This window comes from Mobula hypostoma, chromosome 11, assembly GCF_963921235.1.
Source record: "Mobula hypostoma chromosome 11, sMobHyp1.1, whole genome shotgun sequence".
NCBI lineage: Eukaryota > Metazoa > Chordata > Chondrichthyes > Myliobatiformes > Myliobatidae > Mobula > Mobula hypostoma.
Window position 1 is genome coordinate 55,501,654 of NC_086107.1, and position 130,251 is coordinate 55,631,904.

Consider the following 130,251-nt stretch of genomic DNA (forward strand, 5'->3'; position numbering starts at 1 on the left):
ACATTATACTAAAATAAAGGTTTTAATAAAGTCTTTTTGCTATAGAGTAACTTTCTGCATCACACCTAGCTATTCCTTTAGTCAAGAATTATCTTCAGATTTTCTTACGTTTTTGATACAGGTAATGTCCTTAATACAAACGTGCTCATTGTTTTTAAGTGGGCTTTCCTATTAATGCACTTCATAATTTTTAGGCTATCTTATATATTCTTTTTATATAAATATAATATATTCTTCTATGATATAGGAAGCCTTTCAGCCCATTGAGTCTATGCTGGTTTTTGGAGTTTTCCCATCTACTGCATTCCCCTAGTTATTTTCCTGCTGTCATTTCTCTCCCGTATGCCCATCGATTCAGCCTGGTTCTCCTACAGCCCACCTATGCCCCACAGTCATTAGAAGAATGTCCACTTATATATAATAACTTATATATACAGTATATAAGTTATTGTGCATTACTGTGAAGTAAAATGCTGACAACTGGCTTTTTGTCCAGGACAAAATATTAATGACTTGGATGAGGGAATTAAATGCAGCATCTCCAAGTTTGCGGATGACACGAAGCTGGGTGGCAGTGTTAGCAGTGAGGAGGATGCTAAGAGGATGCAGGGTGACTTGGATAGGTTGGGTGAGTGGGCAAACTCATGGCAGATGCAATTTAATGTGGATAAATGTGAAGTTATCCACTTTGGTGGCAAAAATAGGAAAACAGATTATTATCTGAATGGTGGCCGATTAGGAAAAGGGGAGGTGCAACGAGACCTGGGTGTCATTATACACCAGTCATTGAAAGTGGCCATGCAGGTACAGCAGGCGGTGAAAAAGGCGAACGGTATGCTGGCATTTATAGCGAGAGGATTCGAGTACAGGAGCAGGGAGGTACTACTGCAGTTGTACAAGGCCTTGGTGAGACCACACCTGGAGTATTGTGTGCAGTTTTGGTCCCCTAATCTGAGGAAAGACATCTTTGCCATAGAGGGAGTACAAAGAAGGTTCACCAGATTGATTCCTGGGATGGCAGGTCTTTCGTATGAAGAAAGACTGGATGAACTGGGCTTGTACTCGTTGGAATTTAGAAGATTGAGGGGGGATCTGATTGAAACGTATAAGATCCTAAAGGGATTGGACAGGCTAGATGCGGGAAGATTGTTCCCGATGTTGGGGAGGTCCAGAACGAGGGGTCACAGTTTGAGGATAGAGGGGAAGCCTTTTAGGACCGAGATTAGGAAAAACTTCTTCACACAGAGAGTGGTGAATCTGTGGAATTCTCTGCCACAGCAAACTGTTGAGGCCGGTTCATTGGCTATGTTTAAGAGGGAGTTAGATATGGCCCTTGTGGCTACAGGGGTCAGGGGGTATGGAGGGAAGGCTGGGTTCTGAGTTGGATGATCAGCCATGATCATAATAAATGGCGGTGCAGGCTCGAAGGGCCGAATGGCCTACTCCTGCACCTATTTTCTATGTTTCTATGTTTCTATGACTTGTTTACATGTGAAAACAATTCAGTTTGCCCTTGGTATTGTAGAGTGAAAAGAAAGAAAGGGTAAAAATTATCTACATTAAACCCCTTCACAAATAAGGGAGTCCACTAAATAAAATGAGTTAGTTTCTATGGTGAAATGTGAGAAGTGAATTTAATAGTCACTACACCCCAGAGATCAGTCAGGAGCTCTGAAAGAGACGATGTTCAGCTCTTCATGTCTCTTCCTGTTCATTTTTCAGCATATTAATTTTCCTTCTAATAATTATCCAGTATAATTAGCACATTAATAAACTTTCTGACAATGTCAAAAGAACAATTTGGACGAGAATCTACAGCAGAGTTTGATATAAGTGCAAGACAAATTATTAAATTTTGATATAATATTCTTATTTTCATATTGAACTTAAAAATTAATTTGTAGGTTAACTATGATTGAAATAATAGGTAGAGCAGTATATGCAAAAGCGTTCACAAAGAAAGGAGCAAAATTTGTCTTTATCTCTTGCCATTAGAAATTTCTATCATTTTAAGGATTTAATAATAAAAATACTTGAAATAGAATTCATAAGCATTTAAAGAAAGTTTGTATATGGCCATTCATTAGAACTTAGCCAAATATTGTTCCTTGGCATTGTCTTACCCTAAATCATGTAAAACTAATTAAAAAAACTAAAAAAAAAATCTGCTAGACAGTAAAATTTGCTAGATTCATGCACTTAATCCTCATTGTAGACATTTGTTGCTTTGGAGTTTGGGATACAATTGTAAAAGCACTACTGTATGAATAAATTATAGATGAGTGTTGTTAATAGTTTCAAAGTCCAAGTCAATGTAAATTTATTATCAAAGTACTATATATGTTACCATATACTACCTTAATATTCATTTTCTTGCAGGTATTTACAGGAAAATAAAGAAATACAATAGAATTTATGAAAAGCTATACATAAACAAAACTGACAAACCAGCAATATGCAAAGACAAATTAACCAAATATAAAACTGGTCACGATACATCTGCAAAAGTTCGTCAAAGTTTTAGATGATACTCATATTTCAACTCACATTTGAAATTATGCAACTGGAAGAATTAATGTAGTTTTTCCTGTTGCTGGTCCAAAAAGTGGTTTGACCCTGTCAAATTAAATTAAAATTACAAAAGCTGCTTGTATTTCTTTATATATAACATCTAACGTTTTCAGGAATTTATTCTGCCTTAGAGGCCAGAAAGGTCAAATTTTATTTTTTTTAATTTGCAGTAAGGAAACTGTACTTTGGCAGAGGCCTCATTTGTAAATGCAGATCAATGTCCCATCACATACATGGCATGTTAACTCACAGCTGAATAAGGACATCACACGGGTAAAGCTGACTGATAACCTTCCCTTAGTGACACTAGAAGGACTAGGCTCCCTCCTCTCCAATGATGAGACATTTGCAACACCCTTCAAATCCTTACACTCTTAGATTTTCTTTCCTGCTATTCCCAATTTTCTCTTAAGTCTTTCTTCACTAACTAGCAATATTAAATGAAGTACAGCAGTTTAAAAAAAACCTGATTTGCTGTCCTATACCAGGGCTTCTGGACAACAGCTAAAATTAGCCCGGCAATTATGATACAGCTACATTTTCTGCTATTGAAACGTTTCTAGACTCCATTCAAGAATTAACTACATGCCCTTTGCCCTTCGTTGCCCTACCAAAAGTTTCTAAATACAACACTTTCCAAACTTTAGCAACACAAGGTATTGCAGATGCTGGAATCTGGGGTAACAAACGATCTGCTGAAGGAACTCACTGAGTCAAGCAACATCTGTGGGAGGCAAGGAACTGCCAATGGTTTGGGCTGCAGTTCTGCATCAGGAGTGATGCTGGGTTGCAACCCAACTTCTGATGCTCCTGCAGGACTTCAACATGAAGCATTGACAATTCCTTCCCTCCCACATACACCAAGTTAAAGTTTGTTAACTTTCAAACTTTATACGGTATAACTTTCTCCTAGATAATAAAGTCCATGTTATGTCTGACTTTAGTTTAAGAGATGCTGTGTCCATGTCTCATTGGACTTTTAATCTGCTGCCTGATTTATATACATCACAAGGCCTATATTGAGAGAGTTTTTGAGCTGTGTCAGCTTTTGCAAGTAATAGATTGGCATTCATACTTGAATTAAAATTTTACACCCCATAAATTAGAAAGATTATATATTTAATAGCATATGGTGCCAGGAATGCTGAACTAGTACCACTTCACTGGTGTCCTTTGCTTCCTCTTATGGAAAAATAGAGATTGCACTCTATCCTGTGTTTGTTGCTTGAACAGCTCTGAGATAAATACACTTATGTATTGATGGGATCTCATCATCGCCAAATGGATTCACTCCATCATTGGCAACTGTGCCTTCAGCTGCCAAGACCTTAACCTCTGGAATTCTCTTCCTAATATTTTTCAGATTTCTCTTACCCTTTAATACGTTCCTTAGATCCAAACTCTTTTAGTTATGAGCCAGTTATCTGTCTCCTGTGCCCTAGCATTGAATTGCATTTGATATTAGTTTTGTGAAATATCTTGTGATTTTTTTTTTGTGGGGGTGGTGGGAATGATACTGAGGGTGATTCAAACACTCTTATAAACTTGCCTATCTGACAAGTATTTGAAATATGACATTTGATGCAAATTAATGTCAGGCACTGCATTTTCATGTGAAGTAGAGAGGTGGTTGATTGCTGAGAAGGTGCTGGTCTAGTTTGGAAGAGAGCAAATTTGGAGTAAAATTACTTCCTTTACTAGATAATCCACCACCATTAAAAGGCCATTAAAAAAGTAAAACAAACATATGAGATAATTTCAAGAAGGATGGAAGAGGAAAGTTGGCAGGTTTTGCTAAAAATATATTGAACCTTGGTTAAACTACACATAGTCATTTGTGATTGTCGTATTACAGACTCTTCAGACTGTGACTATAACATTGAAACAGTGTCTGTTCATCTTCTCTCTCACTTTGGAAGGAGTGATATCTGATTCTCTCTTTTAGCGAGAGAGATAGGTGTTGAATCGTTGGAGTAAACAGTTGGTTTTTGATGTACTGTAGGCCATGGTCTCTCTTTGGGGAATTTGCTGTTGCTAGAATTGTGGGTGGTGGGAATGCTTTCTACTAGGATAAGTGGGGGAAAGGGGGGAGGGTTGAAGCTGCCTGCTGCTGCTTGCGCATGGAAGGGGGACGGGGGCTTTGGAGTTCTTACATTTTTTTCTGTCATTCATTCTTTGGGGTTTTTCTTCTGTTTCAAGGATGTCTGCAGTGAGTAAGAATTTCAGGTTGTATATTGTCCATATTAAATGGAACCGTTGAAAGAATAAAGAGCAATGGAGAGGGTGATGATCAGATTTATTTATGCAACAATGGAAGTACAAGGGAATACATATCAGGAAACAATTAACAGATTGGTCTTCTCCAGGGTGACCAAATAGAAGTCTTTACAATCATGAAAAATTTTAATCTAATGCATATTTTTTTTTCCATTTGTGGAGAAGAGCTTAATTAGAAGGCATCAATATAAAACTTAACTAGAACTTAACTAGAAGGCATCAATAAAATAAACATATAAAATAGTCAACTGGGAACTCAAAAGGAACTTTTATACACAAAGAGTAGCCAAAGGTCAAACTATCTATCACAAGACATTGCAGCAAACAGTGTATTTAATTATAATGCAAGGCTGGACAAGCATATGAGGGGAAGGAGATAGAAGGGTACTCTGATAAATTTAGATGAAGAAAGGAAGAAGACTATGCACCAGAATGGACCAGTTGGGCTGAATAGCCTGCTTTGGGACTATATAACCTATGCAATTCTATTCAAATCCACATTATGTTAATAGAAGTGATGTTTGTTATGATACCACTGCAAGCTATAGCTCATTTAACTCACAAATGAAGACCTTACAGCTATCGTTTAACAGAATGCACATGGCAGGTAATGAAAGGGTTGATGAAAACTGGATTCCGAATGAGGCATCTTCCCCGTTGTCTTTCTGTGTTGTATTAGTGCACTGCGCACCATCACCATTTCATAACTAATCTCAACAGCAAGGAAGCCAGGAAGGACACGACAGTGATCAGACTACTAGGCAGGGTCTTGCTGTCCTTTGATGCACACAGCACCCCACAGTGTACTCATTAATCAGTATACACAGTGGGAAGAAGTGTGCATCAGAGGACAATAAGTCTATTCCTAAAGGTCAAAGACAGTGCGGTACTGAAATCAGCAGAGCAAGGCTGTCAGACACTGCGTAAAGACAAGGTGACTGGAAGCTCAAGCTCTGACACATCGTTCCCTCTATATCTCTCTCACACACAAGCTTTCCATGCTCTATTACTTTCATCCAGAATCTCGTTTACTCACTGCACTGCTAACCTCTATTGCAATGGATAATCAGGAATGAGGAACGAATATCAGTCCATTTTAAACTTCTTGTTTGCAGTCACCTTAAAAATCCTCCATTGCAACATTATATTATTTCTTAACTATTTAATGAGTTATTTTTTTTCTCCATTACCTATTTACATGATTTCAGGGTTTCATATTTCTTTATTACTCTGTCTAATCCTCACTACGTGCTGCTCGCTACAGAGAAAAACAAAATTAATACCAACTCAGAATTTGCTTCCATTAATGTCAATCTGTGAGTCCTTTTTTCCTGGAAGAACGTACACACAGAACGTGACACTGTGAACTTGGTAAGACTATAAGTCACAAGGACTTTAAATTAGTTAATGGTTGGGCTTGCAGAGATAAAAAGCTCAGGTGATAACTGAGGTATTAATAACAGTTCGAAAAAAATTTAGGGGTCAATTGAAGAACAGAACATAGAACGTAGAACAGTACAACACAGTACAGGCCATTCAGCCCATATTGTAGTGCTAATCTTGATATGAAGTTATACTAAATGCCCTCCTACTGTGCACTATCGATATCTCTCCACTCTCTTCATGTTCATGTGTCTATCTAAAAGCCTTTTAAACTCCACAAAACTGCCTCCTTCCACTACTAACCCTAGTAACATATTCCATGCACCTACCACTCTCTATACAAAAAAACTTGCCCCCATGTCATCTTTAATAATCCCTCCTCTAACCTTAAAAGTGTGTTTCCTTCTCTGACATTTCTACCCCTGGGAAAAAATTCTGTCTATCTACCCTATCTATGCTTCTCATAATTGTAAAAGCATCGATCAGATTTCATCTCTGCCTCCAGCACTCTCAGGAGAACAACAAAAGTTCGTCCAACTTTTCCTTATAGCTCACATTCTCTAATCCAGGCAGCATCTCTTTTGTACCCTTTTCACAGTCTCCAAGTCCTTGCTATAATGGGGTGCCCAGATCAACACACAATAATCCATCTGAGGTCTGACTAAAGATTTATATAGCTGCTGCATAATTTCCTCACCCTTCTATTCAACACCCCAACCGATGAAGGCAAGCATGTCATAAGCTTTCTTTACCACCATATCTGCCTGCATAATCACTTCAGTGAACTATGGACTTGAACCCCAAGATCCCACTGTACCTCAATGTTATTCAGTGGTTGAGGATTAACTGTTTATTGTCTCATTTCATTTGTTCTCCAAAAATGCAACACCCCCACACACGTCCGGATTGAACTCCATCTGCCACTTCTCTGGCTTAATTATAATTTTCCAAAGACCTCTCAATTCCGAGACTCATTTCAACAGAAAATATTGCAAGTCATTTTATTATGTAAGAAAGATGAAAAAGGAGATCAGGTATAATGAAGCAGTTTCCCTAGCCTTTATTTGATAATTAAATTACTAGAATCTATATTTGAATACAGAGTAACTGAACCCTTTTAATCTGTTGATCAGAGAGAGCTGCCATGGATATATGAGGGGTAATCACCTAACACCCTTGCCCAATGCCTAATAAATGTGCCTTCTTTTTTGGGGGGTATAGCTAAACTTTTAGAAGTTATTGAATATGGTCCCCCTCTGTCTGACATTAAAACTCCTGGAATTGATGGCAAGTCATTTATCTTGCTTATCAATTGGTTGTGTGGCAGAGACAAGGGACATCAGTTCAAACTGGCAGATTATGACCAGTGGAATCATTTGTTTGGGGTCACAGCTATCCATGGTCTTCAAGGCTTCCTAGTGTTTCATAGCTTTGGTGGCATGGGTCTGCTGATGGAATGGCCCTCGGTGGACTATACCATGAAATGTAGGCTGGAATACTCCATCTACCCAGCTAAACAGATCTCCACAGCTATGGTGGAACCCTACAATTCTGTTCACACCATACTGTAACACACAGAACACACATGAAGCCATCTATGGCAAATGCAAGAAGAAACTAGGCACTGGACTGCCAGGATGTGTCAACATAAACTGGCTGATTGGTCTGATCATGTTGTTGATCACAGCATCTCTTTGCTTTTGTGGAAATCTGAATGTAGCTTTAGCAGTGGACAATGACAAGATCAGTGGCATTAAAAGCAGTGTAGATGGAAGAATTAAGTTGAGAGAAAAATAAATAACTGGACTGGGGAAATGGACAAAGTTGTGCAAATGTTTTTTTAATATATACTGTATTCTTTGGAGTTAAAAATTAGATTAGATTAGATTAGATTCAACTTTATTGTCATTGTGCCGAGTACAGATACAAAGCTAATGAAATGTATTTACCATCTGACCAGAAATGCAAAGAATAGTGTTATCTACAAAATAACTGTGAATAAAAAAAGTGCTACAGCACACAAATATAAAAGTACTGAGACAATACAATACAGATGCAATACTACTTAGTGCTGTGATGGGAGGTTCAGCAGGGTCACAGCCTCAGGGAAGAAGCTCTTCCTGTGCCTGCTGGTGTGGGAGCGGAGGCTCCTGTAGTGCCTGCCAGATGGGAGGAGAGTAAAAAGTCCACGGTTAGGGTGAGATGCATCCCTGATAATGCTTTTCGCCCTGCCCAGGCAGCGTTTAGGTAGATGTTCTCAACAGTGGGCAATTGGGTGCTCATAATCCGCTGGGCAGTTTTCACCACACGCTGGAGTGCTTTGCGGTCCGATACGGGACAATTGCCATACCACACTGAGATGCAGTTGGTGAGTATGCTCTTAATGGTACAGCGGTAAAAGTCCGTCAGTATCCTGGGACAGAGGTGAGCTTTCTTCATGCTCCGCAGGAAATAAAGGCACTGTTGCGCCTTTTTGATCAGGATGGAGGAGTTCAGGGACCAGGTGAGATCCTCGGAAATGTGGACACCAAGGAATTTGAAGCTTGATACATGCTCCACTACAGTTCCGTTGATATAGATGGGGACGTGAGTGTGGCTCCTGGCATGCCTAGAGTCCACAATGATCTCCTTGGTCTTCTGGGTGTCAAGGGCCAGATTGTTGTCGGCACACCACGCAGCCAGGTGCTGGACCTCATCCCTGTAGGCTGTCTCGTCATCCCCTCTGATCAGACCAACCACCATGGTGTCATCTGCGAACTTGATTATGGAGTTAGAACCACGTACAGGAACACAGTCATAGGTGAAAAGGGAGTACAGAAGAGTACATTCTTAGTGGGAAAAAAAGCCAGAAGAACTGGAGATGTAGAAAGACTTAAGAGTACATAATTCATTGAAGTATCTCAGACAAATGCAGAAAATAATGAAAAAGTCTGCTAGAATGTTTGCCTTTTATTACTTTACAACAACTGAAGATTCAAGGAGTTAGAAGTTAGTACAGCTGTACAAATCACCAGTTAGACTGCCCGATAAATACTATTTTGGGGCACCACATCTTTGCAAGGATTAAACTAAGCTGCAAGGAAATCAGCAGAGACCTACCAGAATGAAACCAAACTAGAAGTTCAATTCTGAGGAGAGCACACACTAATTAGGATTGTTCTAAATGGACTTTGAAAGCCTACATGGTGATTAGATGGAAATTTTCAAGATAAGGAGAATTGATAGAATAGATGTAGAGAAAATACCACAGGTGGTTAGGGAGGCTGAGTATTGTGTGGAATAGTCTATAAAAATAAAAAACTGGTTGTTTAAGGAGTGAAGTTAGGAAACATTTCTACAGAGAGGATAACACAAACTTGGAGTTCTCTTCCAGGAGTGACAGAAGCATTGGGCCAACTGTTAAATGTAAATTTGAGATCAGTAGATTTTTGAAGACAAAAGTACTAATAAATCTCAGGATAAAGTGGATTCATGATGATAGAAAACTGATCAATAATAACATGAATAGTGTAACAAACTCAAGGGTCTTGCTCGTGCTTCTATCTTGATCTTTAATCTTCATTCCCCCCCCCCCATACAATCCTGCTTAGCTATAATATCTCCTCTTAAATATATCAAGATTTCTGTATGTCAGAATCTGTAGATAGCCTCAAGGTTATTCTTTGCACTATTCCAATGTTTGAATATCTCCTTGTAAACTGGATACAAGGATATGATCTGACAAGACTATTCTGCAACTTTATCTAACTTTGTGGAAATTGTATTTTTGTTGATTTGCCTGCATAGTTCAACATGCTGAGTCCACCAATTCCAACTTTCCTCTCTTAAATACACGGACATTTGAACATTATTCTTTCTTATATACATCATCCTTTCTTATCCTCTCTTATATACACAGACATTTGAACATTATCTTTGGAGAAGTTGGACATTATTTTCCCATGTTTTACACCCACTGGCAGTCTCTCCATAGATGCTAAATACAAAATAATCTGCAAATGCTGGGGTCAAAGCAACACTCACAACCCGCTGGAGGAACTCAGCAGGTCGGGCAGCATCAGTGGAAAAGATCAATCGACGTTTCGGGCCAGATCCTGACGAAGGGTTCCGGCCCGAAAAGTCGATTGATCTTTTCCACTGATGCTGCCCGACCTGCTGAGTTCCTCCAGTGTGTTGTGAGTGTTGCTTCTCCATAGATGCTGCTTGACCTGCTGAGTTACTGCGGCACTTTGTATGTTGCTCCAGATTTCCAGCATGGGCAATTTTTTGTATTTCCACTACCTGCACTGAACTTCTGAATCCAATATATTACTGAAAGTTAAAAACTACAGTTGATCTGAAGTTCAGCTACCCACTCCTCACCCCTCCCCGCAGCCCACAACCACATCAATTGAGCCTAAATTTATGGGATAGCTTCACCTATCACCTTCCAGCTTGTACTCCTTCCCTTCACCCCACCTTTTTATTCTGGCTTCTTCCCCCTTCCTTTCCAGTCCTAATATAGGGTTTCAGCCCAAAATGTCCAATGTTTATTCCTCTTTGTAGATGCTGCCTGACCTGCTGAGCTCCTCCAGCATTTTGTCGGTATTTCCAGCATCTGCAGAATCTCTTGTGTTTAAGAGATGGCAGTCCCTTGGGGTTGCTTCCACACCACTTCTTTGTGGCTTATGAGATGGCTGTTTACCATCCAGTTAATTTCTTAACCAAACCCAAGCTTTACACTGAACTTCTTTTAATATCAGCCCTATGTGTGAAACTTTCGCCTCCATGGACCTTTCTGAGGCCAGGATATACAAAATCCCAGGGTTTATTACATTTTACCAGGTAATCACTCCCACACTGGGAAATCTATTCACCGTGGGAAGTCACTAAGGTAAAACATTGAAAAAGGTATTTGGGAGCCAGTGTTGTATGTCTGCATTAGGGCAGACTGGGGACACAATGCAGTGCTGAAACCTTGCTGTGCCTGCACTGCAGTTCCAAGTCATCAGAGATTACAGCATCACCACTGTGGAAAATAGGAACGTCACACTGAAATTATTTACAATAAGACAAACATCTTACAAAAAAAAAGGTCAAAATGCCTCTATCACAGATCTTGTATGATTTACATCATAATAGATTTGCTTCAGCCATTAACCTCAAGGAAAAAGAATCTGCATAAGTACTCCCTGACCCCTACAGGTAATCAAGAAAAATTCTAAAATGTTCGTTCATTTTGTTCACACATTTTGTGCAACTCATTCCATTATTTATATACTGCTTCCCCTGAATCAGTTATCCTCCTGGATAGGTATAATCTTCACATGTGACCATATTGTCAACAAATATCTCAAGAACCCGTGGAATTAAAACACGAGAAGCAATCCAAGTTTCCTTTGATACTGTAGGAATGTACTCACTAAATGATAGGTAGCAGGAGTGACAGGTTCGGGCTAGAATTTGACTAAAAGCTTATGAGATAATGGTCACATTGCCCTTTCAATATCACTAGTGCCCTCCACTGAAAGAAAGTTAACTACACAGTATTCTGTCTTGTCGCTGCCAAACAGCACAGAAAGCAGGGAGCTGTGTCAGGACTGCAGGCATTTCCATAAGCCAGCTTCGATTGACACCTTTGATCGCTTTCTCCAGAGTTTTGTGTTTCATACTAATATTATTTTCTGATTCAATCAAGATTTATGACATCAAGGTTTGTACAATCATCAGGTGAACAGCACAAGCTTTCCAGCAAGCAGTGGGGGAGCAGGAACAGGAAAGCATGAAACAATGTGGACAGCTTATTTATGGCTGGATTACCACTGAAGAATTTATCAGCGTAATGTATCAACATCAATTCTCCATTCACAGACCTCTGTCGCTGAGGTCAACATTATCTACTTGGTCATAGTACAGGAAGACACCACAAAACAAGCATCCAATTATATACGCCGTATTGAAAATATAAATTTTCTAATCACGCTTTTGCATTCAGTTACTGTCTCATTACCTATCAAGAACCGGAAGATCTTCTAGTTGTCCAGCTAGTTCACAAGGTTTCAGCAAATTCAGGTGTCGACTTCCTGCATGGAAGATCAAATGCAACCTTCCTGAGAAAGATCAGCAGCTTGTACCCAGGAGGAATCAGAATCAGGTTTATTATCATTGCCTTATATGACGTGACGTGCGTTGCTTTGAGCAGTATTACAATGCAAAGACATGTAGTAACTATAAATTACAAAATAAATAAATAGTGCAAAGAAAAGGAATAATGAGGTAGCATTCAAGGGTTCATGCACTGTTCGGAAATCTGATGGCAGATGTGAAGAAGCTCTTCCTGAAACACTGAGTGTGTGCCTTCAGGCTCCTGTACTCCCTCCCTGATGCTAGTAACGCAAAGAGGCACATCCTAGATGGTGAGGGTCCTCAGTGTGAGGGTGTTGCCCTCCTGGGGTGCCACCTCTTGAAGATCTCCTCGATGGTAGGGAGGGCTGTGTCCATGTTGGTGCTGATTGACTCTACTCCCCTCAGCAGCCTCTTGCAATCCTGTAATTGGAGCTTTCATAGCAGGCTCTGATACATCTAGTCAGAATGCTCTTCACCAACCGTCTTTTAAAATTTTTTAAAGTCTTTGGTGACATACCAAACCTCCTCAAAATCCTAACGGAGTAGAGCTGCTGGAATGCCTTTTTAGAGATTGCCTTCTTTGTGTTAGGTCCAGGTTAGATCCTCTGAGATGCTGACATCCAATAATTTAAAGGTGCTCATCCTTTCCACTGTTGACCGAGGTCTGCTGTGTGTTCTCCCAACTTTCCTTTCTTGAAGTCTACAACAAATCCTTAGTGTTGCTGACATTCAGTGCGTTTTTTTTTCTGTGACACCACTCATCCAGCCAATCTATCTCACTTCTGTATGCTGCCTCGTTGCCATCTGAGATTTTGCCAACAGTGGCGTCATTAGTGAAGTTATAGATGACATTTGAGATGTGTTTAGCCACACAGTCATGATTGTAGGAAGAGTAGAGTAGACGGCTAATGTGTCCTTGAGATGGCTCCAGTGTCTCAACACCCATAATCCTACATTTAAGCTGCCCTTTAAATTATGCCATCAGTATCCGAGTGGCTGATTGAGGGTTTAGAAATGATTGACAGTGTGGCTTCTCCCTGTTTATTGACTTGTTACTCCAGGACTGTCAGACCTGGTTATAGCTCTCCGCTGTTCAGGGAAAAGCTGGCAAGGTTGGATTGCTGGGATGAATAAGTAAACGACGCTCCTTTACAGCATCTTCAGCTTGTAAAACAGAGGAGGCCACAATATGATGCAGTTTAAGGAGGAGGATTAGGACATGGAAAATAGCACTGGCTGTCATAATAATGTCTAACACCATCTCTTCCATGGGACTAAGTCTTGCAGGAACACCTATCTCCTTCTGATTAGCATCTCATGATGGGTGAATGAAGCAAAAAGTTAACTCTATTTTGTGTTCCACGGATGCTGCCTGATCTGCTCCGTGTTTCTGGCATTTCCTCGTGCTGGCATTTGCTGCTTTTGCTTTTTCATTTCCAGCATCCACGTTTTTTTTTTATTTAGCCACTGTTGTCTCCAGTTATACACTTAGTCCCACAAGAGTGAAGGGTGTATGAAAGACAAGACCATAGTGTTATGCTTTGTAACTCCAGAAACTAATTGAAAGAAAAACACAAGAAAAATACAAGAGCCAGGATGTTTGCCTACTTAGCTCTTCTTTCAGTGAGGCGTTCACATATGACGTGGTGGTGTAATGACGTATGTCATTCACATATTTCTTACATATAACCCCTCATGAATTATGTAAACAAAGAGTATTTTATCAAACAAGTATCACTCAAATATTACTGAAATATTAAATACACTACACTCCTCCCTGCTTAGCTATAAACTCCAACTCAATATAGAATGCATCTCAACTTAAATATGTAATGTAGTGCTCTCTAGTCATCATATATATCATCATCATGGCTTGGCTTCGTGAACGAAGATTTAGGAAGGGGGCTGCCCACGTCTGCTGTAGGCTCGCCGGTGGCTGACAAGGCCAATATGGGACAGGCAGGCCCGGCCACAGCGGCTGCAAGGGAAATTCTGTTCTGGGCTTGGTGCTGCTGTGTCACGGTTCTTCCTCCTTCTCCTTTTGTCCTCAATGCCAGCCCTACGTGTGTTCTCGAAGGAGGAGACAGACTGGTGAATGGTGTGTCGCCAGGCCTCGAGATCGATGGCTAGATTAGACCACTGGTGATGGTCAATGTGACAGGCACCAAGAGATTTCTTCAGAGTCCTTGTACCTCTTCTTTGGTGCCCCTCTGTCATGGTGGCCAGTGGAGAATTTGCCATACAGCATAATCTTGGGCAGGTGATGATCCTCCATCCTGAAGACGTGCCCTGCCCAGTGCAGCTGCATCTTTGACAGCATGGCCTCAATGTTGGTGACCTCCGCCTGTTCGAGGACTTTGATGTTGGTGACAAAGTCACTCCAGTGGATGCTGAGGATGGTGCGGAGGTAGCGCTGGTGGAAACGCTCAAGGAGTCGTAGGTGGTGACGGTAGGTGACCCATGGCTCGGAGCCGTACAGGAGGGTGGTCAGTACAATGGCTCTGTACACGCTGATCTTTGTGCCTTTCTTCAAATGTTTGTTGTTCCAGACTCTTTTGTACGGCCTGCCGAATGCACTGTTTGTCTTTGCTAGTTTGTTGTCAATCTCTTTGTCGATCTTGGCATCTGACAAGATGGTACACCCCAGGTAGCTGAACCGGAGGACTGTCTTCAGCTCTACCTCACCGATGGTGATGTGGGGAGGGTGGTAATCTTCCTGAGGTGTGGGCTGATGGATAACTTCTGTCTTCTTCAAGCTGACTTCCAGTCCAAAGAGCTCGACAGCCTCTGAGAAGCAGGATGTTATACGCTGCAGGTCTGTCTCTGTGTGACACACAGAGACATATATTGTATGTGTGTATGTGTGTATATACATATTACAACTACTACCCAGGCATCCACAGCATTGAACATGTTAAATTCTCTCACTAAGCCTAAAACTTTAAAAGCTGTGGAGGATTTCTTACACTACCAGGGTAAAGTCTTTCCTGACAGGGGAGATCACTCTGCTGGGCAAGTGAGAACTTGTGGCTGTGAAACAATCTCAGGTTCTGGGGCTTCCTTTGTGGTGGTTGTGGGCACCAGACAAAGTCTCAAGCTAATGCTGACCACCAGGTAGGACCTCCAACACTTTAGCTCTCTGCTTGGATGGTAAAACAACTTTCAATCCCCACATAAGGCAACCCCTGTCAAGGGCAAGTTCATCTTGATGCTGGTAAAAATAGGGGAACTAGAATTTCTGCTGCACGTTCCAGCAACTTTGAGTTGCCATGTAGACCTGAGACAATGTGAGGTCTTTTTTTTTCATTTTACTTTGGATCGTCATCCCGTAATAAGGAGACTTTCAATTTGAATCAGGAAGATTATGTCAAGAGAGGTGTCGTCTTTTGTTTATTTTCAGGTATTTCCTTTTCCAAGGATAAATGGGACAATCCATCAGCGTTTCCATGATTCGTTGTCCTCTTGAATTTAGTCTTGTGACTGTGCTCTCCAAGAAACAGAGCCCATCCCTGCATTCATGCTGTTGCTGTCAGTGGACACCCTCTGTGGAGAGAAAATGGACACCAGTAGCTAGTGATCAGTAATGAGGGTAAACTCTCCCCCATACAAGTACTGGTTGAAATGTTTTACACCCCAAGCCAGAGTCAAGGCCTCTCTGCCAATCTGCGTATTTTTTTTGCTCTGCAGCGGTAGGGGAACATGCCAAGGGTATGGGGCAACCACTTCCGTCACTCAGAACATGTGACATGACTACACCTATAGTAAACTATAAGGCAAAGCATCAGAGGCAAGCTTCACTGAACGATGTGGATCATAATATAATCAGTGTCTGATGTCATCATTTCCTTTCCCTTTGGGGAAAGCCAGCTCACACTGCTTTGTCCATTGCCATTTCTTCCTGATGTGGTGAAATGAGTTCAAGGGGTGGAGCACTGTAGCCAGGTTTGGCATGTTATAGTAATTGACAAATTCTAAAACGGACCACGAATGTGACATACTCTTTGGCATCAAGGCATCCACCACTGCTTCAATTTTTACAGCACACTTGTGTAAATCTTGCGCGTCAATGGTGTGACCACAGGAAGTGATGCTCGGCTTAAGGAATTCACACTTGTCACATTGTGCTCTGAGCCCATAATCTTCTGATCTTTTTAACACCATCCTGAGATTTTGGAGATGTTCCTTGCCATCATCACCAGTAACAATGATGTCATCCAGGTAACACTGAGCAGCCTTTCAGCACCTGGTCCATAGCTTTCTGCCAGAGTGCAGGTGCTACTCCAAATATAAACCTATTATAGCGATAAAAATCTTTGTGAATGTTTATAGTCAGAAACTCATTGGACTCTTCTTCTATCTCTGTCTGTAGGTACACCTCAGCTAAATCCATTGTGCTGACGTGTTTCCTTCCAGAAAAGTTTGCAAACATATTCTTTATCCTAGGCTTAGGGTATTGATCTACTTTCAGGACTGGGTTGATGGTGACCTTAAGATCACCACAGATCCTAACAGACCCCTCCTTGGCGACTGGGACCACTGCCATTGCCCATGGGCTTCACTCAACCTTGAAAAGAGTTCCTTCAGCTTCCATGTGATCTAGCTCACTTGCTACTTTATCACAGATAGTATAAAAAACTGGATGGGCATTGCAAAACTTGGGTGTCGCATTTTCATTTAACACTATTTTATCTTTGATATGTTTGAGTTTTCCAGTGCCATATTTGAACACTGCTGTGGCATACTCAGTACTTTCTTAACTCGCTTTCAGTTGACTCTGTTTCAGGGGATTTGACAAGTACAGTAAATAGTGGATGGATTGCCAAACAAGCTGCTGTTGTCCCAAGTGAATCATAGCCCCACCATGCTGGTCCTCCTGTTTTGACCAAATACAAGCCCAATGTGGCTGTAGGTTGTTGTATTTCACTGTAATGTCATTCCTACAGGATTTATCTTTTCTCCAGTATAAGTTCTCAGTTGGATTGCTGAGGCTTCAGTTCAGTATCTTTGCACTGTCATTCTAACTTTTTTATGGAATGACTGAAATAGCCAAGCCAGTGTCCAATTCCATTTCAATTAATTTGCCATTTCATCCATATTGGTTGTCTCCTGTTAGTTTTCTCATTATAAATCTTCGGGCTACCCAGTCCAAATGTCACTCTCATCGTTATCAGATTTTTCACCAATAACATGCATGTTAGTGTTTGTTTTGAAATTGCCAATTGACTTTTTTTTTTAAATCTTTTTCTCTTTCCTGTGCAGTCCACTTATTTTTGTCTTGCCTGACATGCTCTTTGTATGTGTCCTATTTTGTTGCACCTTTAAATCTGCTTTGGTCAGGTGTATGTGAGTCCCTGCCACAATGGTAACACAATTGGTTTGGCCAGGCAGGTTTCTGTTTAGATGCTGCAATGTTGTTCACGCTTTCTTTCATTCCTGACCATAACTCAATTCTGTCTCTGGCTGCTTTTTCTATTTCCAGCAATTTCAACTGCTCTTTTAAATGTGAGTTGTGCTTCAGTTAGGAGCTGTTTTTGACTATTTCTTGGAAGATTCCACAATCTACATGATATGGAAGTGCAACATTAAGCCCATCACTGAACAGAGAATGTTTGGACAATTTCTTCAATTCGGCCACATATGCTGAAATGGATTCCCCTTCCTTTTGAATCCGCTTGTGAAACCTAAAGCGTTCTGCAATCAACAATGGTTTTGGTTCCAAGTGTTCCTGCATTACATTCACGATATCAGCAAAACTCATTTCGACTGGTTTGGTTGGAGCAGTTAAACTCTCAGCAACTGTATGTTTTTTCCACCCGTTGCACTCAGCAGTACTGGAACTTATTCTTCACCATCTATTTCATTTCCTTCGAAATACCAGTGAATTCATCCAGGTGAATAATCTACCTTCAGACCTTTCAGCTTCCCAAGCACCTTCTCTTTAGTAATAGCAACTACACTCACTTCTGCCCCCTGGCACTCTTGAATTTCTGGCATACTGCTAGTGCCTTCCACAGTGAAGACTGACACAAAATACATTAATTCATCTCCCAATTTTCCCCTATTACTAGCTCTCCAGCATCATTTTCCAGCAGTCCAATATCTACTCTCACCTTTCTTTTACTCTTTATATATCTGAAAAAGCTTCTGGTATCCTCTTTGACATGATTGACTATCTTACCTTCATTTTTCATCTTTTCTCTCCTTTTTTTTAAAACTTCCTTCTGTGGCTTTTAAAAGCTTCCCAATACTTCAACTTCCCACTATTTTTTGCTATATTATATGCCCTCTCTTTTGCTTTTATGCTGTCTTCGACTTCCCTTGTCAGCCATAGTTGCTTCATCTTCCCTTTAGAATACTTTTTAACCTTTGTGATGTATCTATCCTGTGGCTCCAAATAGCCCCAGAAACTCCAGTCATTGCTGCTCTGCCCGTCATCCCCGATAATGTCCCCTTCCAATCAACTTTGGCCAGCTCCTTTCTTATGCCTCTGTAATTCCCTTTACTCCACCGTAATCCTGATACATCTCACTTTACCTTCTCCCTCTCAAACAGCAGGGTGAATTCTATTATAATATGCCCCAGCAAAGATATTCAAATCGTCCTTAGCAACAGGAGAGATAGCAGAGGAATGGAGGATAGCCATTGTTGTTGCACTGTTTAAGAAAAGCTCTAAATACAAACTAGGAAATGATAGGCCGGTGAATCTGACATCAGTAGTGGGAAAGTTATTGGAATGTATTCTATGGGGCCGGATATATGAGTATTTGGATAGACAGGAGCTGGTTAGGGATAGTCAGCATGGCTTTGTGCATGGTCATTCATGTCTAACCATTCTTAGAGTTTTTCAATGAAGTTACCAGGAGAGTTGATGAAGGTAAAGCAGTGGATGTTGTCTACATAGACTTCATCAAGAAAGACATTTGACAAGTTACTGCGTGCGAGGTAGATCAAGAAAGTTCAGTCGCTTGGCATTCAAGCTGAGGTAGTAATTTGGATTAGACATTGGCTTTGTGGGAAAGGCCATAGATTAGTAGTAGATGGCTGCCCCTCTGACTGGAGGCCTGTGACTAGTGGAATGCCACAGGGATCAGTGCTGGGTCTGTTGTTGTTTGTCATCTCTATTAACAACCTCGATTGATAATGTGGTTAACTGGTCAACAAATTTGCAAATGACACCAAGATTGGGAGCATAGTGGACCCCAAGGAAGACTTTGCTGTACTTTTCTACGACTCTATGATCACTGCCTCCTAAAGGTTCCTTTATGTTAAGCTCCCTAATTAAATCTTGTTCATTACACGAAGCCCAATCCAGAATTGCCTTTTCACTAGTGGGCTCAACAACAAGCTGCTCTAAAAGGTCATCTCAAAGACATTCTGCAAATTTCCTCTCTTGGGATCCAGACACAACCTAATTTTCCAAATCTACCTACATATTGAAATCCCCATAACTATTATAACATTGCCCCTACTATGTGCCTTTTCTATTTCCCATTGAAATTTATATCCTGCATCCTGGCTACTGTACGGGAGCCTATACATAACTCCCATCAGGGTCTTTTTACCCTTGCAGTTTCTTAACTGCACCCACAAGGATTCTACATTTTCCAATCCTAGGTCACCTCTTTCTAAGGATTTGATTTAACGTTTTACCAACAGAGCCACTTCCCCCCTTCTCTGCCTACCTGCCTGTCCTCTTGGTATAATGTTCACCCTGGACGTTAAGCTCCCAAATATGATCTTCTTCCAGACACAACTCAGCGATGCCCACAATGTCATACCTGCCAACCTCTATCTGTGCTACAAGATCATCTACCTTCTTCCACATACTGCGGGCATTCAAGTTTATCACTTTCAGTCTTGTATTCATCACTCTTTTCGATTCTGCCCCCATGTTACACTTCAGCTCATCCCACTGATTGCATTACCATCTGCCTGTTCTTCCTCAGAGTCTCACTACACACTGCATCTACTTGTAAACCAGCTGCCCCACCCTCAGCCCGATCGCTCCAGTTCCCATCCCCCTGCCAACTTAGTTTAAACCCTCCGCAGCAGCTCTAGCAAACATTCTGCAATCGATTTGGGCATTGTAGTACAAGTTTGACTTTGTGAGATGTGACTGTGTTGCATGCAGCAATGCCAAGAACGTGGTGGTGCATATAAACGTTAGGACTCATATAAAAATTGTTGGCAGATCTGTGATGCTGATGTAGTGAACTGGGACTTTACAACTGGCAGGAGGTGGCATTTGGAGAAGAATTCATTGAACCTGAACACTTACACAAGTCATGGGACTTCTAATAACAGCAGAGTCATATCCTCAGACATGATACCTATCGCTGACCTCTGTACTTAGCTGTTCCTATCTCCCCCTGAGCTTGTGCCCGGAGAGCCTTGGGATCTTTTACAGAGTCAGAACATGTCTTTTACTGTGCACCTCATTCACAAAGGCTTCCTGTCAAACACCTTCAGACACTAGGCTCTCCTTTATTGCTATGTGGTTGTGTTTCTCTGCTCAGTAATAACAGTACCTGCTCCCCCCCCCCCACAATGTTCTCACCCTTAAAAGATTGAGGATGGCTTTAACTAAAGCCGAGCTCTTATGAGATCTGCCTCCCGCTGATGCTAACAGCCAATTAACAGCCTAGTTTGTCTTGGTTGGAAACTGAAATCATAAAAAAAAACAACAAACAACATGCTGCTTATATTGCAAACTGTTGGAGCTGCTTCATGGCAGTCTCTGCATTTGTTCTTAGAGGCAGTCAAAATTTAACCCCTTGTAAATCTGCCTAATTTATGTAGGTAAATCCTTGTGCAGTGTTTCTCAGTTAGCGATCAGTCAATTGATCTAAAATGCCTCTCATCAATGCTACCTTTCAGTAGGGCAGAGCTCATTGGTATAAGTTTGTTTTGATAAAGGTAATTAAATGATTTTGATTTCTCCAGGAGGAAACTTCTGCAATGTAATCAGTGTTCTTATAGGTCATCATAAGCAACCTTTGCAAATCAGTTTGGTGGTGAGGGGATCTGAACTGTATTCCAGGCACATTCAGAGTTAATCACATTGTGTATGTGAGATGCACAACGAACTGTAAGTCTTGAGTTTCATGCAGTGCAACTGCTCCCTGCAGTACCAGATTAGCATGCCTTAAGCATTCAAACCATGCAGTAGAAAAACTAGGTCAAGTAATGTGACTTCTAATAGGGAAAATATTGCATCAGTGTGGTAAAGACATAAGGAGAAGAAATCAGACAAGGTTCTGTGAACAGAGTTAGTTTTATGTTCAGTCTTACACTCTGCACAAATGCAGAATGTAGAATGTGAAAAGCATTTTGATTAGGATGTGGGACTCAGGGATTTTTGACAAGGCCAGAATCCAACATACATTGAGAAGATGGAAGTGAACCCCTGACTGCTACAGTCCTCATGATGCAACAATCCTCTGCAGTGATTCGAGAAAGAATGGCCTAGGAGTTTAACCCAGCAACAAGGCCATAATAATATGTTTACAAACTGGTCCAGCTATCAAGGCTGTGTGCTTAGGAAGTGTGTTTAAGAGAAGCCTTAGTAAGTTGTTGAGGGGTATCTGTTATGTTTTGTAACTCCAAAACATAAAACTAATCAAAAGGAAAACACGGAGCCAGGGATAACACATCTTACTGAGGTGCTTACATACATTGTGGTGGGATAATGACGTATGCCATTCACATACTTCATACGTATAACCCGTAATGAATTATATTATCAACAAAGAATGCTTAATCAAACAATAGGTTTACAATATTACTCAAATATTACTGAAGTATTAAATAGCCATCAGTATCCTGTAGATACTGCATCTTGCAGCCACAGAATGTCAGTGGTGGAAGAAGGAAAAGCTCATGGTGGTGGGGCAGGTACAAATCAAACAGCTTACTTTGTCCCGAAGCTTCACAAATGTTGCTGCAGTTTAGGCAAACAGTGAGTATTTTACCAAAATCCTGATTTGTGTCCTGTGGAATACAGTCTCTGACTTGTTTTGTAGCCGCAATGTTTATGTGGCTGGTCCATTAAGTACTGATGACCACCCCTATACCTGGGGTGGTGGGACTCAATATTGCCAACAGGTGGCAGTCGGAAGACTGCCTCCAGTTGGAGATGCCTGTTGCCTGGAACTCACACGGGTCAGATCCTACTTTCTACTTATCGGCCCACAGCTAACACCGCATTTGTTTATCTGTTGGCACAAGTAGTGACTATCTGCACATGTGGCCGATCAGTGCTGTGAAGCAGTAAAAATGTATTGTTTATGTACCTGACGTGAGTGATTAGGTTGCTCCTGAGCATGTTTACTGGGCAACACACACAAAATGCCGGAGGAACTCAGCAGGTGCGGCGACCTCTATGGAAATGAATAAAACGAAAGTTGTCCTTTTCAGAACCCTTTTTTAAAAATAATCTTCTGTTTATCTATAGCGGAGCGGAGTTAACGACAAATAATATTCTTATCCGAGGGAATAGGACAGCCCAGTCTTTATTTTGATTTTTTTTAGTTCAGGGGGTTCTTTATAAAGCTCTTATTCATGTTCAATTACTCAGAGATTGGGAGGGTTGAATTATATATTTTACTCGAATTATGTTTGTATATGTTAACCAGTATCAATGATATACTGATCTCTTTGTATCATTAGTATTGTTATGTACATTAATCTGAAATTTAATAAAAAGATTGAAAAAGAAAGAGGAAATGAATAAACCGGGACCGATGAAGGGTCTGAACCTGAAATGTTGACAGTTTATTCATTTCTTTTTTTTAGATTATGAGAGCACTCAGTCCTCTTTTATTGTCATTTAGAAATGCATACATGCATTAAGAAATGATACAATGTTTGTCCGGCATGGTATCACAGAAAACAAGACAGACCAAAAACTAACACTGACAAAACCACATCATTATAACATATAGTTACAGCAGTGCAAAGCAATACCATAATTTGATGAAGAACAGACCATGGGCACAGTAAAAAAAAGTTCTCAAAGTCCCAAGTCGATCGACTCCCGAGTCCCTGATAACAGGCGGCAAAAGGGAGAAACTCCCTGCCATAAACCTCCAGGCACCGTCAACTTGCCGATACCTTAGAAGCAGCCGACCCCAGCCGACCCTGAGTCCATCCATCCGAAAACTCTGAGCTTCCAAACAGCCTCTCCAATACAGCCTCCCAAGCACCATCCTCTGCCGAGCACGTTCAACCTCTCCCCGGCCGCTGAAACACGCAAAGCCGAGGATTTCGGGGCCTTCAGCTCCGGAGATTCCGGTCACCACACAGTAGCAGTGGTAGCAAAGCAGTCATTTCAGAAGTTTTCCAGATGTTCCGCTGTACTCTCACGTCCGTCTCCATCAAATCAGGATTGTGCACGGTCCCCTACTTGACAAGTAACAGATATTCATCACCGGAGAGGCAGCACGCGCTGTCGTCGCGCCGCCATCTTCTCCCCCCTCAGGCTGTAGATGCTGCCTGACCTACTGAGTTCCGCTGGCATTTTGTGCGTGTAGCCTTGGATTTCCAGCACCTTCACATATTCTTATGTTTGTGAGCCAATGTCACCTGTTACTGTGCTGGAGTAGAGTAGGTCTATATGAACACTCTAAATTAGAGTTCTTATGCAGATGGCTTATCTTGGTGTTGTTGGTTTTCATACATCTGCAGTCTGACCTGGACTTTAATCGGCATTCTAACTAATGTCTGTGGTAAAAACTAGAATCGTACACAGAGGATTGGCAGCTGAAAATAGTATTTTGGATCCTCTTTCTGTGGATCCAAAATGCAACTTTAGGATGCATTGTCCCTGTACCTAAAAAGATCAAGGTATCAAGTCTGAACGACTGACGTCCTTTCACACTCATTTCAATAATAAGCAAATGCTTTGAGAGGCTGGTGAAGGACTACATCTGCAGTATGCTACCGTCCACACTGGACCCCCTACAATTCACCTACTGACGCAACCAATCGACAGGTGACGCAACAGCCACTGCTCTACGTTCCGTCCTTACACATCTGGAGAAGAGGGATGCTTATGTGAGAATGCTGTTCTTGGACTACAGTTCAGCATTTAAAACCATAATTCTCTCCAGGCTCGACAAGAAGCTCAGAGACCTTGGCCTTCACCCTGACTTGTGTAACTGGATCCTGGACTTCCCGTCAGATTGCCAGCAGATGGTAAGAGTGGGCTCCCTCACCTCCGCCCCTCAACACAGGTGCCCCTTAGTGCTGTGTACTAAGCCCTCTCTTTACTTTCTGTATACCCATGACCATGTTGCCACCCACAGCTCCAATCTGCTAATTAAATTTGCTGACAACACTACACTGATTAGCCTAATGTCAAATTATAATGAGGCAGTCTACAGAGAGGAAGTCATCACCCTGACACAGTGGTGTCAAGAAAACAACCTCTCCCTCAATGTCATGAAAACAAAGGAGCTGGCTGTGGACTACAGGAGGACTGGAGACAGGCTAGACCAATAGACATCAATGGATCTGGGGTTGAGAGGATGAACAGCTTTAAGTTCCTTGGCATAAACATCATCGGGGATCTCATGTGGTCTGTACATAACCGGCTGAGTGGTGAAAAGGGTACAACAGCGCCTCTTTCACCTCAGACAGTTGAAGAAGTTTGGTATGGGTCCCCAAATCCTAAGAACTTTCTATAGGGGCACAATTGAGAGCATCCTGACTGGCTGCATCACTGCCTGGTATGGAAACTGTACTTCCCTCAATCGCAGGATTCTGCAGAGAGTGGTGCGGACAGCCCAGCGCGTCTGTAGATGTGAAATTCCCACTATTCAGGGGATTTACTAGGGCAGGTGTGTAAAAAGGGCCTGAAGGATCATTGGAGACCTGAGTCACCTCAACCACAAACTGTTCCAGCTGCTACCATCTGGGAAACAATACTGCAGCATAAAAGCCAGGACAAACAGGCTCTGGGACAGCTTCTTCCACCAGGCCATCAGACTGCTTAATTCATGCTGACAAACTGTATTTCTATATTATATTGACTATTCTGTTGTGCATAATATTTATTGTAAATTACTATAATTTGCACTGTAACACACATCAAAGTTGCTGGTGAACGCAGCAGGCAAGGCAGCATCTCTAGGAAGAGGTACAGTCGACGTTTCGGGCTGAGACCCTTCGTCAGGACTCGGCCCGAAACGTCGACTGTACCTCTTCCTAGAGATGCTGCCTGACCTGCTGCGTTCACCAGCAACTTTGATGTGTGTTGCTTGAATTTCCAGCATCTGCAGAATTCCACGTGTTTACGTAAATAATTTGCACTGTGCTCATTTAAACAGAGATGTAACGTAAAGATTTTTACTTCTCATGTATGTGAAGGATGTAAGTAATAAAGTCAATTCAATGAAATATATCAAATGCACTGTGCTGGACTCCCTATAAGCTCCTGAAGTCTCTAGTTTACCAATTCCATTCAACGTTAATGATTACTCAAGACAAAATACTGGACTGCCTCTGAGAGCTGATTCAAAGCCCTGGGACTCCCTTTCCAGGCCTGGTGACTTTGTTTATAGCATTTAAAGCCTGACCCACCCTAAGACTATGTTAAAAAGTGTAGGGCAAGATCAACTGCTCTTTGTTGTAATTGTTTAAAAGGAGCTTTGTCTCATGGGGGGGTATGGTCATGTGTGTGCATAGACAACTTGAAAGAATGAAGAACAATAAATATTACTCTTTCATCTGAATGGTGACAGCATAACATAATTTGAATCAGACTTTCGGTAAGTAATCATTTCTTAAATATGATTTATGTTTTAACTGACACTAAATTATTTTTGCTCTTAAGACATGTAGTGGTTGAAATAGAATTTCACAGCATTTAGCACCTATAAATTATTTAATTACATTTCTATTATAGTTCCATTGACACAGCAGGAATGTTCAGTACTATAGATTGTTGAAGTTTCCATGCCAACGTTTTGTGCCTTTGAGATTATTTTCTTAATTTTTACTCTTCTCTTAAATTAACATAATCTGCTTCAAGGGCTCTGGCAACCTTCCCAGCATTTTACTCAGAGGCCAATCCACAGGCCCTAACTTTAATATCAGAAAATGAAGTCACTAGAGCCAGGAACTAGGCACAAAGTGGACTGCGGTTCTGTTGACAGCACCACCCCCTCCTTGAATTCTAGGCTAAAATCCTACTCCGAGGCCTCAAGCACAAAAATCCAGCATACAGTGTAGTGCAGAGAAAGTGTTACAGCATCATACGTACTGCCTTTTGTGTCAGATGTTAACTGAGTTACCTTCTATTCTTCCAGGAAAGGTTCTGTATCACTACTTTACAGGCGAACAAGGGTGGAAGCCTGGCAATGTTTATCCTTCAATTCACATCACTAAAAACATGGCCCGTTATCACACTGTTGCTTATGAAAGTTTGCAAATTGATTCTATCAGATTTAGAATGAATGGTAAGTTGAAACTAAAACTTTCTCAAACTATGTGCTGAGCTGCTAGACATAATAACTTTCAGAAAATCTATCCACTTCATGCCAAATTTATCAAAGCCTGTTTAGTTATTTCATCCACTCCCAGGCTGTGTCTGATGGAACTAATCCAGAGTTAAGGATCTGAAAATCTGCAAATTGGCTTGAAAGACCTAGCATTGTGAGATCCAGGAAAGGGCATCAATCACTTGACAGCAGGTAGCCATTTGAATTTTGATTGCTGAATTAATGTCAGTCAATGACCGGTCACAGTGTTGCTGGTTTATCAGCCATTCAATAGATGGAAGATCAGTTGGTCAAGGTTAAGCGATGGGACCAACAATCCTTGCATATCAGTCATCCATCCGATTGGTTGAATGAGGGGCTTGATTTCTAATTGTCATGTAAAACATTGGATGGAGTGAGAGTTTCAGCTGATCAATAAACAACTACCAATAAGAAAGAAATCAGTGGGAAATTTTAACGCTTGCGGATTTGTGTCATTTTCAAAGTCCATTTCATTCCATACGGTCCACTTAACCTTTGGCTCTCCATCTTCCATTCTCTTGCTTTGCCATTTATCGCAGCACAGGTACATTGTGCTGCTAATTCCCGAGAGTTATGTGTGCCAGCTGTTGTTAGATTCTCATATCCTCTCTCTTTTGTTGCTTCTGTCACTGTGTGCTAGAGCAAATGCGCCTGCCTTTGATCAAAATTCAGTCACCTCCCACTCTATACAGAGTTTGACTGGGCTCTTCATTAGCACCAAATATATTCAGGTTCTATTTTTAGCAATTAATTGAATGACAGGGCTTATATTTGCATCTCCTTACTGTGAAGATGGTTATCATCTGCTAGCATTTGAAATGAAAACTAATAACGAACATGAGTGATGTGCTATTGTCTCTTCTATCATGGAGATAATTCATCAGTTTCTGGAGCATATAGGATCCAGGTGCCCTCAGTAATTTAATAAAGTGGCTATTCTTCATTATGTTTAGTAAAACAGGTGACTCAGCTATAGCCAGCATCATGTTTGGATCTGTTTCTGCAAGAGGCATATATCTGTCTTTTTAGCCAGGGCTTTATTTGTGTATTTAGAGTGGGAACGCAGCTTATTTTCACTCAATGAATCAAAGTCAATTATAGCACTGCCCTCCAATTCAGCCTAGTGACAGCAACTAAGAGCAAATGAGGAGCAGATTTCATGAACAACTTCAACTATGACAGATCACCGCACATGTGTTTGTAACTATACAATAGTAACTACTGAGTTATCTCAGTCTTTTTCCTGAGGTCTTAATGTGACAGCAACCAGACATAACCAGTGCAACTCATTCCACATATTATCACAAAGCATCTAAGAACTCTGATTAGAGAAGCCCGACAGCTGGGCAAGTAGTGATGTGTGCTCCACTATCTGCTGCAACTCCAACCAAGGTGTTCCAGGGTGGATTCCATCTTACAATATTAAAAATTCCCCAGTATGTTCTAAAAACAACCAAACAAATCCAATCAAACTAATCACAATTACACTACTCTCAATCATCAGCAGAAACAGATCAATAGTGTTACCAACAGCCACAAATGAAAAACTTGCTTCCTGATTTGCCAAGCACATAATGCTCCATTCTGCATAATAGCTTTGCTCCAAACATTAAAAGAACTAATATATTAAGGTGAAGTGCTTGAAATTATACAGCAAGAGATTATTTATTCTATTGTTCCACCACAGATCCTGAATAAAATTAAAATCAATAGGCATCAAAGAAAAACCCTACCTGTTGGAGGTCAATCACCTCAGTCCCAATACATTGTAGGAGTGCCTACAACTAGACCCAAAGGTGTCTAGAATACCAAGTTGGCACTCAATTAGATCCAAATATTGTAGTTACAAGAGCACCTTAAGTTCAGGGAAACCAGCAGCGATCGATTCAGCTCCCTCCCCCTAAATCTTTCTGACATCTTCAAAGCACAAAACAAAACTGAGATGGAATATTCTCCATTTGACTGGAAGGTCACAGCTCCAACAGCATTCTAGGATAAAGAAGCATGCCTGGCTCCATATCAAATTCACTGTCAGCAGACCAGTGTGTACGATTCACAGCAATATCTTGCCAAGGCTTTTTCAACACCTACCAAGAAAGTCATAGGCAACAGGTAAAGGTGAGCTCCGCCATCTGCAAGCCCTGCATATCACACATCACCCTGACCTGGAAATAGCTCACCTTTTCTTCATTGTCACTGGGTCATAATCCAGGAACATCTTACCTAATAGTACTGTGATAGTGCCTTCACGACATTAAAAAATGCAGCTGTGAAAGAAAGCAGCTCATTGCTGCCCTCTCAAGGCCAACTAAAGATGGATATTAACTATTCGCCCATCAGCGACTCCCACATCCCAAGAATGAATAGCAAAGTAACATTAGTTCACTGTGATTAAAAACTGTCATTCCTCTTTTTTTTTGTTGGCCCAAGGCCAATGACTGTGGGTATTTAAAACACTGATTCAGAATGCTGCATTTCATTCTTACAATATCAGAATCCGCTTTATTTTAAACCAGTAACAATTTGCACTGAACTTCTTGTCATGTTGTGATGTGGGTTTGCACAAAGTTGGAACTATGCTGTAATTGTTTAAATAGCTTGCTTTGAAGTCTGAACCAAAGACTTTCATCCGATCAGCTTCAGCGGTTACTCATTCAAACTGGGAAACATTTTGTTTTGATCCAGTGTATTTACAGATATTAATGATAGCAACCTACCAGGAATTGTTATCTCACAAACTGACTGAAAAACATTGTGCAAAGAAATCCCATTCATTTATACAGTATCCTTATCTAACCCCACTTCATGTAAAAACTCTACAGGAATTGAGGTAATATATATGGATTAGCTATATACATATATCATGCAGCCTTGGAATCTTTGCAGAAACAGTAGGTGGCACTGTAATGTAATTCCCATGAACTTTCAATGTCTTGTTTACAGCCATAGAAATATGGCAGTGATACAGTGAAGTGAGCTGTAGCAAATATTACAGTGCCATGCAAAAGTTTGGGCAAAATTTTGCAGCCAAAAAGTTCTATTCAAAAGGTTCAAAGGAATATCTAAACAAGCCTGATGCATTTTGGAAACAAGTCCTGTGGACTGATGAGGTTAAAATAGAACCTTTTGGCTGCAATGAGCAAAGGTATGTTTGGAGAAAAAAGGGTGCAGAATTTCATGGAAATAACCGCTCTCCAACTGTTAAGCATGGCGGTGGATCGATCATGCTTTGGGCCTGTGTTGCAGCCAGTGGCACGGGGAACATTTACTGGTAGAGGGAAGAATGAATTCAATTAAATTCCAGCAAATTCTGGAAGCAAACATCACACCGTCTGTAAAAAAGCCAAAGATGAAAAGAGGATGACTTCTACAACAGAATAATGAACCTAAACACACCTCAAAATCCACAATGGACTACCTCAAGAGGCGCAAGCTGAAGGTTTTGCCATGGCCCTCACAGTCTCCCGACCTAAACATCATCGAGAATCTGTGGATAGACCTCAAAAGAGCAGTGCATGCAAGACGGCCCAAGAATCTCACAGAACTAGAAGCCTTTTGCAAGGAAGAATGGCGGAAATCCCCCAAACAAGAATTGAAAGACTCTTAGCTGGCTACAAAAAGCGTTTCCAAGCTGTGATACTTGCCAAAGGGGGTTTTACTAAATACTGCCATGCAGGGTGCCCAAACTTTTGCTTCAGGCCCTTTTCCTTTTTTGTTATTTCGAAACTGTAAAAGATGAAAATAAAAAAAGCTTTCTTGCTTAAGATATTAAAGAAATGTGTCATCTTTAACTTCATGTCTTTTGGAAATCAGTTCATCTTTTACTCGCTTAGCTGTTCACAGTAACAGAAATTTTGACCGGGGTGCCCAAGCTTCTGCATGCCATTGTATATTGATCTTTGTTAAGCCATTTACATCAATATATTTGCTTAGATGGAGTAGTGTTTGGTAATATATAGATGTATGATATAATTGCTTTGTGAATCTGAGTTCAACTTTATCAGCGTAGTTATAAGTATATACTGTATTTAGGAGAAATTACACCGGTACAGCTGAGTGCACAACATGACCTACATTTCCATAGGGCAAACAACACCGTTACTTCTGAATGCAAAATTCAAGGTAGAGTACAATCATCTTCATTATTATCAGATTAATGTGGTCATTGGTGTCAGCCACAATGAACGTAGGGAGAGCACCTTTGCTAAATACTGTTTGGAAGGTTCAATTGCCTTTGGTATTCCACTTGATTAATTATTTCATCTAATTGATTTGAGTCTCATTGCTCCTAGGAGGTGCAGTTAATCAATATGTTGCATAACTTAAGAGACCTGAGAGTCTTCAATTCAGTTCTCAGAGCTCGTTGATTCGATGCAGTGTGACATGTACAACAGTGGGAGTGTTAGAGTTGTCCTTAGTTTTCCTGGCAAGTTAGAGAAGGTGGACTGCCCACAAAGGTTATACTTGAAAAGTGCGCATGATAGATCTCATTTTGGAAGTATGTTGACTGTGATGACCTTGCTCTCAATGTTTCCATGTAAATTATGATCAGTTGAGGGAAGGAAAAGAGCCAGCATATCTGGGAGAATATTGGGAATAAGGAGTAAAACAGAATGAAAGAACAGTGCATTTGCAACTAGAAGGGAAAATTACTAACCAGTATTCAGCATTTTAATGGAGCCGCCTTGTCAGTAATTAGTGAAAAACAATAATGAGATTAGAGGAAAACAGCACCACCTGCTGACGGTGCATTCAAGAGTGAATCTATCTTATCTGCAGAAATAGAATCAGAGTTAGAATTAGAATCAGGTTTATTATCACCGGCATGTGACATGAAATGTGTTAACTTAGCAGCAGCAGTACAATGCAATACATAATCTAGCAGAGAAAAAAATAATAAATAAAATAAAAATAATAATAATAAATAAACAAGTAAATCAATTACAGTATACATATATTGAATAGATTAAAAAATGTGCAAAAACAGAAATACTGTATTATAAGAAAAACGTGAGGTAGCGTCCAAAGCTTCAATGCCATTTAGTAATCGGATGGCAGAGGGGAAGAAGCTGTTCCTGAATCGCTGAGTGTGTGTCTTCAGGCTTCTGTATCTCCTACCTGATGGTAACAGTGAGAAAAGGGCATGCTCTGGGTGCTGGAGGTCCTTAATAATGGATGCTGCCTTTCTGAGACAACACTCCCTGAAGATGTCCAGGGTACTTTGTAGGCTAGTACCCAAGATAGAGCTGACTAGATTTACAACCTTCTGCAGCTTTTTTCGGACCTGTACACTGGCTCCTCCATACCAGACAGTGATACAGCCTGTCAGAATGTTCCCCACGGTACAACTATAGAAGTTTTTGAGTGTGTTTGTTGACATGGAAATCTTTTCAAACTCCTAATAAAGTATAGCCATGTCTTGTCTTCTTTATAACTACATAGATATGCTGGGACCAGGTTAGATCCTCAGAGATCTTGACACCCAGGAACTTGAAACTGCTCACTCTCTCCACTTCTGATCCCTCTGTGAGGATTGGCATGTGCTTCTTCGTCTTACCCTTCTTGAAGTCCACAATCGGCTCTTTTGTCTTACTGACATTGAGTGCCAGGTTGTTGCTGTGACACCACTCCAGTAGTTGGCATATCTCACTCCTGTACAATTGTTGTAATATCAGCAAATTTATAGATGGTATTTGATCTATGCCTAGCCACACAGTCATGTGTATATAGAGAGTAGAGCAATGGGCTAAACACACACCGCTGAGGTGCTCCAGTGTTGATCGTCAGCATGGAGAATATGTTATCACCCATCCTCACAGATTGTGGTCTTCCAGTTAGGATGTCGAGGATCCAATTGCAGAGGGAGGTACTGAGGCCCAGGTTCTGCAACTTCTCAATCAGGATTGTGAGAATGATGGTATTAAATGCTGAGCTATAGTCAGTGAATACCATCCTGACGTAGGTGTTTGTGTTCTCCAGGTGGTCTAAAGTCGTGTGGAGAGCCATTGAGATTGTGTCTGCTGTTGACCTATTGTGGCAATAGGCAAATTGCAATGGGTCCAGGTCCTTGCTGAGGCAGGAGTCATGACCAATCTCTCAAAGCATTTCATCACTGTCGATGTGAGTGTTATCGGAGATAGCCATTAAGGCAGCCCACGAAAAAGAGGGGAAAAAGGTGAGCTTAAAGAGTTAGTACGGACTGAGGCCATAGGAGAATGATATAACAATTTGATTCAGGATATAAATTTCGGGCTGAAATTGAACATTTCAAGCACCTTAAATAAGTAAGGCCATTCGACTCTGTTGAAGGCTTTTTCAGCGTCTAAGGAAATGATGCACTCAGGATCATTTTGTGAGGGGGTATAAACAATGTTTAACAGTGTGCGAATGTTATAAAAAGAGTAACGACCTTTAATAAAACCCGTTTGGTCTTCTGAAATAATATAAGGAAGTGCTTTTTCTAATCTGTTTGCTAATAATTTAGAAAAGATTTTAGAATCAACATTTAATAAGAATATTGGTCTATAAGATGCGCATTGAGCAGGATCTTTATCCTTCTTTAATATTAAAGAGATCGATGCTCTATAGAAGGATTCAGGAAGTTTACCAAGTTTTAATGAGGCCTCCAGAACCCTGAATAACCAAGGGATTAATGAAGATGCAAAACATTTATAAAATTCCACGGTAAACCCATCAGGACCAGGAGCTTTCCCCGGACTCATAGAGAAAATAACATTCTTAATCTCATCAGTAGTAAAGGAAGTGTCAAGCATAGAAGATATATCATGTGAAATCTTAGGGAAATCTAGGTTATCTAAAAAGTCATACATATAGTTAGAGTCTCGTGGAAACTCTGATTGATATGAGGAGGAATAAAAATCAAAAAAAAATTGATTAATCTCAGCTTGATCAGATATCAGTTGATCATTTTGATTATAAATCTGATTAATTTGAAATTTGGAATAGTTAGTCTTCAACTGGTTAGCCAACAGTTTACCAACTTTGTCACTGTGTATATAAAATTCACTTCTTGTTTTCATTAATTGATTTGCAATTGAGGATGAAAGTAATAAACTATGTTCCATTTGAAGTTCAGTTCTTTGTTTATACAACTTCTCAAAGGAAGCTGTAGCATATATCTTATCAATTTCCTTAAGCTTGTCTACAATAACCAGCTCCTCATCCTTCAACCTCTTCCTCAAAGCAGCAGAATACGAGATGATCTGACCACGAATATAAGCTTTAAAAGTGTCCCAAAGGATGTTCATAGAAATATCTTCTGTATAGTTAATTGTAAAAAAGAGATTGATCTGTTCATTCATAAAGTTAACAAAATCCGAGTCCTGAAGCAACAGCGAATTAAAACGTCATTGTCTATTATTTTGTGTGTTGGCCAATATTTTAATAGAAAGCTTAAGTGGAGCATGATCCGAAATGGTTATAGACTCATATTCACATTTGACCACTGAAGAAATAAGACGAGAGTCAATAAAAAAAATAATCAATTCTTGAATAGGAACGATGAACATTTGAAAAAAAAGAAAAATCTTTTTCCTGAGGATGCAAAAATCGCCAAATGTCTGTCGACCCGGAATCTGAAAGGAATGAGTTAATCAAGGTTGCAGATTTATTGGGTAAGGTCCGTAAAGGAGCCGAACGATCCAAAGATGGAGATAAACGAGTATTAAAATCCCTGCCCCAAATTAGTGAAAACTCATTCAAATTCGGGAACAAATTAAATAATGATTTATAAAATTCCGGACAGTCCATGTTGAGAGCGTAAACATTAACCAAAACTACCTTTTTATTAAAGAGTAAACCACTAACCAATAGAAATCTGCCATTCGGATCAGAAATAATATCGTGTTGTACAAAAGTAATTGAGGGATCTATAAAAATAGAAACCCCTCGAATCTTAGCGTTGGAATTCGAATGGAAGTGTTGATCCTTCCAGAATTTGAAAAAAACGTAATCTATCCCCCCTCCGCACATGGGTCTCTTGTAAAAATAGAACATGTGCTTTAAGTCTCCGGAATACTTTAAACACTTTTTCCTTTTTATTGGACGATTAAGACCATTAGTATTCCAAGAGACAAAATTAATAGTAGACTCCATAAACCCTAAAGTCAACCCGCAAAAAGAGGAGGATTGACAATAGGGTCGACCCACGCACCCGGAAAGGGAACCTTTTTTCCCTCTTTTTTGAGGTACGAGACAAGGTTGTCCTCTTAGTCCTTTATTATTTGATATTGCATTAGAACCTCTTGCAATTACCATTCGAGAATCTCCAAATATTATTCGGATAACTCGGGGTTTAAAGTCCCATAAAGTATCACTCTATGCTGATGACTTACTTTTATATATTTCTAATCCTCAAAAATCTATCCCTGCTGCTTTAGATTTATTAGCACAATTTAGTCTTTTTTCAGGTTATAAGTTAAATCTCGGTAAGAGTGAACTTTTTCTGATTAATAAGCAAGTTCCCTTATATCAGAATCTTCCACTTAAATTGGTTAATAATCATTTTTCATATCTTGGGATTAAAATTACCTGTAAACATAAAGATTAATTTAAGACTAATTTCCTACCCTTAATCGATCACATTACTCAACTCTCATTTAAATGGTCTCCATTTTATTTAACTTTGATTGGTCGTATTAATGCTGTTAAGATGTTTATTCTTCCAAAATTTTTATATATATTTCAGGCATTACCGATTTTTGTTCCCAAATCCTTTTTTGATAAAGTTGACTCTAAAATTTCTTCATTTATTTGGTAAAATAAAAACCCGCGATTGGGTAAAATACATCTACAGAAAGCTAAGAGAGATGGAGGTTTTGCATTACCTAACTTTAGATTCTATTATTGGGCAATTAATATTCGACATATGAAATTTTGGTTACTTGATCAAGATACACTATCCATTCCTAAATGGGTAGTACTGGAATTACAATCTGCTCAAGGTTATGCACTTGGCTCCATTTTAGGTTCTTCTCTTCCTTTTGATTTGAAACGCTGTAAACTGGTTTATAACCCGTTAGTTAAATATACCTTACGTATTTGGTTTCAATTCCGAAAATTTTTCGATCTTAATCAATTTGGGCTTGCGATTCCTATTTTAGGTAACATATTCTTCCCTCCTTCTTCCACTGACCGTGCCTTTCAAATTTGGAAGACTAATGGTACTTCACAGTTTTTGGATTTATTTTTGGATGGTTCCCTTATGTCTTTTGAGCAATTATCTAACAAATATAACTTACCAAGAATACATTTTTTTAGATATCTCTAAGTTAGAAATTTCCTAAGTACTATACTCTCTTCCTTTCCGACGCTACCTCCTACATATATTTTAGACACTATAACTAACCTTAATCCATGTCAGAAAGGTGTAACAGCTATTATTTATAATACTATTATGAAACTTAGGAAAGCTCCATTTGATAAGATTAGGTCAGATTGGGAAAAGGAATTGGGTCTTATTATTCCGGTGGATGACTGGGCGCATATTTTACAACTAGTCAATACTTCCTCTGTCTGTTCTAAACACTCCTTAATTCAATTTAAAGTTGTCCATAGAGCACATATGTCTAAAGATAAATTAACTCGTTTTTATTCTCATATTAACCCTTTGTGTGACAGATGTCATAGAGAGATAGCTTCCTTAACTCATATGTTTTGGGCCTGTCCTACTTTGGAAACTTTTTGGAAAGATATTTTTAATATTATTTCAAAGGTATTGAATATAGATATATCTCCCCATCCTATTACTGCTATCTTTGAATTACCTAAAATTTCCAGTAATCTTTCCCCTTCAGCCCGTAGATTGATTGCATTTCTTACTTTAATGGCGAAAAGATGTATTTTACAACATTGGCAGGAGATTAATGCTCCAACTACATTCTTTTGGTTTTCCCAGACGATACTATGTTTAAATCTGGAGAAAATTATAAGTAATCTTTATGATTCTTCAGCTAAATTTGAACAGACTTGGAGATCTTTTATTCAACATTTTCATTTAATGTAACTTTTTTTCTTTCTCTGGCCATATCTACATTCCCTTCTTGCTTTTTAACTATTTTTAATGGAGGTTGGGTTTGAGGACGTGATTGTTTTAAGTTGTTTAATTCTACTTGATACCTAGTTAGCCCATTGCTTTGCTTTGCTTTTTATATTAGTTGCACATTGGGTTTTTTTGGGGGGTTTTTTGGGGTTTTTTTTTCCTTTTCCTTATTGACATGTTTGAAAATTAGTATACTATTATATTACCTGGTTATTTTATATCTAAACTGCACTGTTTGTACTAACTTTTTTTGTGTATTAATATCTCTTGTAAGTTATATTGCAACTGTGTATCAGTGCCTATATGGTTTACCTTTTGTGTACTAATTCAATGAAAAGATTTAAAAAAGAAAAAAAAAAGAAAAGGCAGCCCACATTATTCTTCTTAGGCACTGGTATTCTTGAAGCAAATGGGAACTTCCACCTGTAGCAGTGAGAGGTTGAAAATGTCCTTGAATACTCCTGCTAGTTGGTATGCACAGGTTTTCAGAGCCTTACCAGGTACCCCATCGGGACCTTCCACCTTGTTCACTCTCTTTAAAGACAGCCTAACATCGGCCTCTGAGATGGAGATCACAGAGTCATCAGGTGCAGCAAGGATCTTCACAGCTGTAGTTATGCTCTCCCTTTCAAAGCAGGCATAGAAGGCGTTGCGTTCATCTGGTAGTGAAGCATCACTGCCATTCATGCTATTGAGTTTCGCTTTGTAGGAAGTAATGTCTTGCAAACCCTGCCAGAGTTGCCATGCATCCGATGTTGCCTCCAACCTCATTTGAAATTGTCTCTTTGCTCTTGAAATAGTCCTCCACAAATCATACCTGGTTTTCTGGTACATACCTGGGTTGCCAGACTTGAATGCCACAGATCTAGCCTTCAGCAGATGACGTACCTCCTGGTTCATCCGCGGTTTTTGGTTTGGGAATGTACAGTACATCTTTGTGGGCACACACTCATCCACACAGGTTTTAATGAAGTTGGTAACAACTGCAGCATACTCATGCAGGTTCGAAGATGAATCCCTGATTACAGTCCAGACCATCGATTCAAAGCAGTCTTGTAAGTGCTCCTGTGCTCCCCTTGTCCAAATCTTCTTGGTCCTCACTGCTGGTGCTGCAGTCTTCAGTCTCTGCCTTTACTCAGGGAGTAGAAGTACAGCTAGGTGATCAGACTTCAATAGACAATAGACAATAGGTTCAGCAGTAGGCCATTCAGCCCTTCGAGCCAGCACCGCCATTCACTGTGATCATGGCTGATCATCCACAATCAGTATCCAGTTCCTGCCGTATCCCCATAACCTTTGATTCCGCTGTCTTTAAGAGCTCTATCCATCCCTTTCTTGAAAACATCCAGAGACTTGGCCTCCACTGTTTTCTGGGGCAGAGCATTCCACATATCCACCACTCTCTGGGTGAAAAAGTTTTTCCTCAACTCCATTCTAAATGGCCTACCCCTTATTCTTAAACTGTGGCCTCTGGTTTTGGACTCACCCATCAGCGGGAACATGCTTTCTGCCTCCAGCATGTCCAATTCCTTAATAATCTTATATATTTCAATCAGATCCCCTCTCATCCTTCTAAATTCCAGTGTATACAAGCCCAGTCGCTCCAATCTTTCAACATATGACAGTCCCGTCATCCCAGGAATTAACCTTGTGAACCTACGCTGCACTCCCTCAATAGCAAGAATGTCCTTCCTCAAATTTGGAGACTAAAACTGCACACAGTGCTCCAGGTGTGGTCTCACCAGGGCACTGAACAGCTGCAGAAGGACCTCTTTGCTCCTATACTCAATTCCTCTTGTTATGAAGGCCAGCATGCCATTAGCTTTCTTCACTGCCTGCTGTACCTGCATGCTTGTTTTCAGTGACTGATGTACAAGAACACCTAGATCTTGTTGTGCTTCCCCTTTTCCTAACTTGACTCCATTTAGATAATAATCTGCCTTCCTGTTCTTACCACCAAAGTGGATATCCTCACATTTATCCACATTAAACTGCATCTGTTATGCATCCGCCCACTCACCCAACCTATCCAATTCACCCTGCATTCTCATAACATCCTCCTCACATTTCACACTGCCACCCAGCTTTGTGTCATCTGCAAATTTGCTAATGTTACTTTTAATCCCTTCATCTAAATCATTAATGTATATTGTGAACAGCTGCAGTCCCAGCACTGAACCCTGCGGTACCCCACTGGTCACCGCCTGCCATTCCGAAAGGAATCGCTACTCTTTGTTTCCCGTCAGCCAGCCAATTTTCAATCCATGTCAGTACTCTGTCCCCAATATCATGTGCCCTAATTTTGCCCACTAATCTCCTATGTGGGACTTTATCAAAGGCTTTCTGAAAGTCCAGGTACACTACATCCACTGGCTCTCCCTTGTCCATTTTCATAGTTACACCCTCAAAAAATTCCAGAAGATTAGTCAAGCACGATTCACTCTGCCCCTCCCCCAGCTGCCTATCACCTCCCTCATGGTTCCGCCTCCTTCTACTACCCATTGTGTTTTCCCCTATTCCTTCTTCACCTTTCCTGCCTATCCCCTCCCTGCTTCCCCTTCCCCACCCCTTTATCTTTCCCCTTACTGGTTTTTCACCTGGCATCTACCAGCCTTCTCCTTCCCACCCTCCCCCCACCTTCTTTATAGGCCCCTGCCCCCTCCCTCTTCAGTCCTGACGAAGGGTCTTGGCCCGAAACGTTGACTGTTCGTTTCCATGGATGCTGCCCGACCTGCTGAGTTCCTCCAGTGTGTTGTGCATGAAGGTAAAATAAATGCAGCAAAGTACAGGGAGGAAAACCTGACGTAGTCTGCAAGAGAACTGTGACTTGGGAGAAGATTTTTTTTTCCAGCAAGACAATGACCCCAAGCATAAAGCCACAGCTACACAGGAATGGCTTAAAAACAGCAAAGTTAATGTCCTGGAGAGGCCAAGTCTGAGTCCAGACCTCAATCCAATTTCTGCGTGCCCACTGTGCTCCAAGCGAGGAACCCTGAAGCACATCCTCAGCGGCTGTGCAAGGGCACTTGGTGAGGGACGGTACAGGTGGAGGCATGATCAGGTCCTGAAGATCATCGCTGAAGCCGTCAGTGCAGGAGTTGAGTGGGCGAAGCGGTCCCGACCCGCCAAGCAGACCATTGCCTTTGTCAGAGCTGGGGAGCAGCCAATACCCACCAAAAGAACATCTGCAGGCATTCTGACCTCTGCAAGGGACTGGCAGCTGCTGGTGGACCTCGAAGGGCAGCTGAAGTTCCCCAACCATATCGCAGCCACCACCCTGCGACCAGACATTGTCCTAGTGTCTGAGTCGACTAAGCAAGTGGTGCTGCTGGAGCTGACAGTTCCATGGGAAGATCGCTTGGAAGAGGCCTTTGAAAGGAAGCTCTCCAAGTATGCAGGACTGGTCAGCAACTGTCAGCAGGCTGGATGGAGAGCGAGGTGTCTCCCAGTGGAGGTTGGTTGTAGGGGATTCGTAGCCCATTCTTTAGTTAGAGCCTTCAGCATTTTGGGCATCGAGGGAGAGAGGAAGAGGAGAGCCATCCGCAGTACCACCGATGCGGCAGAGAGAGCCTCAAGATGGCTGTGGCTCAAAAGAGGGGAGCCATGGAGTCATAAGTAGCTAGCCATCTGGACACAAGCTGGGGTCTGATCAGCCCCGGCTGGGTCACCTGGAGGAGGTTGTATGATGTTGAAAGACCCGAAACACCCGATGATTCCAGGAACATCACTGAAGATGTGTCCAGAAGCATCAATAGATGTGTGTACACAGCAGAATACTGGCTGGACTTGAAAAGGGCTGTTCACTCACAATCCTTATGCAATCTGACTGAGGTTGAGCAGTTTTGTAAAGAAGAATGGGGAAAAATTGCAGTGTCCAGACATACAAAGCTGTTAGAGACTTATCAACACAGACTCAAGGCTGTAATTGCTGGCAATGGTGCATCTACTAAATACTGAGTTGAAGGGGGTGAATACTTATGCAATCAATTGTTTTGTGTTGTATATTTGTAATTAATTTAGATCATTTGTAGAGATCTTTTTTCACTTTGACACAAAACAGACTTTTTTCTGTTGACCAGTGTCAAAAAACCCAAATTAAATCCACTGTGATTCAATGTTGTAAAATAATAAAATATGAAAACTTCCAAGGTGGTAAATACTTTTTATAGACACTGTATGAATGGATTGATCTATCTGGATGACATGCAATTAAAATCTTTTCTAGGTATTTTTAAAAGTTTTATTGGCAGGAGGAGAAGATGGAGGCACACGCGGCCTCTCCGGTGAAATGATGTCGTATTTGTTAAATAGGGGCTGTGCACAATTCTGATTTGATGGAGACAGACGTTGAGAAGCACGGAGGAACATCTGGAGAAACTTCTGAAATGCCCGGTTCACTGCTGCTGGTACTGTGCGATCCAGAATCTCCGGAGGGATGGCCCCAAATCCTCGGCTTTGCCTGTTACTGGCGGCCGAGGCTGGAGTCAAAGCGCTCGGCAGAGATGGTGCTCGGTGCTTGATGTCGGAGGGCTGGTCGGAGGCTTGAAGTTTTCAGATGACTCAGAGTCGACTGTGGTCGGATGCTTCCAGGATGCTGCATCGGCAAGTTTGCGGCGCTGGAAGCTCATGGCAGGGAGAGTTTTCTTCCTTCAACCATCTGCGTGAGATGATGGGACTTTCAAGAGGCTTCGAACTTTTTTTACCGTGCCCATGGCCTGTTCTTCATCAAGTTACAGTATTGCTTGCACTGTTGTAACTATATGTTATAATTATGTGGTTTTTGTCAGTTTTTCAGTCTTGGTCTGTCTTGTGTTTCTGTGATATCTTCTGGAGAACATTGTATCATTTCTTAATGCATGCATTACTAAATGACAATAAAAGAGGACTGTGTGTCCTCATAATCTAGCGAATCTAATTTATTGAGATACAGTGTGGAGTAGGCCTTTCTGGCCCTTTGAGCTGTGTTGCCCAGCAAGCCCCAATTTAACCCTAGCTTAGTGACAGGACATTTTACTGTGACCAATTAACCTACCAACCTTTGGACTGTGGGAGGAAATGGAGCGTTCTGAGGAAATGCACACATTTCACGGGAAGGATGTAGAAACTTCTTATAGACAGTGCTGGAATTGAACTTCAAACTCTGATGCCCTGAGCTGTATTAGAATTGAGCTAACCACTATGCTACTGTGTGCCCTCATTACACCTTCAGTGGCCTGTTGGGGGGGGGGGTCAAGAGAAATTATTTGGCGACCAGCTGATTGAAATGCACTTATGACAGGTATATGGAAACTGTCAGCTTTATGAAGTATACTTATGTTGACACACATAATTGGCGATATAAAATTATGCAATATAAATGTCTTTGGAGAATAAAATTGATGATCTCAGAGCTAGGGTTCTGAATCAGAGGGACATTAGGACCACGTGTGTCCTTCCTTTGTTTCACGGAATCCTGGTTAACCCCTTCTGTACCGGATGCAGCGAGTCAGATCAACAAGTTTACTATACACCATCAGGATAGATCTATAGAGTCTCTCAAAAGCAGAGGTGGAGGAGTATGCTTCATGATCAACTCCTCTTGGTGCACAAATATATCAGTGCTGCCCCAATTCTGCTCACCAGACCTGGAATATCTAGCAGTAAAGTGCCATCCATTTTACCTACCGTGGGAGTACTCTGGGGTCATTTTGGTAGCAGTATACATTCCACCTCAGGCCAATATCACTCAGGCTTTAGACGATCTGAGCAATGGGATCAACATACATGAAACAGCGCACCCTAATGCCTTCACCATCGTTTTGGGAGATTTTAACTAGGCCAGTCTGAAAAAAATCACTGAGCAACTAACACCAACAGATCACTCGCAATACCAGAGGAAACAACACACTGGCCCATTGTTACACCACCATCAAGAATGCCTACTGTACTATTCCACGCCCTCACTTCAGGAAAGCGGCCAGTGAGTGAGTGGGCCAGTGAAGGAGTGGAGCTTTGAGGCTTTGACTTGAGAGATTCTGGCAGTTTTGGCAGTTGGCCACAGTTGGAGCGGGGGAGAAACAGTGAAGAAGTGGCTGATTCAGTGTGCTGTGTGCATGATATGGGAGGTCAGGGACACTGATGGTGCCTCTGGCTCCTACAACTGTGGAAAATGTGTCCAGATTCAGCTTCTGAAGGACCATGTTGCAGCACTGGAAAAGCAACTGGATGACCTCAGGTTCATCCGAGAAAACGAGAGTTTTCTGGACAGGACCTACAGCGAGGTCTTTACACTGAGGATACCTGAAGAGAGAAGGGGGGCGACAATGAGGAAGGAAAGAATGCTTGAAGTACCGGAGACCCCGGGGGATGTACCTCTTGTAAACAGGTTCACCCTCTTGGAAGCTGTCGGGACAGATTACACTGCCTGTCTGAGAGGCGGACAGGTCTGCAAGTCAACAATTGGCTCTGAAGCAAAGCTGAGGAGACAGACATCAGGCAGAGCCATGGTAGTAGGGGCTCCATAGTGAGAGGTACAGAAAAGGGTTTCTGCGGCAACAGGCGAGATTTAAGGATGGTGCGTTGCCTCCCTGGTGCCAGGATCCAGGACGTCATGGATCGGGTGCAGGGAATCCTCAAGAGTGAAGGTGAATGTCCGGAAGTGGTGGTGCATGTTGGCACAAATGACGTGGGGAAGAAGAGGAAAGACATTCTACAGAGCGAATTCAGAGAACTCGGAAGAAGGCTGAAAAGCAGGACTTCCAGGGTGGTTATCTCCGGTTTGCTTCCAGTTCCTCGTACTGGAGAGGGCAGGAACAGGGATTTAATGGATCTGAATGTGTGGCTGAGGAAATGGTGCAGGAAGCAAGGATTTACATTCTTGGACCACTGGGGTATGTTTTGTGGTAAGGCTGAATTGTACAAAAGGGACGGGTTGCACCTTAATAAGCGGGGGACCAGCATTCTGGCAGGCAGGTTTGCCCCTGCAACACGGGTGTGTTTAAACTAAGTAGTGGGGGGGGGGAGGGGACGAACTGGAAACATAAGGATGGAGTTAAAGGGAAAGTGAGAATAAGAAAAGTTAAGAAAGACAACAGAATCAACAGAGCAGAAAGCTCAAGAAGGGATCGTACAGTATGGCCGAGTGAAATAGGAATTGATATGGGAGGTGAGGGGAGTAATGAATTAAAGGTATTGTTTATGAATGCATGGAGTATAAGAAATAAAGTAGATGAGCTTGAGGCACAGTTGGAAATGGGTAAGTGTGATGTTGTGGGAATAACAGAGACATGGCTTCAAGTGGACAGGGCCTGGGAAATGAATATTCAAGGGTATACGTCCTATCGAAAGGACAGACTGATGGGCAGAGGGGGTGGGGTGGCTCTGTTGGTGAGGAATGATATTCAGTCCCTTGCGGGGGGGGGGGGGACATAGAAATCAGGAGACGTAGAGTCAGTATGGATAGAACTAGGAACTTCTAAGGGTAGAAAGACCCTAATGGGAGTTATCTACAGGCCCCCAAACAGTAGTCTGGATGTAGGGTGTAAATTGAATCAAGAGTTAAAATTGGCATGTAGCAAAGGTAATACTACAGTTGTTATGGGGGATTTCAACATGCAGATAGACTGGAAGAAACAGGTTGGTACTGGACCCCAAGAAAGGGAGTTTGTGGAGTCCATCCGAGATGGATTCTTAGAACAGCTTGTACTGGAGCCTACCAGAGAGAAGGCAATTCTAGATTTAGTGTTGTGCAATGAACCGGATTTGATCAGGGACCTCGAGGTAAAGGAGCCATTAGGAGGTAGTGACCATAATATGATAAGTTTTAATCTACAATTTGAGGGGGAGAAGGGAAACTCGGAAGTGTCAGTATTACAGTTGAACAAAGGGAACTATGGTGCTATGAGGGAGAAGCTGGCCAAAGTTCAATGGAACAATACCCTAGCAGGGATGACAGTGGAACAGCAATGGCAAGTGTTTCTGGGATTAATGCGGAAGATGCAGGATCAGTTCATTCCAAAGAGGAAGAAAGATCCTAAGGGGAGTAAGGGGAGGCTGTGGCTGACAAAGGAAGTAAAGGACAGTATAAATATAAAAGAGAAGAAGTATAACATAGCAAAGATGAGTGGGAAGCCGGAGGATTGGAAAACTTTTAAAGAGCAACAGAAGATAACTAAAAAGGTAATACATGGAGAAAAAATGAGGTATGAAGGTAAACTAGCCAAGAATATAAAGGAGGATAGTAAAAGCTTCTTTAGGTATGTGAAAAGGAAAAAAATAGTTAAGACCAAAATTGTGCCCTTGAAGACAGAAATGGGGGAATTTATTATGGGGAACAAGGAAGTGGCAGATGAGTTGAACAGGTGCTTTGGATCTGTCTTCACTAGGGAAGACACAAACAATCTCCCAGATATAATAGTGGATGAACTGAAGGTAATCTACATTAGGCAGGAAATGGTGTTGGATAGACTGTAGGGTCTGAAGGCTGATAAGTCCCCGGGACCTGATGGTCTGCATCCCAGGGTATTTAAGGAGGTGGCTTTAGAAATCGTGGACGCATTGGTAATCATTTTCCAATGTTCTATAGATTCAGGATCAGTTCCTGTGGATTGGAGGGTGGCTAATGTTGTCCCACTTTTCAAGAAAGGAGGGAGAGAGAAAACAGGGAATTATAGACCGGTTAGCGTGACGTTAGTGGTGGGAAAGATGCTGGAGTCAATTATAAAAGATGAAATTATGACACATTTGGATAGCAGTAACTGGATAGGTCCGAGTCAGAATGGATTTACAGAAAACCTTATCCTGCGGACATCTCAAATGTCCTCTTTCTTTAAGGATCGTGGTTTCCCTTCTGCCGTCATCAATGATGCCCTCACCCGCATCTCCTCCATTTCCCACACTTCAGCCCTCATCCCATCCTCCCGTCACCACAACAGGGACAGAGTTCCCCTTGTCCTCACCTACCACCCTACCAGCCTCCGGATCCAGCACATTATCCTTTGCAACATCCGCCACCTTCAATAGGACCCCACCACTAAGCACATCTTTCCCTCTCTATCCCTCTCCGCTTTCCGCAGGGATCGTTCCCTCTGTGACTCCCTGTTCCACACATCCCTCCCCATGGATCTCCCACCCGGCACTTATCCCTGTAAGCGTAAGTGCTACATCTGTCCCTACACCTCCTCTCTCACCACCATTCAGGGCCCCAAACAGTCCTTCCAGGTGAGGCAACATTTCACTTGTGAGTCTGTTGGGGTCATCTATTGCATCCGGTGCTCCCAGTGCAGCCTCCTCTACATTGGCGAAACCCGACGCAGATTGGGGGACTGCTTCATCGAGCACCTCCGCTCCATCCGCCACAACAGACAGGATCTCTCGGTTGCCACCCACTTCAACTCTGCTTCATATTCCCATTCAGATATGTCCATACATGACCTTCCCTACTGCCATGATGGGGCCAAACTCAGGTTGGAGGAGCAACACCTCATATACTGCCTGGGTAGTCTCCAGCCCCTGGGCATGAACATTGAATTCTCCAACATCCGGTAATTCCCTGCCCCTGCTTTCCCCCATCCCAGTTTCATTCTGCCCCCTCCTCCAGCTGCCTATCACCTCCTGCATGGTTCCGTCTCCTTCTACTGCCCATTGTGTTTTCCCCTATTCCTTCTTCACCTTTCCTGCCTATCCCCTCCCTGCTTCCCCTCCCTGCTTCCCCTCCCCCACTCCTTGATCTTTCCCCTTACTGGTTTTTCACCTGGAATCTACCAGCCTTCTCCTTCCCACCATCCCCCACCTTCTTTACAGGGCCTCTGCCCCCTCCCTCTTCAGTCCTGACAAAGGGTCACGGCCCAAAACGTTGACTGTTCATTTCCATGGATGCTGCCCGACCTGCTGAGTTCCTCCAGCGTGTTGTGCATGTTACTTTGACCTCAGCATCTGCAGAGAATTTTGTGTTTTTATTTTACCTTCTACCTTCACAAGCCTACCAGGGCCTGCTGTAGTGAAGCATCCCCACAGCATAATGTAGCTACCACCATGCTTCACTGTAGGGATGGTGTGTTTTTGATTTTTGGTTTCATCAGATCATTGAACTTTCTTCCAGCTGATTTCAGAGTCTCCCACACACATTCTAGCAAACCTCAGCTAAAATTTCATGTGAGTTTTTTCAATGGTGTCTTTCTCTTTGTCACTCTCCCATAAAGCTGCGACTGGTGAAGAACCCGGGCAACAGTTGTTCTATGTACAGTCTCTCCCATCTCAGCCACTGAAGCTTGTAACTCCTCCAGAGTTGTCATGGGTCTCTTGGTGGCCTCCCTCACTAGTCCCCTTCTTGCACGGTCACTCAGTTTTTGAGGACACCCTGCTCTAGGCAGATTTACAGCTGTGCCATATTCTTTCCATTCCTCATGGTTGACAAGTATACTCCATGGAATATTCAGTGACTTGGAAACTTTCTTGAATCCATCTCCTGACTTGTGCTTTTCAATAACTTTTTCATGGAGTTGCTTAGAGTTTTCTTTTGTCTTCATGGTGTAGGTTTTGCCAGGATTCTGACTTACCAGCAGATGGACCTTTACTACATCAGTATATTTTACTACAATCAGTTGAAACACCTTGACTGAACACAGGTCTCCAAAAACAGATCTCTTTTTTTCTGTTGATCAGTGTCAAAAAAGCCAAATTAAATCCACTGTGATTCAGTGTTGTAAAACAATAAAACACAAAAACTGCCAAGGAGGGTGAATGCTTTTTATAGGCACTGTAAGTACAGAGAAATATTAAAAAGGAAAACAGATTGCAGAATATAGTGTTACAATTACAAAAAAAATACAGTATTGATAGATAAATAAAGTGCATTGGCTACGATGAGGTATGGTAGCTGGAGAGATCAAGAGTCATTCTTTACCACCCTTTAGGTCTATTCAAGAGTTCGATTAACCGTGTGATAGAAGCTGTCCCTGAGTCTGGTGATACATGCTGTCAAGATTTTGCATCTACTGCTTGATGGGAAAGGGAAGAACAGAGAATAACGGGAGAGGGGAGGGGAGGGGTTCTTCATTATGTTTGCTGCTTTCCAAAGGCAGCAGGAAGAGTGGACAGAGTCTATGGAGGGGAAGGTGATTTGTGTGATGACCTGGGCTGTATAAAGGACGCTGCAATTTTTTGGTGGTATTGGCTAGAGCAAGTGGAATGCTTTCTAGTGCACCTGTAATAACTGGTTCGAGTCATCGGGAACATACTGAGCCTGCTGGGGAAGTGGAGGTATCAGTGTGCTGTTTTGGATCATAACATTCATATCACTGACCCAGGACCTAGTGCTGATATTTACACACAGGGGCTCGAAACTCTCAACCTGACACAGCCAGGAGCTGGAGTTGAGGCAGTTGCCTCTAAAGCCTGTAATGAATCAATTATTTCAAATAACAATAGGTTCAATAGGTACATTTAATGTCAGAGAAATGTATACAATATACGTCCTGAAATTCTTTTTCTTCGCAAGCATCCATGAAAACAGAGGAGTACCCCCAAAGTATGAACGACAGTTAAAACGTTAGAACCCCGAATCTGTCACCCCAGCTCCCCCCTTCCACGCACAAGCAGCAGCAAGGCAACAACCCCCACCAGCAAAAGAGTATTGGCGCCCTCCACCGAGCACTCAAGCGTGCAGCAAAGCATCAATAAAGACACAGACTTGCAGTACCCCAAAGACTAATCGTTCATCTGACGTACCACAGGCTCTCTCTCACGCTAATAAGGGAAAAAGAGGTGTCCCTGTTTCACAGCGAGAGGAGAGACTCACCGATTTATGATATTAAAAGTCTGTTGCATCGCTTTTTCCGAGCTCTGCACCCAGAGAATCAGCCCCAGGGCTCAGCTCTCTGGACACACAGCCCACGGCAGCTAACCTGCTGCTCCTGATGTTCCGTGTTCTCCCACGATGCCTCAGTGTGGGGCACCGGCCCTGAATCAACCTGTCTCTGGAGCCACAAAAACCCGGCACCCTGAAGGTGAGCTAGTCTTCCAGGCCGCGTCCTTGGGATATCGAAAAGTGGCCCGTCGTGAGGCCCTGAGAGCAGATCCCATTCCCACAAAGAACCGATATCAGAGTGTAACTCCAGGTCAGGGCCTTCAAAAGAACCTTGAAAGGGAAAAAAAGAGATTTCAAAGAGAGAAATAGAGCTGTTTCCCAAGGTACAAGCAAAGGAGTCGCTGTTTAGCACCATCTTGACTTTGCTTCACCTTCTCTCTGCTTTAAATCCCCTAAAGAAATGTTTTGTTTAAACTACCTTTCCTGCTAGCTGTTCATTTGTTTCCAGCTCTTTACACTTTCAAAAATCTGAGGCGCAAAGAGACTTGGGAGTCCTCGTACAGGATTCCCTAAAGGTTGATTTACAAATTGAGGAAGGCAAATACGATGTTAGCACTGATTTCAAAAGGACTAGCATATAAAAGCAAGGATGTAATGTCGAGGCTTTATAAAACACTGATGAGGCCTCACTTGGAGTACTGTGAGCAGTTTTGGGTCCATTATCTAAGAAAGGATATGCTGACATTGGAGAGGGTTCAAGGGAGGTTCATGGAAATGATTTTGGGATTGAAGGGTTTGTCATATGAGGAGTGTTTAATAGCTCTGGGCCTCTACACAGTGGAACTCAGAAAAAAATGAGGGGTGACCTTATTGAAACTCAATGAATGTCAAAAGACCTCGGTAAAGTGATGTGGAGACAATGTTCCCCATGAAGGGGGAGTCTAGAACCAGAGGACACAGCCTCAGAATAGAAGGGTAGTCTTTTAGAATGGAGATGGGGAGGAATTTCATGAGCCAGAGAGTGGTGAATCTGTGGAACAAGTGGCCATGGAGGCCAAGTCATTGGGTACATATAGGGCAGAGGTTAATATATTCTTGATTAGTCAGGGCATGACGGAATGCAGGGTGAATGCAGGAGAGTGGGGCTGAGAGGTAAAATGGATCAGTCATGATGAAATGGTGGAGCAGACTCAATGGGTCAAATGGCCTAATTCTGCTCCTGTATCTTATGGTCTAAAGTACAAAGCAGTACATCCAACCTTTTCTTACTACACTGCATCTGACTTGTGTTCGTGTTTCTATATGCGTCCCGCCTTTGTTTTCGGTGAAGCCCAAAATTATTTGATGCAACTGCAAGCTATTTCCCACTTCTTTGTTCAAGAACAACACGGATCCCCCGTGCCAAAACAATGTTTTTCCGTAGTTCATCGTACATCTGACGAGATTATTAAATTTGCCAATTTGAGGACCACATTTTACAAATGCGATTTATCATTTGATGATCCCATTTATGTGGATTACCGCGTCAAGAGCTTTCAACAGATGGTTAAGCAGATAAATATTCGTAATTACATTTATAGTTGCTCTCAGTTGACTATCGGCATAAAAGTCACGCCCAAAAACAGAGACGCAAAGCCGTGCCGAGCGCCCGAAGCGAGTTGATCTGTATCAGGTTGAATTGTCGCTGACTGACGATGCCGAAGAACAGCCCACGTCTTTTTGTAACTTGAAAAGTGAACATAGTTACAAACATGGGGATCAGGTGTCTGATCAGAACCACAACATACCAGCTGCTGGGCATCAGCTTCATCGTTATGGTAAATTTAAAAATCATTAATGGTAGTATTAATAATAACCGGTTAATTCTGAAGTAGCGCATTCGTGCTATGCTGGTTCATGTTTTTAAAACCTTCTGCGGGAGACTAAAGCAACTAATATTGAAGTTCGTTATTTTACTTTAAATAATGTTTAGTTTAAAAACTAACATTTAGTTTATTTTTACGTACAATTTCCTTAGCGAATACTGCAAGTCCTGGAATAGTAAACGGACACTCGTGATGTGCATCGTTTTTAAAACGCTTTTAAAAGTTGGGTTAAGTCTGTTCGCAAGGTTCAGATTCTTACCGTTTTTTAAGACCTTCGACCTCCCCACTCCCCACATCAGCCCCTCGGACCCTCCCCTTAGGGTGTTACCAGTGGGAGTTTATGAATACAAGGGTTCTTTGACCGTGAGTAGCGCCATAGGTGGCAATCACTTCCTGGTGCCTACTCGTCCTTAAACTGAAGGGGGACATGACAGTAATATCAGCTTGTCCCCCATTTATGAACTCACCAGATGAAAGAAGGGTTACTTTTAATTTTGGGCAACACACTACCAGGAAGAAGATTAAAGCCTCTACTCCATTGCAACCCACCTAGTCTTTAGAAAAAAAAACTTGCCTTCAGTTGACAGGATTGACCCTGACTGAGCCTGTTACTATAATTCACCAACCTAGTTCCTCTTTGACCAGACTATTTATAGCCTTCTGCACTGCTATAAAGAACCCAACCCAAGCTTGAGAACAACACTTATCTTCATCCCAGACTCACAGTATTCTCTCAAACTCAATACAAGCTGAATTCCTCAAATGTAGGTAGCATTATTTTTGTTTGTAACAGAACTTGCCATTCTGTCACCTCACACTGTTCTTTTTTCTCTTGTTTGGTCTAGATTGCTAAACACATGCCACATACTTACTATAAAAGCAACACATTATACTGACCAAGCCACTCAATCTAATCTCCACATTTAAGTACTTCCTTCGTTAGATTGCTTTCTTTGATGTCTAATACAATTTAGAGTCTCAGAGTCAAGTTGATGATATGTGCGGCCAAGGCAACCAAGTTTATTATTCCCTGAAAGTCGCAACGCAGGTTGATAGGATGGTGAAGAAGGCAAATGGCATGCTTGTTTTCACAGATAGGAACATAATACATATATGTTAACTTGTTACTTTGCAACTTAATTAAGCACTCCTTCGGCAGTTCTTGGAGTATTGTGTGGAGTTCTGGTCTCTGCACTATAGGAAGGATGTGATTATAGTGGAGAGAATTCAGAGGCAATTCATCAGGATGTTGCCTGAGTTGGTGGATTTAAGATATGGGGAAAAATTGGACAGGCTGGGCTTGCTTTCCGTGGAACAAAGACTGGAAGGATGTCCCGATGGATTTGTATAAGACTCTTAGAAGCACAGATAAGGTATATCATGCTCGTCTTTTTCTCATGATCAGGATATCAAAAACAAGCGGGCAAAGGTAAAAAGAAGGACTGGTTCATATCTGGAACAAACTGCCAGAAGAGATGCTGGGATCAGATACAATCATAACATTTAAGAGCTACTTAGACAGACAAATAGGCATTTAATAAGCAAGACATAAAAAGATATGGAACTAATTCAAGCAAATGGGATTCGTGTAGATGGCAGTAATCAACAGTATGGACAAAATCTATCTTGGTCTCTCCAATAGACCTTCAGTTTAGTATCAGATTGCTTTATGTTCCTGGCCCCATGCCTAATAAGAGTAGAATTGAAATATTTTAAATATTGCATCCAGAATTATCAATAGTTAATTACAACCACAATCTGTACTTGCTCATTGTTGCTTGCTGTCTGTTCATTGGAAATGGAAGTCCTTGCTGACCAACCTGCAGAATTATACTTTTTGGAAAGATCCCTTTCAGTAGCTGTTAACCAACTGGGAACAAGAGCCCAGCCTACAAATTTCTCTTTGTTATCAGACAAATTCCATTACTATTCTGTCCACTTAGCTTATCTTTCAATGTCATGAAAATGGAAATGGATTAAACAGCCCAACCCTTGCCAAGAATATCTCAAAATTCCCACAAAAGCAGGCTGAGTGTTGTTGCATCCAAGTCCACACACATTGCACCAAAATCCCACCTTTCCGACAAGGACTGCTCCTTAGGAATGTTTTCATTCAGAGTGTGGTTGGATTCTGGAACACACTGCCTGAAGCAGAGGCTCTTGCAACATTTAAGCAGCACCTGGACAAGCACTTGAACTGCCAAAGTATAGGAGGTTATGGGCCAAGTGGTACGGTAGTGTAGTGTTTAGCGCAGTGCCTTATCGTGGTTTAATTCCTGACGCTGTTCGCGAGGGCTTTGTACATTCTTCCTCTAACCACATCGATTTCCTCTGGGTGCTCAGGATTCCTCCCACATTCCAAAGATGTACAGGTTAGGGTCAGTACGTTACGGGCATGGTACGTTAGTGCCAGAAGCATGGCAACACTTGTGGGCTACCCCAGTACATTTTCAGACCCAAATAACACGTTTCAATGTATGTGAGATGAATAAAACTAATCTTTCTTTTTCTTTTTTTTTCCCATTCTGACATGTCTATCCACAGCCTCCTCTACTGTAAAGATGAAGCCACACTCAGGTTGGAGGAACAACACTTTATATTCCGTCTGGGTAGCCTCCAACCTGATGGCATGAACATCGACTTCTCTAACTTCCACTAATGCCCCACCTCCCCCTCGTACCCCATCTGTTACTTATTTTTATACACACATTCTTTCTCTCACTCTCCTTTTTCTCCCTCTGTCCCTCTGAATATACCCCTTGCCCATACTCTGGGATCCCCCCCCTTGTCTTTCTTCCCAGACCTCCTGTCCCATGATCCTCTCTTATCCCTTTTGCCTATCACCTGTCCAGCTCTTGGCTCCATCCCTCCCCCTCCTGTCTTCTCCTATCATTTTGGATCTCCCCCTCCCCCTCCAGCTTTCAAATCCCTTACTCACTCTTCCTTCAGTTAGTCCTGACGAAGGGTCTCGGCCTGAAACGTCGACTGCCCCTCTTCCTAGAGATGCTGCCTGGCCTGCTGCGTTCACCAGCAACTTTTATGTGTGTTGCTTTCTTTTTCTTTAACTGGGACTAGTGGAGATAGGTACTTGATGGACAACATGGACACAGTGGCATAAGACTCTGTAACAGTTAACTTCGATTCTCTTTGGGCAACTTGAAGATTACAGTTTCATTGGCCATAATTTCTTGGTCCAAGTTATTTTCAGTAGTTCACATTTAAGCCAGAGTCAGACTTGTAGCTGATTTGTTGACGATTAAGTGAAAAGAAGACCAAATAGTTGTCAGAAAATGTAGCAAGAAAAAAAAATCTGGAGGAGAAAGCACCAATTTTTATGGCAGCAGATAAAGGAATAGTTTAGTGATCTAGAATTTCGATGGGGAGAAGCATTGGAGTGGAGTGAAACAAAGATTCAATAAAATGTTTACTTTATCATCATTCCTGTCTTGTAAAGAACAGTTTTGCTCAGTCTACACCCTTGCATCTGATTACTTTCCCTGTTGTGTTTTGTACCAGCTCCTTGGAGTTGCAGTTGCTGCAGTTACCTTATGGACCTGCTTCAATGACAAACTTTATGTTATCCGCAATGTCACAATTGAATCAAACCAATATGCTAAAATGCATGATCTAGGTAAGTTTGCATGCAGACAGGTGAGAAATTGATATACTGAAAAAAGACCTTTCTTCAGTCCTATTGAATACATGTCCTGCTAATGTAGCACAGTTTTCTGACAGGACTTTTATATAACAGAATATTATTAAAATAATGTGACTGCAACAACTTTATTATTTAATCTATTTAATTATTCATTCTCGATAGAAGTTAAATTATACCTAAAATGAGAATTGAGTTGAAGGTCCAGTGTGCATTGTGATATGAATCACTATGGATATTGACTGTGATTTGGTACAACATATATTGGATTACACTGGATAGGAACAGATACTGTCTTTAGAAAGTTACATTGTTTACATTTATTTATTCATGGAATATAGGAATTTCAGGCAAATCTGGCATGCATTCCCCATTCTAAATCGCCCAGGCCCAGATTTAGACCAGGGTATGCAAAGGTAGCATAGATCATAAGACGATAAGACACAGAAGCAGAATTAGCCACTTAGCCCATTGAGTCTGCTCTGCCATTCCATCATGGCTGATTTATTATACCACTCAGCCCCATTCTCCTACCTTCTCCCCAGATCTTTGACACCCTTATTAATCAAGAACCTATAAGTCTCTGCTTTAAATATACCCAATGGCAGCCTCCATAGCTGTCTGTGGCAATGAATTCCACAGATTCACCACCCTCTGGCTAAAGAAATTCCTCCTAATCTCTGTGTTAAAAGGACATCTTGGTATTCTGAGGCTATGCTCTCTGGCCTTACACTCCCCCACTATAGGAAACATCCGTATGTTCACACTATCCTGGCCTTTCAATATTTGATAGGTTTCAATGGGACTTCCCCTCATTCTTCTAAGCTCCAGCAAGTACAGGTCCAGAGCCATCAAACACTCCTCATACATTAACCCTTTCATTCCTGGGATCATTCCTGTCAGCCTCCTCTGGACCCTCTCCAATGCCAGCACATCTTTTCTTAGATACGGAGGTCAAAACTACTCACAATACTCCAAGTATGGTATGCCTAATGCCTTATAAAGCCTCAACATTACATCCTTGCTTTATATTCCAGTCCTCGAAATTATTGCTAACACTGTATTTGCCTTCCTTCCCACCAATTCAACCTGCAAGTTAACTTTTAGGGAAACTTGCATGAGAACTCCCAAGTCACTTTGCACCTCTGATTTCAGAATTTAAATAATAATCTATGCTTTATTCCTTCTACCAAAATGCATAACCATATTCTTTCCAACACTGTATTCCATCTGCCACTTCCTTGCTCATTCTCCTAATCACTCTGTCCTTCTGCAGACTCCCTGCTTCCTCAACACTACCTGCCCCTCCACCTATCTTTGTATCGCCCGCAAATTTGACCACAAAGCCATCAATTCAATTGTCCAAATTATTGACATATAATGTGAAAGGAGGCGGTCCCAACAGCGACCCTTGTGGAACGCCACTAGTCACCAGCAGCCAATAAGAACAGGCACCCTTTATCCCCCACTCTTTGCCTCCTGCCAATCAGCCAATCTTCTATCCATGGTGGTATCTTTCCTGTAATACCATGGGCTCTTGCTAAGCAACCTCATGTGCGACACCTTATCAAGGGTTTTCTGAAAATCCAAGTAAACAACATCCACCGAGTCCCCTTTGTCTCTCTTGACTGTTGTTTCCTCAAAGAATTCCGACAGATTTGTCTGGCCAGATTTCCCCTTAAGGAAACCATGCTGACTTCGACCTATTTTATCATGTCTGCAAGTACCCTGAAACCTCATCCTTAATAATATTTCCTTTGCTGAAGTATATTAATGGGTTAAATGGATTTTTGCAGTAAATAAGTTGCTTCATGGCTACCGTGGACCATATTAACTCAGATTTTGCTTCATTATATTTAAAATCCCTAGCTCCTGTGATGGGATTCAAACTCCTGTGTCTGGATTGATAATCTAGAACACTGACTGACTGCTAGTTTGCTAACTGAACCGTCACTTAACTGTATCCCATATCTAGCTAGAATGAAAAACTTCTGCCTCTGCTGTTAACAGTTTGACATATCAATAACTTGTGTTTTTTGAAGAGCTTGAACACAAATACCACCCCAGATAGGTTATACACTGCCAAATGGGGAAAAAAAAAATCAACACTGATAAAAGGATGGAAATACCAGGAAGGCAAGTAAAAGTTTGATTAAAGTAATGTGATTTAAAGGACAGGTGTGAAGGAACAGAGAAATGTGAATATAATCATGGAAGTAACACACATAAAAGTTGCTGGTGAATGCAGCAGACCAGGCAGCATCTGTATGAAGAGGTACAGTCGACGTTTCAGGCCGAGACCCTTCGTCAGGACTAATTGAGAGAAGAGGTAGTAAGAGATTAGAGAGGGGGAGGGGGAGATCCAAAATGATAGAAGACAGGAGGGGGAGGGATGGAGCCAAGAGCTGGACAGGTGATTGACAAAAGGGATATGAGAGAATCATGGGACGAGAGGCTCTCGTATCCCTTTTGCCAATCAATTGTCCAGCTCCTGGCTCCATCCCTCCCTCTCCTATCTTCTACTATCATTTTGGATCTCCCCCTCCCCCTCCCCCTCCAACTTTCAAATCTCTTACTAGCTCTTCTTTCAGTTAGTCCTGACGAAGGGTCTTGGCCCAAAACGTCGACTGTACCTCTTCCCAGAGATGTTGCCTGGCCTGCTGCATTCACCAGCAACTTTTATGTGTGTTGCTTGAAATTCCAGCATCTGCAGATTTCCTCATGTTTGCATAATCATGAAAGTGATGGATAAGGACTGTGGTGTATGTACAAGAAACTTGAACTGGAGGAATGTAGAACTCAGATCATGGATCTCAGCTTTCCTACATCAGTATACGCAGATCCCAAATTCTCCCCTCCATGTTGCTCCCCATCCTATCATACGGTGTTGCTGCTCCTCCCTATTTTTGAAGATAATCTTACTAGCTAATTTGGGATATTTACAATATCAAAAACTTGCATTGTAACTGGGATTTCCATCTATAATACGCAGAGATGTCCAAAGCCTTCTATAATGTTATTGGATAATAAAACAATGATTATCAGAATGTAGGGTATAAGAGGCAAGATAGAGCATGAAAAGCTAACTTGCACAAAACAGAACACAGAGAACAGAATTTCTGATGAAGGGTCTCAGCCTGAAACATCAACTGTTTACTCTTTTCTGTGGATGCTGCCTGACCTGCTGAGTTCCTCCAGCACTGTGTGTGTGTGTGTGTGTGTGTGTGTGTCTCTCTCGCTTTGTATCTCCAGCATCTCTGCAGGCTGTCTCGTGTTTTTAATGACAGACTGCCTCATCGTGGGTTGTATGTCCTACAAGGATCTGATCACTTCTATTCACCAATGATTTGGACCTGAAAATTGGAAGTAGATTTTCAAAATTTTTTTTGGAGATACTAAATTGGGGCATGCTGCTAATGTAGAAGGGAGCTGAAAAAGTACAGGAAGATATCAAAAGATTTGTAATTGGTCATTGTCTTGTCAAGTAAGAAACAATACTGATAAATTAAGATCGTAAACTTTGGTAGTAAGAGTAAGGATGATACATGAGGGTAAATTATTTTTCCATATTTGTGTGTTTAAAAAGTATTGTATAAATGAAAAGTATGATTTACTCAGAAAGGTATCTGGATGGATTTGTTGGAAATGATAATTTATTACCAGCATGCAATGAAGATGTGTATTCAAAGGTTGAAGTTGTGATGACTTGTTCGGGAAAGTTTTGCATTTAATTTTATTACATCTCTCGGGGAGTAGGAGATGAGGGAGCAGTATATTCTGTGGCTAATGTATGGTGTGGCTAATGGAGCTGTACTCTGCATTTTGCTACACTGCTGCTCTGCAGTGTTTGATTTTGAAAGTACCTGAAATGGAAAACATATTATTTTATACCAATTGCCTTGGTAATTTAAGTTCTTCATATGGTTGTAATGAAGTGACAGTGGAATGGGTCTGGCCAGAAAAGTTCCAGAGATGAATTTTGTTGTTTAATGTAGTTTTTGGGTATAAATTTTGTTTGGCTGTAGCACATGAAATAAAATTGTTGCATTGCAGACAAACTGAAAGGTACCTGCTACCCATGTTAGCAGCCTTAGTATAATTTGGTGAAAATGCCCATCATCACACCACAGAACTGATGTGATTTTTTTCTGTTCATCATAACACCAAACCATTGAATCAGTTACACTCAATGAAAGTAACTTGGGAAAATCAAACAAACTGCTTCCAGCTCAATTGTATTTACACTTTAATGTTGAATCAGTCAGAGAAGTATTCCCAGATACAGTAAAAACGATGGAAGGTGCATCCTTTGTACTTTGTAATAAAACATAGAATAGTACAGCACAGTACAGGCCCTTTGGCCCACAATGTTGGGCCGACCCTCAAACCCTGCCTCCCACATAACCCCCACCTTAAATTCCTCCATATACCTGTCTAGTAGTCTCTTAAATTTCACTGGTGTATCTGCCTCCACTACTGACTCGGGCAGAGTATTCCAGGCACCAACCACTCTCTGAGTAAAAAACCTTTCTCTAATATTCCCCTTGAACTTCCCGCCCCTTACATTAAAGCCATGTCCTCTTGTATTGAGCAGTGGTGCCCTGGGGAAGAGACGCTGGCTATCCACTCTATCTATTCCTCTTAATATCTTGTATACCTCTATCATGTCTCCTCTCATCCTCCTTCTCTCCAAAGAGTAAAGCCCTAGCTCCCTTAATCTCTGATCATAATGCATACTCTCTAAACCAGGCAGCATCCTGGTAAATCTCCTCCGTACCCTTTCCAATGCTTCCACATCCTTCCTATAGTGAGGTGACCAAAAATGGACACAGTACTCCAAGTGTGGCCTAACCAGAGTTTTATAGAGCTGCATCATTACCTCGCTACTCTTAAACTCTGTCCCTCGACTTATGAAAGCTAACACCTCATAAGCTTTCTTAATGACCCTACCTGTGAGGCAACTTTCAGGGATCTGTGGACATGTACCCCCAGATCCCTCTGCTCCTCCACACTACCCAAGTATCCTGCCATTTACTTTGTACTCTGCCTTGGAGTTTGTCCTTCCAAAGTGTACCACATCACACTTCTCTGGGTTGAACTCCATCTGCCACTTCTCCATAAGACAAAGGAGCAGAAGTCGGTCATTCGGCCCATCGAGTCTGCTCCGCCATTTTATCATGAGCTGATCCATTCTCCCATGTAGTCCCACTCCCCCGCCTTCTCACCATAACATTTGATGCCCTGGCTACTCAGATACCTATCAATCTCTGCCTTAGATACACCCAATAACCTGGCCTCCACTGCCGCCCGTGGCAACAAATTCCATAGATTCACCACCCTCTGACTAAAAAAATTTCTTCACATTTCTGTTCTGAATGGGCGCCCTTCAATCCTTAAGTCATGCTCTCTTGTACTAGACTCCCCCATCATGGGAAACAACTTTGCCACATCCACACTGTCCATGCCTTTCAACATTCGAAATGTTTCTATGAGGTCCCTCCTCATTCTTCTAAACTCCAAGGAATATAGTCCAAGAGTGGACAAACGTTCCTCATATGTTAACCCTCTCATTCCCGGAATCATTCTAGTGAATCTTCTCTGTACCCTCTCCAACGTCAGCACATCCTTTCTTAAATAAGGAGACCAAAACTGTCCACAGTACTCCAAGTGAGGTCTCACCAGCGCCTTATAGAGCCTCAACTGGTAACCGGCAGCCAACCAGAATAGGATCCCTTTATTCCCACTCTGTTTCCTGCCAATCAGCCAACGCTCTATCCACGTATGTGACTTTCCCGTAATTCCATGGGATCTTATCTTGTTAAGTAGCCTCATGTGTGGCACCTTGTCAGAGGCCTTCTGAAAATCCAAATATACAACATCCACTACATCTCCCTTGTCTGGCCTACTGGTAATTTCCTCAAAAAATTGTAATAGGTTTGTCAGGCAGGATTTTCCTTTAAGGAACCCATGCTGAGTTCTGCCTATCTTGTCATATGCCTCCAGGTACTCTGTAACCTCATCCTTGACAATCGACTCCAACAACTTCCCAACCACTGATGTCAAGCTAACAGGTCTATAATTTCCTTTTTGCTTCCTTGCCCCCTTCTTAAATAGCGGAGTGACATTTGCAATCTTCCAGTCAGCCGGAACCATGCCAGAATCTATCAACTTTTGAAAGATCATCGCTAATGCCTCCGCAATCTCCACAGCTACTTCCTTCAGAACACGCGGGTGCATTCCATCTGGTCCGGGAGATTTATCTACCTTTAGACTATTCAGCTTCCTGAGTACTTTCTCTGTCGTAATTGTGACTGCGCACACTTCTCTTCCTTGCCACCCTTGAGTGTCCGGTATACTGCTGATGTCTTCCTCAGTGAAGACTGATGCAAAATACTCGTTCAGTTCCTCTGCCATCTCCTTATCTCCCATTACAATTTCTCCAGCATCATTTTCTATCGGTCCTATATTTACTCTCACCTGTCTTTTACTCTTTATATACTTGAAAAAGCTTTTAGTATCCTCTTTGATATTATTTGCTAGCTTCCTTTCATAGTTAATCTTTTCCCTCTTAATGACCTTCTTGGTTTCCTTCTGTAAGGTTTTAAAAACTTCCCAATCCTCTGTCTTCCCACTAATTTTTGCTTCCTTGTATGCCATCTCCTTTGCTTTAACTTTGGCTTTGACTTCTCTTGTCAACCACGGTTGCATCCTTTTTCCACTCGAAAATTTCTTCTTTTTTGGAATATACCCATCTTGCACCTTCCTCACTTCTCGCATAAACTCCAGCCACTGCTGCTCTGCCGTCTTTCCCACCAGTGTCCCTTTCCAGTCAACTTTGGCCAGTTCCTCTCTCATGCCACTGTAATTTCCTTTACTCCACTGAAATACCGACACATCAGATTTCGGCTTCTCTTTTTCTAATTTCACAGTGAACTCAATCATGTTATGATCACTGTCTCCTAAGGGTTCCTTCACCTCAATCTCTCTAATCACCTCCGGTTCATTACACAATACCCAATCCAGTACAGCCGATCCCCTAGTGGGCTCAACAACAAGCTGTTCTAAAAAGCCATCTCGCAGACATTATACAAATTCTCTCTCTTGAGTTCCAGTGCCGACCTGATTTTCCCAATCCACTCGCATGTTAAAATCCCCCACAATTATCATAACACTGCCCTTCTGACAAGCCTTTTCTATTTCCAATTGTAATTTGTAGTCCACATTCCTGCAGCTGTTTGGAGGCCTATAAGTAACTGCCATCAGGGTCCTTTTACCCTGGCTATTTCTTAGCTCAACCCATAAAGAGGTATATCACCTCTTTCTAATGATTTAATATCATTTCTTACCAATAAAGCCACGCCTCCCCCTCTGCCTACCTTCCTATCCTTCCGATACACCGTGTATCCTTGGACGTTCAGCTCCCAGAGACATGCATCCTTTAGCCACGTCTCAGTGATGGCCACAATATCATACCTGCCAATCTGTAGCTGTACGACAAGATCATCCACCTTATTCCTTATGCTGCGTGCATTTAAGTACAACATCTTAAGACCAGTATTTGGTACTTTTCGCTTTGATTTCACTGCAACTTTATTGCACTGCAACTCATCCCAATGGCTACAAATTTGCCCCATCACCTGCCTGTCTTTCCTGACATCTTTACTGCTCACTATCTTAGATTTATTTCTGTTTTCCCCTTCCTCCACTCTGTCATTCTGGTTCCCATCCCCCTGCCAAATTAGTTTAAACCCTCCCTAACAGCTCTATTAAACTTTCCCGCCAGGATATTGGTCCTCTTTGGGTTCAGGTGTAGCCTGTCCTTTTTGAACAGGTCATACTTCCCCCAGAAGAGATCCCAATTATCCAAAAATCTGAAGCCCTGCCCCCTACACCAGTCTCTCAGCCACGCATTCATCTGCCTGATCCTACTATCCTTGCCCTCGCTAGCATGTGGCACAGGTAGCAATCCTGAGATTACTACCCTGGAGGTCCTGCTTCTCAGCTTCCTTCCTAACTCCTGGAAATCTCTCTTCAGGATCTCCTCTTTTGTCCTATCTATGTCATTGGTACCAACATGTACCAAGACAACCGGCTGCTCACCCTCCCCCTTCAGAATATTCAGGACCCGATCCGAGACACTCCGTACCCTGGCACCTGGGAGGCAACACACCATGTGGGTAACTCTACCAGGCTCACAGAATCTCCTGCCCATTCCCCTGACCATGGAATCCCCTACGACTACCGCATTCCTCTTCTCCCTCCTTCTCTCCTGCACAACAGTGCCAGGCTCAGTGCCAGAGACCCAGTCACCGTGGACGTCCCCTGTCAGGTCAACCCCCTCAACAGCATCCAGAACAAGATATTGCTGAGGGGGACAGCCACAGGTGTGCTCTCCACTATCCGGGCATTTCCCTCCCCTCTCTTGACAGTGACCCAGTTTTCTGACCTCTGTAGCCTAGGGATGACTAGCTCCCTGTAGCTCCTGTCTATCACCTCTTCACTTTCCCTAATAAGCAGTGGGTGACTTCAGGCCACTCCTGCATCCTATCAACGTCTCTCTACAATCTTCAACAATCCTCTACACTATCTGCAACACCACCAACCTTTGTGGTGTCTTCAAACTTGCCAACCCACCCTTCTATCCCCACATCCAGGTCGTTAATAAAAATCACAAAAAGTAGAGGTCCCAGAACCAATCCCTGTGGGACACCACTAGTCACAACCCTCCAATCCGAATGTACTCCCTCCAGCATGACCCTCTGCCTTCTGCAGGCAAGCCAATCCTGAATCCACCTGGCCAAACTTCCCTGGATCCCATGCCTTCTGACTTTCTGAATAAGCCTACTGTGTGGAACCTTGTCAAATGCCTTACCTAAAATCTATGTAGATCACATCTACTACACTACCGTGATCTATATGCCTGGTCACCTCCTCAAAGAACTCTATCAGGCTTGTTAGACACGATCTGCCCTTCACAAAGCCTTGCTGACTGTCCCTGATCAGACCATGATTCTCTAAATGCCCATTATCCTATTTCTAAGAATCTTTTCCAACAGCTTTCCCACCACAGATGTAAGGCTCACTGGTCTATAATTATCCGGACTATTCCTACTACCTTTTTCAAACAAGGGAACAACATTCGCCTCCAACAGGAATTCTGCAGATGCTGGAAATTCAAGCAACACACATCAAAGTTGCTGGTGAACGCAGCAGGCCAAGCAGCATCTGTAGGAAGAGGTGCAGTCGACGTTTCAGGCCGAGACCCTTCGTCAGAACTAACTGAAGGAAGAGTGAGTAAGGGATTTTCATTCGCCTCCCTCCAGTTCTCCGGTACCATTCCCGTGGACAATGAGGACATAATGATACTGATAATGCTGGACTTAGCTAGGTGAAAAACTTCTCCTCAGTGAAATACCATACTAATTTATAGAATAATTTCTTAGACCAAACTGAGGCGCAGAAACATGCAACTGTGGTTTATATATTATACATGCTACTTGTACCAAACACAACAAATAACTAAACCTTTTCGCACAGCCTCTTGCAGGCCATGTGTCTGACTACTGCTCATAGCCTCACCCAGACTGTGTGTCCGATCACTCTTTCAAGTTACTGCTCATGGCTTCTCCTGGGCCAGGCACTGAGAAGTCAGGGTATTAAGGGAAACAAATATTGTAGTTCCAAATTGATAAGAATACTAAAGGATGTAGGATTATAAGCAGGAAGGAAAACTTAAGGAGGTTTCAAGAGGAAATTGACAAGCCAAGTAAGTGGGTGAAAACATGGTGATGGAGGATAAAATGGAAATTTACTTTGCTGTACAGAACAGAAGGGAATAGTATTTATAAATGTAAATGGGAAGGGATTAGGCGGTGTAGATTTTCAAAGTGATCCAAGTGTTTGTGCACAAGCCACAGAAACCCAATGCGCAAGGTCAATAATCATTTAGAGACATATGATATTTTGATCTATATTATGAGAGGATTTGAACCTAGGAATAAGGAAGTGTTTCTGCATTTGCATAAGGCCTGGGTTAGACTTGGAATACTGCGTACCTTTCGGTCTACTTACTATGGCATTACCTCAGATCGCTGTGGAGGACAAGTCATTGGATGTATTTAAAGCAGAGGTTGATAGTTCTTGGATAGTGTGGTAATGGGTAGGAGCTAGGAGAATGGGGTTTAGAGGGATGATAAGTCAGCTGTGATGGGATAGCAGAGCACACTTGGTGGGCCAAATGGCCTAATTCTGCTCCTATGTCTTATAGACCACCATCTAATGCTCCTTACCGAGGAAAGGATGTGCTTAGCATAGAATGCAGTGAAGATTTACTAGACTAGTTCCAGGGGTTTGGCAACACATGCAAAATGCTGGAGGAACTCAGCAGGCCAGGAACTATCTACAGAAAAGAGTAAACAATTGATGTTTCGGGCTGAGACCCTTCATTCAGGGTGTAGGTTTGCTGTACAAGGACAGGTTGAGTATTCAAGGCCTGTATTCCCCAGAGTTTAGAACAGCAGGAGGAAATCTCTTTGAAATTTACAATAGAGTAGATACTGGGAGAATGTTTTCCCCATCAACTAAGTCTGGACCAAGGGTTACATTTACAGGGAGTTTATATAAAACAGAAGTGAGGAGAAACTTCTGCACTTGGAGAGTGGCAAATCTATAAAATTCTCAACTTTGGATCCCTGTTATTGTCTTCATTCAAAATAGAGTGATAGGTTCTCAATATAAAAGGAATAAAGGGATCTTGGAATTTTGCAGGAAATTGGCATTGAGGTAGAAGATCATCGGTGGTTTAATGTGGCAGAACAGGCTCGATGGGCTGCATGCCTTATCACTGTTTCTGTTTCTCATGTAAGAGGGTGGCAGGGATAAGTACACTTCCCACAGTTTACACTGACAGTGATAAGAAGTGGAGGAAAAGCTGGCCAAATACCCTAGGACTTCTAATTTGGTGGCCAGGCAAGACAGGAAGAATAGCTCAGCAAACTCTTGTGTCCTGAAGCTGCAATTAACAAACTTTGTTAACGTGTCATTAACAAACTTGGATTCTTTCCTCTGACATTTCACGTGTCATTAATATAAATTCTGATTAACTGAGGGCCCAAGGCTGACTCCTGAGACTCCCAACAATAACAGTGTGACAATCTAAAAATGACCCGTTCAATAGTACAGTATGCTTTGATCTAACCTTTCTCTTTTCTGGCAAACTACTCCTAATTGCATGAACTCTCAATTTAAGTTTTAACCTTTTTTGTGATGCTTTATCAGATGCCTTTGGATGTCCCAGATAAGCCATGTCTACTAGTTCCACTTTCTCCTCCCTGCTAGCTGTATCTTCACAAAACTATCATATATATATCAATTTTTATTAATGAAGATATTGTGTGAATTTAATAATGTTATAATCTTGTAAGTCCTATTACTGCATTTTTACTCAATTGGTTTAGCATATTGCTGTCAAACAGATGGCAGACTAATTGATCTACTGTTCCTTATTTTCTCTTAGTCATTTAAAAAAATAAACTTGTTAATTTTGCCATTGTCCATTTTGATGTGACTGTTCCTAAATCCAGGGAACTTTAGAAGAATGCTCTTACGTACCAGCCTTTTCTCCTGTCTATCCTCTTAGATCTGTGGGGTTCAGGCTGTCAGGTCAGGAAGATCTGTCCTGTTTTAATTTCTTTAGTTTCTCCAGCATTTTCTCTTTCTCTGTTACTGAATTTGTCTCTTATTGTCACTACGCCTTTGGCTTCCCCTGCATTGTTATATTTATAAACACAGTCTGCAGATGCTGGAAATATAAAGCCACACATCAATTCCTCTGACATTTTGTGTATGTTGCTTTGTTACATTTTTTGATATATTTTGTCTTGACTACCGGTACAACATATTTGTTTAATGTTTCATTCAGTTGTTAATTCCCCCTTATAATTTCTCCCCTCTTGTCACTACGGGACTCTCAATCCATTTTGCCACTGGTGTCCTCTTTATATAGCTACAGATGTTCTTACAACCTCAGTTTTTAATTTCTTATTAATTATCTTCCCTTTGTCAATTTTAGTTCGTTACTGTTTCCAAAAACTCTTTCAGTTTGTCTCAGTTTTACTGTTACTCCTAGCAACTCTATATGCCTCCTTGCCCATTTTTATTACCATCCTGAACCTCCAAAGTTAGCCTGAGATTACTTTACTCAAGGAGTTATAACTCAGTGAAATCTACACTTGTTGAGATTTTTGATGTTGTTATGCACTGGGAAACTAATTATTTCTAATTTCCTTTCTAGTTTAGCCAATGTACTGACTGTACTTGAAAATTGGATTATGTTAATGGTTAACATGTTTTTCTTATTTCCTGATTCTTTCTCTCTCTCTCTCTCTCTATGAAATTGTTAGCAAGCCAGTAAGTCACTCCAACTGCTGTTTTTTTTTCTTTTTTTAAATCATTTGTTACCTCTTATCGTCACCTTCTTTGGTATTATTTCCTTTTCTTTTGGAACAAAACACTTTCTCGCCGCAACACACATAAAACTTGCTGGTGAACGCAGCAGGCCAGGCAGCATCTCTAGGAAGAGGTACAGTCGACGTTTCGGGCCGAGACCCTTCATCAGGACTAACTGAAAGAAGAGCTAGTAAGAGATTTGAAAGGGGGGAGGGGGAGATCCAAAATGATAGGAGAAGACAGGAGGGGGAGAGATGGACAGTTAATTGGCAAAAGGGATATGAGATGATCATGGGACAGGAGGCCTAGAGAGAAAGAAAAGGGGAGGGGGGGAAGCCCAGAGGATGGGCAAGGGGTATAGTGAGAGGGACAGAGGGAGAAAAAGGAGAGAGAGAAAAAGAATACATACATAATAAATAAATAACGGATGGGGTACGAGGGGGAGGTGGGGCATTAACGGAAGTTAGAGAAGTCAGTGTTCATGCCATCAGGTTGGAGGCTACCCAGACGGAATACAAGGTGTTGTTCCTCCAACCTGAATGTGGCTTCATCTTTACAGTAGAGGAAGCCATGGATAGACATATCAGAATGGGAATGGGACATGGAATTAAGATGTGTGGCCACTGGGAGATCCTGCTTTCTCTGGCAGACAGAGCGTAGGTGTTCAGCGAAGCGGTCTCCCAGTCTGCATTGGGTCTGGCCAATATATAGAAGGCTGCATCGGGAGCACCGGACGCAGTATATCACCCCAGCCAACTCACAGGTGAACTGTCTGGGGCCCTAAATGGTGGTAAGGGAGGAAGTGTAAGGACATGTGTAGCACTTGTTTTGCTTATAAGGATAAGTGCCGGGAGGGAGATAGGTGGGGAGGGATGGTGGGGGGGGGGGGAATGAATGGACAAGAGAGTCGCATACACCTGATGGCATGAACATTGACTCCTCTAACTTCCGTTAATGCCCCACCTCCCCTTCGTACCCCATCCGTTATTTATTTATTATATATGTATTCTTTTTCTCTCTCTCCTTTTTCTCCCTCTGTCTCTATCACTATACCCCTTGCCCATCCTCTGGCCTTCCCCCCCGCTTTTCTTTCCCCCGGGCCTCCTGTCCCATGATCCTCTCATATCCCTTTTGCCAATCACCTGTCCAGCTCTTGGCTCCATCCCTCCCCCTCCTGTCTTCTCTTATCATTTTGGATCTCCCTGTCCCCCTCCCACTTTCAAATCTCTTACTAGCTCTTCCTTCAGTTAGTCCTGACGAAAGGTCTCGGCTCAAAACATCGACTGTACCTCTTCCTAGAGATGCTGCCTGGCCTGCTGCGTTCACCAGCAACTTTGATGTGTGTTGCTTGAAATTCCAGCAACTGCAGATTTCCTCGTGTTTGCGTGTTTTCTCAGTGCAGCCCCTTGGTCATCACTTACTATCAACACTCCCACCCCCTGCCCCAGACCCTCACCTCCCACAACCCATTTTTCATTTTGTTCCTCCTTCCAAAAGATAAAATAACATAGAATATTTAATTATGTCAAAATCATTTGCCTCTGTAGATGCTGTAAGTTTTTGTTATGACTTCAATATTTGCTGTTAACTTTTTCCTTCAACTGGCTGTTTAATGATACACTACATTATCATTCAAATTTATTTTTTTCTTGTTCAACTTTCTGTATTATTAATCTGCTTAATCTATTGCCTCATTTTTTCCCTTTGAAATTATAATCATTCCCTCACTTGAACCCTTCTTCTGCACCCTTTATAGGACTAAAGCCCTCACAACCGTTTTCATTACCCGTTTCGCCAAGACACTGCACCAAGCCTAGCTGAACTGGAGCCTAAACCAATGGAATAGCTCTCTTCCCTCACGACTAGTGCCAGTGCCCAGTGAATCAACTTGTTTTCCTGTTCACCATTCATCAAGCCATAATTTATCTCTCTCTCCCATTCAAGCCTATGCTAATTTGAACAATGGCTGGGATAGCAATGCAGTTCCACTGAAGGTATTCCATTTGCCTCAGCGTGTGGCCCGCCAATAGCTCCGAGGCAGCACGATAGTGTAGTGTGCATCCCAGTAGGATTGGTGGAGCTCACTGAGGCTTCACTGGGCACCATGAAAAGCTGCAATCTGTAACTCACAGAATGATGAGGAAAGCAGTTGCTTGGATACAATACCATCCAAAGTCACACACCAGTCCTGTCATCCACTGTGGTTGTCATTGGCCTCTGATCACAAGGGACACCCTTGGAGTAGCTGTCAATGACTAACTGCCCTTGTTGTTTTCCATTGTCATTGCCCTTTATCACTTTTATGAAGCCAGGCTGATTGAAGACAACTTTCCTCTAACACGGGGGCTGCAACCGATCTTGATGAAGGACGCAGGGCAACTGTAGACCCAGTTCTAGACTGACCGCTCAGATTTCTGTGATTAGCAGCAGCCTGGGCTGGCAACTGGTTTATGAGCAACAGAGAAGGAGCTGGTGGAGTAGTAATGGTCTGAGGAGAAATGTTGTGACCTCGAGTTATGATGCCATGTTTCCTGCTGGATGGAGCCCAGGCCACCTCCCCGGGGCATGCCTGACTAAAGCTAGTCATTTGATGAAGGATCGGTTACTGGAGTGTTGCAAAATTCTCAAATCCTCTTTGATCACAGAATGTAAAACCATGACAGCAGCACTCTGACATGGGGTGGCTTCTGCCGAAATTAAATGAAGTTCAAATGTCACTCAGCAGACGCCAGGGTATGACTGTGACTCCAGGCTAGAAAGGATGGGCTGCAGCTTGGAGCTGGTCTCCCCCATAACACTGATATTTCAGCTGGCACTGACAGGCGTGCCAATGCTGCAAGCTGGCCTTACCCCTGCCCTAACACATCACCGCCCTCCACCAGATTCCTACTCCCTGGCTTGGTTTGCCGTTCCTTGAAATTTACCTTTGCCAAACTGTGCAATGAATTTCAGCCATGGTTAGAGCCGTGGACACATCTTCAATCAGCACCATCAAGGTTCAACCAGCATAAAGAGCTCCTGAAAATGCTTACAAACTAACCAGTATAATTGGTTTTGCAATCATTTGAAAGAGGTGGATGCACAAGTTTAAGCTATGGGCTGCATTATGTCAATTTAGCAAAGGACTTCGACTGATTAGGAGAATGGGCAAAGAAGTGGCAGATGGAATACAGTGTTGAGAAGTGTATGGTCATGAACTTTGGTAGTAGATATGAAAGTGTAGACTATTTTCTAAATGGAGAGAGAATACAAAAAACTAAAGTGCAAAGGGACTTGGGAGTCCTTGTGCAGGATTCCCTAAAGGTTAATTTGCAGGTTGAGTCTGTGGTGAGGAAGGCAAATGCAATGTTAGCATTCATTTCAAGAAGACTAGAATATAAAAGCAAGGATGTAATGTTGACTTTTTAAAGCACTGGCGAGGCCTCACTTGGAGTGTTGTGATCAGTTTTGAGCCCCTTATCTTAGATAGGACATTCTAAAACTGGAGAGGGTTCAAAGGTTCACAAAAATGATTCCAGCATTGAATAGCTTGTCACATGAAAAATATTTGACGGCTTTGGACCTGTATTCACTATATAATTCAGAAGAATGAGGGGTGACCTAATTGAAATCTATCAAATGGTGAAAGGCCTTGTGAGAGTGGATGTGGAGAGGATATTTCCGATGGTGGGAGAGTCTAGGACCAACAGCTTGTGTGGCTTTAGAGCTGTGTGTCAGACATGGATATAAACAGAACTGGGGCCCCACAGGAGACTGTATTGGCTCCCTTCCTGTTTACCCAGTATACCTCAGATTTTAGATTCAACACTGAGTCATGTCATCTACAGAAATGCTCTGATGACTCAGCAATAGTTGGGTGTTTAAAGAGGATGGGAGGATGAATACAGGGCCCTGGTGGAGGACTTTGCCAGATGGTGCAAGCTGAATCATCTGCAGCTTAACATCAGTAAGACAAGGAGATGGTGATGGACTTTAGGAAGACTAAGCCTGCACTGCTCCCTGTTACCATTGATGGTGAGGACGTGGATGTGGTGAGGACCTACAAGTACCTGGGGGTGCACCTGGATGACAGACTTGAGTGGAGCACTAACACAGAGACTGTGTACAAGAAGGGCCAGAGTTGCCTCTACTTCCTGAGGAGACTGAGGATCTCTGGAATATACAGGTCTCTCCTTCACATGTTCTACCATTCTGTTGTTGTCAATACAATCTTCTATGCAGTGGTGTGCTGGGGCAATGACATAATCACGGGTGATGCCAACAGGCCCAATAAACTGAGTAGAAAGGCTGTCACTCTTATAGGAGTCAAACTGGACACACTGGAGGCTGTGGTAGATCAAAGGACCCTATGGAAAATCCTGACAACTCTGGACAATGTTTCTCACCCTCTGCATACCACCTTGGCTGAACAGAGGAGCACTTTTAGTAATAGACTAAGGCAATTGTTCTGGTCCAAAGAGTTTTAGATGAGGTCATTCTTACCCTCGGCCATTAGGCTCTATAATGAGTCAATTTATTGCCAGGGAAGTGATGACTGCACCCTCCCCCCGGTTAGACTGTTGAGGTAACTTATTTTTCATTCTCCCTTACTTTTCTAATATTTGTATATCTATGCACTTGTAATGCTACTGTGACACTGTAATTTCCTTTGGGATCAATAAAGTATCTATCTCTCTATAGCCTTAAAATAGAGGGGCATCCTTTTTGAATGGAGATGAGGAGGAATTTCTTTAGCCAGAGGGTGGTGAATCTGTGGAATTTGTTGCCACAGACAGCTGTGGAGGCCAAGTCTTTATCTATATTTAAGGCAGAGATTGACAGATTCTTGATTGGTCAGGGCATTGGGGGGGAAGGCAGGAGATTGGGGCTGAGAGGTAAATTGGATCAGCCATGATGAAATGGCGGAGCAGACTCGATGGGCCAAATGGCCTAATTCTGCTCCTATATCCTATGGTCTTATGGACTTCAATGCATCTTATTTCTGATGTATGATTTCCACTAGAAACAAACTTCAAGGCCCTTGTATTTTCCTCTCTGTATCACACTTACTGTACATAACACTTTCCATCCGATGCATCATTTTATTCTGAATACATTTGTGCCACATAATACTTTTTATCTAACACACTATAATATACTCCAGCTATTCTGATGTTCTCTCTGCAGTGCATACACCAGCTGTAAAATAGATTTGTCCAACACTTCTAGTTTGGTTTCCTGACAGGGTTAAATAATGCAGTGAAGAGGGTTGAATGTGTTATCTGAGGAGCCTCCCTCCCTCTCTTATCTCTGTTTCCATGGTAAGTACTACTTCCATTATCAGGCTCTGGCAGCCCCACAACAAGGATTATGCTGGTTATTTTTCTTTGTGACAGTGGTCCCTGTGAATTTTGAGCAGAGTTGAGAGAGTTAGTGTAGTTTAAGTTGTTTACTCCTATCTCTGCCATAAAATCTGATTGATAGTTCTCTTCTGAACTAGTGGGAGGTAGAGGATGTCATGTTTGTTGGATAGTATCTTGATAGTGCTGATCTTTGGCAGACACCAATTTTCTCTCTGAAGGCTACAGTTGGCAGACACATCTCAAAATGATAAAGCTCAACCTTATTTTTATTTAAGATATAACAATCCCGAATGAACAGAGCAGTGTTCCTCCCTGTAGTGGGAGGGATATGCATGTTCTTTTCATTCAGGGCTTGGATATATGACAACAAAAGGCCTGCAATTTTTTTTGTCCCTTCTTAATTTCTGTCTTTGGCTGTTTTGGGGAGCTCCTTTCCTGAATTGCTGTAGATCTTGTGGAGAAGGTATTCAGAGATTCTGGAGGTTAACTCAACAGTGTTACAGTAACAAATGCAAAAGGCAAGCTGCTGGAGGAACGGTGGGTCATGCAGCATCTGTGGAGGGAAAAGGTCAACATTTAAGGTCAAAAACCCTTCTGGACTGAGCTTTCATCTCAGTTAGATACTAAAGGGAGAAACAGCTCCTAACTTCCATGCAACAACTCCAGCTGTGAAGCCCTCATGTATAGATGTTTTGTGAAGACCATGTTGCTGATGACACCACTGTCGGAGGCCAAGTCAAAGGTGGTGATGAATCAGGATACAGGAGGGAGAGTGAAAGTTTGGCTGAGTGGTGTCATTATAGGAACACCTTATTCAATGTCAGCAAGACTAAGGGACTGATTATAGACTTCAGGAGAGGGAGACTGGAGGTCCATGAGCCAATCCTCATCGGAGAATCAGAGGTGAAGAGGGTGAGCAACTTTAAATTCCTGGGTGTTACTATTTCAGAGGACCTGTCCTGGGCCCAGCACGGAAATACAATTGTGAAGAAAACATGACAGCATCTCTACCTCCTTAGGATACTGTGAAGATTCGGCATGACACCTAAAACTTTGCCAAACTTCTATAGATGTGTAGAGGAGAGCGTATTGACTGACTGCATCACAGCCTGGTATGGAAACACCAATGCCTTTTAACAGGAAATTCTACAAAAGGTAGTGGATTTGGCCCAGTACCCCACGGGTAAAACCCTCCCAACCATTGAGCGCATCTACATGAAAAGCAGCATCCATCATCAGAAATCCTCACCACCCAGGTCATGCTCTTTTCTCAGTGCTGCCATCAAGTAGAAGGTATGTCTATTTGATGGCAGTAGGAACATCTAGTCAGGAGGAAGATAGAAGCTTACTTAAGGTTCAGGAAGCAAGGATCAGACAGGACTCGAGTCTGGAAGGAACTTAAGAAGGGAATTAAGAGAGCTAGAAGAGGACATGAGAAGGCCTTGGCAAGCAAGAAGGAAAACACCAAGGTGTTCTACGTGTATGTGAAGAACAGGAAAATGAGTAAAGTGCGAGTAGGTCCAATCATGGATAAAAGAGGAAACGTGGCTCGAGACAGTAGAGTAAGGGGAGGTCCTTAATGAACACTTTACTTAAGCATTCACCAGTGAGGACAGCGTAGAACAGGCTAATATGCTGGAATGTGTCAATGTCAACAAAGAGGATGTACTGGATGAGATATAACCCAAGTTACTAGGGAAGCAAAGGAAGAGACTGCTGTGCCTTTGGCAATGATCTTTGCATCCTCACTGGCCACAGGAGTAGTACCAGAAGATTGGAGGGTGGCAAATGTTACTGCTTTGTTCAAGAAAGATAACAGATCATCATGAGAATTAGAGGTCACGGAGTATCACATCTATGGTGGGCAAACTATTGGAGTTTCATAGAGACAGGATGTACAAGCATTTGGAGAAGCATAGTTTGATTAGGGATAATCAGCATGGCTTTGTGAGGGGCAAGTCGTGCCTCGTGAGCCTGATTGAATTCTTCAAGAAAGTGACAAAACAAATTGATGAATGTAGAGAAGTCGATGTATTTTAGTAAGGTGTCTGACAAGGTTTCCCATAGTAGGTTCATTTTGAACGTTAAGAGGCATGCGGTCCAAGGGAAATAGGCTGCAAAGTTTCAAAACTGGCTTGCCCACAGAAAGTAGTTGGAGCATATTCTGCCTGGAGGTTGGTAACTAGTGGGGTTCTGCAGGGATTTGTTTTGGGAATACTGTTCTTTCTCACTTTTGTAAAGGACTTGGATGAGGAAGTTGAGAAGTGCGTTAGTAAGTTTGCTGATGACACAAAATTTGTGGTATTGCGGATAGTGTAGTAGGCTGTCATAGGTTACAACAGGACACTAATAGGCTGCAAAGCTGGGCTGAGAGGTGGCAGATGGAGTTCAATCCAGAAAAGTGTGAAGTGATTCACTTTAGAAGGTCAAACTTGAAGCAAGAATTCAGGGTTAATGGCAGGATTCCGAACAGTGGGATCTTGGGGTCCACATCCATGGATCCCTCAAAGTGAGGTTGACAATGCGTGCTGAAGAAATAGAATATTTTCTGCTACATGTACAAGGCTAAATAAGTAACACTGATAAAGGATTATGGGCCAAACAGGGGCAGATGAGACCAGCTTGCTGGACAATACAGTCAGTATGAACATGTTGAGTAGAAGGGTCTGCATTCCTACTATCTGCTAAACCTCATTTCCTTGTACCATTTATCAAATAAACAATAAATGTTTCATCCCATAATTCTACACAAAAGGTTAAAGACCTGTGGTTAACCTGCTCTATGTAATATTATGAATTGTTAAAATAGTGAGAGGTAATCAACTAATTTTCAACACATTAAGAGCACCTGTGCTTGTTTACTCCCCCCCCTCTCCCCCCCACTCCCCCCCCCCCCACAGCTGTGCAGAGTGGATTGTCCGTCAGCGCCTTTCTCATTCTCCTGGGAATCGTCTGCCTGATTGGAATCATGAGGGAATCTGAACTCTTGCTCAGTGTGGTAAGTTTTGACCAGAAGTTATGAGGCACATGAAATGTCCACTATGATAGCTCTGTGCATCTGAGCTGCTCCAATTTCCTAACCCGCAACAAGCAAGGAGTTTGATTACTAAACCTTTGGTGTGGTGACCAACTGTGACTATGGAATTGCATATGGTTTTAGGAGTTGCCTGGGAAATACTATCTTGCTGTACCTGCATTATTTTCCTGCACAGGCAGGAACTTCTAAAGCACTCACTTTCAATAGGAACTGCTGCTTTGGATAACCTGCCAATCTGACCAGAACTAGTTGCATGGACATAGAACTGGGAATCCCACTTCTCCAACATCTGGTCAGAGGTTGTGGTGTCAGACATGGACACCCAAGAGAAGAATGTGAGGAAGCTGTCTGATTTGTTGAGTTCTTGCAGCATTTTGTGTGTTGCTTGAGATTTTTAGCATCTACAGAATCTCTTGTTTTTATGAAATATTTGAGGATTTATCTACCTCTCCCCAAAAAAAAAGAAAGAAATCTTTAGCTGGAACACTGGAAATATCTGGTTCAGTGGAGAAAATTCTATGGTCATCTTCAGAGGCAGGCATCTGAACTGCATTTCAAGTCAGGTTTGCTACATTGTCACCATCTATTAAGATCTGGGTTTCCAGTTAAAGTATATGTTTTATCCTTCAGTCTGATTGCCCCTGTCAGTGGTTTGCTGACCAGCATTATCACTGATAGCTAGTGACAACTTGTCATGTACACAGAAGCCAGCAACTCAATTCTATATTGAGCTCTATATGCACGGAATAGCTGATCACAAATCGTCTATTTTTGGGTTCTTCCGTTTCAGTGCACAGAGAATTAAAAACACAAGGTCAAGTCACTTGAATTTATTGACCAGTGGTTTGAGGTGGTTATCAAGCAGCCTGAAATTCCCAACACCTAATTCACCAGGTCAATGTCACACTGTCCAGGAGGAAACAGTAAGCTTGAGATTAAGGCGATGAGTGTAAATTTCTTAAGAGGTGAAAGTGAAAGTTTAATTAATATGATCAAATGGTTAACAAAATAAACTCTTGAATCGATTCAATTGAAATTATACAATTACTATAAGACACAGGAGCAGAATTAGGCTATTTGGCCCAGCGAGTCTGCTCCACCATTCCATCATGGCTGATTTATTATCCCTCTCAACCCTATTCTCCTGCCTTTTCCTGATAACCTCTGCTTCAAATATACTTAATGACTTGGCCTCCACAGCCGTCTGCGACAATGAATTCCACAGATTCAGTACCCTCTGGCTAAAGAAATTCGTCCTCGTCTCTGTTTTAAATGGGCATCCCTCTATTCTGAGGCTGTGCCCACTGTTCCTAGACTCCCCCAACTATAGGACACAACTTTTCCACATCCATTCTATCTAGGCCTTTCAATATTTGATAGTTTTCAATGAGATCCTTATTTATTCTTCTAAACCTCAGCAAGTATAAGCCCAGAGCCATCAAACACTCCTCATACATTAACCCTTTCATTCCTGCAATCATTCTCCTGAATCTACCGAAGTACATTCCCATACAATTCCCTACACTATATTACATCTAACACTTTCTTTGACCATTCTCTCAATCTGACTAAGTCCTTCTGCAGACTCCCTGTTTCCTCAGCAATACCTGCCCCTCCACCCACCTTCGTATCATCCACAAACTCAGCCACAAAGCCACCAATTCCATCAACCAAATTATTGACATATAACATGAAAAGAAGCAGTCCCAACACTGACCCCTGCGGAGCACCACTAGTCACCAGCACGCAACCATAAAATGCCCTTTTATTCCCACTCTTTACCTCCTGCCCGTGAGTCAACCTTCTATCCATGCTAGTATCTTGCCTGTCATGAGCTTTTGTTAAGTAGCCTCATGTGCAGCACCTTGTCCAAGGCCTTCTAAAATCCAGTAAACATCCACTGGTCTCCTTTGTCTATCCTGCCTGTTATTTATTACTAAATTCCTTTTCTTCCTAAGCAATTATACAAGCTAAATTACCAATAGATCCTCCAATGCGTAAAGGAAATTGTCTGAAAAATGAATTTAAAAGCAAGATAAGAGCCCAATATGTGCAGATGAGTGGATATTCAAAACATTTTCAAATCACCTTTTGAGTATGAAATTCCTTCCTTTACTTATGTTCAGTAAACTCAGAGGATCCGGGAGCAAATTGATTTGCCATTTGTACAGGTTCATGCGGGCTGCAGCTTGCAGGAATAAGGGAGGGCATCATAACAATTTTTTTTCTAAAATTAAAATGTTGGTAGTTGTGGAAATTTCCCAAATGTGTACAAAACACTAACATTATCTTTGACAGGATATATAAAACCAATCTGAGTAGTCACCGCATTCTGCAATTCAGTTACATTCCACTGGAGAGCAGTGAAGGCATTGTACTGAATGCATCTCCACTCCAAATTGAGGATTGTGCACGATTGGGTTTAAAGCAGAATGTGATACAAGCCACAAAGATGTCAATGTGCATTCTTTCAAGGTTTGGTTTTAATTTCACAAGAAACAAACAGCTGTATGTCAATGTAACTAATGAAAGGATTGCATGACTTGAGTAACTTTCAGTTATTCATGATTGAGTCATTAAAATCAGCTGACTGGACAGTTTCAGTAAAGATACTTGGATATTGTGATAAATTCATTAGTGATTACACATAACATAAATGAGCTTCACCACAATTATTTCTTAGCTCAACTCAGAAATATCAGGGATGCAGCAAAATATTGCTTTGATAAACTGATACCACATGTTAGCAAAACCAAAATTTTTGATTGCACCATGAGAGGTGCCAAAATATTGGGATGCAGAATTAAAATAATCTATTTACTGTATTGAATTTAAGGCTGGATAAATCAATTTAGGGAGACTCTCAGGGGACACAGCAAAACCGAATGATGCCGAACAGGTGAAAGGTTGCCAAAATGCAGACTGGCTGTGCAGAAGTAGGAGAGAGAATGCTTTATTTGAGTGAGCACAGAGCATTTACAGGATGTAGAGTGCCAAAAAAAGATTGTTTATGAAAAATGGTATAGACAGTGTCAATTATTCAAGTACTTTCACACTAGCAATATACCTATAACATGCATTGTGCCTCTGAAATGACACGGCTGTGTGAGATTTAACGATTTACATGGCTTGCAGAACAAAGTACACTTTAGCTGCAAGAAGCAGAATATGTTTCTGAGCTGGTCTGTGCTGCACTGGATGCCTTGTTACTACCCCCCCCCCCCCCACCACGATGTTTTGCTTTGCAAATTACTGGGCTGGCCCTACACAAGGTTTACCTGGCAGTCCTAGCAAGAATTATTATTTGGAAGATGGCCCAGTGGTGCATCTTCCTGCGGGGAGCCTGGTTTGGTCCTGATTTTTGGGTGTTGCCAGTGTGGAATCTGTACGTTCTCCCTGCCTCCGCCTGTGTTTCTCCACGTGTTCCCGTGCACTGCCACATCCCAGAGATATGCCGAGAGGTTCGTTAGCTCCTGCGTATTAGCTCTCGTTTAGGTAACTGGCAGAAGAATCAACAGGGAGTTGTTGGCTATGTGAGAGAAAATATTTACAGGGACACAGTAGAATAGAAAGAGGAAGACTGGGGACCAGCATGAACTTCCAGTAAATAAATCATTATGTCATGTCTTTTCATGCAAAAACATGCTGCATGATGAGCTATAACACTGCTACCTGGTGCTACAGTTTTCTTTTAAAATTCTTACATGGGAGTGTGGATGGCAGGGGCAAGGCTGGTAATTATTATCCTTTCCCTCTCACTCTCGAAATCAATGATGAGCCTTCATGAGCAACTGCTGTGCATGCAGTGAAGGTACTCCCACAGCAAGGGGAACTGGCGTATTATTGTCACGTGTACCAAGATACAGTGAAAAGCTTGTGTTGCACACTGTGTGTACAGATCAATGCATTACATGGTGCATCGAGGTCGTACAAGGTAAATCAAGAACAGACCGTTAAATAAAGTGCAACAGCTACGGAGAAAGCGCAGTGCAGATAGACATTTAAGATGCAAGATTATAGTGGGGTAGATTGAGAGGCTTCAAGGGGTGAGTCGGTGAGAAATGTGGAAAAATGAGGTCATCCACTTTGATGCAAAAAACAGAAAAGTGGCATATTTTTAAATGCTAAGATATACAAAGGAAGTTACACAAGTAACTAAGATGCAGCATGCAGGTGTAACAAAGGCAACATATGTTGGACATGTGATGAGAGGATTTGAAAACTGAAGTTGGAAGTAAGGAGGTCTTGCAGTAATGTTAAAAGCCTGGAATATTGCTAACAGTTTTGTCTTCTTGTCGAAGAAAGGAGGCACTGCCACAAAGGGTGAGCAGTAACAACTTACCAGACTGGTTCCAGGGATGTAAGTTTGGTGAATAAATTGAGATCAAGTCAGGCTTGTCTTGTCTTGTCTTCCTTAGATTTCAAAAAACAAAGGAGATCTCATTGAAACATAAAATTATTACCAAGCTTATCAGGCTAGACACAGTGTGGTTGATTCTCCTGATTAAGAAGTCCAAAACTGGGGTCAAATCCAGAATCAGGGGTAGGCTGTTTAGGACTGAAAAGAAAAATCTCTTCATTCAGAAGGTAGTGATTCTGTGAAAATCTCTACCGAGGAGAGGTGTGGAGGCTTGATCACTGAGTTCATTATAACTGATTAATATTTTTTTCATATAGAGTGTTGGCGCCTGGCCAAGTGGTTAAGGTGTCGATCTAGTGATCTGAAGGTCGCTAGTTCGAGCCTCAGCTGAGGCAGTGTGTTGTGTCCTTGAGCAAGGCACTTAACTACACATTGCTCTGCGACAACACTGGTGCCAAGCTGTATCAGCCCTCGTGCCCTTCCCTTGGACAACATCAGTGATGTGGAGAGGGGAGACTTGCAGCATGGGCAACTGCTGGTCTTCCATACAACCTTGCCCAGGCCTGCCCTGGAAACCTTCCAAGGCACAAATCCATGCTCTCACAAGAGTAACGGATGCCTATTATATTATCATATAGAGTGAGTGAACCAGAAGATATTAGAATTGTGTTTAAAACAGAAGTTTAATCACAATCTTGGTGAATGGCAGAACAGGCTTGACGACATGAAAGGCCTTGTCCTGCCTCTACTTCTAGTGCCTTTATATTCTTGTACACTGTATTAAATATGTGATTTTATATTCAGCAAGATTTGCAGGTATAATTGGTTTTCATGTGAAAACACAGCTTTTATAATCTTGCCGCTCCTCCTTTCCAAATCCCAAATAATATACAAAGGAGGGCAGGCTTCAGCAGTTTTATATTTCCAATTCGGATTTGTGTATTTATATTTAAATAGCTGTGGCTGTTACCAGTAAGTACTTATCCATCTGTTAATATGACCAAACGGCAGTTATGACAAGCACAGCTATTCATATAGTTTAATGGGTAAGTTACCAGACCAGCAGCTGGCGACCTGCACCATTAATTTGGATGTGTAAATTCAAATCCCACTGCAGCAGCTGGGAATGTAAATATTGTCAGAATGCTGCTTACGGACTGCTTGTCTCACTCCCATCAGGGAAGAGGCTATACATCATCCACACCAGGACCACCAGATTCAAAACCGGTTACTTCCTTCAACCCACCAGGCTGATCAGCACCTCCACCCAGTAACTCAGCTTTCTGGCCCACTTCGTTCATGCCAGAAGTGAAGCCCATCTATACTAATCCCAATTGCCTACATTAGGAACATATGCCTCTACACCATTCCTATCCAAGTACCTGTCCAAATGCCCTTTAAACATCATCATTGTAACTGCCTCAACTACTTCCTACAGCAGCATGTTCAAAATATTCACCACACTCTGGGTGGAAAAACCTAATGCTCAAGCTCGACTGTAAATTTCTCTCCCACTTTAACCTGTTCCCTCTCATTTTAGACTTCCCTGTCTCAAAAACAAGCTGACTAACTACCCTATCTGTTTCCTCATTATTCTAAAACTCTATAAGGTCACTCCATAGTCTCCTACAGTCCAGTGAGAATAAATCTTTCTGACTGACTTGGACCCTTAGCTCCCAGTGGGGCAGAGGCCATCAAGGACCTTCTGGTCCTTTTTGCCCTTTGAAATCAGTGGTACGGTTAGAGTTCATCAACGCCTCTGCCATCCACTGCATCCATTGTACAGGGGATTGACTTATACAGTTTCACCAGAGCCCTGTTAGCCGGCCTTGCCCTCTCATGACGGGGATGTAGGGTGGGACCTTGAGAGGTCATTCCAGGCATCATTACTGTGAATCTCTTCTGCACTCTCTCTATTGTTACCACATCCTTCCTGTAGTTTGGTGACCAGAACTGTGCACAATACCCTATGTGCAACCTAACCGGTTTTACACAGCTACAATATAACATACCAACTTCATAATCAATGCCTCTGCTATGAAGCCAAGTATAACCAGTACCTCTTCCACTATCCATGTCACTATTTTGTCTCTACTTTAAGGGAACTATGGACCTGCACCCCAAGGTCTCTCTGTAAATCAATACAGAATTTCAGGTCCCTGCCACTCACTTTGTTTTTGACCTTTCAAAGTACACTTGTCTGGCTGAAATACCATCTGCTACCTCTCCACCAACATTCCAGCTGATCCATGTCCTGATATATTTTTAATCAAATTTCTTTGTTATCCCTGGCTCCACTAATTTTTAATTATATCTGCAAACTTACTTATCATGTCTCCCACCCACCAGTTCTCATCCAAGTCATTTATGTATAATACAAACATCAAAAGAAAAAGAAGATTCAACCAGTCCCCATGCAGTACATTACTTGTTACAGACTTCCAGTCAGCACTATCCTCTATCTCCTCTCCCACAGCAAATCTGTGATCTAGTTCCCTAATTCACCTTAGATCCTTTGCACTTTAACCTTCTGGACCAGAATTAGATAAAGTCTGTAAGTATAATAATACAAATAACATGTAAGAAATGTCTCGGGTGCTAGAAATCCAGAGCAACACATTCAAAACGCTAGAGCAACTCAGCAGGTCAGGCTGCATCTGTGGAAGTGAATAAATAGTTGACATTTTGGGCCGAGACCCTTCTTCAGTTCTGGAAAGGAAGGGAGAAGATGTCAGAATAAAAATCTGGGGGGAAGGAGGCTAGCTGGAAGGCAATAGATGAAACCAGGTGGGTGGGAAAAGTCAATGGCTAGAAAAGAAGGAAACGGATAGTAGAGGAGAGTGGACCTTAGGAGAAAGGGAAGGAGGAGAGGACCCAGAGGGAGGTGATAGAATGGTAAGAAGTAGTAAAGGGGTATAGAGGAAGAGAGGAGGGGTTAAAAATAAAACTCATGGTACCATTCATCACTACATACTGGACTGTGGTCAAAACCTTGAAAAAGAGTTTCAGAATAAACCAAAATTATTGGTTTTCTACTTGACAATTACAGAAAAACTTGATCTTACTTTTGGGGTTAGTACAACTTTACATTTTCCAGTTTGGGTGGAAAATAAAATAAAAGAGGAGGAAGAGGGGAATTGGGAGCATCAGTAGCCACCGAATAGAAACCAGGACCTTGTAAACAACCAGATTTACCACCCTTAGTATTCCCATCTGTGATGAGTTACAATGAATGCTTTTGATTTGCGATATTCATCGGAAAGTCAGCAGTGGTATCCAAAACAGCTGCAGTCCAGCTCCCACTGCCTCGGGTGAAGAGAGTGATCATTTCAAAACCTCGACTATCATCCTGGCTGTGGGTTTACTGTTGTCAAGCAGAAAGCTGAGGAGACTGCAATACTGAACCTTAATGGAACAGATTTCTCAGCCTGAACTAAAATTTGACTCTATGATTGATAACAGAATTCCTCCTGAAATTGATTTAGCCAGCTTGTCCCAGATGAGGTGTGTTCTATTTAGAGAATTTCCTCAAACAATTCATTTGGGTAAAAGCACAGCCACTGTGTAATTCAGTCATGCAAACCAGGTCCTGTTATGCTTTGTGACTTCAAAACATTAAATTGATTCAAAGGAACGCTAGAGAGTTGAGAGTCTTAATTCATCTATTACTTTAAGAGGGGCACGCACATATCACATTGTAGTGTCATGTCATATGCAATTTACTTATTTTTACATGTAACCTGCAGTGTTATTTAAATGAACAAGAATGCATATTCAATAACATATTTGCATTATTTTTCAAATATTACTGAAATATTAAATACACAACTGGTCTTGCATGTGATTTCGGTGTTAATGTATAATTCTTGCCAGGTGACAGTGAGGTCACTGACAGTACAAAAAATGGTTATCGAACTCTACTCGAAATACGTACATAGCTAAGAGTTGGCCATATTGTTGGCTCCGGAGACACATGTAGGCCAGACCAAGTAACGGTGCCCCATTTCTGCCCTGAAGGACAATTAGTGAATGAGGTGGGTTTTTAACCACAATAAAAAGAGAAAATTCTGGAAATAATCGGCAGGACTGTGGAAAAAGTTAGCATCGGCATTTCAGTCTGAGACTCCTCATCCTACTAACCCTATCCTTTAGCAATCATAAAATGTTTCAAAGCATTTTGTTAACAAATTAGGAAGCATGTAATAAAACATAGCAAATACTGCACAGGGACAGGCCCGATGACCCACCATGTCTGCACTGCCCACGATGCCAATCTAAACTAGTCCCGTCAGCCTGAATGCAGTCCAGATCCCCCTAATCCCTGCCTGTTCAAGCCTTTTAAATGTTGTCTTTGCACCTACTTACACTGTTAACCCTGACAGCTTGTTCCAGGCCCCTACCAGCCTGTGTACAAAAAAAAGTGCCTTGATCATCTCTTTTAAGATTATGTCCTGGTGAAAGGTCTCAGCCCAAAATGTCAGCTCCTTTGATGCTTATTCCTCTCTGTAGTTGCTGCCTGATCTGCTGATTTCCTCCAGCACATTGTGTATGTTACTCTTTTAAACTTTACCCCTCTTTTCTTATCATGATGTCACTGTTCTCTTACCTGAACTCACAGGCTTCTATGTCCTTCTCTATAGTAAGTGCAGAGGAGAATTATTCATCAAACAACTTACTCATTTCCTGTGGCTCCTCACATAGATTACCACACTGATCTTCAAGTGAATCTCCTCTCACCCTTCAAAGTTTCCCTTTTGTTCTTAATATATTTATAGAATCTTTTTAAAAATTCTCCTTTAGCTTATTTGTCTAGCTGCCCCTCAGACTTCAGCACTCCGGAAAAAAAATCCAAGTTCGCCCAGTGTCTGCTCATAGCTAACACACTCCGATCCAGGTAACAGCTGCTCCCTCTCGAAGCCTCCACATCCTCACTCACATTAGCAGAACTGCATACAATACTCTCAATGTGGCCTAACCAATGTGGTCTGCTACAGCAGCAATATGGCTTGCTAACTATGATGCTCAGTTCCACGATTGACGAAGTGAACCATGCCATTTGCCTTTTTTACCACCCTATGCAACTTTCAGGTAGCAATGGATTCGCACCCCAAGACCCCTGTACATCAATGCTCCCAGGGGTCCTGCTATTTACTTCCCTCTTTCATTTGACCTCCCAGAATGCATCACCACACTCTTAACCTTAACCTAAGTCCATGTAGATAATATCTGCTGTCCTATCCAAATTAATCAACTTTTTTCGTCTCCCCAAAATTTGTGAGATAGGACCTCCCTGACCAAGCAGTGCTGACTATCCCTAATATCCAAGCTTTACCAAATGCCAGAAAATACTAAATTTAAGAATATTCACCAGCGCCTATAATTTCCTGGATTATCTCCATTGTCCTTCTTAAAGAAAGAAAAAATATTGGAATATTCTCTAGTTTTCTGGGACCTTGTATGTTAAAGAGGATACCTTGCCTCCGTTAGTACCCTGGGATAAGTTCCACCTGAATTTTTGCAAGAAACCTAACACCCTCCTCCTTAATATCAACATGTTTTAAAACGCCAATATAACCCTTCATGACCTCATCATCATCCATTTCCTTCTCGTTGATGAAAACCAATATGAATTATTTGCTTAGAAACTCACCCACTTCCTTTTGCTCCACAGATAAATTTTCTCCTTTGTCTGTGAATGGACCTACCCTTTCCCTAGCTACATTCTTATTCTTTACATATGTATGAAATGCCTTGGAATTCTCTTAATCCTACTCACTCAGAACATTTCATGGCCCCTTTTAGCTCTCCTAATGCCTTGTTTCCTGCTTACTTCATATTCCTCAAGGACCTTGTCTGACTTCAGCTTCCTACACCTTAAGTATGTTTCCTTTTTCTCTGACTGAACTAACAATTTCTCTTGTCAGCTGAAGTTCCCAACCCTTGCCAATGTTATCTTTCATCCTCACAGCTGCATGCTAGTCCTGAAACCTAACTAGCTGACCTTTAAAGATTGCCATATGTCTAATGTGGATTTACCCTCAAAGAGCCACTCCCAATCTACTTCCCCTAGTCCCTGCTTAATACTGTTGTAATTAGCCTTTTTGCTATTTCACCTGAGACCCTGTGAATTTCTTATCCACATAACTATGTTGAAACTTAAAAGAATTTTGATTGCTGTTCCCCAAATGCTTCCCCACTAAAATGTTGATCACCTGACCAGGCTCACTCTCCAGTACAAAGTCTAATATGGTTCCTTCCCAAGGTGGACAGTTTATATTTTGTTTCAAATATTGCTCCCTGGTACCCCTAACAAATTCTGTCCCATCCTAGTCCCTGGCACTAAGGGAGACCCAGCCAGTATTATCAAGTCAGGTCACTTTTTATTGTAATTTCAACCATAACTGCTGGTACAGTACACAGTAAAAATGAGACAATGTTTTTCAGGACCATGGTGCTACATGAAACAATACAAAAACTACACTGAACTACGTAAAACAACACAAAAACTACACTAGACTACAGACCTACCCAGGACCCCATAAAGTGCACAAAACAGTGCAGACATTATAATAAATAATAAACAAGACAATAGACACAATAGAGGGCAGTAGGTTGGTGTCAGTCCAGGCTCTGGGTATTGAGGAGTCTGATGGCTTGGGAGAAGAAAATAAGGAAATGAATTGAAGCTTGGTTAAAGTGGCAGATCTTAAAAAAGTCTATCAAAAGAGGAAGGTTCTGGGCAGGAATCCCAGAGCTAGGCTCATGGCAGATGAAGATTTGACCATCAACTGCAAAAAGAATTAAATTCAAAATGATCCAGGTTATGCCTATAAATACAGGCATTGCATACACCGCCATGCTACCACATGATAGGTGTGTGTCTCGCTTGAAGTAAACATGAACTTAGACTCACATTTCGGACTCCCGTGTCTTCCTTAGAATTAGTTTAATGTTTTGAAGTTACAAAACATAACAGGTAGAATGAGGGATGGCTGACAGGAGTGCATTATAATATTCAAGTCTTGAGATAACGGTGATGTGAATTACAGTTACTGTAAGAGATGAACTGAGGAAAAGCTTTCATAAGAATCATAGAAATCTATAAGCTGGAAATATGTTCACTATTATGAAAAGGATTTTGATACATGATCATCTACAGTGATTTTTAAAATATTTTTTAAATGTCATTAGGACCAAAGACTACTTTCAGGATTCTTTCGTACATATTCGAAGCCTACTAGAGTTTCACTGGTTATTTCTAAACTCGTTCTGAGATGATGCATTTTATTCTTGTGTCTCATTTGGTCTAACTTTGACAGATTGCTGACAGTTAAAGCTAAAGTTGACGACTTTAACTTTATCCCCATGAGATAAAAGATCTTGTAGAGCAACATGGCAGGTGGTGCTGCTTCCTGTTTCTGTACCAGAATTCAATCTCTTACCATATGTTATCCAACATCCATGTAGGTGCTTCCCTGAATAAATTTAAGAAAGTTATTTTACATAAAATAATTACATGTGCTTACAAGAACGTAAGTACATGTTCGGCATAGCATTGTGGGCTGAAGGGCCTGTATTGTGCTGTAGTTTTTCTATGTTTCTATAAAGACTTGCATTTAATCAGTACCTTCACAACGTCACAAAATCACAAAGCATTTTAACAGCAGCGAAGTACTTTTGATGTGTAGTCATCCATATGATGTCAGGAAAAAGGCAGCCAATATATACACAGTGTGATAATAAGTAGATAACTTGCTTTTTAGTGATATTGATTAACAGATAAATATTGGCCAGACCATCTCCAATGTTCTTTTGAAGGAAGAGACAGGATCTTCTTTAACATATGAAAGCTATCAACCATGACAGCATAATATTTCCTCAGTACTAACTGGAGTTACGCTAGGTTGTGTGTGTGTTCCTCTGGATTTCCTGCATTGCAGAATCTCTTGTGTTTATGGCTTGAGAGGTTCTGTGTTCCTTCTTCTATTTTTCCCCAGTCTCAGAAACTTCTTGTCAAGGATACTCAAGTTGCTTGGTGACTTCCCAGATGTTGCTTTAAAATTTTGGTCTGTCTCAGCCAGGGACTCCCACAAGTTAAGCATAATGTTACCCTTTCCTACATGGCTTTGAGAATACTTTGCAGCTTTTTTCTGCCCTCCTGGAAATCTCTTACCCCAGTGGAATGGAACTAGAACACCTGGTTTGGATGGTTAGCTTGTGGACAATGTGGCCTTCAGCACTGGCAATGTTGGCATGGGAGAAAATGCTGATAGTTCACTTATGTTGCCAATAGATTTAGCGGTTGTGTTGATGGTAAGAACACAAAAGATACTCCAATGCTGGAATCTGGATCAAAAAAAAACAAGAACACTGGAAGAACTCAGAGGGTTAAGAAACATTTGTGGAGGCAAAAAATAGACAGCAATTTTGTGTTGAGATCCTGCCTCAGGGTCTTGACCTGAAATGTTGATCTGTGCCTTTTGCCTCCACAGACACCGCACAACCCAGTAAGTTCTTCCAGAATTCTGATTTTGTGTTGGTGGTACCTCTCCAATGTTTTGAGGTGCCCACTATAGATGCTCAGTACAACATGAGCATAATGCCTAGTCTGAGATGTTGACCTTTGAACACTCTTCTTCAGATGGTCAAAGGCTAGTGCACTAGAAGTGAATTTCATTATTGATGAATGCTATTGCTGGGAGGAGATACCCTTGGGAAGCAATCCACTTTCCCATAGATCCTTACTTTGTATTTCAGCTCTGATTCAGTCTCAGACTAAGGCAGCACTACTTCCATTTCTCTATGCTAGACATCATTGCCTTGGCACACCCTGTTTCATGGATACCAGCATCCCAATCTGTCTTCACTTGTAACATTATCTTAGATTTATCACCCTCCTGAACAGACAGGAACATCCTTGTTGCATTCTGTAATGAAAAATATTAGCATGAAAAAATATTAGGGAATAAATCGTGCTAGAGGACGAAAGAGGCTGCAGGTGATTATGAATATTGATTTGTTGCACTGAAGAAACTCTGATCTGGAGAGCAGCTTCTTTGACATACAGTTGTGGCTGTGGTTTTATTGTACAGCTCAAAACCACATCAGGTAGTATCTGTCATTAACAAATCCAGAATTGGCTTACCCACAGAAGGCAAAGGGTGTAGATGGTTCGTATTCTGCTTGGAGGACAATGATGCGTGGTTTTCCACAGGGCTCTGTTCTGGAACCCCTCCTCTTTGTGATTTTTATAAATGACCTGGATGAAGAAGTAGAAGGGTGGTTAATAAGTTTGCTGATGACACAAAGTTGGGGGTTGACGGAGGTTACAGCATGACATCGATAGAATGCAGAACTGGGCTGAGGAATGGCAGGTGAAGTTCAACACAAATCAAATTTGAAGACAGAATATAGTATTAATGGATAGTATTAATGGTAAGACTCTTGGCAGTGTGGAGGATCAGTGGGATCTTGGGGTCCATGTCCATAAGACACACAAAGCTACTGCGCAGGTTGACAGTGTTGTTAAGAAAGCGTATGGTGTATTGGCATTCATCAACCATGGGATTGAGTTCAAGAGCCATGAGGTAATGTTACAGCTATACAAGACCTCAGTTAGACCCCCACCTGGAGTACTGTGTTCCATTCTGGTCACCTCATTACAGGAAGGATGTGGATGCTATACAGAGAGTGCAAGGGAGATTTACAAGGATGTTCCCTGGATTGGAGAGCATGCCTTATGAGAATAGGTTGAGTGAACTTGGCCTTTTCTCCTTGGAGCAATGGAAGATGAGCGGTGACCTGATAGAGGTGTATAAGATGATGAGAGGCATCGGTCGTGTGAATAGCCAAAGGCTTTTTCCCAGGGCTAAAATGGCTAACATGAGGGGGTATAGTTTTAAGGTACTTGGAAGTAGGTACAAGGGGATCTCAGAGGTACACTTTTCACCTAGAGAATGGTGAGTGCGTGGAATGCACTGCCAGCGAAGGTGGTAGAGGCGGATAGAATAGGGTCTTTTAAGAGACTCTTAGATTGGTACATGGAGCTTGGAATAATAGAGGGCTAAGTGGTAGGGAAATTCTAGGCAGCTTCTAGAGTAGGTTACATGGTCGGCACAACATTATGGGCTGAAGGCCTGTAATGTGCTGTAGATTTCTAACATCTGCAGATGCAAACATTTATAATTCAAGGAAACCACTGAAGGAAATACGAGCAAAGGCAAAATGCCATTCCTGCTGGAAAGCAAAGTAGATCATTTAATAAACCTCAATTAAGCCACAGATGAATCATTTTCATTAAAATGCAGAATCCTATTAATAGATGTCAGTTGTGACTCAGTGATCACACTTCTTGCCAATAAACTATGAGCTGGGCACCAACCTTGGAGACTTTTAGTACTAAAGGAGTGCTTTAATGCAGAGGTGTCTTTTGAATAAGACAGTAAACCACAGCTCTGAATGCCTGCTCACACACTAAAAATAGCCCACTGTACTATTTTGGAAAAGGCTGGGGATTGAAAAGAAAGTGTTCTGATTGATATTTGTCTCCTTGCATTACTAAAGCAGAATTTTTGTAATTAGTGTATTGTCACATGTGGGGTCTTTTTGTGTGCAAATAGACTATTCCAATTTCTACATCCCAGCAAAGAGTAATTTCAAAAGCACCCTATCACTGTTTCATAAACTAGGCTAATGAAAAGTGGCATGTAAGTTAACACGAGGAAATCTGCAGATGCTGGAATTTCAAGCAATACATAAAAATTGCTTGTGAACGCAGCAGGCCAGGCAGCATCTATAGGAAGAGGTACAGTCGACGTTTCAGGCCGAGACCCTTTGTCAGGACTAACTGAAAGAAGAGATAGTAAGAGGTTTGAAAGAGGGAGGGGGAGGAGGAGATCCGAAATGATAGAAGACAGGAGGGGGAGGGGTGGATCTAAGAGCTGGACAGGTGATTGGCAAAAAGGATTGAGGGGATCATGGGATGGGAGGCCTAGGGAGAAAGAAAGGAGGAGGAGGGAAGCCCGGGGGGTGGTCAAGGAGTATAGTGAGAGGGACAGAGGGAGAAAAAGGAGAGAGAGAAAAAGAAAAAAAAATATATAAAATAAATAAATAACGGATGGGGTACGAAGGGGAGGTGGGGCATTAACGGAAGTTAGAGAAGTCAATATTCATGCCATCAGGTTGGAGGCTACCCAGACGGAATATAAGGTATTGTTCCTCCAACTTGAGTGTGGCTTCATCTTTACAGTAGAGGAGGCCGTGGAAAGACATATCAGAATGGGAATGGGACGTGGAATTAAAATGTGTGGCCACTGGGAGATTCTGCTTTCTCTGACGGACAGAGCATAGGTTTTCAGCGAAACGGTCTCCCAGCCTGCGTCGGGTCTCGCCAATATATAGAAGGCCACATCGGGAGCACCGGACGCGGTATATCACCCAGCCAACTCACAGGTGAAGTGTCGCCTCACCTGGAAGGACTGTCTGGGGCCCTGAATGGTGGTAAGGGAGGAAGTGTAAGGGCATGTGTAGCACTTGTTCTGCTTACAAGGATAAGTGCCGGGAGGGAGATCGGTGGGAAGGAATGGGGGGGACGAATGGACAAGGGAGTCGCGTAGGGAACGATCCCTGCAGAAAGCAGAGAGGGGGGAGGGAAAGATGTGCTTACTGGTGGGATCCCGTTGGAGGTGGCGGAAGTTACAGAGAATTATATGTTGGACCTGGAGGCTGGTGGGGTGGTAGGTGAGGACAAGGGGAATCCTATTCCTAGTGGGGTGGCAGGAGGATGGGATGAAAGCAGATGTGCGTGAAATGGGAGAGGTGTGTTTGAGAGCAGAGTTGATGGTGGAGGAAGGGAAGCCCCTTTCTTTAAAAAAGGAGGATATCTCCTTCGTCTTGGAATGAAAAGCCTCATCCTGAGAGCAGATGCGGCGGAGACAGAGGAATTGCGAGAAAGGGATGGCATTTTTGCAAGAGACAGGGTGAGTAGAGGAATACTCCGAGTAGCTGTGAGAGTCCGTAGGTAAGATAACATCAAGATTACACTCCCTCAATCCCAGGTGCATTTACACCAATGTATGTGAAGGGAGTCTCCTCACAAAGTAGTCTCTATTCTAGATGTTCACTGCACTAAAGTATGCTGGTTTTCAATTTGTTTTCTTTCTTTTATCCGCAGGTGCTGATTGGTTTTGCTGTTCTATTCTGTGCAGTGGTACAGCTGGCATATTGGAAGTATGCCTATAAACAAGCGGTGAGTCACATGCCCAACCTGGACACACAAAAATTTATTTATCTTAATATACCTGGAGTTGACAGATATTACACATTGTATTTAATTACAATGACTATGTTCGTCTGGGAACTGTGTAGTCTCACCACGTGGGCATTGGGTTAATTGGCTGACATTTTTACCAATCCATAATTGATCTTGATCTGGCGATGGTCAACAATGAATTATCAGTTGCAATAAAGAGATGATGCAAAAAATGAATTACCACACTGCTATATATTGGGAGGAGTACTGCAGTCCTTGAGGCAATAGATAGAAAATATTATTCTGAAGTGAATCTCAGCTCCAACAGACATGAGTTTGGGTAAGGTGGAAATCAAAAATATAGAAAAAATCTTAGAGCTGAACCTGACCAGTGCCTAACAGAGTCAGGTCGGGGCGGGGTGGGGGGCAACCAAACAACTCCCATACGTTAGATAACTTCGTAAATGTTTTAAAAGAGTAACTTCCTCAAAATATTCTCTGTTCAATAACAGCCAAAAACAGTGTACTTATATAGTCCTCTCAATCTGATAATTAACCAAATTGAGTTGGTATTTACCAAAATTTGATGCCAAACCTTATGAAGGTGACACAAATGGTCAAAGTATAGATTTTAGGACATACTTAAGGAGAAAAGTAGAGGTTAGAGAAGTTAAAGGAGCCCATTCCAGATCAAAAGTCCTTGGTGGCTGGTGGCAATGCTGCCAATGGCAAAATGAATGAAATCTGAGAAGTTCAAGGGTCTGGAATTTTAGAAATGTGATTTTTTTTCTGCTAATTGTCAGAATGGTGGACTTTACAAAGATAGGTAATAGATAGATCATGGAGATGACCTGAAAGTAAAGAATAAAATGATAAAATCACTTAACCAGTGGTAATGTTCACAGCCATGGCAATTTATTAACTTTTATTAGTTGTCAGCTTTTATTAGTCACTTCTGAGGTTAAAACTATTACCTTATTTTGGATGGTCAGTCACGAGTGCCTGTGCTTGATCTGTCGAAGAAAGGAGCTCCAATCAAGGTCAAACACAGTAAATCATAAACACAAGAGATTCTGCAGATGTTGGAAATCCAGAGCAACGCACCAAATGTCAGATAAACTCAGCAGGTTAGGCTGCAGCTATATAAGGAATGAATAGCCAATGTTTCGTACTGAGAAACATCATCAGGACTGGAAATACCTTTTCGCTTCCTCCACTTTTCTTTCCAGTCCTGATGAAGAGGCTCCTTCCTCTAAGGAAGTTTGTGCTGCTGCCTTTTATTGAATGAGAACAAATAAGTGCATACATGAAAGAATTCAATCAACCCTTCACTTCATTGACTCTATCACCTGCACATCCATCACCTTGCAATGTTTGTCCACTCTATTATTCTGTCTCTACAATGTTGTTAACTAGTTTCAATGTTCCATTGCTGCTTCACACCTTTTCTTGCAAACCCCGATTGAGCAATATACTTGAGTTTTTTCCAGTGACCACAAGCAATCATCGTTTAAGCTGTATGTTACAAATAAAATAGTTCATACATTAGATCATACTATTTTTAAAATTTTAACATAGGAACGATAACTGACCAGGATTCAGGATGTAAACTGTGGCATTTAGGATCATCTCAAGTATATAAAGAGTAGAAAAAAAGTTCAAAAAGTTCAAAGTAAATTTATTATCGAAGTACATAAATTCTTCTTGTGGGCATTCACCGTAAGTACAAAGAAACACAATGGAATCAATGAAACCCAAGATACAGGATGGACAGACAACCAATGTGCAAAAGACAAAAACCTCAGCAAATACAAAAAGAAAAAAAAGACAGTAATAATAAATAAATAAGAATAAATATTGAAAACATGAGATGAAGAGTCCTTGAAAGTGAGTCCATAAGTTGTGGGAGCAATTGGAGTGAGTGAAGGTAAGAGAAGTTACCCCCTCTGATTCAAGAGCCTGATAACTGAGGGATAATAACCATTCCTGAATGTGGTAGTGTAGGTCCTGAGGCTCTTGTACCTTCTTCCTGATGGCAGCAGTGAGAAGAGAGCATGGCCTTGATGACCGTGATTATTCTTGGCAAATGTTTCTACAGAATTGGTTTGTCGTTGCCTTCTTCTGGGCCGTGTCTTTACAAGATGGGTGACCCCAACCATTATCTATACTCCTCAGAGATTGTCTGCTTGGCGTCAGTGGTCACATAACCAGGACCTGTGATATGCACCAGCTGCTCATATGACCATCTGCCACTTGCTCCTGTGGCTTCATGTGACCATGATCAGGGAGCTAAGCAGGTGCTACACCTTTCCCAAGGGTGACCTGCAGGCTGGTGGAGGGAAGGAGCACCTTGCGCCTCCTTTAGTAGAGACCCTGCCGCCCATTCATTCCAATACATAATAATAAAAACTGTAAGTTACAATAAGAAGTATGCATAAAACATGAAAATTAAACTAATTAAGTAGTAGAGAAAGAGAGGAACAAAACATACTGAGGTAGTGTTCGTAAGTTCCTTGTCCCTTCAGAAATCTGATGCTGGAGGGGAAGAAGCTGATCCTGAAATGTTGAGTGCATGTCTTCAGGTTCCTGTGCCTCCTCCTTGATGGTAGCAATGAGGAGAAGGCATGTCCTGGGTAATGGGGTCCTTAATGATAGATGCCATCTTTCTGAGGCTTCACCTTTTGTGTCCTGGATATGGTTTAACCACAGACTGTTGTCAAGAAGAGGGACGTCCTATCGGGACAGTTTAAACACCTCCTCTCTGCCCACCACCCCCCCCCACCCAACATACAAAACAAAACCATCTTCAACTATATTGGTGCCCATCTATTAAGTTATAAGTCATTTTTACTATACAGTTGTTACTATCCCCAGAATCAGCCCAAACAGTCCATGATCCTTAAGTCTTCCTTCAGCACTATGTTCTCAGCCACAGATTCATATACTCTGAATTCTGTATTCATTAGTACAAGGCATAATTGGGAGATTACATATCCTGCTTCTTAATCTCTGATTCCTTATTATCTACCTATAGGACATCATCTATTTTTCTGCTGATATTGATCAGAGCTATGGCCTCTGGCTGTTCACCCTCCTCTCTTCAGGATACTTTGTAGCCATTCAGCAATATTCTTGACACTGGCACTGAAACGCAGTTAATCATCCTGAGAACCTTCCTGCAACTACAGAACTTTACATCTGCTGCCCTAGCTAAGTGTCCCCCATAATTAGGACTTTCTTGATTTTTCTTCCTCTCTGAATTCGCAATGATACAATAGTTTTGTACGTGATTGCCTGCCTTTTCCAGGGCAGCCAATTATCAACCCCTATCAGAGCCAATCCCTGCTTAGAGAGCAAAATACCCTCAGAGGTTCATTGAATTACTATTCGTCTTTTTCATATGCTTGCCAGCCATTTAGTCCTCTCTACATGATGATGATGATCATGATGATAATCATGATCATCATCATCATCATTACCTGAACACTCCTGAAATCCTGAGGCAGAGCAGGAACTGCACTGTAGAGAAGAAGATAATCTCAGGGGTAGGGATAAGGAGAATGACAGGGTTGGGGATGTAAGCAAGAGGGTGGAATGGACAAAAGAGGAATATAGATGAGGAGGGTGAGGAGCTGGGGAGGAGAATTAGTCATTGGGAGAGGAAGAGAGTGAGAGATTGGAGAGGAAGAGAATGAGGAGAGAAGGGAGGATCATAGAACATAAAGTAGATAACAGTACAGCATAGGATGGGCTATTTGGCCCATAATGATGATCATGCCAACTTACATAAACCTACCCAACAATCAATCTAACCCTTCAGTCCTACACAGCCCATAACCTTCCATGTTCCTTGCAACCATGTGCCACTCATATAAACCACTCTGCATATTGATTAGTTATTTGCTTTAAAAATCACAACAGATCTGGGTTAAACTTGGCTCTTGACACTCACTGTATATATGCTGCTCAGCATTCCATCTCATCCCACAGACAGTCCTACTGCAGTATGTACAAAAGCTGTTGCTTCTGGCAAATAGCCTTTTTATCTGGAATGGGGTGGGGCAGTGTAGAGGGATTTTAGGTCTGAACTGAACCTAGGAATTGAGAATGTACCAGCAATTGCCATTCAATGATGCTTTCCTGAACAACTATTCTTCAGAGGACCTTTGTGTGTGCCACATCCTCATGTGGGCAGATGCCTTAAATCATTAAATCAAGTTCTATTACCAGCTAAAAACCAAACCTGCTATCCAGAATCCGGACTCTCTGTGGGCCACAGATTAACTGATATTAATTAAGCATTTAGTTAACAGTTGGCTGAACTGTTGAAGTTGTAGATATGACTCACAGATAATAGCCATTAGTCTTGTACAGACTGCCTTGGATTTATGTCAACATAACTCCAAGAGCTTTCACTCAGTATCCATTACATACAGAGCCTAATGAGAAAACGCAGCCAATAGCCCAGGCTAATGAAATCCCTAGGGTGTCTGGGCCATCATTAATCATCAGAAATTGAATTGAATTTTGTTTCTGAAGGCTGAGGGAAATTTCTCAAGTCATCCAAGTCCAACGGAGCTTGTTCTGAGGAAGGCAGACAACAGCAGTAATTCGGCTTTTTGCAGCACCTAAGGCCACCTATTGATAAGATACTTAAAAGACCTCCCAAGTACCTGACTCTGCACTGACACGAGGAATTCTGCAGATGCTGGAAATTCAAGTAACACACGTCAAAGTTGCTGGTGAAGGCAGCAGGCCAGGCAGCATCTCTAGGAAGAGGTACAGGTCCCTCTGACTATACCCATTGCCCATCCTCTGGGTTTTTCCCCCCCTCCCCCTTTTCCTTCTCCTTGGGCCTCCTGTCCCATGATCCTCTCATATCCCTTTTGCCAATCACCTGTCCAGCTCTTGGCTCCATCCCTCCCCCTCCTGTCTTCTCCTATCATTTTGGATCTCCCCCTCCCCCTCCCACTTTCAAATCTCTTACTAGCTCTTCTTTCAGTTAGTCCTGACGAAGGGTCTCCGAAACGTCGACTGTACCTCTTCCTAGAGATGCTGCCTGGCCTGCTGCGTTCACCAGCAACTTTGATGTGTGTGACTCTGCATTGAACCCAGAATAGTTAAATGTTCAGTACTAATATAACCAGATTAGATCCAAAGGTATCTCGTAGTCAGACATCACTTCCTGTTTGAATCCAACTAAGCCTAACACATGAATTTGAGTACTGACATCGCTCATATTATCACTGGTTGAGCCAATTTCCACTATATATTAATAACTCTGTGTAACTTAACACATCCACCTACACTACTTGCAGTGTTATGTACCTTGGTGTTAGTGGCAAACTTTAATAGGCGGCTTTCTCTCCCACCATCCAAGGCAAATACAGTATCTGTGGGCATCGTGAGTCGTACACTAACCTTGAATTATATTATAATACTGAGATCAATGTATGTCTTCTTGGGTAGTTCCACATGATCAAGGGTGAGTTCCTATCACTCCATTTTTGTGGGTTCTAGGTTCATGGATGTGGTTAGCGTGGGAGCTGCCGACTTTTCCACAGGTAGGGCAGGAGATCCCGATATATAGGCACTTTCTCATGTTTTCTACCACTTATCCAGTTTCCTAACGAGGTCAATAATTTACTTACAGTTCCAAGGGTTTCAGCTTCAGCTAAAAATCTCTTCTATCAAACTTGTTCAAATATCTTATGGAAGTCTCTATGAAAAACATCACTGAGGGAGAGTCATCAGTCAGAGCTTTTAGCTATAATCAACCTTCACTTTAAAGTCCTCTTCACTTTAGAGTGGGCAGAAGAAGACACAGAAGCTAATCATTAGAGCTAATAGGAATTGATGTTTCAATCCCTATGATAAGTCAGCACTCTCGATGTTGGCAGTGGGCTTGGAATGGTGACAAGGAGGGTGGGTACCTCATCGGGGTCATCGGGTGAGCACCCTCCTTCTTTGACATTTCATTGATAAGCCCACAACATCTCCAGAGGGCTCAACGGTGCTACCTGGCGTCCCAGATACACCCCACTTAGTTCCATAACCTCCTGTCTTCATCTTGCAGCCCAGTTGTTGTCTTTCATTTTGATCCAAATCCAATTGCTGCTTTCTTCTGCTGCATTTGACAAGGACTTGATTGCTTGTTGGAGTGAATAACCCCTCACCCCCATCTTCTTCAATAGACTGGTCGTAGAAGTAGCCATGAATCCCCTGCATCCCACTTCTACAGGGAAAATCTTGGTCTTCCAGCCGTTCTGGGCAGCTTCAGTTGCCAGTTCAGAGTACTTGGTCTTTTCCCTCTCATAAGCTTCTTCAACATCATCTTCCCATGGTACTGTCAATTCCACAACACATGCCAGCTTGGCTGTTGTGGACCACAGGACCATGTCTGGCCAGAGTGTTGTAGCCGCAATGTCTGGGGGAAACACAAGCTTTTTTTCCAGGCCCACGTCCATTTTCCAATCCCAAGCAACCTGCAGTATGCTTACATCTTTTGATGTTATATGGTGCTCTGGAGGTTGGCCTGCTGGTACAAATCGTGTGATGTGAACATTTCTTGCCGATGTTTGTGGGAGAGCATTTGTGGTGATTCGCCTCTCTTCCAAGATTGATGCCAGATGTCTGAGAACTTGGTTATGCTGCCAAGTGTACTGCCCCTGGGTGAGGCTCGTGGTGCATCCTGTTAGAATGTACTTTAGTGATGCAAGTGCTTGACAAAGAGAGCAAGCGGGGTCTTCTCCCCACCACTGGTTCAGGTTCTGGGGTGTGGGTAGGAGGGCATAAGTGGCTCTGATGACAAAGCTTAGCCGAGATCCCTCCGTCTCCCAGATGTCACGCCAGCTTTTCCAGGCTCTCCCAGTTAGTCCATTGGCCCTGCTTGGCCATTGAAACAGCCCTGGCGTGTCACTCTGCCTCCTCCTGTCTTCTCATCTCCTTCACTATGAGCCATCTCTTCTGCACTGATGTTGCCTTGTGCCACTGAGGAGCCTTTGGGACAAGCCCAAGCCCGGCTCTCCCATGTTAGACTTGGCCAACCACATCCCTGAAGTGAAGAGCAGATGTAGCACTCTGAATGGCTTCAGATGGAGTCCACTTCCTCTCCGTTACCACACGGGGGGCCGCTGTTCGAATAACAGTATCTTCAGATTCAGTGAGGGTCATGACCAACCTTGCTTTGGTGCATTTGATTTCTTCCACAAGACTTGCAATTGGTAATTCCAATTTGCAGTTCCCATACAGTCCAACAGGACTTAAGCATTGTGGAAGTCCAAGCCACTATTTCACATGTGTGCTGATCACTCTTTCGAGCTTTTCCACCTTGTTGATGGGGATTTCATACACTGTTAAAGGCCATATGAGTCTTGGGAGTATGCCGAACTGGAAACACCACAGCTTGAGTTTTCCTGGCAGCCAGGTCTTGTTGATGCAAGCTATGTACATGATGGTATCCTTTTTGAGTTGTTTAAGCTGCTCAATGTCCTTGAGCTTAGCGTTATAGCATTGGCCCAAGCTCTTCACTGGCATTTCTCAAACAGTTGGGACAGGTGTTCTGTCAATCTGAAATCTTTTATCCGTGGCTTGAGCTTTGACAATGGAGATGCTTCTGCACTTGCTGGGCTTGATCTTCATCTTCACCCATGTGATGCTTTGATGAAGCTTTTCCAGAAATCTCTTGGTGCAGGGGACAGTTGTCGTCAGTATTGTTATATCATCCATATAGGCTCGTATCGGTGGTAACCGTTGACCAAACTGTAGCCCTTTTCCTCCCGCAACCCATTTTGAGGCTCTGATAATGAGCTCCATTGCCATAGTGAAGGCCAGTGGGGAGATGGTGCACCCCGCCATGATGCCTACTTCCAGTGGATGCCACGCTGTGGTGAAGTCTGATGTTGTGAGACAAACTTGCAGATCCTGGAAGTAGTGTTTTACCAGATTTGTTGTTGTTGCAGGCACCTGAAAGAATTCAAAAGCAGTCCACAGTAGGGAATGAGGAACTGATCCATAGGTGTTGGCCAGGTCAAGGAACAAGACATGTAGATCCTTTCCTTCTTTCTTAGCCATCTGGATTTGATGCCATATGACACTGGTATGTTCAAGGTATCCCGAGAAGCCCACTATGCCAGCCTTTTGGATTGACGTATCAATGAAATGGTTTTGTTTCAGATACTTTGTAAGTCTTTGCACCAACACACTGAAAAAGATCTTGCCTTCTATGTTCAGAAGGTTTATTTGGCGAAACTGTTCAATTGTGGATGAATTCTTTTCTTTTGGGATCAGAACTCACCCCGCTCTTAACCAGGCTTTTCCCATGCAATCCTCCTGTTCCTCCAGAGAAATTTCAGAACATCCGGTGCGTTCTTGTAGACACAATACGGAACACCGTTATGGCCTGGCGCTGATGCCGATCTTGCCTTCTTCACTGCCTCTTTCACCTCACTCAGCTTGGGAGGGCTGTTGTTAAAATGGACAAATATCGGTTCATCTTTTAGCTCATCAGTGTGGATGGTTCTGAGATGTCTTTCAACCTCTTCTTTTGATGCTTTCAAGGATCCACTTTTCTCTTTTGTGAAAATAACTTTCACATATTTAAAGGAATCTTTGTAGAAGTCTGTTCTGGCTTTTTCCTTCTTTTTGCGTCGTTTCCTTAAATTCTCTTCTCTGTGCAGCTTCGAGAGCTTCTGTTTTATGTCCTCTCGAAGGAGGTTGATGCCCTCCCTTTCTTCTGCTGTTGCTTTTTTCCACGACTTCCTCAGGCCTCTTCTTTCTTTAACAAGTTGTTGGATTTCCTGGAGACGACGGGATTTGGGGGGAGGAGGCATATCTTTCCTGCTGACTTGTTCCTTCACTCCAAATTTCTCCTTTCCGTAGCTGTAGATCAGGTCACCCATCCTCTCCAACTTCTTTTCTGCTGATCCCTTGATGCCACTTAGGATCAGGCTCATATCTGCATTGATGGTTTCCCACTCCTTGTTGTTAGACTTTGGCCATTTCACCAACAGCTTACGTCCTTGCATGTTCTCCACTTTACGATGTTCCTGGCTGTGTCTGGACTGCTGCTTGTGCCTGAAACTTCTTCCACATCCCCTAGGGTGCTGGTAATCTGCAGACTGTGGGTTTCTTCCTGCCGTTGAGTTTCATCCGACTGATTTGACCTTCCTCTTAACAGAATCTGGTCAATGCAGGGCCCTGGGTTGGAGATTTTCAAGCTCTTCTTCCATCCTTGATATCAGATATTTCTAACCTACTGTATATTTGATGTCCTATTTAGTATAATATAATTGAACATGAATGAACCTTGGTCTCAATTTTGTCGTAGTATCTAACAGCCCATAAAACACTGAAGTGAGGAATTAAAACTGAAACTTACAGCTTTCTGATTTTAATGCTTTCAAAGGGAAGTAAATTTTCTGAGCTAAACAAAGCCTCATTAATACTAAATATATTCTGTAATAATAAATTCTAGTAAACGTCAAGACATCTGCTAATCTTTACCCCAATGCCAGATCATGAGCAATATTGGTTCCCAGATTATAAACCACCATACTTTTCTAATAACCCCATTCCTGAGACCTTCTTAGGTAGTCAAGGATAACTTCTTATAACGCTCTTTTTGAGGGTTCTGAGGTCACAGATGAATGCAATGTGAGGACTGCAGGCTTTTCCACAGATGGGGCAGGAGATCCCCTGCAGGAGGAATAGCTTGCCGGGTATGGGCTCCTTCTGCCATTACATGGGCTCCTTTGTATTGCTGGTGCATGGATTCGAGACCCTCAGTGCATTCCAAATGTTCTTCTCACATTGAGAGAGCCCGTGATCTGCATGTTCCCAGAAATCAGTGGGGATTTCAAGAAAGTTTGATTGTAGGCCTGGGATCAATATCAAAACCCTGCTGTAGATTCAGGTAGAGCAATGACATACTGATAAGTGAAGTTAGTATACATTCCAAAGAAGCGCTTTAATTCAAGTTTGTGCTTCATGTCCTGGACTAGTATTGATCATAATGATTCTGGTCCAGGTTCAAGATCTAGAATTACTGGTAAGAGAACTGGTCCATTGTCAGTACAAATCCAGAAATAATGCAGAACAGTCAAAGTCTAGGATTGACAATGATAACCTAGTGTATGATCCTAAACTGGAAAGCTCCTGATAGCTCTGTACTTTGACACAGTCACTTCTTCCAAGATGATACAGAGGATATGGATAGTATTAAACAGTTTACAGTGTTTTATTCATTATGACCAGAAACTTTACCCATTTTGTATCAGATGGTAAAACCGGATGTCATTGTTGTCACCCCTCTTTCTCAGAAACAAAAGATTGATCAACAAACCCCATGTGTCCTCCTAGTTATCCAAACACATTTTCCCTCATTACTAAGAAATGAGTTCTACTTCCTCAATGTGCAGCTAAACACCAGCCCAAGCAGCAGATCAATCATGTCGATAAGTCACAGTGGTTTCATTCGAAGGCAGTTATCTGGAGCCTGGCCTATTGGAAGACTAAATTGAACTTAATTTTCACTACCCTGATGGACACATGAACCTCCCCCTACCTACCACTTTGATAGATCATCAAACAAGGGGCTTCAGGTTCCTCTGCTGTGCTCCAACATTTGTTTCATCACCCATACTTTCTTTGCCTGTCATTTCCTTTGGCAAGTTCCAAAAGCTGACCCCAGTCTAGGCTGGAAACTTACTTTAAATAAAATGTGAGAGCTGCTTCTGAGTGTTTTTGTAGAATTCAGTGTTCATGATATCATATGTTCATGATAATGGGAAATGCATTCTTCAGTAACTTTCTGCCTTTCTTATTACACAAGTTACTTTTAAAGTGGGTGTCCTGTACAATGCAATACATGTCTTGTTCCTCCACCATGTTGGCACTTCACATCTGTAGTCAACAAAATGGAGGAAGCAGATCAAACTTATTAGAGATTATTAAGATCTTGTGTAATTCTCCATCTGTGTTTTCCCTTAGGTGGTTGTATAGGGAAGAAAATCAGCAAAACAACCCTGTATCATAATTTTGTAGATGTTTACATTGTTGCTACAAGGATGTTCCATGCACATGCTTAATTTTTAATATTTTGGATAACATGTTTCATCAGGTGGAGGATGCAGCAAAGGATGTGTACGACTTTCTATATGCTTATTATTTGAGAAACGTCTCCTATACTTCAAAACAGGATTTAATAAACATTCACTCCGCTGTAAGTAGTAATCACATTTACTTCCACTTTAGCATGAAACTTTTGCTGCAGTACATAGTGTTTATTGCTGAAATTATGAAATGCAGTGAAAGGTAGGAATTATGAAGTGAAAGATAGGCATTATGAAATAATAGAAACCAAGTACCATTAATTTCATACCTGTGATGTACTAAAGTGTGTCAAGCCTTTTTAAAGGAATTATACCAAATATCATGAGAGGAGACAGGCAAGGTTGTGTCTTTTCACCAAACTTATTCAACTTGCATAGTGAAAATATCTTGAGAAGTATTAAAGACATCAAAGGATTTACAATTGGAAGCCATAATATAAATAACATCAGATATGCGGATGACATCATACTAATAGCTGACTCAGAAACAAAACTTCAAGAACTACTCACTATAGTGGCAGCAGAAAGTAATCGCAGAGGCCCCTCAATCAACACCAAGAAGACAGAAAGCATGGTCATCTCCAGAAAGACAAACATCCCACAATGTGTGATCAAGATTGGAAATACAAACATCAAACAAGTCAACAAATTCAGATATCTTGGCAGCCTAATAACAAGTAATGGCAGGTGTGACACAGCTATCAAATACAGAATAGCAATGGAGAAAGAAGCTTTCCAAAAAATGAAGACCATATTAACAGACAGAAAGATGAACACGCACACTAAAAACAGAATACTGCAGTGTGACATTTATTCTATCCTGACTTATGGAAGTGAATGCTGGACTATTTCTCCAGCAATGGAAAAGGGACTAGAAGCAGCTGAATTATGGTTCTACAGGAGAATGTTAAAAATATCATGGACAACACACACATCAAATGAAGAAGTTCTCAGGAGAGCCCAAGCAGTCTGATCACTCATACCGACAATAAGAGAAAGACAACTCAGATTCCTAGGACACATCATGCGGAAAGATGAACTAGAAAAACTCATACTCTCTGGAAAGATTGAGGGGAGTAAACCTAGAGGAAGACCTCGGCTTATGTAGATCAAAAGCCTAGCCAGGTGGCTACATGTCGAGGAAATGGAAGTCATCCAAAAAACGAAGGATAGATCTATATTGAAAACCATGGTCACCAAAGTCCGCATTGGATATGGTACCTAGACAGACAGACATACCAAATAGTGTTGGCAGCATGCCTGCATGTGCGCAGCCCTCCGGTGAAAAATGATATTGTGTCTGTTAAATAAGAGCCGTGGACAATTCTGATTTGATGGAGAATGGACATGAAAGCACAGAGGAACATCTGCAGAAATTTCTGAAACGCCCAATCGCTGCTGTCGTTACTGTGCGGTCAGGAATCTTTCAGAGGGTAGGCCTCAAAATCCCCGGCCTTGCCTGCTTTTGGCGACCGAGAAGGAGGTCGAATCATTCGGACAGAGATGGCGCTCAGTACTCGGTGTAGGAAAGCTGATCAGAGTTCAAAGTTTTTGGATGACTCAGGGGTCGGACTGTGGTCAGCATGGCAGGGAGAGTTTTTCTTCCTTCTCCCGTCTGCGTGAGATGTGGGACATTTCAGAAACTTTGAACTTTACTGTGCTCACGGACTTCTTCATCAAGTTATGGTATTGCTACACTGTTTGTAACTATATGTTATAATTATGTGGTTTTGTCAGTTTCTTCAGTCTTGGTTTGTCCTGTGTTTTGTGATATTACACCGGAGGAAATAATGTATCATTTCTTAATGCTAAATGACAATAAAAGAGGACTATGTGTCTTCATAACCTTAAATGTGTCTCCAATAAATCCAATGGGTTCCTTTGAAAGAGAATTTGTAGGAGGGGAGCTGATTAGAAGCTGAGAGGCTTAGGGAGGGAATTCTAACATGTTAGAGCTAGGCAGTTGCAAGCATAGAGTGAATGCTGGGAATGAGAAAATCAACGACATGCAAAAAGCGACAATTAATAATGCACCAATCTTGGGGCATTGTTAGGCTGATAGATGTTACTAGTTTGGGATGGCAATTTGAAAACAAGAATGGGAATATTAAAAACTACAGACAAACTTTTTGCCAGGGACACATTATACAGAAAGTTATGTGTTATGTTACAGCAAAGTTTTGAATTACTTCAGATATAAGGAAAACAAAAGATGGTGAGCAGGACAAATTGAGTAATCAGCTCTAAAGGGCAAGACCTGGATGGAGTTAGGTGAGCGTTACTAAGATCGATGTAAGTGCTCTTGGAAAAGTGGTGGAAGCTCATCTCATTGTCAAATATGACAACAAAAATGCAAACCATCTGCTTCAGTTTTAGGAAGTTATTAACGAAGGGAAGGAATCAGTACTGAGATTATGGAGTTTGTGGTCAACTGTAACACAAATGGGTTTAGTCTTACCAATATTTAGAATAGTTTCTATTCCTCCAAAACTGGATGAGCAAAGGGTCAATGTAAGGACATTGAAGTTGTCAACAGAGATAAGGTAATGTTGCAAGTCATCAGGGTTTATGGGGAGGCCTAAAATGGAGGGATTTTCTTTTGAGGAAAGATTGGACAAGCTGGGCTTTTATCCACTGGAATTTAGAAACAAATGAAACATAAATGATCCTGAAAGGTATAGACTGAATGAATGTGAAGCAGATGTTTCTTCTTGGGGGAGAACTTAGAACCAGATTTCACCACTTTAAAAATGGGTTTCTCATTTAAGGTTGAGGTGAGCCAATTTTTTTTTCTTGAGGATCATGAAGCTTGGAAACAGAGTTTTCAAACATTTTTAAGGGAGAAGTAGATGGATTCTTCATAAGCAAGAGGATGAAAAGTTCCTGAGGACAAAATAGAAAATGGAGCTGAAGTTACAGTCGTATGAGCCTGAATTTTATTAAATGGCAGAACAGACGAAAAGGGGCTTACTCCTGCTTCTGACTTTCATGTTTCAATGTTTTTATGAAACTAATTCTGTGTTTTCTAATAATGCCACTGAGAGATTGCACATAGCTGGGAAATAAAAGGCTTCAAAGCTAGGCCCTGAGGAGTCCCAGATGTAATGGTGCAGCTGCTGAGAAATGCTATTATCAGTTGTTCCCTGGCTGTGGTTAGCCTCACTAACAAGTATTTGGATGCACAACATTTCTACCAAAGCAATAAGAAAAATATGACAACATGTGAATCACTTCCTTATTTTATTTCAATGGGTTTACGGCATTCAGTAGCTGAGCCATAAATAGCAGGGAAATCTTGCATTTAATCCCTAGTCAGTGCAAATAATTTCCAAGGACCTACAAGAGGAACTGCATTCAGGGTCAATTTTCCAACTTCAGTTTAGTCTCAGAAAAAGTTACCCAACAGTGAAAATATTCATGACAACTTCGACTCAGCCGCAGAAGTTACCGATAGCTAAACAATAGTCCTTAATATAATTTTAAATGAAATCAATTTTACTTAAAATAAATGACATGAAAAACACTTTTAATTTGAGAATAAAGAGCAAGAATGGTAGGCCAGCACCACCTCATCTGGAGGGTCATAAGTGGTGTGTGGGGGGACCTCTTTCTCTAAGTTTTGCGCACTTATCTTCCCTGCTATTTTCAGTCCAGATATGAACTGAAGTTTGATAATTAGTTAAACAAATATGATGCATGGGATTGGAAATTTGAGTTCACAGTTATTAGGTCCCAAATTTCCTTCCAAATGAAAGTACGTATACATAAATATGAAACATATACACAAATATTCCTGCACATCCAATACACATTCTCTCAGACAAGGACAGTCTGGCCGAAATTAATTATTCAAAAGTCCTTGCATTATGTTGTACTTGTACTTCATTGTTCAGTTTCTGTTGTGGAAGTTCCAGATGTGTATTTCACAGTGTAAAATATGGATCATTATATTCAACAATCTTCAACCGCCTCTCATAGCAAATTCTTCTTCAATTATTCTAACATGGATGGAATTAATTAAATAAAGAGTGAAACAGCCTGCCAACGTCTTCTCTGACACCCACAATCCATACTTCATTCGATTTTATGAGAAAGCTGTGCCTTTGCCAAATTGTCTTCAATATTCAAAGTTCAGAACAAAGATTTGAAGCCAAAATCAAATAAAGGAATGACTGTATCCAACTCTGAACAACAATTTTTCGTTATTTCTGCCACCAATTTCTTCCAAGCTGTAAACTATGTCTTTTGAGGGAACGCCATGTGTACCTCCAAATGTAGGTCATTATTTTCACAAATTCAGTTTTATTATGATGCCTAAGTGAAGGCAGCAATAGATTCATATAATCACCCAGTTATTTTAATGGTAAACAATTCTACTTGCAGTAGCAGAACAAAAAAAGGCTGCCACATGGCTGAATGTCTAGGTGCTCTGCCAAATTTCAACATCTGGATTCATTCTGCACAATTCCAAAAAAAATTGCACACCACTGCCACAAAACAAAACATCAAACTATATTCTTAATGATTTTTGAGAAGAACACTCACCGGGAATATTTGACCCTAAGGCAATGAAAGTACAAGAGTTTACAGCACAAATTCTCCATCACTTTTTCATTCTTGTTTATTCCGTCACTTAAAGAAACAACTTTTCTGAATGTATATAGCAATAAACCTCTGAATATGACATTCCATCCTGAAGTCAGAGGTTTTTTTTCCATCAGATGTAAGCTGTTTCCATTAAATGTAGGCCTTCACATATTCGGCCTTGCCTAGTTACCAACACAGGCCCAATCACAACACAGTATACTGCAGTATACATTGATGAAGAAGACCAATTGAAAGGCAGCTACTTATCTTCAGAGGGTGGTCCACAAGGAATGCAGTCTACCTGTGAACATGTGGAGAACTTCCATTATTAGCTGAATCACAGACAAGAGAAAATTTGCAGATGCTGGAAATGAAAGCAATACACACAAAATGCCAGAGAAACTCAGCAGGCTAGGCAGCCTCTATGGAAAAGAATAAACAGTCGACATTTCGGACTGAGTCATTTCATCATTTGTGTGCATTCCAACATTAGCTATTTTCTATTAGCTTTCTCATGGTTTTGTGATCAGGAAGCAACTGAAGGATGGTGAAAAGACCTTAAAGTCAACTTTCCATGTAATAGGTTAGATGCTATGAGGATACCATGCAGCTGCCCCAACTTTGTAAGCCTAATCATGCCAAAATTCCTGTTGCAACTCTAATAATGCACATATGTGTAGCTCTCACCACCATTTACAGCAGTGGGGCAGGGATTACTCCGAGGAATTTCTGATGATAAGGAAAGCATGGCCACAGGCGGCTGCCACTTCATTAACTAAGCATCACCCAATCAAATTCAAGCATTTTATTTATCTTTGGTGCAGTTTGCCTCCGTTATAAACAGCCAAATTAAAATTCCAGCTGCTCAAGGACTGGTGTGAGTTTACAGTTAAACAATAGCAAATGGATAAAGATAAACCTGCTATTTTCCAACCAACTGCATCCCAGATCAGGGCATTACTGGTAGCAGTCATTCTCCAGTGACTGCAGCATCAAATTCTTACATTTTATCTTTGGTTCTTTGCTTTTTCTCTTTATCCTTTATTACTGTTTTAACAGAGGCCCCCATTGACTTGCTCCTTATTGCATAACCTATGCAGCATGTGAAAGGGACTGACTACTTCCAACACTTTTGGACTGACTGCCTAGAATTTTGTTGGACTATAGAAGCGATATTCTGCATGATACTTTGGGTATAATAATGCAGATCATTATACTTACAATCCAGTTGTGCTTGGGAGTCTTGCAACAGTTCTGCAGCCACGGTAGCAATGATACTCACAGCCATCCACCTGGTCATTTTAGTATCTTAACCAGAGCACAAAGTGAGTGAGAAGAGGTGGGCGTAGACTTAAGTGTTAAACCATGCTGACTTCTCAACTTGAAGCCCAATTCCAGGCTGCCACCAAATGGGAAGAGGCACCAGGCCAACTGGATATCGAACAGTCGGAGGTTTCCAGACAGGGATAGTGGATTGCTTGCTGGTTCAGGGAATTGGTTTTGGAAGTGTTTCACACTCAAGCAGTCCTGCTCATGTGGTTTCCACAAGTATCATCTTCAACTGGCACCAAAGCTATAGGACTTCCCCGCTCTGACCACCAATCAAAGAGCAGTCAGATCTGTATGATAACATTGGGTTTTCACTCTGCATTTAGAGACTTCAGAAAATGTTTCTGGTTTCCTACGAAGAACAGCAGTGAATACAGAAAACAGTGAAAAGGGAGCAAGAAACCTACAAGTTTCTTCGTCCATTTTAGCTGCCCGCTTTGCCGATTTCAGCTGAATGAACTGGTGTAGAATCTCTTCTTTTGTGCCCACCCAAGTAATGTGGACGTGATGGGCAATGAGACAAGGAGAGAATCTAATGAATGTGTAGTCAGGCACAAGACTAATGTTAATTGAATGCAAGGGAGAATCTGCTCCTGCATTGCAAGTTGGCTGGAACAGATGGCATAGTGCTATGACAAAAACAGGTGTTCTCTGACATGACCAGCTTGAAATGTCAAGGCTGTAAATGGAGATCTGTGAATAGTGACAGGTGCCTCACAACATCTTCGGTGTTGTACCTAACATCTGCTGCCCGGCTGGGACCTCACCTTTTTTTTCTCTGAGTCAAGGAGTGCATTTGTAACTCCTCGCAGGAGTTCCTATTAGTAGGACCTTGTTTGTCCCACACACAATTGTAGAAAATTGCGGTAAACTAATTAAATGGGATGCAAAAGTGCTTTCGTCCTCAGGAGTTATTGCTATGATCTGAGGCTATTCCCTACAGTTTGATTGCACGGTAGGCACATATGCTGCATGCTAGTGATTTTGCGGTGCTGCTTCACAAGAGTGGAAGTGAATCTGACCTATCGCTTAGTTACTTTTCTTGTATGATGGCACCCTTCATGAGGAAGTCATGGCAAAATAATCCTGTTTTGCTCTGCGCATTATCCGCAGTGTGGGGACCAGGGTCTCATCCAGAAATATGGAATGAATGAAATATGAAATATGGAATGGTCCAAGAACCCAGGAAGACCTTGCATGTTTGCCCTTCATATGGCTTGGCTGAAAAATGCATTGGTTGCCATAGCGCTGGGCCTTCAAACTGAGAAACTCCGTGCTCCCTCTGTAGCTGCACTTTTTTCTGCCTTAATGAGAGGCTGAAAAAGTTAATGTCGCTACCATGGACTTTAAAGACAAGAATCAGCTAGAGTTGCTCTGCATGATCAGAGCTAGGTGTGTGTGACTGTCTGTGTGTGTGTGTGTGTGTGTGTGTCTGTCTGTCTGTCTGTGGGAAGGAACATGCAGAGAGGAAATGACAATGTCTGACTGTTCCGGTTCTCCATGGCTTTATTACCTATATGAACAACATGAAAAGAATAACTTGCATGAAGTTCCACTTCTGCAAGTTACCAGGACCTTCAAGACTGGGGACAGTGAAGGCAAGGAAATATATTTTGAGGGATGAGGAAGTGGACTCTAAATAATTCAGTTCTAAACCACAAATATGAACAAATTCAGTGCTTAAATTGAAAGATACATGACATTAAATCATTTGGATACAAGCATTTTCCAGTTTTGCCAATGAACTTTATAGTGTTTTGTTTTTATTTTTGGCTGGTATTCAGTAGAAATGCTAGGGACACAGAGTGCATTTTCCTGAACCAGTGTGGTGTGATAAAGTACGGCCAATAAAACAACACTTTTTCTATTGTCTTTCAGTTTTCTTGCTGTGGAAAAATCTCAGCATTCAGCTACAACAGTAAGGTTGAGAATGAAACGTGCTTTCCAGATCGTGGACCTCTAAAGGTATACAAAATATTGGAATTAATTACAGTCTTAATATTTTAGCCTCTCATTAGAGGCACAACAGAGGCTGTGTATAGGATTATAGAAGCTATTAAAGACTTTGTCTGGGATTATGGACAACTAATTCAAGATTACAGGTCAGCAGTAAGGACTTCATTTGGGATTACATACAACAATAGAGACCATATCAGCCAATGGCCAGTAACTATTCTTGTCAGTTCAGGTCGACTCAGTCCATACACAAGAGCACAAGAAAATAAAAGCAGGAGGTGGCTTCTGGCCTCTCAAGTCTGTCCCATCATTCAGTACGATCGTAGCAGATCTATGCTGTTGATAACTTCTCTCCTATGCCAGTTCTCCATAGGCTGAACTTAAAAAAAAATTGTTAGCTCCATCTTAAGTACTTCTGGTGATCTCGCAACTGGGGTGGAGAATTCAGCAATTCACCACTCTCTACAAAACAGAAATTTCAAGCATTTCTCAGATGAACAATACCCTAAAAGAGGGTGTAACCCCCAGTGCAGATTATAATATCATGCTTAACCACTCCGAAAGAAAAATTAATGTTTGTGTTTTTCCTGATCTTTGTCCAACTTGTTCCACAACTACCATCCCCATAACTTGAACTATCTTGTCAGTGAACAAAACAACTAAATCCCACCAAACTTTCCTCATCTCCAATTTTGTTTGCAGTTCAATGAGGGGTAGGAAACTGGAAGGTTGAAAGTAAGGAAGATCTCATCCTACCTACACCCATCTCTCATGAAGAAACCAATGGCACTTTGCCTCCTAACATGAAGCCCAATCCCTCCTATCCCCATATCAGAAATCAGCAATGCTCCAACAAATTATTATTCCAATGCATTTCCTGAGCAATTGGTTCATAAAGGTTACATGTGAATTGAATTGAATTGACTTTATTACTTACATCTTTCACATACATGAGGAGTAAAAATCTTTACGATGCATCTCCATCTAAATGTGTAATATGCAATTTATAGTAATTTATAATAAATACTCACAACACGCTGGAGGAACTCAGCCGGTCGGGCAGCATCCGTGGAAACGATCAGTCAATGTTTCGGGCCGGAACCCTTCATCAGGACTGAAGAGGGAAGGGGCAGAGGCCCTATAAAGAAGGTGGGGGGGAGGGTGGGAAGGAGAAGGCCCCAGCATCCGCAGAATATTTTGAATTTATAATAAATACTGTGTACAACAGGATAGTCAATATAACATAGAAATACAATGTGTCAGCATGAATTAATCAGTCTGATGGCCTGGTGGAAGACGCTGTCCCAGAGCCTGTTGGTCCTGGTATTTATGCTGCAGTACTGTTTCCCAGATGTTAGCAGTTGGAACAGTTTGTGGTTGGGGTGACTCGGTTCCCCAACGATCCTTCGGGCCCTTTTTACACACCTGTCTTTGTAAATGTCCTGAATAGTGGGAAGTTCACATCTACAGATGTGCTGGGCTGTCTGCACCACTCTCATTCCACGCAGTGATGCAGCCAGTCAGGGTTCTCTCAACTGTGCCCCTATAGCAAGTTCTTACGATTTGGGGGCCCATACCAAACTTCTTCAACTGTCTGAGGTGAAAGAGGCGCTGTTGTGCTTTTTTCACCACGCAGTTGGTATGTACAGAGCTCATGAGATTCTCGCTAATGTTTATGCCGAGGAACTTAAAGCTGTTCACCCTGTCAACCCCAGATCCATTGATGTCAAAGGGTCTAGCCTGTCTCCATTCCTCCTGTAGTCCACAACCATCTCTAACATGGTCATACTTTTAGAAATTGGATCACCTGTAATCAGTGAATTACAAGTTAACAAATCCTCTGTGTGTTTGTTAATATATCCACGGAGGAGCCCAGATATTCCACACCTCTCCCCTCTGCCCCACTGGCCACTGTAGCCTCTCCCAGTATGCAGAGTCACTTCACCTACTGTTCACACATGGCAGACGCAGCCCATCATAGCACTTGTGAATACTGATTCAGTGATAGTGAAAAATCAATGGAGTCCAGTGCTTGAAAACTACTACAAGTGATGTACTTATTTGATTCTTTTCAGGGCCGTCACACTTCAGCACTAGTTCCCACCACTACATCCCCATGAATTACTACCTGTCCGACCCCCTCACAGCGACTGATCGACTAATCCCCCAACCCCTAGGTTACTGATCTGTTGGTCTGGCATCCCACCACCATCAGTCACTAACAGCCAGCCTTATCTTGACACCACACTACAGCCAGCCCAACCAATTTGCCAAGCTGCTAGCTCTGTTTATGAGCCACAATCTAAAAGTGTCAAAGCTATACGTTGACTGAAAGATCTTACAAACTTTGTTTCTCAAGTGCATTGTGCTTATCTCAGTGACTTTCTAGACAGGCTTTTAAATAAACATGTGTTTTACCCATTAGGATTGTCTTCAATCAATAGAGTATTCAGTCGCCGACAATATGACTATCATTGGAGTGCTGAATATTTTGCTGGGAATTATTACGGTAAAATGTCAATCTACACTGCAACATAAGATCTCATTTCTGTTGCTTGCATATTAAGAACATTTTGAAGTGTCCATCTAAAAGAGATATTTACTAGAAAACATTAACTTGAGAAGACTGCAGTTGAAGAAACTGCTGACATCAATGGCTTGTAGCATTATCTGGAAAAATGGGCTGAAAAATGGCAGGTGGAATTTAATGCAGTCAAGTGTGAGGTGTTGCACTCCTGTGGGGCCAACCAGGGTGGGACTTACACAGTGTATGGTAGGGCATTGAGGAGTGAGGTGGAACAAAGGGATCTGGAAGAACAGGTCCATAATTCATTGAAAGTAGTGTCACAGGTGGATAGGGTCGTAAAGAAAGCTTTTGGCACGTTGGCCTTCATATGTCAAAATGTTGAGTACAGGAGACGGGATGTTACGTTGAAGTTGCTTAAGACATTGGTGAGGCCTAATTTGGAGTATTGTGGGCAGTTTTGGTCACCTACTTACAGGAAAGATGTAAATAAGGTTGAAAGAGGACAGAGAGAATTTACAAGGATGTTGCTAGGTCTGGTGTATCTGAGTTACAAGGAAAGATTGAATAGGTTAGGACTTTAATCGGTGGAATGTAAAAGATTAAGGTGAGGTTTGATAAAGGTATACACAATTATGAGGGGTATAAATAGGGTAAATGCAAGCAGGCTTTTTCCATTGAGGTTGGGTGGGACTACAACTAGAGGTCATTGTATCCAGAAAGCTGTGCCTGTCATGGCTCAGCACTGCCCTCTACCTGGTCGGAAGGCACACCACATGCCAGTCAACATTTCACCCCTTCCAACTAATCAATGCACACTTAACCATTGGCCACCTTAATTGGATTAACCCGTCTAGCACCAAGCCGTTGCTCCCCCGGTGAATCACCTGGGCTGGGCCCTCCAGCCGCCTGACCTATAAAGGGTGCTACATGTGCTTGGCTCACTCTCTTTTTTGCTATCTCCGAGCGACCACCCTGCTGTTGGTGAGTTGTGCGTTGAATAGAGTTTTGGGAGCGTTTATTGTTGTCCCTGTAGCAGAGAGCCGTGCCTGCCCATAGTCAAGGGGTGGCAGGTATCGTAGTTACTTTTCCTTTGCTTATATACGTGCCTGTACTCTGTCCCCACACTGTTTTCCCATGTATTGTACTGCCGACCGGACTTTCCTCACACTCATCTATTCTAAGCGTGTTTGTGCGAATATTGTAGCCACTTGTGTTGTCCCCAAGCTCTTCTCCCCTTGTAAATAAACTCCTTATTGTTAAAACTGTGTGTCCAGAATCCTTGCCTTTGAGACCCAAAGAATCTGTCTCATTTCCATCACAACAGTCATGACTTAAGGGTATAAGGTAAAATGTTTAAGGAAAACTTGAGGAGAAACTTCTTCACTCAGAGGGTTGTGAGAGTGTGGAACGAACTGCCAACATAGGTGGTGCATGCGGGCTCGATTTCAACATTTAAGAGAAGTTTAGATAGGTACATGGATGGTAAAGGTATGGAGAGCTGTGGTCCTGGTGCAGGTCGATGGGAGTAGGCAGTTTAAATGGTTCAGCATGGACTAGATGGGCTGAAGGGCCTGCTTCAGTGCCATACTTTTTTATGACACTACAATATCTTTAAGGTCATACTATTTGGTTAAGTACATGCCATGGACTGTTACTGGGAGGCATAAAAAGCTGTAACTAGAGAGAATAGTCATTCTGAGCAAGGTAAAACACATTATAAAACCCTTCAATCCCACATTCCAAGTACCTCTCTACTATTACTACTCTATTATATAATTCCTTCAGAGTCTCTTAGGATCAAGGATAACCCCTTCAACTCCTGTTCTGTATGTGGTGTGGTGGTTGATAAAGACAATGTGCAACCAATAGGGTAGAATTTTCTTGAGAGGGTGGGCCGGGGTTGGTCCAGGATGTGGTCGACTCCTTCCACTGTTTACACTGAGCTTATGTGTTCTCCTAACAAATGGGCTCAGGGCTACTTTTTTTCCCTCCATTTGAATCATGGGCCAGCAATCCCATGAGTTGGTGGGGATGTTGAATTTTTTTCAAGGAAACTTCAAAAACACGAAGTCATTTTTGCGACCATCTGGTAACTCCTTCCCATGATGGAACTCAAAATAGAGCGTTAGTTTCAAGGATTCAGTTCGTTGTGGAGATCAGTGCTTATCACCCACACCTGCAGTTTCTCAAAATTTAATGCTAGATGGCTTGACAGTATCTTTGTTAAGTGGGAACAAGTGTAGATATTCTGGAGATCTATATCTGTCCATTAAGAGCTGCAATTCTCAATTGTGCAACAAAGATGGCAATACAATAAATTCAGTAGATCTACCAGCTGACTTGACAAACATCTGCTAAGTATATGCATGGTGCATTCATAAATGCTGTGCAAGTATTAATTTGCTTCACAACAGAGTGCACACATTTGTCATCCACTCACCTTAGAACCAGGAATTGATCTTTACAGAGTGTTCATTCAGCAGTATCTAGCTCTACTTCCAAGCATTGATTCTTTGGCTTTCTCTTGCTGAGTTACCCATCCAATGACAGTTCATCTATACTATCGAAATCCCCACTGACTGTACCTTAGCTGGCGAGGTAACGTGATCATTGCCAAATGTACATGGAATCTGGTGTCCTTCTGCCACTGCACATGGCTCTTACAATTGTTTTCTAGTTGCAAGTATCAAAGAAACACTATGGTTAGCAGAATTCTACAGTTGCTCATCTGGGATGGAGGTGACATGGTGGCGCAGATGGGAGAGCTGCTGCCTCACGGCTCCACCGACCCAGGCTCACTCCTGATCTCCAATGTTGTTCGCGTGCACTTGGCACCTTCTCCCAGTGGCCACGTGACTTTCCCCAGGAAGCTCCAGTTTTCCTCCCACATCCCAAAATTATACATGGATTAGTAGTCTAATTGGCCACTGCAAATGACCCCATTGTAGGCAGCGACAAGAGAACCAGGGTAGCTTACAGGTACGTGAGAAGGAGTAAGTTGCAGAGAAGTAAATGGACAAATGAAATTGTTGGGATTCAAGAACCAGCAAAGATTACTGGACTGAATAGCTTCCTTTTACATTGTTAGAAAATAGATAGATATGACATTGATAATTGTCTGCATTCTGGATTCATGGACCTGTTGAGACAAAGGTGGATTTTCACCTCAGGGCATACCAAGCCCCAAAAGATTTTTTAGGGGTTAAGTCACCTCCGAATATGTGTGGGAGATATTCTCCTATGGCTGAAATAATGGCTAGAAAGCTGACTTCATTAGGAAAAAGAGCAGTGCCATAAAAGTTTTCTTTCATCAAGTGAGCAGATCTGATGAGGTGATGATGGTGAGCAGATTTGATAAAATGACACAGGAGAATAAAATTTTAAAGGATTAGCATCAAAGCAGAAAGAAAGTTGGCTAGAGGACAGAAAACTGAGAGAAATGTAAACTTTGATGCCTCCGGGCACCAGTGTTTATGGCATTGCATTTCATAATTTACCCATAGTGTAAACAGCTAATATACTCATTTTATTTGGGATACAGAAAAACTACCAACATTTTCTAGTAACACAAACATGAAAAGGTGGTTAGCTGTGAGGAAACCAATAGAAGACTTTCAGGGAACGGAGACTTTCAGATACATGTCAGATAAAATTTGATGTTGAGAACTTAGAAGTGATATAATCTGAGGCAGTGAGTAAAAAAAAGAATGTGTAGCTTGGAAAAACATATTAAAAGTAAGCATAAGACCTTAAGGTGCAGGTAGGCATACCCTTAGTGGTTGGCTAAACATGCAGGTTATAAATATTGACAGCATTTCCTGATGGAAAAATTCTAAAAACTGCTACTGAAGTTGACTTGATTATACCATTATACCTATGACTGACCTCCCTTGTACTCTCTAAAATTGGGGTCATCTAGACTCCACCGCCCACATCCTAACTTTCACTTTGTTTTATTGGTCATAATACTATCTTATATTCAAACTTGGTCAGCCAAAGTTATGATCTTAAAATTCTCATTCTTACTTTTTCTGTAGGTTTATGGAATGATCCTGACTGCCTTCTTCTGTTTTGCTGCTTGCTTGATCCAGATTTGGAAGAAGAAAGGGAAGTACAGAGTATGCAGGAAGCATTGAATACTGGGCTGGAATCTGAAAATAGGAGCCTGTAAATTGATCATGGTAACAACTGTGAAAGATACTATCTCTCAGGGGCTTGATTCCCTTTACCCTAGAGCATGTTGTGATTTTATTCTGAGGCAATGTGTTTACTTCACACTGATTTGTTGCTAGCAAGCCCAGTGGGGTTCCCCTGCCTCCCTATTGTACTCTGCCTACAAATTCTACTTTCAATGAATGTATCGCTTCATGCTATTGTTAATCTGAAAGTGAAATACTGTGATTTAGTCAATTTCATTGACATTCTATTTCAAAGAAATGGCTTCAAAAATTAAAATTTTAAAAACTCCCCAAATTCCTGACCACATTCTAGCAATTTTATTATATATCAATGAATCTTAATTTTAAAGAGCACTTGCTTCAATAACTGTTCTGTTTTAAGGGCTAGCCTGGAATGTTTGATTTTCATAACTGCTGGGATTGTACTGTTGTTGCTTCTTCAGGTTGGTATCTGAACAAATTAAGTTCACTTCCATTTTGACATTAAGTCACCTTGCTCTCATTCTCACTAACCTTCCCATCATAGTGCCTTAATCAAATACCAACCCCCAACCCCATCTCATTTAACCTATATATGGGTGGCTCAGAGTCCCAGCAGCAAGTGCAGCTGCCTCTCAGCTCCAGCGTCCAGGGCCCAGTCCCAATCTTTGGTGCTGACGAGGTGTAGCGTTTGCACACTCTCCTTAATACTGCGTATGCTTCACTCGGGGGCCCCAGTTTCCACCCACGTTGCTGCACATTAGCCGCTATAAATTGTTCCTTCTACTGGTGGACGGCAGGAGATGCAAAAGGTGGTTCATGGTTATGGGAGGGAGAATAGAGCACAAAATAACCAGGGGAATGGGATTGTTGGAAAGTTCTGTGTGCAGACATAGATCCAATGGGTTAAATGTCCTCCTTCGATGTAACAAAATACAAATACAAATAAGATGCCGCCCTCAGATGATGTGGGCATCACACCAAGCAGTCATGTTCCTCTTCTCCTAATTGATTGGAGCTCTTGTTTCACACCATTCCCTCCCCCACAGCAATCTACAAATTGACAGTACTCCTGACCTCAGTGTTAGATCCTTTCCATTCCAAAATTAAAATGTTTCACTGTTTGGTACCCTCTGGGTGACTCTCACACACAGGCAGCGAGATGACATGATTGACAGATGAATAGCCCCAATGTTTAGTAAACAATACAGCTTCTGTGCAACGCTGCCTCCACCATTGAAAGGATGAATTATGCAATGTTTTCAGTGCCTTCAGATGGTCTTTGCTGCAGTGAGAGTCTGTTTGTTACACTCAAATACTTGGTACTAACATCTTCCATCTTGTTGGCAATGGCTCAGTGGGTCAGTAATCCAGCTGATGTGGTACTGAGCTGCACAGGCCCCGAAACTTCTGAACTTAATTGTCGCCTTGTACTGTTGGCTGAGTAGAGATGAGGACAACAGCTGTGGTGGTATTGTTGACCACAACTCACTGCACTTGCGCAGCTAAAATTGGATAAGTTTCCTGAATGTACTTGTCATCCAATGACACCTGCACCATATGTGCTTGTAAAAATTACAGGTGCATGTTGCCTGTGGAAATTTCTATCGCCGCTGAAAGAGAGATCGTGTACTTAAGGGCTGCAACTTACTAAACACATCAAGCCAACAGTAATAATAATTGTGCATTTATACATATTGTCCATTTAAAGTATAATATAGACCATGATTCTCATAGAATCCAAGCTGTGGTCAATATTAAAGTGAGGAAAGAAATTAATTTAACACACTGTTCAGAAGTCATCTATGAAGCCCTCTGAAGAGCTCACTGGTGTGGAGCTAGATTACATATCCTCCTGCAGTGTGAGGCTTTAAGTACAGCTTACATATTGAGAGAGAGATAAGCGTGCTTCTGGTGAGCTGAGGTTAATGTTAATTAATGTAGGATGATGGAAACCATTTTTTCAGTGCTCCATAAGTTAGAAGAATAAAAACTGATGAGATGTAAAGGCCCACGTGGTCTTATTGAATTCAGCGCAATATCAAATCGTTCCCAATCCTGCTTGAGTAGAATCACATGGACTGGTAAAATACCAAAGCACTGTTATACTTACTGCCTGTTACACTGCTGGTGTTTAGGGCAGCAACGAAGGTCCTCCATCTCTGTCTGTCCTTCCCATCGCCCACCGATGTAGAAGGGTTTTTTCAGTGCTGTATCCATAACAATTTATTTTTTGACCAGTCACGGTTGCTAGCCCTACCCCCCGCCCCACCGAACCCGGAGGACTGTTGGACTACTCTTAGTGGCCTCTACCCCTTGACCTGTTTGGCATGGGTGACCCTGCCAAGAGCCAAAGCACAAGGCCTTGACTCTCTGGGTCTCTGGGTCATTGATGCCCGCAAGCCACCAAACCCTACGGTAAAGTTGTGGTTCTCTTGGAGGATTGTTATACAACCAAGGAATAAATGGAGAGACAGAAATAAACAGGCAGGCAACCAGAGCATGGCTTTGAACACGCTGGAAGGTGGGAATAAACGGCATACAGAAAAAAAGTAACAAAAAAAAGAATGTAAAAAGTCTGTGATCTATAGCCAAAGCAATACAAGGGTTTGATGACAAAATATAGATTATGAATGCACCACCAAACCGGCAGGAAGGCTGAGCACAAAATTATGCAGGTAGAAATCCAACAACACGATGGAAGGAGGAATCTGTAACACAACAGAAGTCTACCAAACATTCAGGTATGACATTCGGCAAGCAGTGAGGCTGTATAATGCCGCCGTGCAGAGAGCACGAATGCAAAACTAAACAGGCAGGCGATCCTTCCAGTACGAATAAAGTGGCACAGAAGGCTGAGCACTCTGAGAGACCAGTACAGATCTGAATTACACTGGACTGCCAGTCATATACCAGCTGGGGATTAAGTCAAATAACATTGTGTACAAGGGCAGAATGGAACACAGGTGTAGGTGCTGTCTTTGTGGAGATACCAGGTGTCAGGCCCTCTCATGATAACTACTCCGGGTGGAGCAATAGATAGTGCTGTCCCTAGCACATCAAATAATTATTTGCGATGGGTGCACACTGGTCCTTATTGTTACACAATTTTCAGGGTGTATGTTTGAGTCATTAGAACTGTAATGAAATCAAGAGTAAAAGAAAGAAATGATCTGCTGAAAACATTAAGAGACTTGATTGTAGATGTGTTATAAAGATTCTCTTCCTCTGTTTACTAGGACTCCCTGTTTCCTGTTTCGTGGAAATTCTACTCTGCTCAGTACAGACTTCCTGTGTATTTAGACTATAATGCTAAAGCCATAGATACCCCACGCATTGGACATCTGGAGCTCGTCTGGCTCTGTGCGTGGTTTGGTAGAATGGATAGACCAGTGTTAGGAAGGATATGGGGAGGGAGTTGATGTGGCAGTTGAAATGGAAGTTTTGCAAGGTGTGAATGCAGAGAGGGGAAAGTCAGCTCAGTTTAAGAGGCCCAGTTCATTCAACACAAGCTATAAATTCCTCTTCATTTACCAAGTGGCTGTTTGAAGGCACAGATGTCCCAATGGCCAAGAGAGTAAGAATCTGAATCAAGATGGGGCTAAGTGGGTGTGGGAATGTGAGTGTAAGTATAACATTTATAAAAAAATTCCAATGCTGAAATGCTCTGCTGCGTGGAACAAATACTGTACAGAACATCTGGCAAGTAGTATATGATAAATTTCTGCATACTTTTACTGCAATTTTTAGTTGTGATTCAGGATACAGAGATTTAATGCAGCTTCACTATAAACCACAGCAGTAACTGACTCTATGTAAATGTTAAGCATCATACATGTGAGCAATAAACAATTTAATTAGATTAAATATAGAGTATAGACCATAAACTTAAATAGTGTGGTTAACCAAAGATATCTACTTCATGAGCAGGTTGTGAGATTTTTGTGTAATTAGTGAAAAAAAATGCTGGACATCCGCTGAGCGAAGTTTTTTCCCTGGAACTATCTTTGATGTAAAATCACTGATAAAGGCACCCTGCTAGAAATTGTTGTCTACAGATGAAGACAGGAGGAGCAGCCTCCGATGCCAGTTCTCGTACTTGGTCCACTTTTCAGCACAATGCCCATAATGTTTGATTTTCCTGTCATTCAAATTTCTATCTCAGATCTGAACATACTTAATTACTCAACATTGATATGTTTCTGAAGTAGGGAACTACAAAGCACATCCAACGCTAGTGATGATAGGCCTATTCCTCTCATTCTTTCTTTATTAGGCAATTTCCACTCCCATCCCTAATTCTAGGACTCAACCTAGTGGACCTCACTCACACTGTCTCAAACGTAGGTATATCCTTCAGTAAGTGATGAGATCAAAACAGTTCCTAGACTCTAACAGTGAGCACAATGAAGCATTTAAGATTTATAGTAGTATTTCCTTATATTCCTACATCATCTCTTTTGTAATAAAAGTCAACATTCAATTTAGCTCCTTAATTTATTAATTTCTTGCTTTACCTATTGTCTAACTCTATCAGCAAATCTGCCAATACCATGCCTATCATTCTTTCCTCATAAGACAGTGCTCACTCAGAAGACCATTCAGTGTATTATACCCACAACGGACACCCAAAATCTCTTGAACACCAATATTTAACTGCGTCGCAATATTTACATACAACTCCATTTTCCTCAGTGAACGGGGTAATCTTACAGTTCAGCCCCTTCGGCCCCCAGTGTTGTGCCAAATCTTTAACCTACTCCAAGATCAATATGACCTTTCCGTCCCACACAGCCCTCCAGTTTACCTTCATACGTGCACGTAAGTGTTGCAAATATTTCTGCCTTTACTCCCACGCCAGGTAGTGTCTTCTATGCACCAGCATGATCTGTGTAAAAAACTTAACCTCTGATATCTTCCTGACACTTTCCTCTAAACGCCTTAAAGTTAGGCCCCTCATATTAGTAACTTCCGCACTGGGAAAATATCTCTGGCTGTCCACTCTGTCTGTGCCTCTTATCATCTTGTACACTTCTATCAAGTCACCGTTTATCCTCCTTCTCTCCAAAAAGAACAACGCTGATCGCTCAACCTATCTTCATAAGTGGCTGTTGGTGGTTGGCATCCGTCTGTCTCAAAGGACAAAGGGTGATGATAATGATCAACACAAGCCTGGGCAGAAGGTATGGAGATCCTGAGATGCCCAGTTGTCAAGCTCCCCATCTTGGCCTCACCAGTGTAGTCCAAAGGAAAGACTATGAAGCAACATGCTTGCCATCAGCTTAACTGCAGGTGCTGCTGGAAGGATGTTCAATGACGTCCAGCCGCCTTAGGGGCTCCACTCCGGATTTGCTGTCTGGCTTTGTTCCCGTAGCCTTCGTCTCTTCCAAGGCTGCCCAGGAGGCAGTGGGGCTATTTACCCATATCTGGGGATCTGGTTCATGAGCGCCAGGACGTGCCCACACACTGGTGGGCCTGTGTGCTACGTGTGCATGGGCCAGACCTTCTTCTCGTCCTCTGTAGTTCAGCTTGAGTCTGAAAGGAGTTCAGTTTCCATGTGTTGCCAGTGAGGAGGCGCTACATGAAGCTTGCTGTTGGAGAGGCTACGTACTGGCAGGGAGAGACTTATACACTCAGCTCTATCTTTCGTGAGACTGCTAGCCAGCAGTGAAAGCTGAAAGCGAGAGAGACATGCACTACCCACTACACTACCAGACTAGATGCATCACAACAACCTTGATATGTTTTGACATGTTCTGTAATCCAGGTAGGTTCTGGTAAATCTCCTCTATACCCTCTCTATAGCTTCCACATCTTTCTTATAATGAGGTGACCGGAAATGAACACAATTATTCAATTAACTGTGGTTTAACCTAAAGATTTGTAGAGTTGCAACATTATTTCGTGGCTCTTAAACACAATCGCCCAACTACTGAAGGCCAACACTCAATACACCTTCTTAACCACCCTATCAACTTGCATGGCAACTTTGAAGGATCTATGCGTGTGAACGCTAAGATCCCTCTGTTCCTCCACTCTTTAAGAATCCTACCATAAACCCTGCATTCTGCCTTCATATTCAAACTTTCAAAATAAATCACTTCATACTTTACCGGAATGAACTCCTGCCATTTCTCAGCACAGTTTTGCACCCTACCAGTGTCTCGTTTTAACCAATGATAGCCTTCTCCACTCTCCGTAACACCATCAACCTTGATGTCATCTGCACAATTCCTAATCCCAGTCATTTATCTGTTCTCAGAACAGATTGCTGTGGAACACCACTGGTACCAACCTCAGGCAGAATAAGTTCCATCTACTACCACCCTCTGACTTCTGCGGGGAAGCAAATTCTGAATCCACATGGCCAAGTTTCACTGGATCCCATGCCTCATGGCTTTCTGAATGAGCCTACCATGGGGAGCCTTGTCAAGTGGTCTACTAAAATCTATATACACCACATCCACTGCTCTGACTTCATCAATATGTTTTGTCACTTCATCAAAAAATTCTATCAAGGTTCAAAATTGTTTAATATCAATTCCTGTACACAGTGTAAAAGAGAATGAAATCAGGCTCATGAGCCATGACCTGCCTTTCACAAAGCTATGTGAAGCCATGTTGACTAGCCCTAATCAGACTCTATTTCTCCAAATGTTTGTATGTCCTGGTTCTTAAAAATCTTCTCTAAACATTTGCCCACCACTGATGTAAGACTAATGTCAGGATTATCTCTATTGCCTTTCCTGGACTGAGGAATAATATTTGTCACCCTCCTATCCTCTGGCACTACTCTTATGGCCAGTGAGGACGCAACGATCATCACTAAAAGTGCAACATTCTTTCCCATTGCTTCCCGTAGTAAACTGGGTGAAAATCCTGTCCCACCCCGGAGATTTATCTATCCTAATGGTTTTTGAAAGTTCCAGTGCATCCTCTTTGTTAACACTGACATGTTCCTGCATATCAGCCCGCTGTACGCTGACCGCCAGGGTTCATCAAGGTTCTTCCCACTGGTGAATATTGGACTTTCCCAACTTCAGCCGACTCCAGGCACGTTTCCTCTTTCAGCCCTGATCGGTACTACCCTGACTCTAAACATCTTCCTGCTCTGAATGTTTGTATTGAATACCTTGGGGGTTTCTTTAATCCTACTCACCAATGCCTTCTCATGTCCCTTTCTGGCTTCCTAAGTCAATTTTTAAACTCCTTCCTGGCTACCTCGTAACTCTCAAGAGCCCTATCTGATCCTTGCTTCTTAAACCTTAAGTAAGCTCCTTTCTTCCTCTTGACTTTAAAAATCAGTGCTTTGTAGCCATTTCTTCAGAGCTCGAACAGTGGCCAATCGAAGTTTGGAGGCAAAAAGTAACAGTGTCTTCACCCAGGTAGAGGAGAAAGCTTTAAAAATCAGTGCTTTGTAGCTTTTCATTTTCAAAACTTGAACAGCAGCCTATCAGGGTTTGGGATTCAGTAGCAAAGTCAGATAAGATAAGGCAGAGGCAAGTGGGGCAGCCGTTGCTGGAGTGGGACAGTGTTAAGAGTGGGGAAACTTTTGGCTTTGGCTCAACAGGCTTGGGTGATAACTGACATGGGCGATGAACAGGTGAGTATCTGGTAAGCTATTTCTTGTTCATTCTTCTTCTGTAAGTTAGAGCAGTGAGAATGGCTCCAGGGGTTGTGTTTTGTTCTGTGAGTGAGATGTGGGAGATCTGGGAGACCTCCAGCCTCCCGGATACCACATCTGCACCAGGTGTATCGCGTTGTAGCTCCTCAGAGAACGTGTTAAAGACTGGAGCTGCAACTCGATGACCTTTGGCTCCTAGGGCAAATTGAGGAGATGATAGATAGGAGCTACAGAGAATCAGCCATCCCTGGATTGCAGGAGGCAGGTGAATGGGTGACTGTCAGGAGAGGGATGAGAAATAGATTACCAGTACAGAGTACCCCTGTGGCCATTCCCCATAATAACAAGTATGTTGGGGGGGGGGGGTTGCTGCAGCAACCAGGTCTCTTGCATTGAGTCTGGCGCTGTGGCTCAGAAGGGAAGAGGGAAGAGGAGGACTGCAGTGGTGATAAGAAATTCCATAGTTAGATGAATAGATAGGAGAGTCTGTGGTCAAGACAGAGACCCCCAGATGGAATGTTGCCTCCCAGGTGTCAGGGTCAGAGACATCTCGGATTATGCCTGCGATATTCTAAAGTGGGGGGGGGGTGAACAGCCAGATGTCTTGGTACATATTGGTACCAATGACATAGGAAGGAAAGGAGAGGAGGTCCTAAAGAGAGAATTTAGAGAGCCAGGTAGAAAGCTGAATAGCAGGACGCCCAGGGTAACAATCTTTGGATTGCTGCCTGAGTCATAAGCCAATGAGGTCAAGAAGAGGATCGTTTGCAGATGAATGTGTGGCTGAGGAACTCGTGCACGGGACAGGGTTTCAGATTTATGGATCATTAGGATCTTTTCTGGGGAAGGTATGACATGTACAAAAGGGATGGATTACACCTGAACCTGAGGAAGACCAATATCCTTGCAGGCAGGTTTGCTAGAGCTGTTGGGAAGGGTTTAAACTAAATTGGCAGGGGGATGGGAACTGGAGTGATAGGGCTGAGAATAGGGATTTTGGTTTACAAGTAGAATTGGTGTATCGTCAAACTGTCAAGAAGGACAGGCATATAATAGGGAAAATTGCAGACAGTGGGATGAGTTGCAGTGTAAAAGGGGGACAACATTGAAAAGAGTGACAAGAACAGTACTGAAGATATTTATACTTGAATGCACACAGTATATTAAATAAGGTAGATGAACCAGTAGCGCAGTTAGAGATTGGCAGGTGTGACGTTGTGGGTATCACAGAGTCATGGGTGAAAGACGACTGGGAGCCTAATATCCAAGAATACACAATCTATTGAACGGACAGGCAGGTAGGCAGAGGAGGAGGAATGGCTCTGCAGGCTAAAAAATGAAATCAAATCTTGAGAAAGAGGTGATATGGGATCAGAAGATGTAGAATCCTCATGGGGAAAGTTTAGAAACTGCAAGGGTAAGAAGACCCTGATGGGAGTTATTTACAGGCCTTTGAACAGTAGCCGGGACGTGGTCTACAAATGACAGCGGGAGATAGGAAAAGGATGTCAAAAAGGCAATGTTAGGTTAGTCATGGGAGATTTCAATGGGCAAATAGATTGGGACAACCAAGTTGATGCTAGATCCCAACAGGGAGAATTTGTGGAATGCCTTTGAGATGGCTTTTTGAAGCAGCTTGTGGTTGGGCCCAGAGAGGGATCAGCAGTTGTGGATTGGGTGCTGTGTAAGGAATCAGGTATGATTAGGGAGCTTAAAGTAATGCAAACCTTAGGAAACAGTGATCATGATGTTATACAATGCACCCTGCAATTTGAGTGGAAGAAGCCGGCAAAAGTTGATTGGAAGGGAACACTAGCTGGGATGTCGGCAGAGCAGCATTGGCTAGAGTTTCTGGGAGCAATTTGGAAGGTGCAGGATAGCTACACCCTAAAGAAGAGGAAGGATTCTAAAGGAAAGACGTTGCAACTGTGTCTGACAAGAGAAGTCAAAGACAATATGAAAGCAAAAGAGAGGGTATACAATAGAGAAAAATTAGTGGGAAGTTAGTAGGTTGGGAAATTTTTTAAAACTAACAGAAGGCAACTAAAAAATCCACAAGGGGGAAAAGGTGAAATATGAAAGCAAACTAGCCAATACAGTGTATCAAAAATGAAACCAGAAGTTCCTTCAGATATATAAAAAGAGTGGCAAGAGTAGATAATGGACCACTGCGGGACAATGGTTGGAGGAGAGAGAGCAGCGCGCCTGTGCGTGCGCAGCCCTCCGGCGAAAAATGATATCATATCTGTTAAATAGGGGCCGTGGACAATTCTGATTTGATGGAGAATGGACGTGAAAGCACAGAGGAACATCTGGAGAAATTTCTGAAACGCTCATTCGCTGCTGTTGTTACTGCATGGTCGGGGGTCTTTCGGAGGGTAGGCCTCAAAATCCCCGGCTTTGCCTGCTGTTGGCGACCGAGGTTGAGGTCGAATCATTCGGACAGAGATGGCGCTCAGTACTTGGTGTCGGAGAGCTGATCAGAGCTCGAAGTTTTCAGATGACTCAGAGTCGGACTGTGGTCGGCGTGGCAGGGAGAGTTTTTCTTCCTTCTCCCGTCTGCGTGAGATGTGGGACATTTGAGAGACTTTGAACTTTTACTGTGCTCATGGACTTCTTCATCACGTTATGGTATTGTTGCACTGTTGTAACTATATGTTGTAATTATGTTGTTTTGTCAGTTTTTTCAGTCTTGGTCTGTCCTGTGCTTTGTGGTTTCACACCGGAGGAAATATTGTATCATTTCTTAATGCATGCATTACTAAATGACAATAAAAGAGGGCTACGTGTCTTCATAATTTATCTGTAAAATAATACTGGAGAGGAGTAACGTGGTCAAGGAAATGGCAGACAAACTGAATAAGAATTTTGCATCAGTCTCCACTGTGGAAGATGCCAGAAGTTCAAGAATGTCAGGGGGCAGAATTGAGTGTACTTGGGAGATGGAGCTTGCAAAGCTGAAAGTTCTGAAAGTAGATAAGTCATCTGTACCTGATGGACTACACCCGAGGGTTTTAAAACAGATAGCTGAAGAGGTTGTGGAGGCATTAGTAATGATCTTTCAAGAATCAATACATTCCGGCATGGTTCAGAGGACTAGAAAGTTGCAAATGTCACACCACCACGTCATATGGGTGCGTCTTACTAAAGGTAGAGTAGACATGTTAAAAAAAGTGCAGCATGGTTTTTCTTCTGAAGAGGGGGAGAAAGACGGTCAAGTCAAAAAAAAAGGCATAAATGGACGAAATTCATGGATTCATAAACATGGAGTACTTGGTGATAATAACCATAAATAAAAAAAGCAGAAACGACTGGCTACATTGTACGTAGTACATGTTTGATTGCACAAAAGATAACTGATGGATACTGAATGGATTGAGCAGTATTTGGAAGCAAATGAAATAGCCAATGAGAAACGAGTAGCAGTAGGCTTGGAAGTTTAACTGCTCCAACTAAACCAACAGAAATTAGTTTTGTTGATGTCGTGAATGTAATGCAGAAACATTTAGAACCAAAACCATTGTTAATTGCAGAATGCTTTAGGTTTCATAAGCAAAATCGAAAAGAAGTGGGGGGTCCATGTCAGCATAATGGATGAATAAAGAGTTTGTCTGAGCATTGTTCATTCAGTGATGGACTTAATGATGCACTGAAAGATTGTTTAGTCCATGGAATCTTACAAGAAAGCATTCAAAAACAGCTCCTAACTGAAGCACAATTCACACTTAAAAGAGCAGTTCAAAATTGCTATATCAATGAAAGTAGCGGCCAGAGACACAATCGAGATGCAGTCAGGAGTGAAGATAAGGATGAACAAAATTGCAACATCTAAACAGAAACCTGCCTGGCTGAACAAATTGTGTTACTGTTGTGACAGGGGCTCAGATACAGCAGACCAATGCAGGTTTAATAGTAAAACTTACAGAAAATGCAACATACCAAGAGCATGTCAGGCAGACAAAAATAAATGGACTGCACAGGGAAGAGAAAAAGATAAAAACTTAAGAGGGATTTTCAAAAAGAGCACTAATCTGCATGCTACTGATGAAAAATCTGGTAATAATGAGAATGACACAGGACTGAGTAGCCTTAAGATTTTCAATGTGAAATCTAACAAGAGCCAAGCAATATGGCTTACACCAGAAGTGCATGGAAAATTAATTACAATGGAAATGGACACTGGTTTGGCAGTTTCAGTCATTCCATAAAATGAGTTTGATCGGCATTACAAAGATACAGAACTGAAGCCTGAAACGATCCAACGAAGAACTTAGATTGGAGAAATCATACCTCTGGTAGGAATGATATTTATAACAGTGAAATACAACAATCAATAAGCCACTTTGGGCTTGTATGTGGTAAATACAGGAGGGCCAGCATTGTTGGGCCATGATTGGCTAGACAACTACAACTGAATTGGAGACCTGTTTATCATTTGCATGCCACATTCCCTGCAATAGAGTCAACTGAAAGTGAATTAAGAAAGTTCCAGCGGTGTTCAAAGATGGCATTAGAAAACTCAAACATATCACAGATAAAAGTGCTAAACAAAAATGCCACCTCAAGTTTTACAAAGCCCGTCCAGTTAGTTATAAAGTAGCCAGTGAGCTAGATTGCATGATCGTTAGATCAGCAATGGTCCCTGTAGCCAAGATTGATGGGTCTGTCAGTATTTGTGGTGATTTTAAGGTCACCATCAATATAATACTGAAAGTAGATCAATACCCTCTGCCCTTTCAAATAGAGAACACTTCAGCAAAGGGAATTTAGATGAGGCCTTTCTACAAATGGCGATGGGAGGAGAGTCCAAAGTGTTTCTCACCATAAACACACACAAAGGGCCTTATTGCCACAATAGGTTTATTTATGGAGTAGCGTTTGTACCTGCACTCTGGTAGAAAGTTATGGACCAGGTCAGGTTGTCCAGGCACTCATTGTTACCTGGATGACCTCATTGTTACCGGTAAGGATGAAAAAGTAAATCTCCAAATTCTCAAAACAGTGTAAAAATGATTAAAAGATTGTGGGCGCAGAGCCACAATGAAAACAATTGTGAATTCTTTAAACCACGCACCACTTCCTGTGGTCACACTATTGATACACAAGGCTTATGCAAATGTGTTGAGAAAATTCAAGCAGGCCAAAGGACATGTCACAGTTGCATTCCTTTTTAGGATTACTCAATTACTATAACAGGTTCCTGCCAAACCTGGCTACTGTGCTCCAACCCCTGAGCTCAATATTATAGATTGGGAAGAAATGGCAATGGGCAAAGCAGTGTGGGTTAGCTTTTCAAAAGGC

At 42.0% G+C, this 130,251-nt stretch overlaps 1 protein-coding gene across 2 annotated transcripts; it reads left to right on the forward strand.

Annotated features, from left to right (window-relative positions):
- Positions 1-50,304: 50,304 nt before the first annotated feature.
- On the forward strand, positions 50,305-121,597 carry LOC134354292 (tetraspanin-32-like). 2 transcript variants are annotated; one of them, XM_063063219.1, is made up of 8 exons: positions 50,312-50,520; positions 54,085-54,199; positions 74,913-75,010; positions 91,582-91,656; positions 102,779-102,880; positions 110,565-110,651; positions 113,068-113,151; positions 117,207-118,445. In XM_063063219.1, the coding sequence occupies exons 1-8, from the start codon at positions 50,455-50,457 to the stop codon at positions 117,303-117,305; spliced, it is 726 nt and encodes a 241-aa protein (XP_062919289.1). In that variant the 5' UTR covers positions 50,312-50,454; the 3' UTR covers positions 117,306-118,445. The 2 variants fall into 2 exon arrangements, with proteins under 2 accessions (XP_062919290.1, XP_062919289.1); XM_063063220.1 differs by lacking the exon at positions 113,068-113,151 and having other exon boundaries at positions 50,305-50,520; positions 117,207-121,597.
- The last annotated feature ends 8,654 nt before the right edge of the window (positions 121,598-130,251 follow it).

Coding starts and splice junctions, on each gene's coding strand:
- LOC134354292 (XM_063063219.1), top strand. CDS start 50,455: ATGGGGATCAGGTGTCTGATCAGAACCACAACATACCAGCTGCTGGGC. Junction 54,200..74,912: donor TGCTAAAATGCATGATCTAG/GTAAGTTTGCAT, acceptor CCCCCCCCACAG/CTGTGCAGAGTGGATTGTCC. Junction 75,011..91,581: donor CTGAACTCTTGCTCAGTGTG/GTAAGTTTTGAC, acceptor TTTTATCCGCAG/GTGCTGATTGGTTTTGCTGT.